Raw genomic sequence first — 144,179 nt, forward strand, 5'->3', positions numbered from 1 at the left:
AGATTAATTCGTTCATCAAAATGCGCTCACCACCAGATTGGCAGATAATGAAAGAATCAATGTTGACTCTTGCAATTTGTTAACACTCTGGCACATCGACGTGAATCGAAAATTGTCATTTTTCTGCCCTTGGTTGATGAAAGTAACATGCATCATGTCCATACAGAGTGCGTATAAATGGTTACTGGCGGTTTGGTTCAAGTGAATACCTTGTGTACTCCAAATGCTATTAGCTCTTTCTTTATACTCCCCGAGATGCAACAGGGAATGTTAGAAGAGCAGGGGCGGCCCAAGATAAAATTTTCACTCGGACGAGGTTAATTTTTGGCGTCCCCCCTGCTATTCACCCTGCCCCTCCCCCATCTTTCTCTCATGGTCCTTCTCAAAAAAATGTTATGTTTCGGTTTAAATGATGAAAAATAATAGCAACATTTTGAAAATACTGTTACTGTTAAAGAACACGTTTGTTGTGGTATGTGTTTATTTAATACCTAGATGATCACATCAAAAAAACAGTAATCTCTTAAGCTTAAATTACTACATGATTTCGCAATATACTTATTATGTTATACATCAGTAACTTCAATTGATTCTTGCCAACTATAAATCCAACTCTTTCTAAAACAAATAGCCACGCACCCAGTGGAGGCACATAGTGGTTCGGATCCCACTTTAAACTTTAAGTCAGTCCCGATTATCCTCTCTACGCATAAAGTGTACTTAAAAATAAAATTAAAAAGAAAACAAATATAGTCACGCTTATGAAATCAGAAATAAGGGCACGCTCCGGGCAGCCGCCCTACTACACAAGAGAAAAATATTTTGAATTGCTACAAATGAAGCAGCTTTCAGACCAAAGCGACAGGCGACAAGCAACTCACGTCATTTGGAAACGAACCTTCAGAAATAAATTCAACCTTTTGTCCGCGTGTCACTCGGGTTGGGCCCACATATCGCCCACTGAGACGCCGGAAATGGGTCTGTTGCGTTGTGTTGAGGCTTTTCTCCGCGTCTGCACACAGAAAACTAAATGCATCATATCGATTGATGCACTAAAGTGTGTTTTATGGCTTCTTCAAAGCATCAGATTCACATTTGATGCATTTGGGTGCATTTTTGTATGTCGTCAAATAAACACCAAAGTGCATAATTTGATTCAAGTGAGGATTTCTCTCAGTCGAGATGCACTTCAATGCATCAGTTGATGTTCGTTGATGCACCTTCCTGCATCTTTTTGGATGATGCACTTTAACGTTTGGTCTGAGCTACAGAGTTTATGTAGCTCAGACAAAACGTTTAAGTGCATCATAAGAAAGATGCATTCTGGTGCATCAAAACGCATCACGGTGCATCAAAACGTACCAACTGATGCATTGAAGTGCATCTCGACTGAGAGAAATTCTCACTTGAATCAAATGATGCACTTTGGTGTTTCTTTCACGACATACAAATATGCACCCAAATGCATCAAATGTGAATCTGATGCTTTGAAGAAGCCATAGAACACACTTTAGTGCATCAATCGATGCATTCTGGTGCATCAATCGATATGATGCATTTAGTTCTCTGAGTGTAAATGGACGGTTGGAGTGCCTCCCCGAATGCGTTGTAGTAACGTCGTCGCTTGTAATCAAGGATCCCGGGTTCGACATCCTGTGCATGCACATAGTGGATCATATTTTAAACAGTAGATTCAGTCCCGACTACCCTATCTGTGCATAAAGTGGACTTTAAACTGAAACTATGGGAGTAACATACGTACACACACACACACACACACACACACACACACACACAAATACACGCACATATAAATAGACAGATAAAGCTATCTCCAACTCATTTCAACATGTCGTGAAGGCATATGAAGGTATAGGCTCTACACAATAACAATGTCGGCTATTTGTGGAGCTGATGTGATCAGCACCACCCTTCGGCCGTCATTACCCTTAGAGGCTGGATGAACCACAGGGTATCTCTCTGTGCAAAGATATTGGTGAAAAAATTTGCACTTGAAATCACCCACGCGGGGACAGAACAGAATCTCCAGCGTGTAGCAATCTGACGCCCTATGACTAAACCACCACGATTCCTACATACATATTCGCTTCTTCATTTAAATAGAGGTATAAAACTAAAAAGTTCAGATTACGAACATTTTATCTCAACAAGCATGTGCACACTTGTGAGTGTTGCTTCATCAATTGTATCTAATCATCATTCATCATAGTCGTCCCTATCTGCCCTAAGTGAGAGAAAAGAGACTTTTTAAAAATATATATATATACGAGGCGTATTTTTAAAGTAAGTACCGTTTTGAAATTCCGCCGCTGCACTGCTGCGGTCGGTGTCCCGTGCATGCGCACTGTATACCTACATCTGTTGGCAAGCCAGAGACGGCATTGCGGCAACAATCGATCGTGTATACATTTGCTTTTGCGTATTTAAAATGCCTCCGCCGATTGAGAATCCCGCCGACTGTGAAAGAATGTTCATGACGAGGAACGAAGTGGACGACCCTCAGTGATCACTGTCGATTTGGTGCAGAAAGTCGACGAAAACGTGAAATAGAACAGACGCTTCACGATTTCTTTGTTATCAGAGGAGTTCCCTGAAGTTTCAAGAAGTGTTATCTACGAAATTGTTACCGAACGCTTAAACAATCGAAAATTGTGCTCACGATGGGTACCAAAAATGTTAACTGAGGCGCACAAAAGCAAACGTTTAGGTAGCGCCTTGACTTTTCTTGTCAAGATCTCATCGCATCATTTGGCTGGGAACAATATGATCATCCTCCATACAGCCCCGATCTAGCGCTCAGTGACTACCACGTGTTTCTGCAACTGAAGAAGCATCTCGGAGGTCAGCGCCACGATGACGACGATAGCCTCAAAACGGCCGTGTTGCAGTGGCTGTTAACTCAGGCGGCAAACATATGACGACGGAATACAAAAGCTTGTTGTTCGATATGATAAGTGCCTTAATATTGGTGGCAATTATGTGGAAAAGTAGATAAAAGTGTGGTCTTTCATGTAACAATAAAATTGTTACAAAAAAGTTTACTTGTTTTTTGTACATATCAAAACGGTACTTACTTAAAAAATACGCCTCGTATATATAACATTATCCAATCAGCTATTTTCTTATTTTATAGCTTACGTACATTACGCAGGAAGAAATTATATTAAATGTAAGAAATGGTATAGTTTACAACGGGTAGAACATGATGTATCTACAAATTGTGCATAGGTAATTTTCTTTAAAGAACCATGGTAAAAGTAAAACAATATCGATTTAATTCTGAACGTGAGAGAGAGAGTCGAATGTAACGTAACAGCAGACAGTACAATACCCACATATGTGCAATATTTCCGCAAATATCACTACGCAAAACTTATTTTCGGAATCACCCTCGTAAAATATAGATTGGGTGGTGAAAATGTATGGTTTTTCTACGTGGAATTTTCGGAATGAAAGGAACAAAATGAGTGCTTGTAAAGGGTTCCAACTCAAATGCAAGCAGTAGACAGAAGCGCAGCCACCGGAGGGCGTGGATGGGTTCTGACCAGCAGATTCCTAATGCTCAAACAAATAATATAGCAATTTTGAAACAAGAAGGAAATTCAAGGTCAAGAAAAATAGATAAAAGATAAAACGATGGAAAGAAAGAGAGAGAAAAGGTAACCAGACAGAGAGAAAACTGAAAATAGAGGAAAAGTGAAAATGAATAAGATATTAAGAAAGGAAAAGAATGGGAGAAAGAAAGAGAAAGAAGAGAGGAATATGGAAAAATAAGGAAAGGAAGGAAAAGAATGGGAGAAAGGAAGAAAGAAAAGAGACAGATGGAAAAGTAATGAAAAGGAAAGACAGTGAAAGAGTGGGAGAAAGAATGAAAGAGAGATGGAAAAAGAAGGACAGGGAAAGAATGGGAGAAAGAAAGAGATGGAAAAGAAGGAAAATAAAGTAGATAGAAAGAAATGGAAGGAAAGAAAAGCAAACAGAGAGAATGAGAGTCAAATGGAATGAGCGATGGTGAAAGAAGGAAAATAAAGTAGAAAAATAAAGGGACAGAAATACAGGAAAACAGAGAGACAGTCATGATCACAGATGCAGAGGAGTCCCGGGTTCGATATCGGTGGAAGCACATGGTGGTTCGGATCCCACTTAAACTATAGGTCCAGTCTCGATTCGCCTATCTGTGCATTAAGTGGATTGAATCTACAAACTTTGAGTATACCCGACCCAAGTTCTCCGTCGAAATGAATAGCACTAGACACTTCGTGACACTCGAGGTTGTGATACTAATCAATTTTTTGCAACACTGCTTTCTTTAATTTGGCTCACATGACGTCTTTAAGTCAATTTTTACTAATTTAATACTTTATTTAACAGCTCAAGGCAAGTACATTTCATGCCTGTATGATTCCTAAGATGCACCATAAAGAGTGGAATTTTACTGTAGTTGGCAACACTGCCTCCAAAAGTACACCCCCCTTCGCTCCCCTCGGTCCAAGAGTTGAGAAGGAGAACGAGATGATTTTTACTCGGGAATGGTTGTGGAGATGATTTTTGCCGGGTCGGACCCCTTGGGATTTCATCCTCGACTCGGATCTGACCATTCCTCTTCCTGGGATCTGGCCCTCTCTTGCACCTCCCCCTCTTTCCCCGTCTTCATCCCCCCTCTCTTTTGCCTTCTCTCTCTCCTCCCTCATTTCGAGTTGCCCGTGATCTACTGCACTCCAGTTCTCATAACTTCATCCGACCCGATCATGGCCCACAAGGGACCGTATGACAAATGTATCCTTCCGCCAACTTCAAATTAGTTCCAGCCTCCGAATGACGGGGAAACCATATTGCTACACGTAATATAACAAATAACGTCGACTCCTGTCTTCAGGAAATAGGTCTCCCCGTCTCTCTCCTCCCACATACCCTTCTTCCCCTTCCCCTCACACACACACACACACACACACATACGTACGTACACATATTTTTCTCTTCTTTCTTCTTAGTCACTCGTTTTCTTTTCAACTTTCTCATTCCGAAGATGTGAAAACTGAAAAGCAGAAAGGGAGGGGGTGGTCCTCTGCTTCGTATTGTCTTCCACAGCATCCCAAGATCGTTTCTCACTCGTCTCGTATTGTTCCTTCAAAGTTCTGTTTCAGCTGGGACCTTTTTCGGGTGAGAACACAAAGAGTTAGCTGAATAAATAAAATGTGAAGCTCAGATTTCTTGCTTCTTCGCTCAAAAATGGCTCAGCAATTGTTTTATAATGAAGAAGCAGCCCGGAAATATATTTTGACGGCCGCGCAGGGCGCTTGCCCGGCCGTTTAGTCGCATTACGTCGTTCCGAGTCTAGACCAGTGACGTAGTTGTTCGCACGTGAGTAGCGCAACCAATCATCATCGTCTGAAGCTATATCTTAGTGATAATCAACCAGGATGCGATTAGAGCGCGATGCTTAATGCATATATCTCTCCTTGACACCCCCCCCCCCCCCGCCATGGAAATTGGCATAATCAATGTTATTAACGAAATGTCAATACGAGGAATGAAGTACAGTTAGTATTCGGACCGAATAACCAAAGATAAAACTGCGTTACAACGACAAAAAAAAAACATTTCCAAGAAACAATGTAGATATACTAAATAGCAATGGCTCCTACTCCTATTGCCGGACCCTGTGGCCGAGTTGGCTGCGACGCCAAGGGTCCCGGGTTCGAATCCCGCTCGGGCTTGGTTGTTTGTGAATGTCCATTCATCAATTTCATCATTTCATCACTTATCCCCTTCTTCGCAAATTAGCCAAGAGGCACAAAACGCGAAGTAAAATAAACTAAATTAATCAATCACCAATGTTTAGGTCATTAAATGCCTTACCCTACTTAGAACTAATATAATGAAGTAATCATCATCCTTGCTGTCTTAAGAATTCTCATAGTAGGCCGGCCTACTGCATTATCCATATACTTCACATTCTAATTTACTAATTTCTCGAACGGGACGCGCCTATTGCACAGCGCGCTATGACAGGGTCTCGGATTAGAATCCCTGCCTGGACATGGTTCATCTTTCTGAATGTCCCTTCATCAGCTTCATCGTGTCATCACTCAGCCTAATCGGTAATGAGTTTAAAATACGGGAACCAGGTTGTATATATTTTTTAATATTTTACCATTTAATCCAAAGAATAAATGGTTCCATCGGATTCGATGCCCGGTGGAGTGGTTCGTATCCCACTTTAAACTGTAGGTCCAGTCCCGATTAGCCTTACTGTGTATAAAGTGGACTTAAAACACAAAATCAATCAATCAATCAATAAATGGTTCCACAGTTTTCAAACATTCAAAAAAATAGTTTTATACGAGAGGTCAAACAACACACATTTATGATTAGTTTCCCCCTTAACGTTCAAAGCTTTTTCTTGAACGAGGTGTGAAAAAATAATAACAACATAGAATAACTGTACATTTCAATCTGCTTCTTCTTTTTTAATGTAAGTTGTAGTACTAATCAGCCGGCCCTTGTGAGGGGCAACTCGGGCACTCGCCCAAGGCCCTGTGCTGCAGGGAGCCCCGCGTCAGATTAAAATAATTGTTTGTGTACGGTTTATTACGAGTTTCTAAGACGCTGGTGTTTCCAATTAAGCAATTAATCTGAAAATTACTGACAATTAATTTGATTTTTCCTTACTTCATGGATTATTTCGACACATATAATTATCCAAAATTACTGATATCGTGTTCTAAACAAAGTGTATTACCTACATAAAAACAGTGTTCAAATATTTGAATCAAAAATATTTAACATGCACTATTAGTTTGAAATCGCGATGTGAAATTATAACTTTATGTGAAACAACGTAACTTCCCTAGTGTGTCATGATTCAATGAAGGAAAACAAAAGAGAATTATGATGAGAATGTTATTCGATATGATTCAAACTTGCCACTTTGATAGATAATCTAGTTTGATATTTAATGAATGAAATGAAAATAAACGGTAATTTACAAACTTTCATTTGTGTGTTTAAATCTTGGTTTTAAGCTTCAATATGTTCTGTTTAAATAAGTAATAATTCATTTTTTTCAATTTGTAATTAATTGTAATAATGTTTGTATTATGATTATATAAAACACCTATATTTCAGACTGAGGAACAAAAATCTAATTTTTTTTTTCAGGCATCTGAAAATTTTATTTAGGTCCCGCGTATTGTATGCCCCAGTCCCCGTACCTAGGCCCTGGTACTAATCATTCCGTAGTACTGCTGGGAATTTAGTTTCACAGGCGCAAAAACTGCAGCCTACACATACGTTTGAAAATGTAAAAAAATGAGCAAAATGTGAAAAAATGTATATCAGGGGGCGAAAGCTAACTGGGATCAGAGAGCGGAAACTACTAGTAACCGATATATTTTATCCCAAAGTACGACCCACGCAAGTAAACACCTCTTATCTCGGACTACTCTCACTTATTTTATTCAAAAAGTGCAGTGCCTCAAGCTGAAAAATGTTTGATCGAGTTTTGGGGTTAGGAAGGGGCACGCTCCTATGGTTTAACGATGACGGCTGCTTTGCGAAAATTTTGCTAGATGGGGAGATAATATCCCCCCGCATTCCCCTTCACTTCTAACACTGATAAAATGAGGAAAAAAAACGTTCACATGCTAACGTTACCAAATCTATCAATCTTAACAAAAATATTAATTTCCTATGAGCATCAAACCCAACATTCCTAACCTATTAACGTATTATTATTAACACCGTTAAATGTAACACTCGTAATGACATTAAACCCATCATAACTAAAAGAAAACCACGATCAAGAACACTGCTGTACGCAGAAGGAAAAAGGGGAGGGACTGAAAATAGGAATTTTGAGAAAATGGAAAAAATCAAATGAAAGCAGTATAATTATTTTCGTCTTCGAATAATTTTTAAAAAGTAGGTTTAAAATGGTATTTGGAGGTATCACCGAAATCGATTTACGGCGATGTAATCTATGATCCAAGCCAAGATTCAATCTCAATAGAAGTTATAAGAAGTACCATTAACTTTGAAAATTTTAATAAACCTTAAAATTTGGAGGTCCATCGCATTCTAAAAGTGTTGCAATTTCTAAATGATTCATTTGACCTGTAAAACTTAGATTCATAGCACTGAACCCGCGTTCACACTGAGCTGTAGATATTGGTACAATTGAAGTTGAAGATTGAAGTTTATAGAGCAAGGCTAGCATAATCTAAGATTAGCAGGAAAAAAGGATACTGATTACTACTTTCATCTAGTCAAATCACCTATAACTCATTTATTTCGTCCTTTTTAACATTGCTACTTACTTATTCTGCATTGCGGAACATTCTATAAGGTGTAATTCTCACGAAAATAATTTCAATTTTTCATATTACAAGTAATTATTGTTTTTCCTTTTTTTCGCTTGCGTGACACACAATATGGCGCGACCGTTCTGAATCATCGCGCGTCGTGCTTGTGTTTTGTCCATTGGGACTGGGTATGCAGTGTTTCCAACCTTCTAAACCAAAAAATACCCACTTCCGTGTTATTAATTTTCTATTTTTTCCCGGGTTTGAAATTATGCTAATACCTAAAATTTGGGGTCGTATAACATTTGACGTATAGCCCCACGAACCATTCACGGTAAGGCTATGTTAGGTTAGGGTAGCATAGCTAAAATTTGGGGTCACGTCATCTTCTTGAAAAAACACGGGGTGGTTGGAAATAGTGACAGGGGGCTACGTCATCAAACGCACGGAACATCCGGTTCTCTTAGAGGAAGTACATGGAAGCAACACCAATTGCGATATTTTTATACATATAAACATGAATTATCGCTAAAAAAGATGAAACGATGACAGAAAATACATTCGGGAACTTCAACAATGCTAGAGAAAGTTATTTGCGTAAGTTGTTTCGGTAACAGTTCGTTATATCGGAGACACATTAAAATCGGATATTTTGTGTTTTGCATGGCTACTAATTACCAATTGTGTATTGCGGAACATAGTTCAAGGTGCCGTTATGCTTTTTACACGAAAACAAACACAATTTTTCACATAGAGAGTAGGTTTTGTTATTCCTTTTTTCGCTTCCGTAACACACAATAAGGCGGGCAGAGGTTGACTAGCGTTGTAGGTATGCAGTGTTTCCAACTTTCTCCGAAAAATACCTACTATCGTGTTCGTCACGTGTGCAAATTGTACATCATGCATGGGTAGCTGACGGATAGCCCCACGAACCATTTCCGATAAGATTTGGTTAGGTTAGGCAAGTTAAAAAAAAGGGTTGGAAACACTCGTATGCAGCATCCGGTTCAGGTAGCGAAAGCAATGGCACTTGTGCGTCGGTGAGATATTTCTCTTGAAAAGTACATGATTTCCCGGTCAAATAGATTCCACGATGAAAGAAAATACCTCGACGAACGTTGGAAACTTTAAAGAAACTCATTTCCGTAAGTAGTTTCTTCTGTAAAAATGAAGAAATTCGTTTTGACTAGATGAAAGTGTTACCGGATACTGAAGATGGTATTAGTTTTCATGCATTTCTTGCATTATATCTTCCAGATGGCCAAGCGTACCTGTAAAGGGGGGGGGGGTTATAGTGTTGCTCACGGGACGGGACATGTCCCGTCCCGTCTCGTCTCGTCTCGAATGTCTCGAAAAAATAAAAGCAAAATTTTTAATCAGTTGCAAATACTTGTTTGCTTGGAATAAAGTATTTAAATTAGAAACGTTGATAAGCGCGTGTTAAGTCAAAATAATAAGACTATTCTAGAGAGAGGCATGAATGAATACCTAAACTTATTTGCTATACTCTTTCGAAACACAGCGTTACTCCCCATTTTTTTCAAAAAAATTATTCCATGTTAATAACTTTATGTTACGATAGTACTCCAGATACTAATACAATTCTGAATAACATCATGAAAAGGGCAGGTAGAGAAGGTGGAAGGAGGGGCCAAAAGATCGTGGAATGTCTGCGTCCGAGGTTTATCTTGTAAAAATAGTCTCAGCTCTATAGGCTGGAAAGATAAACGGACCGACGGATATGGTTTATTTTTATTATTTAATTTTTACATCAAAGGGTGTACAGAAGTGATTGTCATTAGGAAGTAGGAAAAGCATTGTAGGAAACATGGCAGTACAAATTGAAAAGGAGTTGTTGGAAAAGTTATTAAGGAGTCCAAGATATTAGCAAGACTAAGAGAAGGAGATAATTAGGGACAAATAATCTTGCATTATCCCACTCCGAACAGCTGAGAGCTAAAGAGGAGGAGAAAATACGGTAAATATGGAAATAAGTAATTTGGTGATTTAAGTGTTTACAGAGAACCACGACAAGATTTTACCACATTATTATTTGCACGGGTTGCGAAAATATTAGAATGTTATGGAAATTTCGGATATGTCTTTGTTGAGAAAATTCTTGTTGTTTCCCTCAGGCATTCTACAGGTGGTTGGATTCGATTTTTTTACGTCCGTTTGAAGATTATTTCCAATGTTTTTTTTTATTTCTTTATTTCTTATTTAAGGAGAAATAATAATATTGTAATATTGTAATAACGAAATACTGAGGCTGAAATAGAATAGATTTCAAATGAAGGAAGTGCACTAAGTACTGTATAATCGTTGTAGAAGGAAAATTTGTTCTATGAGGGGACTCCCCGATGGTACAGTGGTAGCGTCGTCGCCTTGTAATCAAGGGGTCCCGGGTTCGATACCCGGTGAAGGCACATTGTGATTTGAACCCCACTTTAAACTGTGGGCCCAGTCCCGATTAGCCTTTCTGTAAATCAGATGAAGGACTGTTGTAGCTGTTCTTTTTTTTTCTGTAAATTTAGCCTTCACGTTTATGAGCAAAATACATGTAGTATCTACTGTCTACATTTTCACTCGTTACTAAACACATTACACAAGGTAGTTTTATCGAACTTCAGAGGGAAGCTGACAGCAATGTCAGGGTGGCGGGAGCTTGTTTACGACCAGGGTGTATTCCGAGACTATTTTTCGCCGTTCCCCACTGAAAAAGGTTTCGCTTTGAACAATGGACACCGTTGCTTCAGGGGGCAAACACCAAACATAGGGCGAGGTTGACCTGCAGTAGCGGGTACGTGCCATAAATCCAGGCCTAAAGTAGGAATGAAAGTTGATGCAAGGGAGGGGCAATAAAAATTCTGTAATTTGGTTTGCTTGCTGACAGGAAGTTTTGCAGGAAAAGCTGAAAAGGAAAACGGCAGACTTTGAATGAAAGAGGGACAGTGAACACAAGTTATTTGTATTATTCGCCGACACACAAGCTTCCATTTCGAAGGTGAGGCTATCAGCAGCGAAGTTATTAGAGGGTTGGAAGCAGTGACGACGCCAGAGGGGGGCAGGGGGACGCCCCATGTCAGACACTTCGCCCCCCCCCACCCGGGCCCCCATCTGAAGTTAAATAAATATCGAATAATAAGTGAGTTCATTTATAAGAGTATGACGATTTTCACCTTTTCAAAGTGGTGTATTCTGCATGATATCACTTTCCTTGATTAACAAATATTAATTTGCTTCGTCCAAGATTCGAGCGCCGCCCTGGGCATAGGTGATTTCTCATTCATTTATGTCATGTAATAGCCGAGATTAACCTAAGTTTTAACCAGTCTTAAGAACTGGGAAAAAGTGTTGAATGTGGATGGTTTTAAAACATCACGAATATTTTCAGGACCACAAGACATCATCTGTAGTACGGGCTGACAACGCTAATTATTAAAAGACATTCAAAGTTGATTCAAGATTTGGTTGGTTGGTTGATTTGGTGTTTGAAGTCCACTTTATGCACAGTAAGGCTAATCGGAACTGGACTTATAGTTTAAAGTGCCTCCACTGGGTATCGAACCCAGGACCAAAGGTGATCGAAGAAAACCCGACACTACATGTCAGTTGTTGTGGATTCATCGCGGTTTCTTACTATTCAGGGACTTGAATTTCGAGATGATGAGTCTTAGGAAACCCTTAACAAAGGGGATTTCTTCGATACTCTTGAAGCTAATGAGGGGATATTATTTGGAAATGTATTGAACGTGAACCTTAAAATGCAAATTACACTTAAAATTCGATTCAAAACATATCGCGGGCAGGTAAAAGAACGCTTATTAGGATTTGCCACTCTTCAATCATTAGATGCAGGTTCGCTCTTTCTGGTACATATCAAAATCAAAGAACTTCTTCCCACGAACTCCATAGGTGCCTGTAATTGTGTAGCACAGACATACGTTGGAGTGGTAGAGTAAGAGTAAGTATTGCCAGGGTCAGAATATTTCTTGAATTATGAGATAACCGTAACCTTTGTCTGATTTTTTATCCTGTGATAACATTTCCCTGAAAGGTGAAACATAAATTTTGCCCAAAACTCTTCAGCGTTACGAAGACGGTTGTCCTTAAAATCTTTGAAAAGGCTTGCTCGAAACAGGATGCTGGATGCAAACTGCCTCATTTGGCTGTTCTTGCCATTGAGAAGAAATGTCAAGTCCTGGACGTACCAAAGGTGCGCAATGTGTTCTTCAAAGCACATAGAGCAGAATTCTCCTACAGGAGAATTGCACTTCACTAAGTGCCTCACATTGTTTCTAATACTTAAGAAGATTCATTTCTTCCAACGTCACGTTTATTTTGCAAGAAAATTAAACTCTTTGAAGCATTATTTTCATCATTTATATTATTATCTTTTAACTTAAATATTTATATCAGTAGTTTCATCTCAAGAATGACGATGAATTATAAAATTATGAATGTCTTTCAATACTGAAATAGGCCACTAGAGACCACGCAACTTACCAATAAAAAAGAATTAATGTCTTTATTAAAACGAATCATGTGGAGATAAACTCGTAATCAAGAAGTAAATTTAGGCAGTAAACGTCCACTCTAAATAAAAAACAAACACAAAACACCATACATGAATATAATAATAATTATAATAATAATAATAATTACTATAAGTATTATTATATAAGTATATATATGTGTAGTGTTTTCGGGCGTTTTAATGTGAATGCCCCCTTACAATATTTTGTTGCCAGCCTTCCCCGCCCCCCAGTCAAATTTCCCTGGCGCCGTCACTGGTTGGAAGTAAATTTATTAGGACGAGGAAAGTAACATTAGCTGTTGACAGTGTTTCACCAAAGGACGTGATATGTGCTACTGTTTGTATAAATGATAGAACATTTAAGCAAAAATTTATAATTGTTGAGACTTGAGAGTTGTTTCCTTCATTTGATCGTAGGAAGAGGTTTTCTGAGACAGAGTGGGATTATTTTACACATAACAGTTGGGCTGAAAAGTTCGTAGGCTAACATAGTAAAAAATATTTTTTTGACAAAATTCGATTTTATTATTCAATATAGTTGCCTTCGAGGGCGATACAACGATTATAGCGGTCATACAATTTTTCGATGCCATTTTTATAGTACGATTTCTCTTTAGCCTCAAAATAGGCCTCAGTTTCGGCGATTACCTCTTCATCAGTGCTAAATTTCTTTCCAGCGAGCATTCTTTTAAGGTCTGCAAACAGGAAAAAGTCACTGGGGGCCAGATCTGGAGAATATGGTGGATGGAGAAGCAATTCGTAGTCTAATTCATATAATTTTGCCATCGTTTTCATTGATTTGTGACACGGTGCATTGTCTTGATGAAACAGCACTTTTTTCTTCTTCAAATGGGGCCGTTTTTTCGTGATTTCATCCTTTAAACGCTCCAACAACGCTATGTAATAATCTCAGCTATCTCGATCAACTTCACTTTACGATCATTTAAAATTATTTTGTGGACTTTTTTGATGTTTTCGTCGGTAACAGACTCTTTGGGGCATCCACTGCGTGCATCGTCTTCGATGCTCATTTTGCCTCGTTTAAATTTAGCAAACCACTTCTCAACGGTTGATTTTCCTGGTGCAGAGTCCGAATAATGTTTATCAAGCCAAGCCTTGGCTTCAACAGCATTTTTTTTCGCCAAAAAGCAATGCTTTATTAACACACGAAATTCTGCTTTTATCCATTTTTTCACAATAACAAAAGCTGCTTCACTCACAATGCTATATCTCACGAACTAATTATCCGGCAGCTATGAAATTTATACACGTATCTTTTGAAGGTTAGTACTAAGTAAAAATCACATGGATTTAATTCTAGTAACGCCATCTACGAGTCAGCCTACGAACTTTTCAGCCCAACTGTTACATGGGAAAGGGTGGTTGTTTAAAGATAGAGACGTATTTTACACATTTTTTAAAAGTTCAGATAAAACGAGAATTTAGCCTTACTGTTATGAAAAGAAATAACGCAGTACAGGGAAAGAATAACTCTACACATTTCTCGCACCTGGTGGGATGCAACACAAGAGTATTGCAGGAAGTCTATGAACGAGGATGAAGAAGGATATGTGAAATTTGACTTAGCTGCGGGTGAATTAGTTTATTCTAATATTCTTAAGGTTGATATATATATATATATTTTTTTAAGTCCACTTGATTCGCAAATAGGCTAAATCGCGAGCCGACCTACAGTTTAAAGTGCGATATGATCCACTTTGTGCCTCCATTGAGTATCGACGCGAGGACCCTTCATTACAAGACCTCGACGTTATTACTACGCCATCGGGGAGGCACCCAATTTACACAAATATGTTGATTCCAATAACACGTTATATGCATAATCTGATAATGATGCACTTTGGGTGCATCTAAACATATTTTTTTTCAACTATAGCATGTTTAAAAGAATCATTGAAATTGGGATTTTTATAACTTCAGGAGGCACGGCTCTGTAAATGTGCGATATAAAATTAATGCAGGTTTGTCTTCCATACGTGGTGGTTTTGTCACGTTTCTTCGCTTCGTAAAACATACACTTTTGTAGGAAAGGCTTCTTGCATCCTCCTGGGGCCTTGCTCTAGCTAAACAAAAAATATATTTTTTTAGCATAATCGAGGGTTACATATTCCTGCCGAACTTACAAGAAAACAAGATTTTATTGGGATCATACTGCTTTGAATGACAGTATCAATGACGTTTTATGTACGCTACTACTTATAACAATGAGCATAAAATATTAATCAGGAACTGGATGTAACATATTTTTTTGTTATTCAGCAAATATTTAATTCATCACCTTTTTTTGACATTAATTTTCTTGCCAGGACAGCTGTTTTTATGCAGATTTTGACGATCTTAACTACACGTAAGCTAGATATTAGCTAATATTCGTGCTGTTATATTACTATTCTTCTACCATCTTTGTAACATGTCATGCAATAACAATAATAGAATTGATTAATTTACATATTCAAGTGAAAAGACCTATGAATTATATTAATGCATTAATTTAAACATTTGCTTAATTGTTGTCGTTAATGTTATTATTATCATTTTTTCTGAAACACTTGGCTCAGACACCCTCCCCCGACATATATTTCTAGATGCGTGCTTGCCGAAGGATAAATTAGATCAAGCGGTGGTTGTACCGGACTTAGTATAGAGGCTAAACGGAAAACAAAGAAGTATGTGCGTCATAAGCTGAACATAAGAAACAGCACAATATCACAAAGAAACACTTTTTGAAACTTATGTCATAGAAGATGTGTAACAATATTAAGAACAATAAATGATTTCTATTTGTAATATACTAAATATTTAAATTTTAAATAGTCTTTTGTGTCCGTACTACACATTTAAAAACTTTTTTGTTGCTCCCCAGCGCCAAGCTTAGAATTTAAAGAAAAAATTTATATTTTCATAGTGCACGGAAGTTTGACATTCAGAACGAAAGAAGGTCTATTGGAAAATATTTCAAGACTTCCAAAAGGTATAGCAGTAATGAAAAAGAGCACTCACTTATACCGTGTTTGTTACAACCTGTCCGGCTTCCTGCAGTAGCTGATCGCTGGCTTTTCTAGCATAAACCAAGCGGTGTTGCTGCTGTAGACCGCCTGAACTCCGTGCTGGGGAAAGCCAAAGCCAGGCAGCAAATTAAAATACGCAACGTGACCACAGCTTCTACGTAAGCTCCTCTCTTCTGGCTTCCATTCGCTTCTCGCTGCCCAGCAGACGACTTTTTTCTCGTTTCTCATTGGCACCAAAACTGTTGAGCGATCGCTAGCGCGGGAAACGGGACAGGTTCTAACAAACTCGGTATAAATGTACGATGGATAGACAGTTCTATGAAGCGAGAAAAACCACAAAGTAGATTTCATAAGATACCTAGCACTCAGTAACTAACAAACTGCATTTTTAATATTAATGTCCTCATGATTAACGAACCTTATTTATTCTCACCACGCAATGGGTAAAATATTTGGAGCATTATCCCACTTTCCGGAAAAATATTGTGTTTCTGCTACTTTTGACTTTTATTGGCATGATATCCCGGATCACTTTTACGAGACGAGACGGGAAAAAACGAGACGAGACGAGACGAGACGAGACAGAACCCGTCGAGACGGGACACGAGACGGGACAAACGAATATTTTCGAGACGAGACAGCATTTTCACGAGACGGGACGGGACAGACCAAAGTCTCGTCTCGTCTCGTCTCGTGGGCAACACTAGGGGGTTACACAGAAAGGCAATTGCCATCCTCGATGTCAAATTATATACAAATAAAAATACATTTCATAAAATTTTCTTGCTCGTTTTGCTCGCAATGGCTACTTTCCTTGTTGTTTTCTTAGCCTCATCAAGTTCGGAGTAGGGATGGCCAAACGGATCCGGATCCGGATCCGAAAGTTTCTGTACTGGATCCGGATCCGAAAGTACCGGATCCGAGAGTTTCGTATCTCAATCCAATTATAATATTACCACACCTTAAAAGGTATTATTATCTTCGATTACAAAAAAAAAAATCATTAGTTAGTCCTACAATAATTTTTTTCAAGTGTTGTTCCTAAAATACTTTGCTACGCATCGGCTAACACACTTGTGCACAAAAATAATCTTACTTGTTTAACATAAAATCTCAGAGGTGATTTTGTAAATGCCATTGAAACGAATATGTATTCATTCGAATGTATTGGAAATGGAAACACACATAAATGTGAGACATTCCATTCCAGGATGAAACCTTTAACACATATAACAAGATAGAAATGTTATACAAAAATTATACAATTTTTCTACAGTTAAAGTTTTACAAATTAAAACAAAACATTATAATATATGCAGTGTTATATAATTACAAATATATATATTACAAATAACAAGGGAGGATATCTAATGTCCCCCTCCGATTTCCATGAAACTTGGCAGGTGTGTGTATAAACGGGCCCAAAGAAAGAAATGCGTGTTTTTTTGTTTCGGCTAAAAAACTGTTTTAGGGGGCAACCCCCCTCAAATGTCAAGATGAGGACAAATTGAAGTGGGGATCTGACCCCTGTGTTCCCCTCCGATTTCCATGAAACGTGGCAGGTGTATAGAGGGGCCAAAAGGAAGAAATACGCGTTTTTCTGTTTCAGCTAAAAACTGTTTTAGGGGGCAAAATCCCCTCAAATGTCAAGATGAGGACAAATTGAAGTAAGGATCTGACCCCTGTGTCCCCCTCCGATTTTCATGAAACTTCGCAGGTATATAGAGGGGTCCAAAGGAAGAAATACGTGTTGGTTTTTTTTCGTTTCGGCTAAAAAAATGTTTTAGGGGGCCAAACCCGCCTCAAATGTCAATATGAGTACAAATTGACGTGGGGATCATCTGACCCCTGTGTTCCCCTCCGATTTTCATGAAATTTGATAGGTGTATAGAGAGGCCCTATGCCCCCTGTTTATTCCTATGCCATATTTACGTGGTTTTGGGGTCGGATGCCCACTTCAATTTCTCCTCATCTTGACATTTGGGGGGGGGGGTCCCCCTAAAACAGTTTTTTAGCTGAAACACAAAAACACGTACTTCTTCCTTTGGGCCACTCCATACACCTGCCAAATTTCATGGAAATCGGAGTAGCGCACAGGGGTCAGATCCCCGCGTCAATTTGTCTTCATCTTGACCCTTGAGGGGGGTTTTGCCCCCTAAAACAGTTTTTTTTTAGCTGAAACACGAAAACACGTATTTCTTCCTTTGGGCCTCTCCATACACCTGCCAAGTTTCATGGAAATAGGAGGGGGAGACTTAGACCTCCCTTGTAAGTGTATTAATTAATTACAAATCGCGCAAGCGCGCACACACACTATATACATGTGTGTATGTATGTATATTATATATATATATATATATATATATATATATATATATATATATATATATATATATGTGTGTGTGTGTGTGTGTGTGTGTGTTTGTGTGTGTGTGTTAGCAGGTAACAATATGTTATAAACACGTTCTTACTTTCCAAAGAAGCGCATGTGGGAGGGATAACAAAACGGATCCGAATCCAAAAATTCCGGATCCGCGGATCCGGATCCGAAACTTTTTAGGTCCGGATCCTTAGGATCCGGAACCAACCGGATCCGGATCTGGCCATCCCTAGTTCAGAGCCGTAGCAAAGGGATGGCGGGAGTCGGCTCTGAGCGACGAACAATCTTAATGAAAAAAATGTAAAGGAGAAAATTCCATGGCGCCCTATTAAATCAATATTGTTTTTAGTTTGCAATAACTTGGATCTAAGAATTTAGATCTAAGGTCTCTACCCTTGTTTTTTATTTTTTTAAAAAAAAAACAGCGATTTTACAGTACCGGGAATTTCTCTATTTTGATTGAAATTCGGCATACTCACTAATTTTGGCCCCCTAATCACGAATCTGCAGTTAAAATTTGACGTGGAAATAGCAAAATAATCGAAATTAAGTGCTTATTTCTACACCCTCGATTTCGGACTTTTTTTTTGTTTTGTTTTGTTTTTTGTGAACATACGTGATGCTAATTGTGAAGAACATAAATCTGGAGCGCGGAAATTTTTTTACCAATGTATAACCGACTGAAGTTCAAATATTGCCGCTTGAAATTTTTGAGTCCAAATTTCCCACCGATTCCGGGCTCCTCCCCTGGGGTAATTGACCTACCGCCCCCAACCGGTACCGCGGCCCCGCCTCTCCTCCGCTCCGGCTACCCGGCTTTCACTATAGAGTCCCTTTTAAAGGCATGTTAGAAATTTGCCGGACTCACCTGCCCCAAATAAGCGCCAAATTTCAACTGCACATTCATGATTACCAGACCAAGATTAGTAAGTGCACCGAATTTCAAACAAATTGCAGATATTTCCGTTATTCTAATTAACGTAACCTTTCTTTACCGTCAATGAATCGTGGAACAAACATTTAATCCACACTATTGAAGACGCCATTTTCTCACATGCAAATGAACGCTCCATGCAATTGGTATAACTATTCATACAACACTCTAGGAACCGCACCGTGGCCAAACTTACCTCTATTCGAAGCCGTTTCCACGACATCTTCTCCCTCCTCACTGTCATCGTCACTATCGCCATTCTCCTCCGAGCTTGTTGGATTGCACAATATTCCAGCAAGTTTAAAAAATTCCAAAGTCCGGTCCGTTCGTAATTCAAGGCACCTTTTCATACCCCAAATGAACACAGCAACAAGTACGCAACGAATACCGAACCTCACTTGTCCACATCAAATATGACTACCACAGTAGTGTATAGACAATCATACCGGTGTTAATTCCACATAATTTAGGAATTTCTATACGTGAGCGCCAAATTGTAACTGCAGATTCGTGATTAGGAGGCCCAAATTAGTAACTATCCGAAATTTCAAACAAATTGAAGAAATTCCCTGTATTGTTAAATTATACCAAAAAAAATTGCCTCCCCTCCCCCATACACAAATGGAAATAAATAGGTATTTTTTTCTTTGCTTAGCTTTGCCCCCCCCTAAATATCTGAAGGAATCGGCGACGATCTACATAAGTGCTTTTTCCCAGCCTAGATATATTGTCGTTACTGTTAACCTAAGGAGGTAGAAAAGTGACGTAATACATAATTGGAACACTATTTTCTGTTGTTTATGGTCGTTGCACTTCACTTAAAATTCAGAGCGATAAAAACAAACTCGTTAGCCATTTGGCGATATTAATGATACGACTGACAGTACAAAAATAATAATATAATATGTGAACATGTATACGCTTACCTCAATGAACACCACGGGGCGTGCCGTGACCTTTCGTGATAGGCAAGCGATGGGTTAATTTTTCGTTTCGGTGAATTATAACAATTTCAAATATAATATAGGTCTGCACACATCCCTACTTACAATAATGTGCATAATGGTGAAGTATCGGACTTGAAGTGCATACATACCGTAAAATCAAATTTTCGCAGCACGGTTTATAAAGAAGAAAAACAGCCTCTCGATATAAACTTGTAAATTTCAACCATGAAGAAAATAATTATTTACTTGATATTTGAGAGTAACTGTGAATCAAATTACGTTTTTTCTTAACCCTGAAAATAATAAACATCCTATTAGCATAGAGTTTCGATATTAAATAAACGGACAAGTTTCGGTTTCTTACTTGGCTAGAATTATGAATCATGACTTGTCTTCAGTTGGATGCAAGCGCAGATGTGATTCTGGGAACGTTCATGTCTTTGCACTGCATTATAAAAATTGCTCAAGTCACTGTAGCTTGTATAGTTCCATGTTCCTAAATTTGTATTGAACAAAACACATGGCCAACAAAATATTTTATTAAGATCATTGCTGCCACATAACCACATAATATTGTTGTACTGAGATGTTTTAAACTGCCTAATAAAAACTTTCCCGTCTTTCTTAGTTGGTTTGGTTATGCACAGTTCAGGACACGGTCGCTCAAGATTCACAATCACAAGCTCCAACTTTACACCATAAGTTCTCGAACTGAATGGTTTTGAAAGAAGGTCCCTAATCAAGGCCTTACCTGCAGCACTGCAAATCGATGGCTCTTCTGGTATGTCAACCATGGCGGAAATTTTCAATGTAGAATCATACTTTTACACCAGGTACAAAAACACGACACAAAGAACAGAAAAAAAACAGCACAATATCACAGTAAAAACAAAACGCATCCGCAGCACACACGCTTCTAAATTAACCTTCTTTTTCGCCCTGCCGGCAGTGTTACATACCCTCCATATTTCCGAGTAACTGACCACATGACGAATAGTACCGGTTGTGATTTCATTTCTTATAAACAGCATACGACTGGTGATCACTGGCTAACTTCATAATGTAATTTCTTGATTACTATAGAGTTTCAAACATGAAAATCGTACCGCGTTAGGTGGTGCTACGGATGCACAGAAAATTCTGGAAGTTAGCAATACTTGTGGCCAGGGTGGACGAATTCTTTCCAACATCCTTGCCAAAGACAGATGCTGTCTTGGTGTTGCTTGCCCTCGGCCTTTTTCCTTCGTAAACGGGGATGGACAGTGTCCATGCAAGAACTGCATAAGTCTGCATAACTGAATAGTACCGGCTGTGATTTCATTTCTTATAAACAGCATACGACTGGTGATCACTGGCTAACTTCATAATGTAATTTCTTGATTACTATAGAGTTTCAAACATGAAAATCGTACCGCGTTAGGTGGTGCTACGGATGCACAGAAAATTCTGGAAGTTAGCAATACTTGTGGCCAGGGTGGACGAATTCTTTCCAACATCCTTGCCAAAGACAGATGCTGTCTTGGTGTTGCTTGCCCTCGGCCTTTTTCCTTCGTAAACGGGGATGGACAGTGTCCATGCAAGAACTGCATAAGTCTGCATAACTGAATAGTACCGGCTGTGATTTCATTTCTTATAAACAGCATACGACTGGTGATCACTGGCTAACTTCATAATGTAATTTGTTGATTACTATAGAGTTTCAAACATGAAAATCGTACCGCGTTAGGTGGTGCTACGGATGCACAGAAAATTCTGGAAGTTAGCAATACTTGTGGCCAGGGTGGACGAATTCTTTCCAACATCCTTGCCAAAGACAGATGCTGTCTTGGTGTTGCTTGCCCTCGGCCTTTTCCCTTCGTAAACGGGGATGGACAGTGTCCATGCAAGAACTCATAAGTCACTCGAAAAGCGGGGAGAAAGGCGAGCAGTCCTCTTCTTCTAACGCGGTCAGTCGTGCCGCATCGCCCAACGTCGTCAAGGGTGTAGCCGGTTTATGTTTCAAGCCAAAAGAACAGAAAATAGAGGAAATGAAAATTCTGCAATGTAAATATCTTATAGTAAATAAATGCATTTCTAATGTGTATAAAGGCATTGAAAAATAGTGTTTTAAAAATCAACGCAAGAGGCGCTTGCCCCGCCTTTCCTTACGGCACGCTTCTGCTGGGATCCCATTGTAAACGCCATGGATTCTCCAGCTGGGAAAATTCTCAATTTGAAACCTCTCGGTGAACAAAACGTAGACATTTTAGACTGCCCAGTAACTCGAAACGCTCCCTAGCACACCTACCCACAATGACTCGGGTCATGTGATCCCATGAGCCTGCCTCGTCTTCACCTTCATGGCAATGACTTATGGTCTTCAGGCGTAAGAAACAACTGAACGATACTGAAAACCTGAGTACAAGACGGAGTTTGATGCATGAAATCCTAGGCGTCGGGAGGGGAGGGCATCCAAAATCAAATCGTTCTTACGACATGTTTTTGTAGGTATCTGATTCTTGTGCAAACTGATTCTTTTAATCAGTGCTTTCTTTTCTGGAAGAAAATGTTCCGGTACTCTTCAACTTGATTTGTTATTGTGTTTATCGCGGGCGTCCGCAGGGAGGGTAAAGGGGGTAGTTTGATTCCCCCTTTCCTTTTATTTGAAACTATTTTGTTTCTTACTTTCCTTGTATCTTCCTTCTAGTTTTCTATGTAATTTCCTCCTTCGTGATTCTATCAGTTTCTTCTTTATTCTTTCTCTCTATCGATGTTCTGCTATCCCTCTTCCTTCTCTCTCTTTTATGCCTCTGTCTTCTGTATTTCATTCTTGTTCTCTTGCTCTCCTATTTTCCTTCGTTCTCACGTGCTTCTTTATTTCTCTCGCTCTCTCTTCCTTTCTCTCTTTTTAGCTCAGCTATTTCTTTTTCTCTCCCTTGCCCTCGCTTCTCTTTCTATCTCTCTCTCTCTCTCTCTGGCTTTTTAATTATCTTCCTTTCTCTCAATCTCTACAGCTTCTTTCATCTATCTTTTTCTATCTCCCTTAAAACACTTCTTTCTCATGTGGCATGTAATCATGATGTCAATGTAACTTAAGGATGTAGCTTTTCGATTTTGATACCTGTGTGGAAAATTTTCTGCAGACGGAAGAACTATTTAAAATATTGTGGTAGGTTCATAAATGATCGTGCATCCATGTAATCACTAGACCTCGGATTTTTTGGTTCTAAAGAGTGTGCTTTTAAGTTCCTAAAATAGGCTCTAAAAATCCCTAAAATAGGTCCTAAAATCCTAAAATAGGTCCTAAAATTACTAAAATAGGTCCTAAAATGTTAAGTTAGGCTCGAAAAATCTCGAAGTAGTTTAAAAAAGCAACTTAAAATAGTTCAAAATTCCTGGTAAATGCTGATTAGGTATAGTCACCAGCAATGAAAATGGGACACCTATATCCTGAAATATGCACTATCTTGCATAACGTTATGTTTGTTGCCTAACCCTACGGCGATGGCAGAACTTACCATTGGAAATTTCCTATTAAAATCCACTCTTCGCCGTATAGTTAGGCAGAAATCTTTTTTTCATGTTATCCACAGTCAAACTCTGCAATTTTGTCTGTGAGGATCATCTCGTATGCTGAAAATAATATTTCAACGAAAACACAGTCAGTGGTGCAAACTTCAATGCTGAAATGTTAGTTTGCAAGGCGTGAATGCCACAAAGCACCGAAGTGACGTGAAAGTGAGCAAGACCACACACAGATCAGACCACTTTGGATTCTACAGGTAACAGTGGCACCAGACGTCTTGCTTTGTTTAGAGCTTTGAAAAATCACCATGCACTTTGAGGAAGGGAAATCGATATAGAGTACGTTTCAAACACGTTCGTCATCGAATTTTTTCGTGATCGAGCAAAGCAAAGGCCTCTGTGTGACATAAAAATCCTGTAAAACCTTTAAAAATATATAAAAACCTAAAAGAAGGTTTGATTTAGGTGCATGAACCTAAAATAGGTTCTAACAAGCAAAATAGTTTTTTTTAGGCACTATAAAACTTCATCAGTTGTTGCGTTTTTTTAACAAAACGCTGACATAACTTATTATTTCTTATATACCTGTAAAGGAAAAAATAGGTTAAAAACCTAAAATACGACGTCTAGTAATCACAGAAACACATCTTTTCGCTAAAATGAAACGTGACTAGTTTAATTCTCACCTATAAAAAGGTGCTGGTACTACGTGTACCGCCAAAAAAGCACTGTTTTAATAAACATTATTAGAACAAAGTACTGAAGGTACGAAACTTGCATTTTTAAAAAATGCCGGTTGGGCGAGTAGACTAACATTCACAATTTCCAGAAAACTCGTATTCAATGTATTTTATATTATTTGATGTTTACATAAATATTTTAATATTAACGTTAGGGATGTGCCGAAGCCGATTACAGATGTATGAAAATCGGCCAAAATTGACACATCGGCATCGGTATCGGAATCTATATATAGTTTTATATTCTAGTTTTGTAAGGTTTATTGAAAATTTGGTTATGATTCGTCATTATTGTAGAGTTTTTGTAATAAATTTATTGCAAACTCATTCAGAGGATCAACCTAACTATAAATCGGAAATAAAACAGTACGTTGCTGAACCAGGATCTGCTGTTGTATTGGCAATTCAAAAATGAATATTCAAACCTGAAGCAAGTCTTGAGAAAATACTTGGGCATACCTGCTGCATCAGTATTCAGTGATTGAGTGTTCAGTGTTGCTGAACAGATTTGAGATAAGAGAAGTAGGTTAATTCCTGAAGTGCTTCTCAAATCTCGTGTTTCTGAAGTTGAATCTGGCATAACAGGAATTCATTTTGCATTTCAAAGAACTGCTTGTGTACTAATGCTTAATCTCTTGAGAATCCATGTACTTCTTAAAGGTTCACATAGTATTTTGTAGATGTAAATGTACATTCGCATCTCTTGAGAATATATATGTATATACATATGATATGCAATAGAAATGCACATAGCAAATTTATTTTTGTCATGCTGAAAATAACATCCCATTTCTATTTAATAATCTTATGTATCGGAATCGGTTAAATATCGGCATCGGTATCGGTTCCAAAAATTATCGGCGAGTACATCGGCATCGGTAAATTTTCAGCTTCGTCACATCCCTAATTAACGTATTGTTAATTGTAATATAGTGCGTCAATTCAGTAGTCGTTAATCTCGGCGCATGGGCATGGATGTTTGTGAGTGTCCATTCCTCAATTTCATCATATCATCACTCATCCCTATCTTCACAAATTAGCCAAAAGTGGCACAAAAAATCGAAGTAAAATAAAGCAAATCAATCAATCATTGAATCTCGTCACTGTCGTAGCAGGAGACAAAAGATAAAAGAAAGAAAAACAACACTATTTAACGAAGTTAAAGCGTTCCGTTTCGCTAAAATTTCCATTTCGGGCCGTGTCGAAGACTAAGTATTTTAAAAACTATTGATAGCATTGTATTACATCGAACAATATTCTAGCAATCCTTTTTCAGACAGTAAAAGAATAACAAATACCGGATGATTCAAAAGTCGCCATACATAGCATACAAAGCAGTTTTGTAGTTACACAAGTTCAATATGACCCCCTTTGTGAATGCACATGTCGATGCGTTTGACCCACTTAGTTCTATGCGTTCGTCCTTCGTCAATACCATTGTGTCACTTTCACTGAAAGAAAAGAACAACGAGTGTGCTATGAAAGTATGGCGACTTTTGAATCACCCTGTACATTAATCGGGGATAGATTCACTGGACACTAAATTCAATAAGTCAATACCGGAAATCAAATCCAGGGCTTGTTGGTTATAAGCAGGCTGTTAAAAGTCCAGAAATCGTAGATAAATTCAATTCCGGCCCGGAAGAGAAAATCAGAAATCAGAAATGGGTTTTGGGGACCGTAAAGAAATGTTTTCTCTTTAAAGTATTTCAATTCAGTACCGGAACCAAAATATCACTATAAAAAGAAAAAGGCTACAAAAAAGTTTCATTGAAATCGGAAAGTGGTACAGTACAACTGGGAAGAAATTTTATTACGGTTAATGTAAAAAAAAATCAGTTAATTATTTTTGATCGAGTAGTCAGAAGCACTGGCGTACACAGGATTTTTTTCTTGGCGGGGGGGGGGGGGGGTTGCTGGAACTGTAAAGGTGGATAGTGTAACTGCTTTTCAAGAGGTGGGGATGGCATACACGAAAAGATATTTCGTATATTTACAATATTCCACTTTCAAAAATTTATCACTCTTCTCTTTCCGGAATCCTTCACTGCTTTTATTTGAAAATGATAATTTTCTAAAAATTTCAGATGGGGCTGTAGCCTCATGAGTCCCCTCTGCTTACTCCAGTGGTCACATCTATCACGAGCATTTTCTGTATCCATCCGCTATCATTACCACCATGCTATTGCTCCGTAAGAAAATATTCCCCATATATTCCAACGTTGGTAGCCTGAAAAATTGGTAGTTTAAAAGCTTAGAACAGTTTACATGCTTTGCCTGTCCATACACGTTTCACAAATAGGTACTCTGTATATGTCCGATACTATGATCAGAAGAAAATTATTAATACGATTTATTAAATTGTGACAATGCAAAACAGTTGTATTTCGGAAGCAAATCTTCGAGCCTGATTAAATCATCACACGCGAGCAACTTAATTTATATTTTTTATAGTTACTTTTGGCTGTCATTTTTGACAACGTACCTGCCTAATACCGGACAATTCTTAGACATAACTCACATGAAAACCGAAGTCAGTGTTTCTCAACCGTCGGGCCGTGGCCCGGTACCAGCTACTGTCATCTATTATATCAGTCCGCGAGAGGTTATCCTGAAATTTGTCGTTTCTGTTTGCGCAGCAGTTTTTCCTTATATTTTGTAGTGAAATATTCTGAGGAGAATAATATTGAACGAGACGAAAGCTCAGACGTAGATTGTCTAAATATAAGATCGAGGCGACTTAGTTTTGAACACTAGATTACATTACATAAATATTTTCACAGTGCAGTTTTTTTCCAACCAATATCATATATTATAGTTATCAGTTTTCCAAGTATAATAATATAGTCGTAGATTCCACAATTAGTATTAACTGGATTTTTTTGGTGTTCCAAATGCAACATGCCATTGATTTCTTGTTTGTAATTTATCGTCGCTCTTCTGTCTCTTTTGGATAATCGCGACGATGAGGACGAATAATGAAACTCATGAAGATATAATCCCAAAGAACCCAATATGTTCAGGCCGGCATTCGAACCCGGCATACCTGGCGTCTTAGCGCTCTGTGTTAATCATACCGCCACGGAGGTCTGTGTAACAGGCCATTGAAATGCTACACTTACCAAAATAATTTAATGATGTTGGCCTGAGGAAATTGCAATATTTCATTAGACCCTGTTAGTTTGACAACTAATTTAAACCTGATTTTATATTTCACAGTAAGTCTAGGGGAACTCTTTACGATTATCCCATAATTTAATTATTGATATTTATTTTCAAGGGTACATATTAATTTATGTATAAAGTTTAAAAAATAGAAAGGTTAGGAGTTGGGACCGAGGCATCGACTTTTAAAAAGAACACGAAAGTCGAGAACCACTGACCTTAACTGATAAAACCAGTTATGCACAGACGTTTTAAAAAGAAGAAATATTCTATGACCTAAATGTTTTTGTTATGCACAGACGTTTTAAAAAGAAGAAATATTCTATGACCTAAATGTTTTTGTTATGCACAGACGTTTTAAAAAGAAGAAATATTCTATGACCTAAATGTTAAATGCACTGCACTGCATAATTTGAAATTGTGAAATAGAGCATCGGGTTTGTTTGGCCCTTGACTCTATGAAAACTGTGTGATTTGATGTGTGTTTAGTATTTATGGAATCTGCCTGTGGCTGTGCGTGGCTCTTGTATGTCCAACTGTCGGAACACAAGTAAGTTTTTTTTTGCCAAAACGGGGATTTTAAATATATAAATATCGACAACGTGACGTGATGTGATTTCAAAGTGAGAAATTAACAGATCATGTTATCTACTGGAAATTCATGAACAAAAACATACATCGTTCTTTGATTTTCTTCGAACCTTTAGAAATAATAATAACAATGTATAAAAACTGCATGATTTATTTACTTGCACACACAGACCAGCACGCAGACGACATAACTCACAGAATCTAGACAGTCTAGCCGTGTTCTCGATTGAATAAAAATACATTTTGGATTAACTGCCCTTATGCGCCATCTACCGTTGAATGAAAACAAACCGAAGCAGGGAAAGAAAGAGGTGGAAAATTAATAATGAAACGAAAAAAATATGAAGACCTAAAGTTAGTAAGATGCGGGAATGAGATGAATCGTGTAAACTGCGCAAGGTGGGGGAGAAATAAAATGTTTATATCACCGTTTTACAGGCTGGAGTAGCCTCGATAACAAAAAATCTTCCAGTACTATTATATACTAGTATATTCATAGCCACTCAAAAAGCAAGACCAACCCATTCCCGACGCATTGCTGTAAAAATGCGCTGTAACACAACAGAAGCAAGAGTTAGGTTCTTGGGGGTAGGAGGTAATACGATATCTCGAGAGGTTATGAATAAGTCAAAAGCTTGCCTCATTTTCTCCAGACATTCGTTTCCATTGCTTACTGGATTCCACCGACCGTTGTCTCTTCAACTTGTTGAATTGGTCGCGGCGCACTCATCTATTGTTCATGAACGACGTAAGCTTGTTTCGCCGAGTCGGCCGCTGGAGGCAGCACTGTACGGTGTCTACATTGGATTCGAACGAGCGTTTGTGTATAAATTTCACCTTGCACGATATTTGATTATTTTGATTGGGAGTGTGTGTGGGAGAGAGTGAGCAGGCGGAGATTCGAGACTTTTCTTAAATCGTCAGATATTCATTTTTCACTTTGTCAAAATGCGATTACACACAGTGACATGTTTAACTATCTCAAGAATTCGAAATCTTATACAAATTTAACTACAATTCACCATTTTTTAAGGAATGTATCTATTGTATACTATAAAAGGAGAAAACGTACTTGGTTAAAGATTTCTGTTCTTTCGACTGAGATATATGTATCCAGTCGTCGTCGTCCTTGTCCTCCCCAATCAATCTATTCTATTCTATAATCTCCATAGAGTATTTAATGATTGATTTGTTTCATTTTACTTCGCTTTTGTGCCACTTTTGGCTAATTTTGCGAAGATGGGAATGAGTGACGATATGATGAAATTGATGAATGTACACTCACAAACATCCATGCCTAGGCCGGGATTCGATCTCGAGACCCCTGGCGTCAAAGCGCAGTCTGCTAACCACTCCACCACGGGGACCAGCTATATAGAGTATTCAATTACGACAGCGTGTCTACTACTGTAGCCTATTAATGAAAATGACTTTTCTTTTAGGTTTATTGGACGTTTTACTAAATCTGTCCTCCCCTAAATTCTTCCTTTTCTTCGATTAACAGATTAAATATGGTGCACCTAGTAGCAAAAGTAATTTGTAACCAGTTAAAGTAAATGAATTACTAAGGAACATGTTCTAATCCTCCCCTTCCTATTGCCTCATCACACATATTGCAGAATGGCTCCAAGGTGTAAACTTTTTATCATATATATTTTAGAAAATACATGTTGAATTTTATATTATCCCTCCCCTTCCAATTGATGACATGACTAGCCCCATTATATCCCCATGAGGACACCTCTAGGAAAATGGCCAGTGTGCTGGTGGAAACTGAACTGCAGAATGCATCGAATAATACTATTTGAAAACTCTTTATTGAAATAAGAAATATGGAGACTGTGAGCGAAGTTGGGTAATGGGAATTTGGAAGGTGTTTTTTTTTGTTCTTATTTGAAGGTATTTTAAATAACGATGAATAAATTTAAAGCCACAGTTTCCTTGCTCCTGCTTGTGATCGTTTTTGGATGATGTGTGTCTAAAGCTGTTTGCACACGATCAAATGAATCAAGAACAAGTCGTTGAATTGAACGCTAAAAGCGACAATTGGTCATTGAACAACATTCCTATTGGAAATCTTGAATAATTCGAAATTGCACATGTATAACATCCAAGAGAAATTGGACAAGTTCACATTTTACCAGAACGTGACAGTGTTAATGAAATTATTTTGTCATTGGGTTCACATTACTTCTTCTGGAGTCTCAGATTTCATTTAGACTCCTAATACCGAGAAAATATGTCAACATCATACTTCTTTCGAGCTTCTAATATACATTACATCTTCCTTTCGAAACAAAATCTTTGTTACGGCTAATTGCTAGTCTATTTACCTATTTTTTTCGTGTCGTACACACTGTCACCTTTTGGTAAAATGTGAACTTGTCAGATTTTTCTTCGTGTACGGGTGCAATTTCAGACCTTTTTTTCTCATGCCCAAGCCGGGTTTCGAATCCTGACCAGAGGGCTGCATATCGGTCACAATCGCTTACTAGGCCCGCCTGGCTGGTCGGGCGGGCGAGTAAAATTATATACCTGAGTTTTGACCCGTCAAGCATCGAAAGCCCACGGGTAACTGGAAGGCCTTGCAAGACGAAGCTCGCTTATCTTCAGCGAACGCTCATTCCGGTTTTGCACCGTCTCCAGATACATGAGTCATGCAGTCACCGTTGCCAACTTTTAGATTCTAAACTGTTCTAGGAGCACTCAAAATGTTCATCACTTTTATCAATTTGAAATTGCAGACATTTATTCCTTGGTAGAAAACATTTGTATCACTCAAACCCTGTGGCGGCGATTGGGTTCCAAAACTAAGGGGCCAAGGTGCAAAAGTGGGGGGGAGGGCGGGGAAGAACAGTTTAATTTCCCTTGATACATGAGGTTAGCGTGGTGCAAAAGTTTCAAAAAGTCGGGGGGGGGGAGGCAACTGCACTCTCTCGGCCCCGCCCCTAATTTCCGCCACTGCTGACACCTGTAAAGGAGTACGAACCAAGTTTTGTAAAAAGTGCCATCGTAAATATTTTGGACTTTGTGTTACTGGTGGTTGTTCTACATTATATTTTTGCGGGGGGTGCTCCCCTATGGCGCAGTGGTAGTGTCGTCGCCTTGTAATCAAGGAGTACCGGGTTCGATACCCGGTGGAGGCACATGGTGGTTCGGATCCCACTTTAAACTGTAGGTCCAGTCCCGATTAGCATTATTGTGCATAAATTGACCAAATAAATGAATCAATCAATCAAACAGATTTTCTCTCTGGTGTAATTTTGCCAATTCAATATCCGAATTAGTTGCTCAAGATCCCCCCCCCCGACACTAAGGCATGATGGTCCATAAAATGGAACATGAAATCAGAATTTGCATTATAAAAGGTTTTTGAATATTGTCATCTCTTTCAACAAATCGTCGTTCGCTCATGTTGTTGTAACACCAGTAAGCCTTATTTACATGATATGAAAAACCCAATATGCTGACCAACGCAGAAATTTATTTAATTTTAAAACATAAACTAAACGTAACGTTTCAACCTTCTAGCAAGGTTTTCTTCAGACTCTGTACCCAGTACAAAAAAAAGTTGTTGCTAGTTATCTAGTTCTACAGACCGCATTGATAGTAATACGATGCAAAATATAATTATTGTATTTTGTATCTTCATACGGGTGCAAATAGCAGGCAATGCTATTTACACATTTCAACAAACGAACAACGTAAAAATGAAACCGAGAGGAGATTTACGATTTCAAGACCAGAAAAGTGACATAAAATGAATAAGACACAAAAACCTATTTGAAGACCTTCGAAACATATTTGGAAAATATGTGGTAGTTGGTTTGACATAATAATGAAACTAATTTGAGAAGTTACAAAACTCTTAGGTACAGTGGCGTAGCAACATATCGCGAGGCCCTGGGCGAGATTAGAATGCAAGGCTCCATCCGTTCTTTAAGTTTGAAATATCAATGTGAATCGATATACAGTCATCAAGGAAACGTCAGCAAATAATTATATTTATATAATAGCCTATAATAATAATTAATTTCTGACGAAAATTATATTTAGTAGTACGCGACAGAGAAATTTACACTTGGCAGAGCTACATTAACACGCTGCTGGAATTTTCATTAACCAAGGCAGTAGTAATAGTACGTTTTTTAAGATGTTCTTTAGACAGTAAGACATCTGAAATATACTTAAATAAGAACCTTTAAATATAACCTATATATTATTTAATGAGTCGTTCTTTGTTTCCTCATTTCAAAATTTCTAGGATGTAAATGTCACAAACCATGGCTTAAGTAGAAAATATCGAAGGACGCACATAAAATGTCTGTGCTTGATAGAGCGGGTGGGAGGGGCTGCGCTAAACCACAATCCTGTCTAGGGACACAATCGGTTTCAACATCAACAAATCATAAAACGATAGTCATTTGCCCCATAAATGTGAAATCTTTGGTGTAATCAATTGATATAGCTAATTTGACTTTTTTAATTAGCAATTTTGACTTTGTTGCACATTAATTGTACCACTTTACTTTGAATTTTAGGGCTTAGATGATAATAGTAATTGTGAATCTCATTTTGTTGTTACGTCTTAATGTTCTTGTAATATTAAATATTTGACGCAGTGGCGTAACAAAATCGCAAAGTACGCGTCCGCAAGAAACAAATTTGGGTCCCTCAAGTACCTATAGTCAGATTCTTCCAGGAAATATATGTAATTACTTAGAATGGCTGGTTATGGCTACACTTAGATTAATAATTATACAAATCGATGCTCTACCTCTGAATTTTCACATATTACAACATATTAGTTAGCCAAATATCAGCTGCCATATTTATTTACAGTTTAATGAAAATTACACTATTTACGGTTTAACGTGATTAGTATTTTCTACATTATTCTATTTAAAAAATGTGTTATTTTTGCTTATAAAAATTATTGAATTTTAAATCAAGGGAAATTTAAGTCTTTTTTTCAGATGACATATTACATATATTTTCGTATGAGCTTCACCCCATCAGGACATTGTTTCCTTTATTTCCTTTCTTAGAGCATAATAAACACCATTAAATGAATACGAAATTAATATACTTTCAGAAAAAGTGATTCTGATATCTACAAATTTCTTGTGTACATTATTCTGTAATTTTATTTAAAGTGATTTCAATAAGTTATTTTTTTAAAAATAGAATTCCCCAATTTAAATTTTGATTTAAATCAAACCACCTTGCTTAACAGAAAGCTGGCTTCTGGGCAGCGAATGATACTTTTACATTAGATCTTGCCCTTTCTCGTTCAAGAGTGAGATTACTGAGTCCGGTAAATTTGGACTGAATCATGCCATTCGACACTACCTTCCAGAAGTTTTTCCTAAGTTTCAATTTTGAGAAAGATAGTTCTTTTTTCGTGGTTGTTACTTGAAGAGTAGGAAACAAACAGAAGGTGGTACAGGATACAGAGAACACTGGAAGCTAGTGTAGAGCTATCAGGAGAAGAAACTTTGCCAAAACACTTGATTTCAGATTTAAGCACATTCCTGAAACGTAAAACTTTATCAGGATATTCTGAAGATAAATCATCTTCGTGCCCGTTACAGAGGGCAATAGCTGCATCTGAAGTTGTAAGAACGAAGGAAGAACTGCTAATATTATCCATACCCTTCTTCAGTTTAAAACACCGGAAGCATTTAAATGCCCCATACTTTGCTCCGTGGCAGTTTGAGGTGCTTTATCATTAACATATTAAAATCGTGTAGGCTATGCAATGTCACGAGACAGAAGAAAAACCAAGACAAAGCGCTTTCTATTCAAGAAAATAATAATTGGATAAAATTGTCCAAGCAATTTTTGCGTTAATGTTTCACATGAGAAATGAGAATTGTTTTGACTTTTTGAGACCCCTTAGGCTTAGAGCTCCCGCCCGCCTCTGATTTGACGTATTCATTCAAATTATAACGTTAGACTAGAATATAAAGCCAGATAAAAAAATGTTTTAATTTTATTGCCCACAAAAATTAGCCTATTCTATCTTTCTCACTTCCATTTATTACGTTTTTCGTATCAACCTCATAGGACGCGAGGCCCAGGGTGGTCGCCCACTTCGCTCATCCCTTGCTACGCCAATGGTTATACAACCTCAAGGCACCTGCGCCTAGCAGAAATATAAATATTTCCACGCGTAGTGAAATATAATGGCCGTTGGCAACACTGACAGTAGTGCTCACCGTCTACCTGCAAGAACTACATCGAGTCTCACGGGTCTTCGTAAGACCCGGGTAATAGACAAACCTGGCAGGCATCGATGCCTGTGCACAACTGTGACGTGAAGCTCACTTGCGCGATTTCGAACACCTGGGCTTGACGTGCGTGTTGCATATTATTGTAGGCGCGCCTCCTCGCAGACGGGTTTTCTCCGGGTCTTGTGCAGGTCTCTAATCCTGACGTCGTAGTCCGCTGTGATAGCCTCTCCGCCACGAAGGTTGCTTTTGGTTAAATTACAGGGAAATTGCATGGCACACACAAATAGTAACAATCTTGGGTTAATCCATACCAAATGCTCAATAATAGTAATGATAATAATAACAGGTTGCCTCATAATTTATTTTAAACTCTTATTTCTTTTTTGTACGATTCCGTTTTAAAATGGCGGCCATTTTTATTTCATGGCTTCCGGCACTGTTGGCCTTTGCTGACAGTTGCAATAAATTTCATAACTCAGCTAAGAAAAATTAGAAAGCTTGAGTGAAAAGATTGTTTTCAGTACATTTTAAGCTACATTTTATGTCCTGTATGCTTTTTAACCATCTCAAATGCAAATGGCTGATAATTATTTTTTTGAAAGAAGATATAGGCTACATCCAAAGTTTTATCAGAAATTATTTGAACTCTATTACTTAGTTTTCTCTTTTATTTATAGCTCTTTGTAAATTCTCGTTTTCATTGATTTTCAAACTTTGAGCCGTAACATCACTGAGTAAAGACTACTACTCAGTGAGGGGTGCCTGTAAAAGAAGGTTTTGATATTCCATGGATAACAGGGAGATTTGGCCAAAACAATCAAATTTATGTTAGTAGTTACAAATAAATATTTACATTTGAATAAACCAGCATGTAATTAGAATTATTGTATTTATTAGTTACATCATGTAAGTGGTATAGTAAGCTCATTGCTAACCATTGTGAATTAAAAGGTTTGTAAGGTAGAGAAGGGTGGGAAATAAGGGGCCGGGAAATCGCCCGGGGCTCCGCGCTCAGGGGCGCCAAAACGGTCTGTCCTCCTTGAGTAGCACAAAAACTTGAGTGTGGCTATTTATTTTTAAAAGAGATGGATTTATGTAGACAAGAATTAAATAAAGTTACTGCTTCATAACATAATAAATATACTGCAAAATCATGTAGCGATTTAAGCTCAGATATTACTGTTATTTTGATATTATGTATGTATTAAATAAATTCATATTTACAATAAACGTATTTTTGAACAGTAACACGTATTTTTAAAATAAGGTTATTATTTTTCTAATTTCAAACCGTAAAGGAAGGGTGGGAAAGTAGAGGGGGGTTGCCAAAAATCCACCTCGGCCGGGTTTTAAAATTTTATCTTGAGCCGCTCCTGATGTATACCCTGCCCCAGGTAACTGTGGAGCAAGGCCGCTCATAGCGTCAGAGAAGCGAGGGAAATCTATTGGCCAGAGCGAAGCAGTACACGCTGCTGGGAAGGCAGTCGCTTTCCCCCACTCCACGCAATACCGTTCCTCTCAGGTGTTCATTGGTGGAGCCGTCTCCCGTCACTACTTGCGCAGAGACTTTAATTCGTTTGCCTGCTCTACAGTTAGCTGGGACAGAGTTTAGAGGGTTTTTCCCCGCGAAAGTCACTGTATAATTTAATTTTTATATCAAATTGAGATAGCCCCGTCTAGTTTGCTGCATATTTTGACTCGCTTTGACTCTTTTTGCACCGAACCGTCTAGTTGGTAGCACTGTGCCACACCGAGTCGTCTTTGGAGTCAAGTAGCAAAGAGAGGCATTTGTTGAATCTTCTGAACTTGAACACCGCTTTCCGTCTAGTTGGTTGAACGTAATTTCCTTGCACCACTCTGACACTGGATACATCGAATGTCAAAAAGTGCAGCCAACTGGGCTGATGACGAAATCAAAAATTTTCATAGAAATTTCTCATACATCCTTCCACCATCATCCGGAAGTAGACACAATATGAGTCACATTAAACACGATATTTGACTGCTATTTCGGAAATTCAGTAAGTAAAGATAGGTAAATATCCATTTTTTATTATTTACGTTGTTTTATTCATGTCATGGTATAGTCTGTATTTTCTATACTTTTTAGATTACTACCGAGGTGCATTAGTTGCTACATTGCAGAACGTGGTGTGTCATGGAAGATGCAGACTTCAATACAGTTGTTAAAAATGCGGAAACAAATGGCACAATTTATGTTGAAAGTTCATCAAAAACAGTGTCTATCCTATCTTCTGAAGACGAAATGCAGGGAAATGGGATAGACCCATCATTTGCAGCGAACGACTTGTTGGAAAATGGAATATTGATTGAGACGAACATGGGGTGTGTGTTAGAACCACGTTTACTTACTGGTTATTAACAAGACCTTGGTATTATGTAATTAAACTCGATATTGAAAAGAATATTAGGAATTAGAGAGACACTGGTTGCATAAGCTGGAAATTAGTGTGAGAATGTTAAAATTTCAAAGAGGTGAATTGTCGTGGTACTTTGGCCAATCTTTGTAACTAGAGAATAATTTTGCTATAGTGTTTTTATGGGTGCAATTAGTACAAAATATTTCGTTACTACATGCAGATCACCAGCTAATGAAGGGAAATTATATTTGATGCCATCGACTTATGTAAGGAGTAAGTCGAAGCTATTAAAGTATAAACGATGTCTTATTTAGGCTGAAGTTTCGATTGTTTCACGATATGGTACAGACATCTGTTTCATGGTTTGATTTATATTTATGTCTGTTAGCACATACTTCGGATTTTTAGTAATTTAGGGTGACCAGATATTTGTGTACCAAAAAGAGTATAGTCTATAGGTTGAAGGTGGGCATGCACAAAACATAAAAAGAAAACGAAAATAAGGGTGCCTATTTGTTATTGCTTCTATTATAGCCCCTATAAAATAGGCCTACACTCTACAGATTCAAATTACTTATGGGTCTAATGTAATTAGCTAATTACAAATACTTACTCACCAATGGGCACCATCATTTATACTTCTGGGATGATTTTGCTTTCTTGAGTATGTTTAAATCGTCCTTTATTGCCAGTCCAAACTCCTTCAGGTCATGTCCACATTGAATTTCACTTTCATTACTTGTTCGATTGTTGACACCAGGAGTGTACTTTTTTCCTCTCGCCAATAAGTTTTAGTAACACTAAAGAGTCTTTCACAACCAACATTTGTACCAGGCAGAGTAAACAAGAATTTTGGTACTATTATCGTATGAGGGAAACACCTACGAATGATATATTTCGGACTTCTTTACATTGCTAACGTGTTATTTTCGAATGCGGAACATTTCTTAAGGTGAAATAATGCATTTCTAACTAAGATAATGTCTATTTATTCTATTTACGAGTACTTACTGTTGCTTGTTGTTTCGAATCTGTAACACATTATGGCCGTGATAGCGTACTGGTTTAAGGGCGTTCTGAGAGTGTTTTGTCGATTTATGCAGTGTTGCAACCTCGTTCACCGGAAAAATATCTACTTTCGTGCCCGGATTTGAAATTATGCTAATACGTCGCATTTACCACGCTAATAACCTTCCGATTTACCACGTTCATTGTCCGTACACAGCAATTCGGAACCATCTTTCTTTCGCAATTCGTTAATGCTCTTCCTTTACGCACAACAATCTTGCAACCTTGAATATTGACGTCAGACGAGGAATGCCTACGTGGTTAGGTTAGGCCTGTTAGGTTAGGTTCCATTAGCATAAATACAAAGAAAAATTAATATTTCCGCTAAGAGACGCGTTACCTTGTATTGCATAACATGAAAAAGCTCTCTCCTGTGACGTCAGAACACAATGTTGCTACAGTGTTGTGCGATAAGTGACACCCATTCGGGTCGGAACCATCTTTCTTTCGTAATTCGTTAATGCTCTTCCCTTACGCACAACAATCTTGCAACCTTGAATATTGACGTCAGACGAGGAATGCCAATGTGGTTAGGTTAGGTTCCATTAGCATAAATACAAAGAAAAATTAATATTTTCGCTAAGAGACGCGTTACCTTGTATTGCCTAACATGAAAAAGCTCTCTCCTGTGACGTCAGAACACAATGTTGCTACAGTGTTGTGCGATAAGTGATACCCATTCGGGGAAAATGGCTTGTTCCGTGGAGCTGCTGTTCTTATGGTAGGGTTACGTTACGTTAAGAAAACATAGTTTATTTTGTTTTTTTATCGATTTCCATACTTGACCTCCAATTATTACATGCAGATTCGTGATTAGGAGGTCTCAATTAGTGAGTAGGCGAAATTTCATAGCAATTGGAGAGTGGTCCGGTATTGTAAACGCGTTCCAAAAAAAATTAAAAATACTCGACACGTACTTCTAGTGAAAACACGGCGAGGCTGAAACACTGGCTACGGGGTTGCATCATCTTAACACATGGAACATTGCACTCTCATGCAGAAAGCAAATGGCGGGAGCAGAAACAGCGTGTCGGACAGAGATTTTCGCAGAAAACAACACGCATTCACATTAAAATGGATCAAATCTATATTCAGGAACTTCCACAACGCTAAAGAAAATGATTTCCGTAAGTACTTTCTCCTGTAAATTTGAAGGAATCCGTTTCCCTCATACGATAATGTTACCAGAATTTTATAAGAAGCACAATCACTTTTAAATTTGGCCCACCCTATACTAAATCTTTGAACACTGACCTCCACTTATCCATCATTGCTTCTTTTCTTTCCTCCCAATCTTCAAGATGTTTTTCAACTGCTTTTGAAATTGCACAGAGTAAGTTTCAAAAATATCATTATTAGGGCTGAGCCGATGCCGATGTATCGGTATCGGAAAGTATCGGTTGGAATTCAGCTACCGATACTTTCCGGCATTTTGGTCTTTCACGGGGACCGCAAAAATCCCGCGCTACATCTTGACAGTCTAATTATCCTGGAAATTATGCAAAATTAAAACTTCCTTTTTAGTTTACACTAATTTTGCACGATAAACTATATTTTGTGACTACATAATATCTGTTTTAATATTCTGATGCAATTCTTGAATATTCTCAAGCAATTTTCTTGGTATGTTGATGCATATAATTGGAGGAGAGTATTTACACACCAATATTGATCAATATTTTGAACAAATTGTAATAATTCAATTTTCAAGTATCGGTATTGGTGGGAATCTGTAAGAGTATCGGCTCAGCCCTAATCATTATCATTAAATTCCAATGAATTTGAAATTCCAATGAATTTGAAATATGTTTTGCTTGTTGATGGAATATGAAAATGACTCTTGAAATTGTTCATAGGAAATTCTTGAGTCAAGGAGTAAATACTTCAGTTTGTTGACATCTTGACGTTTTCCGTTCTGTGGATTTTAAGGCATTTTTACACGTAAAATAATGAATGAAATTAAATAGCAAGGAAAAGAGTATATTTAAGGATTTTTGCAATTTGAAAAGAGTATAGAGTATATGAACCTCTAAAAGAGTATAATACTCTTAAAAAGAGTATGTGTGGTCACCCTAAGTAATTACTGTGTGTTTGCTTGAGAATGGTTTTTCACTTATGCTCCTACATGATCCTTCTCTTACAGCCAGCCACTTGTTTACTGTCAACTTGGTTGCAGACTGCTGCTGCCATCTAGGTCACATGTGTTGTTCGAAGAGTTTTTTGTAATTTACGAGTCTTTTTTTAGGACTCTCTAGTGTTCAAATAATGTCTCTAAATGCTTCCGTGGCTAGGTTAGCCAGGTTAGGTTTAGGGCTCTTAGTATTACAGTAATTTCTCTAAATGTCTAATTGCTATCAACATCTCATCATTTTGGTTCTGATCTCAAGCACGACACCCCTATGAGCCTCCTTGTCAGCATAGGACCCTATAGAAAGGAAGCATCGATGTTTGTGTAAGGTATCTTTTGCATAGTCTTTTCACCTATAAATAGGACTTCTCAGAACTGCAAATAGTCTAATTACTTTCAGAAAGCTTGAAATTTACTTTCACAATCATTTTCACTAGTATTCTATGATTCTTTATCTCTCTTCTATGAACGAGAAATGCCTTGTTGATGGGAAGTGTGGATGATTGTGTAAGGTACTTTAAAATGTTTTTTCGGCAATAAATTGCACTTTTCGAAACTCCAAACATTGGTGCTTACTTAAGGCTACCAGACATCCCGATTTTTTTGGGATAGTCCCTTTTTTTCAGTCCGTGTCCCAACTTTTTTCTGACCTCATTCGGGATGTCAAAATTTCCCAATTTCTTGTCAAGCAATTTGTTCCTTTATTTTCTAGTGTTTACTCAGTCATAATAAACATACAAACACACATTTTCCACAAAACATTGTTCATTGGGAAATATAAAGAAAGAGATAACATGCAAGAAACAGTTTCTTGCATGTTAACAGTTGGAGGGGTAGTTGTGTTTGTTGGTAGAGGTGGCCGTCTGTGAGGTAATTGTCGGATGGAAAACAATGGCGCAAGTTGAACACAACAACCAATGCCGTAAGTTAGTCCTCAAATGTGTGCTGTGTTCAAAAATATCGAATAAAATCTGGAATTAAAAACTACACGAATAGTTTGTAAAAATATTGCTCTCTAAATTTTAAATTTACATTATCATATTCTAATTTCAGGATACTAATCTGTTTTCTTCATTTCCAGTAATATGCTTTTCTTCTTGTTCCATTACATATTGTGCGTAATAACATTTGTTTATTTTGATTAATTAATAACATATGTATCATTTATATGTATCCGCACGTGCATGCGATCATGCATTGCGACATAGGAATAGAGTAGTAAAAACATCCCGATTTCACGTTCTGAAAATATGGTAACTTTATGCTTACTTTCAACAAGGTTCAAATTTGCTGTAACAATCATTTCTACAACTCTGCAGTACTTTGTATTTTCCCTATGAAACTTTGAAAAAAAACTTAAAATTCAGAATTGTTACCTTTTTGTTGGATTTTTAGTCTTCCACGATGAGAATGATGACAAATTGCAGTGGTCAAAATAAAAACCTGGAATCTGAACACAGAAGCGGTTGTATTTCATTATCTTACATCTATGTGAATAATACTGATAATGCAGTCATAGTAATAATAATAAATAAGTAAATAAGGCAATTGGTAACCACTGAACATTCATTGTCAACCCATCCCTTTAGTGAAATTTGTGCTTGCTTATTGCAATTAGTTCCAGCTGTTAGCCTCACTGTTGCCTAAAATATGTCACAGTTCCATACAATAACCCATGAAGTCTTAACAAACAGCCATCAGGAAGATTGTGACAATGTGGTTTTAGATCACAGCAATCAGCATCATAAAATATTTATATAAAATAACACCATTATTAAAATTTTGGTAAATGCAAAATATTCATTAATTAAAATGAGTAGATGATTTAGAAATATCCAGACAAAACTTGAATATGGTTCTGTCATGTGGAACACTGATATTTTGAAACGTACATCAAATTTAGAACTAACTGCAGTAAAGATTTGATTTCTATTGTGATTTAGTGTAAGAGTTCTGTATGCACAAATTTAATGGAAGGCTGGTCCATGACATCATGCTAATTTTGAAAATATTGAAGGGGAGGTTTTGATCCCTTTATGAATCTCACAGTTTAAAATACATGCTCCAAATATTACAAAACAACCTAAAGAAGCATTTTATGTCAATAGGGTACAAACTAATACTGTAGAATGATCACCTATCTGTACAATGTTGTTGAAAAGCATAATAAAAAAACATTGATATGTTCTCTGTTGGTTATAAAATTTTAAAAAGTATTGTAAACACTTTAAAACAACGGTTATTGAAAGTTGTCACCAGGGTGGATTAATTTAAAGCAGGTTGATTTAATCATTTTAAATAAATAATTTATAGAATAATGTACATAAGGATTTTGTAGATATCAGAAACACTTTTGGTGAAAGTATTACACTCGTAATCATTTAATGGCGATAATTAGGTTCTAAGATAGGAAAATAAAGGAAATAAAATACGAGGGGCGTTCAAGTCAATCGGGGACTTATTTTTTTTCCAGGTTTAAATAGACGCCTAGGCTGGAGGTTTTGTATGCAGTAGGAACTGGCAACTGTGTGCTGTTACTGGTAGGCGGTGCTTATTTCCCGCGCTTCTGCATAGACCGTTATTCAAGATGGCGGACAACAGTGTGGACGTCTACATGGAACAGCATGTTGTGATGAAGTTTTTTAGTGAACGAGGACAGAAAACGTGCTGAAATTTACAGAAGACTTCAGGCTCAGTACGGTAATGAGACACTCTGTCGCAGTAAGACATTTGAATGGTGTAAGCGCTTCAAAGATGGCCGTATCTTTATTACTGACGATCCCGGTCGTGGTGGATCACAGCCCACGCCAGTCATTCCTGGGAACATTCAGCACGTGGAGCAGCTGATCCTGGACAATCGTCGCATAACCTGTCGTGAAATTGCAAGTATCAATACTATACTATCAACAGTGAGTATTACTGCAGTGTTCTGCGTGATGTGCATCAGAGTTTATGGAAGAAACGTCCGGGTTTCATCACAAAGGGTGTTCTCTTTTTGCAAGACAATGCACGACCGCATACCGCTCAACGCACATTCCAAACATTCCAGGAAATCGGCTGGGAGATATGACCACACCCCCCTATAGTCCTGACTTAGCGCCAAGTGATTTTCACCTGTTTGGACCCCTGAAGGAATTCCTTAGAGGAAAACATTTCAACACTGATGATGAAGTAAAGAATGCTGTCCTACAATGGTTCCGCCGTAATGATAAATATTTCTATGCCGAAGCATTCCAGTCGTTAGTTAAACGCTGGGATAAGTGTATAACTGTAGCAGGAGGTTATGTGGAAAAATAAATCCAATTACCACACTTTGAAATTTGTTCTTCTATTTGTTTTAAAAAAAGTCCCCGATTGACTTGAACGACCCTCGTATATGTACAGATGGTGTGAAGCTCATATGAAAGGAAATATAAATACAGAATTTCTCTTGATTTAAAATTCAATAATTTTATTGCAAAAATAGCAAACATTTTGTGTAGAAAAATATACAAAATACTAATCATGTTAAACCATAAATATTGTCAATATCATTAAACTGTAAATAAACATAGCAGCTGATATATTTTGAACTATCATTAAAAAAAACTCCAAAATTCAGGTACAAATACTATAAAAATATTCAAGTTACAATTATAGACTACATCCAGAATGTTTTAGTTCCACTGGAAGAAAAGTTACTGAAATTATTATTAGTTTCATTAACAAACTCAACGAACATTTCCATAATAGTTACAGTATCAGAAACAGAAAAATGTATATTTACATATATTTTTTATTTGCTTTAATCAAACTGTTCAAATATTTTACAGTGCCATTTACTAGAAAAAGCCTTTCTATAAAAAAAAAAAACAACATATATGTATGTGCATGGTGCCAAAAACCATTCAAACAATTTTAAGCATGTTTTTAAAAAGAAAATCATGAGTTTTATCCACCCTGCTTGTCACATAACCTATATAGCCAGGGCTAGACAAAACTAAAAATGATTCAGGCACCAACACTTTCATCTCAGGAGCAAGTTTTTTTTCCTTTTTTTTTTTTTTTTTTTTTTCAATTAAGGGCTAAGGAAGCCATGAATCAAATTAGGCCTCCCCGATGGTGCAGTGTAATCAAGGGGTCCCGGTTTCGATCGATACCCAGTGGGAACACATAGTGGTTCGGATCCCACTTTAAACTATAGGTCCAGTCCCAATTAGCCTTACTGTGCATAAAGTGGACTTAAACACCAACTCAATGAATCAAACTAAGATAAAGATACACATTTTGAAATTTGACCTTCAAATGTTTAATTGATTAAGTAATACAAGATTGGATTAAAAATAATTAATTCTTCCACCGGAGTGCTATGCAATACATTCTAATATATGACCGACTCTATCATAGCAACTACCAACAGTGCAAACATTTATATTTGCATTTTTATTATTCTCATTTAATGATACAAGTGATACTAAAAACACAAGCATTAAAACACATATGGTGTACTCATTAATTTTTTTTAAAAAGAAAACATAATGGAAATTTCCATAAGCGAACGTGTTATGTTAAAAAGAAAATTTTAGAACTGACCTTGAAAATTGAGGCACCAGGTAAAGAATTTAAGGTTTCATGGTGACTGGGCACCATATATTTGTCTGCCCCTGTGTATAGCTTTTAATTTTTTATTATGTTGTGTAGCACTAATTGTAATATGAACTCTGTAACGAGGCCTGTTAAGTTTATTAACAATAAATTAATAAATGTGGTGTCTTTTGCTTCATCATGTAATCTTAAGCAAATATTAATACAATATTTTTACTTTTGCCACAGTTTAGCATGTGTGTCTCTGAAAGATGCGCTAACAACTGGTGTAGGAGGATTGAAGCTCTCTGTAGAGGATTTTCAGAATGTGGCAGCCCAGCTGCTAACACAGCAGATCCTGGTGGATAATGAGTGTGGCAACAATTTGCCGGTGATAAATAGTCTTTCAAATGTGAGGATCAATCTCATATCAGAAGAAACTCAGGTACGTATGATTTCTCAGTTGAAATAAATAATATTTGGACTTAAAGAAGGTGAAGGACAGATTGATCGAGAAGATAAATAACTCTCCGGGATTTCGGAAGCCGATTGCTGAGTGGTCAACTCATCCAAGGGGATCAGAGCAATGAAGAGAATAACTATTCGATGTGTCTTCCCTTGATGACTTGACAGACGTCAATTCTGTAATCTTGCACGTATGTGGTCCACAGTCTCAGGTGATGGCCCCGACATACCTGTTCGTTTTACATCTGTTGTCACCAATGGAGGACATGGAACATTGCAAGGTGGGTTAAAAACTTGGATATTTACTCTCTTCACTTACACACTCTCATTTCATTCCCGTGAGTGACTTGGCCTCTGAGCAACCAACATCCAAAATTATTAAACACCCTGTATATTTAAAACACTCAGCAGGAGTGAGTTACGCATCTATACATTGCAGTAATCTTTTAAATACTTGATGAAAACATTAGTTCACCTGTAATTATTTGTAACAATAAAAAATGCCTTCTTGATTGGAAGCACAGATGCTTGCATAAGGTACTTTTTTTTTTTTCACCGATAAATTGCACTTGTCAGAACTCCAAACAGTGGTAATTGCTTTCACCAAGGTTCAGATTTACTGTAAGAATCATTAAGCATTTGGAACTATTACCTAACCAAGTAAAAATGAGGTTATTATTCGGAAAATAAGTTACCATGAGATCATGTGCTGAAAGTGCCCCCTCCTCTCAGACATACACTTGAGCCCATTTTACCATGTTGTTTGACACATACCTCAGCATGCATATGGAATATTGTATTATTTACCTGGAGATTCCTGAATGGTTTGTGGCCTCTTTTTATAAACTCTGTCCTTGAGTTAACCCCATAGCAATAATTGACGGATGGTCTGAAATGACACGATTCACGAAGAAGCTCTTCATGGGGCATTCCAGTGTTACGTGTGTGACATTTACACATACAATGTAAGGTTCTAGATTGGATTATAATAATCATAATGAACTGATTTCATGGAAGTATGAAGTATTTTGTGGAGTCTGCTAACAAATGAGAAACTTGAGTACGTTGACAATCTGAATGCATGAAAAGTATTAGCGAGAATGTGTTAACGTGTGTGATGCTTTAAAAATATGGCAAAGTTTGACTTCATTTGTCTGTGAAGCACACAGGCTACATATTCTAATAACTAGGGAGCGGAAGTTGATGAAATGTCATTTTTTTTTCCTGACATCTCGGACACGATGCCCATTAAATATACACAATATTACACTTTGTCTAAATTCCAAAAAAAGGTAATTTTAAAGTGCATTTTTTTGCATTTTTTGCCAATTTTCAGGTTTTAGGTCATTTTCCCCGATTTTCGGCATTTCTCGCAATATTTGGTGTATTGTTTAGTCATATTTTGCCACTTCCTTCATTTTGATAATCTTCTTGAGTCTTTTCTCCAAGGTCAACATAGGCCTATATACAGGGTGACTGGTAATTAGATGTATTCCCTGAAAGGGGTTAAAGTAGAGACAATTTGCAATAAATTTGACCATATGATACCCCGTCCGAAAATTAGTAGTTTTCGAGATAATCGAATTTCAATTGTTTTTTTAAAAAAATGACAATTTTCCAGATAAAAAGATGAATGGAGAAAAAACTGCTCAATGTATGGAACTTATTTCAGCATTTTCTGATAGCTAACAAATAAGTGGTTTGTTGAAAAAAAAAGTTTTTCCCAAATAACAATCACATGTAAGTAACGGGTGGGTCTAAACTTACAAGTGATGATAAAAAATGCAATCTTAGTTTACTTTTCAACATATTAATAACAAAAATGGTATGACACGAAGCGTACACATTACTTAAATTACTTCCTTGTGTCATCTGCTATCCAACAAGGAACAAATGTTGCTAACATTCACATTTGTGTACAAGAAATAATACTTCATTCATCTTCATGTGAATGGAATCAATGAACAATACAATTAAAGAACATTACACGTCTTGCTCAAAGTGGGCACCTCCGTTACGAATGCAGGCACACAGGTTTTTACGGACATTTGGTCTCTTAACTCGTGATGTGATGGTGTCCTTGAGGTGTTGACCAGCTGTTAAGATCCTCTCCCTGAGCTCTTCTTGCGAGTTTGCCGGTGTGTTGTAAACTAAATCTTTCATGTGGCTCCAAATGTAGAAGTCGCAAGGCATCAAATTGGGGGAACGGTCCGCCTCGGCCAATCCATTTCTTTGGGTAATTTTCATCCAGCCACTATTGCACGCCCAGGCAGAAGTATGGATGGGCGTCATCAACAATCATTTGATTGAGCCATTTTTCCTGCCCCAAATCTTAAATGGCATCACTTATGAACATTTTTTGAGGAACGGGATGGCAATGTTGTTGGAGGATGTGCCTCTAGCTACAAGACGTGACATGATTTATCAGCATGATGACTGCCCATCTCGATCCCCCAATCGATTTGACGCCTTGCGACTTTTACATTTGGAGCCACATGACAAGACACCGGTATACTCGCAAGAAGAGCTCAGGGAGAGGATCTTAACAGCTGGTCAACACATCAAGGACACAATCACATCACGAGTTAAGAGACCAAATGTCCGTAAAAACCTGTGTGCCTGCATTCGTAACGGAGGTGCCCACTTTGAGCAAGACGTGTAATGTTCTTTAATTGTATTGTTCATTGATTCCATTCACATGACGATGAATGAAGTATTATTTCTTGTACACAAATGTGAATGTTACCAACATTTGTACCTTGTTGGATAGCAGATGTTACAAGGAAGTAATTTGAGTAATTTGTACGCTTCGTGTCATACCATTTTTGTTATTATTTATTTATTTATTTATTAACCAATCGCCTATGACAGAGCGGATGCTCCAATTACAATAGGCATTACAATTTGCTATATACAATATAATTTACATAAATATATAATACATGATACAAACACACAGTAATTATTACACAAAACATTAGTTAAATATGAATACAAAAAGTTATACAAATACAAAAGTTATACAAATACAAAAGTTACACAAATACAAAAAATTACATACATATTCATGTTACAAATTTTGAACAGAGGAGAAAACTAAAGGACAGAAGAAACAAAACATAATCATAAACAAATAAATAAAGACAAATAACAAATAAAATAAACAAATAAAAACAAATAATACGTTGCCAAGTAAACTAAGGGTGAATTTTTTTATCATCATTTGTAAGTTTAGACCCACCCGTTACTTACATGTGATTGTTATTTGGGAAAAACTTTTTTTTTCCAACAAACCACTTATTTGTTAGCTATCAGAAAATGCTGAAATAAGTTCCATACATTGAGCAGTTTTTTCTCCATTCATCTTTTTATCTGGAAAATTGTCATTTTTTAAAAAAACAATTGAAATTCGATTATCTCGAAAACTACTAATTTTTGGACTGGGTATCATATGGTTAAATTTATTGCAAATTGTCTCTACTTTAACCCCTTTCAGGGAATACATCTAATTACCAGGCACCCTGTATATCTCGCAGGATTGCAATTTCTTGGCAAAAGAAAATGCTGAACTGGTGACAGTCTTTGTTGTGTCGGGGGAAACCACCAGGTGCCCGTCTGGGGCAAACTCAGATATTTCAAACAATTTCTGAGGTTATTTTTCGACGTACTTTCTCCTTGGGAAGGGGGCATGTCATGTCTATGAACCCTTTCCCGGATGCGTCCCTGATTTTGGTTTCCCTATTTTTTATATATTTTTTTAATTTTGTAAACAAAAATTGTCTTACGTGGATCGTGATAATTTCTATTTATTTATTTATTTATTGAAATTTCCAGTACAGCAGAAGCCATTTTAAACCGGAAAGAAACAACAGTAAAACAGTACACTAGTGTTAAAATGAACACACGAAACAAGATAAAATAAAATAAAATAAACAAAATATAAAAATAAACATAAACAAGTCAAGACAGTTCCAAGGCAAACAGATGTGTTTTACAAAAGCATTACTTATATACAATTTTTTCTATGTTGGTGATGAAAGATGGATATGAACTGAATATATCTGTTTGGTTTGAGATTTCATTGAACTGATTTGGTAGCCTATGAAATAATGAACGTTGAATGAGTGAGGGTCTTGGAGTTGCAGTGTGGAAAGTTTCCTTGCTCCGTGTTTTATGTTTGGGCACTCTGAGGGAGAGTTCGTGGAGTGGGATGCTGCATCTTAGGTTTCCATTAATTATCTTATGTAGTAATTTCATATCTGCAACGTATCTACGTGATTCTGGAGTATTTATGTTTAAGTTTACAATCAGATCTCTCTTAGGCAGGTGTCTCAGGGCAGGCACTCTATATCGAACGATGGAGAGGAAAAAGCTGAGAACACGCTCGATCTTGGAGGTATGAGAAGGGGCAGCCATGTTCCAGATTGGTGAACAATATTCTAGAATGGGGGACACAAATATCTTGATGTAAATGGAAGGTGCTTTCGGGTTATTGATTTCGGTGAATCTGTAAAGTAGGCCTAGCATACGCATTGCCTTTTTTGTGATGGTTGATATGTGATTATCGAAATTTAGTTTTGAATCTATGAGGATACCTAGATCTCGGTGTTGTGCTTCTTTTGCTAGAGGGAGGTCGGTGAGCGTATAATTGACTTGAAGAATGTTTTGTTTCAATGAAATTGTTATGTATGAGCATTTAGAAGGGTTTGTGGACAGTTTCCATCGCTTACACCATTCAGAGAATCTGTTAATGTCATTTTGGAGAATTTGCATGTCTGATGGCTGTTTTATTTCTCTCATAATCTTGCAATCATCGGCAAACATTAGAATTGTGCTTGAGATGGGGGAATTAAAGAGGTCTGTGAGATCATCCAGATATAATACAAATAACAGAGGGCCAAGAACGCTTCCTTGCGGCACACCAGATATAACAGGAAGCCAGTTAGAATGAGTTCCAGGAAGTATAACACGTTGTTGTCTATTTCTTAGATAGTCTTTCACTAATTTTAACGTGTTTCCAGTGATGTTAAATCTGTTATCTAATTTATGCAGTAAATAATGGTGATCCACTGAATCAAAAGCTTTGGACAGATCAAAGTAAACAACATCTAACTGATTACGATTAGTAATTGCATTTATGGTACAGGATTGCATAGAAGACAGATTGGTAAGGCATGAAGAATTTGGAAGAAAGCCGTGTTGTGCTGGGTTAATGTAAGGGGATGTGAATTTCAGAAGTCTTTTTTTTTTTCAGATTTTTTCACAGACAATAGCAAGTGTGGAAAGGAGAGAAATGGGCCTATAACATGCAGTATCGTTAGCATTTCCAGATTTAAAAATAGGAATGATATTTGCTTTCTTCCATTGAGTGGGAAAGCAGCCTTCAGAGAAGCACCTATTGTATAACATTGCAAGAGGAGTAGCTAGTGAGTGAGCTGTTTTTTGAAGGAAAATAGTAGGAATATTTTCTGGTCCAGATGCTCGGTGAGAAGAAAAGGATGTAAGGAAGTGCAAGACTTCACCTGGTTCTGTAAAGATGGTAGAAAGAGAGTGAGAACAGATAGATTTGATAGGCGGGTGATCTAAAACATAATTTGAAACAAAATTATTTTGAAATGTTTGATTGAATAGTTCAGCTCTATCATTACCAACAGCTGAAATTCCATTGTGTGTTACTTCCAAAGGGATGCGTTTGGTTTGTCTCCGTGAATTTATCAATGTCCAGAATATCTTCGGATTAGTAAGGAGTTCATTTGTGACTGTGTTTACATATTCTGTGTATTTCTGTTTCATAAGATCTTTACTATGCTTACAAAGTGCTTTGAAAGTGTTGTGTGTGTGGGGATTGGGGAAACTTTTCCACAGCTGCCATGCTCTCTTTTTGTTGTGCAACAGATGCTGCAACTCTTTATCGAACCACGGGGGAAACTTTTTACTTTTCATTGTTTTATGTGGCACATAGTCCTGAATTAGGGCATGAATAACGTCCGTAAACAGTTCGACAGCCTTGGTCACGGACCCTTCGGAAAGCAGGTTCCAGTTGAAAAGGTCAATGGTTCGACGGACGGCGTCCCACGGCGTTTTCTTCCACAGCGGAATCTTATGCCTGGGGGTGCAGAAGGGGAGCCTTCCGCTTTCACCGGGATTTTGAAGGTAGCGCACAGCAACTCGTGGTCCGACTGAAGCAGATTCAAAGAGGGCGTGACGTCACAGGTTTCAAACGAGGACAATATGAAGTCAAACGTTTACAGTGCCACAGAAACACACCACACTACATCACCAGGCAAAGATGCGGGAAATTAATGCATGTTACACCAATTCATTCAGTGTATACAACTTTTTTATTAAATTGTTTTAAAGTTATTCGGTTGATTCCATTGGAATTCCTCGTTGCATATGTTAATTGAATGTGCATGTGGTATCTTTCGGTGCCTTTCTTTTAAAACAAAATTGCATTTTGTTTAATTTACTTTTCATTTCAATTTTTAACCTGAAACTAAAATTTAATGGTCATTTTTTGCATATTTACATCATTTTTTCCCATTTTTTAGGACATTCTATAGGTCATCAACTTCCGCTCCCTACTAATAACTTTTGTCAGTGCAAATCATGTTCACAAACATTTAAACCTTAATGCAATTAAAAAGAATAATATCAGTAATTTTCAGATTTATTTATTTAGTTTTTTACATAAAGTAGGAACACTTTTCGTGGAATGCCCATGACTTTTGCATGGTTATCTGCTCTTTGACACATTGTCACAGAGTAGCTGGTCTCCTGAGACAACCAGCATAATGATTTTTGAGGGAGCAAAGCCATCTTCCTTGATGTGGCAGTAGCAAAATTTGTACTCCAGTAATTCCTTACAATAAGCCCATGTTGTATCATAGTGTATGCCATGTTACTGTCTGTGTTGCAACAAGAATGGACATGTTAAGAAGGGAACACATTGAAGGCCAAACCAATGCCATTACCATTATCTACAGAAAACTCCTATATTTTGCACATTTGAATGCACTTATACAGGGTGTCCCACGTAAAACCAGCCCTCGTGCATTTCCATGCAGAACAGGTGGGTCGGTTTTACGTGGGACCCAGTATTCACCACAACCACATAGTTATAACTAATTTAAATTTATTTATTTATTAACCAGTCGCCTATAAGAGAGTGAATGCTTCAATTACAATAGACATTACAATTTGCTATATACAATATCATTTGAAGGGCCAGGGGGAAAAACGATGAATGTTCATTCGAGACGATTTGCCAGGAAATGAAAAACTAATGCGTTTTTCAGGCACTACTCACCGTTTCCCAACCAAGGCCGTTCTCATTCTTATAGTACAGCTTCTGAGCTATCAGATGGCGCTGCGATCTCAAAATGGGCGAAAAATCTACATTCATCGTTTTTCCCCCTGGGTCTTCATTTACATAAATACATGATACAAACATATAGTAATTATTACACAAAACCTTAGATAAATACGAATACAAAAAGTTACACAAATATGAAAAAAATACACACATATATATATATATATATTACAAATTTTGAACAGAGGAGAAAACTAAAGGACAGAAGAAACAGAAATAAACAAGTAACAAGCTATAAAAGCTTGAGAATAATAAAGAAATTATACAAATGCCATTATTTAAATAAGAAACAGCAGTAATCAATACAAAGCAAAGTTCAAATTTGAATTCATTTATATGTATACAAAATGTAATTCTAGATATATGAAATAAAAGCTATAAATTGTATTTGAGACTATAAATATATCACTCTAGAATTGGATCTGTTTTATTCGTATATTATATCTAATATGTTATTTAAACTATATAGAAAGTTTTTAATATTAAAAGCAAAATCCAAATCAATTCCATTCGAGACAATATTATTATGTTTACTTAATAATCTTATGATTGGAGAATTTTGTGTTTGATTTATTGCAGTAAAATGGTTGTCTTACTCTTAATAAGTTATAATTAACGTTAAAGTTTATCAATTGTAAAAGATTTTCACACTCGAGTATACCATTAATAAGTTTGTATAGTAATATATGGTCAGCCATTTCGCGTCTTTGTTGAAGTGTATCACATGAGAATTCATATAGTAATTTAACATAGGAGATGCGATCTACATATGAAGATCTCTTGTATTTTTTGTAGTAAATATGTTGTAAAATTTATTCTGAACTTTTTCAATTTTATTGACATGTATGGGTTCCATACCATACTCCTGTATTCTAATTTTGCTCGTACAAGATTATTAAATAAATATACTGAAGAGTTGATATTAAATAAATCTTTGGAGTTTCTTAAAACAAAGCCAAGTATTTTATAAGAGTCGTTAACTACTTTTTCAATATGAGTATCAAAGGTGAGTTTGTTGTGATGTGGGACATCACACTGAAATACCCTGAATAAACAGAAATGTATGTGTGAATACTAAAATACTAATGTTCAATTCTGTCTCGTGATGACAGTGTCCATGTTGTTGATTGTGTGGTAAAAAGTTTTACTGCAAAGTGAAATTTCACATGAAATGACTGAACAACATGCCTGTAATAGTCCCTCACAATTTGTCATGTGAGAACCAGAGGGATGTAACTCCAATTCATCAAATTTACAGGAGAGAGGAAATAATGTATTCTTAGGAATATGTCGGACTCTTAAAAGGGGTTAATTTGAGATACGTAACTCCACTTTACTGCTAAAGATTAGAAGTGAAGATTCGTTGATTTGACTGCAAATAGAGGACAAAAGTGCATTTTTGGAGTTACGCTCCTCTGGTCCTCATACGATGAATTATTCTTGTAGCAATATATTCTCTCATAGCAGCAATTAAACATAAATTTACAGAGATGTGAAATATTTCTTTGCAGGAGAAAACTGTACCTGTTACTGTAAATAATTCATTGCTGAAGCAGGACTTCCAAAAGCAGCTTCCGCAAAGCGTTGATACCAAAGGGACCAAGAAGAATATAGGGAATATTCCTGTGAAGAAAAGACTGACGAAGAATGACATGGTGTCATTTGTTGCTACCTCATCTATTCTTCACTCGGCAGCAGCAGCTGCAGGTGCTGTTGAACATACTCAGGTATGTTTGAAAGTGTGTGTGTGTTGACATACAGTAATGTGTAAATGCGTGTCATCATGTCAAGCTGATTTTGTAATTACTTTACTAGTGTACTGTACTTCATTGCCATCTGAAGACTGATCTTGATGTTCTTTAGTTTTTAGATGTTGGTTGTGGTTACCAAGAGAAACGTTGATGGCATCCCATTAATCAACTAAACTCCTCACAAAAAGTTTGGAATATGAAAATGACTAGGAAATACGGACGTACAACCTTTATTCTACCACACAATAATTCAGCCTGAGAACATACAGTGATAGAAACTGAAAACAGTTGCGGGCGTCCACTAGCAAACCGAAATAAGCCCAAATAATGCAAACAAACAAGTGTACATGTATCCAGGTGGAAACGACTGATGATGTTTCCGTGCAAAAGTGTGTTCCAACTCACTGGTCCAAAGTGACTTAGTAATGTGTGTGACCTCCACGTGCATTGTGAAATACCCTGACACGTTGAGGCATCCCTGCTATGATTGCATCAATGACATCCTGGTAAAGTAAGTCCCATTCCATGTGAGCAATGTGAATGAGGTCCTGCAGTCTGGAGGCTGTGGATGATGACATGGCAGTTTTCAACATCTTCCACACATGTTCGATGCAGTTCATATCTGGTGACATGGGGGGGCCAGTCCATGTGGTAAATATCAGCCTCGCGCAGGAAGTTCAGTACCAGTGCTCTGCGATGTGGGCGTGCATTATCGTCCACCAACACAACATCCATTACCATACTGGGCACAAAATGGTTGCACGAATGGCCGAAGGATATCCTCCATATACCTTCGGGCCATTAACCTCCCTCGTATAGGAATGAGCGGTGTCCGACGACCATACACGATGCCTGCCCAAAACATCCATCTGAGATGCTTCAGGGTCCATCTTCGTACTCTTCCCCCGATGGTGATTCCGTAGGGACACACATTGCACAGGCCTGTAGGACCCTAAGTGTACACTATGCAGCCAATTGCAAACTGTTTGGGTTGAGACATGGATACTATACCTGCCGCAAAATTAGTTTGGTATTGACACTTGTGAACCACATGTTGAAATTGGGTCTACGTCACTGCGGGAGGGTGGGTTGCTGGCATGCGAGCCAATCAAAATCTTCCCAGTGCTTCACCCAGGCCCTGGTTACCTAGCAACAGAAAATGTTCTGGCCTCCCCCATGGCGCAGTGGTTGCGTCATTGCCTTGTAATCGAGGGGTCCCGGGTTCGATACCCGGTGGAGGCACAAGTGGTTCGGATCCCACTTTAAACTGTAGGTCCAGTCCCGATTAGCCTTACTGTGCATAAAGTGGACTTAAAACAGCAACTCAAAACAGAAAATGTTTTTCTCGGTGTTGCCGCTTATTGGGCAATTCTTCCTACGATCAGATTTCATGTTGTTGGGAGAGGACGTGTTGTTTGTTTGTTGCGTTGCGTTACTGTGATATTTTAACAAGTCCGTTTGTTTAGTGTTTATTGAATTTAGAGTATTCTTTGTTGTATATAGCGTGTTGTTTTAGTGTGTTATTTTTTGTACATAATTTTCTGTGTTCTGCTTGAGTGTGTCGTGTGCTTGTGTGAAGAATGTCAAGCACAGGAGGCAATACTCAAGATGACAATGTACCAAAGAGGCCATGCACTAAAAGAAAAAGGAATTCTTCTCAAAGGACAAACGTGGGAGATGGTTTGTTCTGAGCGCAATAATTTGAGCAAGAGAAAAACAATGGGGGGTCGAATCATTTCTGTAAACAAAGTTCTGGACAGGACTGCTGCTGCTTTCGGCGTGTCTAAGAACACTATTGTTTCCATAGGGAAAGAAAAATATAATGTGGTAGAAATAAATAAATAAATAAATAAATGTGAGGCTTCAAAATTGGAAACCCCAGGAAAGAAGAGGAATATCAGTAAACGCATGACAAATTTAGATATTTTCAGCAAGATGCTATTCTCACCATATTTACTCTTATTATAGGAGGAAAGATCATCCCATTGTGGGGAAACTGCACGTTTCGTTGAAAGATTCGGCATTTTTTCAAGGGGGGGAAACATCTTTAAGGACAGTCATAAAATATCTGGGATTCTCATACAAAAAAAAAAATAATGGACCCAAAATAAAGTATGGAGATGTGGAGGTAGAGCTACACACATTCTCGACCTCGACCTAAGTCATATTATGGAGGTGATGCGGTGATGTGGTTTACCAACCGCCTTTACCACAGGTTTGCCCCAGGTACTCACTTAGGCTGAGTCGATCCCGGAGCTGCTCGGGATATTTGAAAAAGTTCCACAAACCACCGCGGGTCTCACGCGTGAAAGTCAGATGCCCCACCAACTGGACTTTGTACACTTCAGTTGCGGTATAATTGAAAGACGGGCAGACTTGAACAGCGACTTCGGAAAGAAATGATTATTGAAAGTGTATATACAGAATGGATTGAAAAGGTAACCTGTAAACAATGCTAGTTTCATTAATTCGTTCATGTTATAAGGGAGATGGAAATGAATAGAAAAAACAATAACACATTCATCATTGTTTTTCCATTTTCCTCGAAAAACAATAACACTTTTCATCATTGTTGTTCCTTTTCATAACACGCTTTCCTCGACACAGCGTCAAACGGCTGCAGTGCATACTGTACCGCATGATATGGCAACACCGTGACGCGTGTTCCTTCAGCTCTCAATACCAAACTAATTTTGCGGCAGGTATAGATGCCTGCACGATAGACTGGTCCTGCCATGGTGTTGTCACTCTTGGGCGACCACTCCTCCCTTAGTCACACATGCCGTTGGTCTCCCTGAATTGTTTCCACGTTTTGGAGACTGCCCCTAGCGTAACCCAATAAGGTATGCTACCTCCGCCTGTGTACGACCTCCTTGCAGCAATGCCACTATTCTGGTTCAATCAAAATGCGAAATGGAGATTGTGAGAGATCGTTCCTCATAAGACTCTTTCACTGCTCCGTAGACACCTCTTTACCGACTGAGTCGATGGCATGGGTGCATGGCCAGAAGAAACCAATTGCAGGCAACGACGTCTGTTGCCTTGGAATGCAACTACACATGGTATGTATCTGTTTGCTGCCGTTCTAGTGTTTTCGCCAACATTTGCCATAGTCCCTATTACATCCTTTGCTTAATATGACAATATTCCACACTTGTTGTGGCTAATATAACAATATTCCAAACTTTTTGTGGGGAGTGTATTATTTAATTAACATTATGCTCTGTGCTTAATGTTACTATTTGTTATGTTGGTCACCAAGTATAAATGTGTTGAAAATTCTTTAAAAGTGGAAGATTTGTTTATAAATTGTGATACCCTCCCCGATGGTGCAGTGGTAGCATCGGCACCTTGGGTCCCAGGTTTTATACCCGGTGGAGGCACATAGTGGTTCGGATCCCACTTTAAACTGTAGGTCCACACCCAATCAGTGTTACTGTGCATAAAGTGGACTTAACTCCCAACTCAATCAATATAAATGGTGATACCAGTGTATTAGTTGAGAACTAACTATACTGCTTTCATTTATGTGTGAGAGGTAACCATGTCCATTGGAAGCCAGAAGTTGCAAGAAGAGAGCTATACTGTGACTTGAGAACCCAACACAAATCAGGTAAAATATTAAAATCCAAGTATATAATTGAGTTATAATTTTGGCCTATACCAATAAAGTACGTACTAAAAAAAATTACCGATGACTGATATTTTACTGTTCCGATATAAAATTCTAAATGGTTGATTCATTCCTTAATAAATGTGTGTTAACACATGGTTGCAATGCAAAAGAAGCTGCACATTTAGACATTTATATTTAAGAAAAGTAAGACATGGAGATTGTGTGTTTAAATCTATAAATCTATAAAATATACATGGCACAATATTGGGCTAAATTATAAGCTATTTATAGATATATCGTATTGGTAAAATCTGTACTTTTACCGGTACACAGGTATGCCTATATCGGCTGATGCCGATTAATCTGTCTTGTCCCTAAATTGAGTTAATTTTTGCAACATGTACAACTGATATTATAATAGTAGGAACGGAAGCTCATAGTCTATTATTATTAGGGGCATGCATATTTTGTTTTTGACGAAAACACGATATGTGGAAAAAAAACAAAAAAAAAAAAAAACATTGTAATGTTAATACAGATACTAATGTTTTCCGCGAAGCTGTTTTAAGTAATTTTCTATTAATTTCGGTAGCCACTGCCACCATTCTCGTTGGAATTCCTTGTCGTTGGTGCATTTCTGCTGTTTCTTCCTAAATCGCATCTAGGTGTGCTGTTGTCGCCTGTATGTCTGTGTATGTGTCGTCTGCTGTTCACCAGTGTTAATTGCTGCAGTAAGGGAAGCCAAGGATGGTGTGCCTGACCACTATCTATGTTGCGTTCATGGTTGTAGTGCATGTGTTTCTTTGATTTTTGTGTCTATCAGAGTGTGTGCTTTGTATTTGACATGTACTTTTTCGATCTTATGGTTGTGGAACTTGATATGCCTTGCAAGTCCAGTGGTGGGTTGGACCATTTTTGCATTTGATAGGTGCTGCTGAATTCTCTCACTGATAGGTCTGATGGATCTGCCGATGTAATGAGCCATGCACTCGAATTCAGCATCATAGACACCTAGGTTGTTAAGGTGGGAGAGGAAGTATCGTGTATGTTTGTTTAGTTGGTCATCTATTTTGGAGGTTGGTTTGTGTGCTTTTTGGATGGTGTAGGGCTTTGGTAAGGCGTTTGGATGTGGTAGGATGATAGAGGAAGGCAAACCACTTAATTTTGTTAGTGGGATCTGGTTGTGTTGATGGTGCAGGTTGTCTGACATGGATTTCAGATTTGCTGCACTATGTGGAGAGTTGACGTTCAGTGTATCCATGTTTTAGTGTCAGTTCCGTTATTGTTGATATCTTGTCCCTCAGGTCTTCTTCTCTGGAACAGTAGGAGAAAGCTCTTCGGTAGAAGTTTAGCCATACATTTGCCTTTTGCTTGGGTGAATTGTTTGATAGTGCATGGATATATTGGTTACCTGCATTAATAGAAAATTATTTAAAACAGTTTTGCGGAAAATGCGAGTACCTGTACTATCTATTACCGCGTCTCTCATTCCCATAGTATGAATTGTAATGTTAATTTTTTATATTTTTGAAAGGTGTGAGGTGCATTTTGCTACCATGGTTTGTCACGAAATGATGCAAAATAAACTGTTGTAAACATGAAATTTAGACTTTATTGACTGAGTGACACCTTGTAAGGTCTAAATTATCCTGCGAGTTATGCAAATCATAGAAAATTGATTGATGTTGCTGTAGAACATTTTTGAGAAGCAAAAGTAAACTCCTTTACACAGGAATAAACTTCATACTCTGCTAACTATAAATGTGCTATGACAAGTGAAAGGTAAATTTTGTGTAAAAAGTATAGTTTTGAAATCAAATTTAGGTTTTTGTTCACCATGTTTAGCACCAAAATGACATTTTATATACCACTTTTGAACCCAAAATATGCCTTTTTTTTTTTTTTACCGAAATCTTGATCTTTTATTGACCATAAATATGTGGCTCTATCTGTTATAATCTGGGAAGTCCAATTCAGAGGAGTAATATAAAGTACCAAACTAATGATTTCATCTTGTAAATAAATCACATTATTCTTCCTTGTTTTCAGTCTCTTATTGGGTCTCCCATCTTCACACCAATGATGGTAACCTGTTTTCATGAAATTTCCCTCCCAGATGACAATTTTTTTTTTTTTTACGAAATGCTAACCTAGCGTATATTTATTAATTGTTATTATAATGCATATATGATAGAATAAAAAGTTAAAATTCATTTGCAATCAGAATACCTGCTACAATAAATATAATTTTCATATTAATATAGGTAGTGTTTTATGTAGACATTTCAGCAAAATGCAGGCTTGACAAGAGTTTGTACCCAGGTCTCTGGCATGCTGTGCCATTTCCTACCTACCAAGCCAGTCCTGGTTTCACCTGATTTTTTAAACTTTCGACAGACAATTCAGCATTGGCTGGTTCTGTAGATCAGTTGGTAGTGCAATGGCACTGTATGCCAGCCAGAGACCTGTGTTTGAGGCTTGGTTGAGCCTGCATTTTTTGCCAAAATTTCTACACAGTACATCTTTGTGTGTCAAATTATATGGGAATGTAGTGGTTTGCTTAACAATAGTCACCAGTTCCTTACTATATGCAGCTAAGATATATATATATATAGTGTTGTTTTTTAAACATTTTTATGTGCTTGGTTTGAAGTCACTCTGAAAACTCTGTTTTTACCTGCATTTGGCAACTAGGGTACATGTTCATATTTCATTCCTGTCTCTGTAACTTTCAGAGTTATATCCAGGTTCCATCAGTTATTGTTTTCATTATTCCTTCATGTCTTGATGCATCTTCTCTGAACCACCTATTTTTACAAGCTGTTCTTGCTATTTCCCATGTTCCAGGATGACTATTTTATATGTGAATATGTTCCTTTGCAGGTAAAGAAACGTGGAGGGTGGCCAAAGGGCAGGAAACGGAAACCTGAACTTGCAGAAACCAGGCCTCCGAAGGCTCCAGTTACTGGTTACGTTTTGTATCTAAATGAGAGGAGGAAGTATTACAAAGAACTGCCATTTCCTGAGGTAAGTACGTTGATCTTCTTTATTCATGCTGAAAAACATTCTTACATGTGTAAGATGTAATACCTTACTGAGAAGTTATTTTAAAATTGTGGCTCATCCAGGGATTAAACCTGAATGTTGACACTCCATGTCAAGTCACTACACAATTTAGTGTAAGTATGTGTTGACGTATTGGCCATTCCGGGAGCTGGTGTTCTTCTGAAAATAAAAAGTGTTACATAAAAAAAAATGTGTTCAAATGCTTGTAATAACCCTAAACTACAGTAGGAATAAGTCATTTTAAGGTAAAATGTGTTGATTTTATTCACCTTCAGTGTACACTTGTTTTTCACAACTGCATGCCTTTCTTGTTGGGTGTTGAGGGCTTGATTTTCTAATGTGATGATTGTTTGGCATCCCTTCATATTGCTTCATACTCTGCCATGCCTTTTCACGTGTTTCTCCCATGTAGACCTCCATAAAGTCTTACACTTATAATGTTTCAGGATAATTTAAAACCCTGATTTTTTAACAGCTGATATGGTTTTTAAGGAGACAGTTCCCTGGATCTTCTGACTGGTGCAAATAGCATAAGTACTGAAGCACTCCTCGTAAATTTTTAACAAAGTACATATTGATACAAAGTACATTACATATGGAGGCTCGGTTTTTTTTATTATTTCTTTTTAAATCATGCTGTGATTATATTTTTATGTTCTGTCAGATCATGTTGATATTGAAAAATTCTAAGGAGTACATTTTGTTTGCATATGTTAATGAGAAATGTTATTTTCAGGTAACGAAACTTCTTGGAAATGAATGGAGCAAACTAAGTCTGGATGAAAAGCAGAAATACCTAGATCGTGCAGAGGTTGATAGGAAACGATACAAAGAGGAACTTAAAGTATACAGACAATCGGATGCATACCAAGCATACCTCGTAAGGAAGAGGCTAAAAAGTAAGTCTATGTTGAATGTAGTTAGTTGAAATACCATCCAAAGTATTAAACATATGATGCTCATGTTTTGATAACATTACAGTAAAATACAAAATTTCAAGGTATATCCTTCTCTTAACATTTGGTAACTTTATTACATTAGATTTTTACACGTAAAGGAAATGTTTAATTGTATAAATTCAGCCAAACTTCAATGTTGAATATTGCTATACTGTCATTATGTGGAATGTCTCATGAAGCAAAGCTAAACCTTAGCTTAGTAGTAGTAGAGAGAGAGAGATCTAGGTTGAAGTCGTGACCAAACTACATTCTTGCAAGATTTCTATCATAGGGTCAGGGATAGATTTAAAGGGTAGCTGTCCCTTACACTTTTCTACTCTATTTTATGTGGAAGTGCAGGTATGTATTTGTAGGTATGTTATGTTAGTAATAAGAAAAAATCATCTTTTCCACCAAATCTTGTCACATCTAAATGCATTCATTTTACATTCATAATAATGTTTTACACTTTTCATAATTGTTAAAAGTTACAAATGTACCTTTATATGCTGCAGTGTCGAAGTGTTTGGAAAATTGAGCATCTGCCAGGTTGTCAACAACTGGAAGGTACCAGTTGCTGAAATTTCAAACATTATATGTTTAACGGCAGATGCACTAAAAAGTAGGGCTGAACCGATACTCTCACCGATACCGATACTTGTATAATTCCAATTTAAAATAACAAAGGCTATATTATATATATATATATGTGTGTACATATACATACATACATATATTTTAACGATGGTCCGCCATCTTTGACTAGGTGCCCAACCCTCTTCTCACCCGAAAATCAATCCTCCAACCTCAATCCTAACTACATATATCCCACTTTCCCCCCAAAACCACAACTCCAACCAGTTTTCACACGACCACCATCAGCCAGCGCATTTGCTTTTCACAGTCAAATGACTTGACGGTTAATACCAAAGAAATAATCAAAATATTATACTTAAAAAAAAAAAAAAAAAATGGTTCAAGTATTTCACAAACAACCTGTACTAGATTTCATGTCAGAACTTCAATTATTTCAACCTAGAACTCCAGCTGAGTACATGAGGATGTTGCATTCTGAGGAATCACCAACTCGTGTACACACATACACACAGGAATAGGATCAGAAAAGGTGCCAGAAGGGCGGATAAATACAAATGATGAAGGAGACAGTAAATAAACACTTACCACACGAAGAGAAGTAGTTCAATATTTCACGATATATGTCGCATTTTCAGAGTAGAAGATAGATAGATCGGCGTCACATATAGTAGCGGCACGGAATACTGACCGTACCGTCTCTACGGTCAGTGTTGCCAGTAACAGTCGATAGAGAACAAAAAGTACTTTAACCAGTGTTTACTGTAAGGTGGGTGGATAGTTTTGGGGAGGAGAGGAAAGGGTTACTGGTTGGCTAGGTTGAGTCCGGGGGATATAGTGGCGTGCATTCCTGCTATATAGGCCCTTTCCCATCGCCTGCGGAAAGATGTGTCAGAGTGGGGGGGGGGTAAAAGATGGATGATGGCAACACGGAAGCAGTTATTGAAGGTGGTGTTATGGCTGTTGGTGTGGATGGCAACTGTGAAATCTGAGTTTTGGGTGTTTGGGTGGAGGAACGGTGATTATTGATCCTTAGGTTCAAGGGGGTGGAGGTTTCGCCTAAGTAGAAGTTGCCGCAGATTTGGCAGAGGAGGATGTAAATCAGTGGCAGGTGCCCTTAGGGTGAAGGGTGAACTAACCTGCTGCTGTGGGGATCAGGAGGGTGGGGGAGGTGATAAGTATGGGGCACATCTTGCATCTGGGTTTGTTGCACCTGTGAGCTGGGGGAGTGGTGTGGAAGGGGTGGGAGTGTTTCGGACCAAGATGTTTTGGAGGTTGGAGGGGCGACGGAAGACTACCCTCGGTTTATCGCGAAAGATGTCCCTGGTGTCAGGATCACTGTGCAGGATGGGGAGGAGGGAGTGGAGGGTATTTCTGATTTTCATAATGTGGGGGTGGTATTGGGTGATCAGAGCTGGAGGGTTTGGTTTTGGGTTGTTTGGTGCGGTTGTGGGAGGTGGCTCTAGTGATTTGTTTGTTGATGAGGGTGGAGGGGTAGCCACGGTTGGTTAGGGCTTGGTGCAGGCGTAGGTTGTAGTTTTGGCGGGATGAGGGGGATGAGTTGAGGCACTGGCCTCTGAGAGCAAGGGAAAATGGGATGACTTTTTTTGTGTCGTAGGGGTGTGAGCTGGAGTAGTGGAGATACTGGAGGTGGTTGGTCGGTTTGATGTGTATGGAAGTTTCCAAGGAAGGTCACTTGGTCTTTGGAGTGGAACCAGGTGAATTTGAGGGTAGTGAAGTCGTTCAATCGGCCAGCGCCGACGTCGATGTCAGATTTAACTGTAAATCCATATTATATAACTTGTGCATCGAGTACATTAATGTAATCGCGAAGTCACGCTGATGCACTTATGAAATCACACAGACATGATAACTTCCCTGTTAGTCATTTAAAATTAAATACATATTGCTGATGCTTGGCATTATTTGCATCATTCGTGAACATATGGTGTGTGATGGTTGCTATTTTTGGCAACTACTTATTTAAAACACTACAAAGATACGACACGTAGTAGTTACTTATCCAGACAACTATTATAAGTATCGTGAGCGTAAGAATTTCACTGTCACTGCATGTTATTCCACACGTATTCGGTCACCAAAAGAGTAAATTCTCCTCTTACCTCGTGTATAGCCACCCGAAACTTCCTGTCACGTCGCGGCTACCTTATTCCATTCATTTTACCGGAATCTCCTTAGTTGTGAAGAATTCCACTACCATTTCCCTCACACGATATGCATATTCAGGCTGACAAGCCTTTTTCAATCTGGCACGCCCTACTGCAGTGCAAAACTTGCAATATTTCACAGTGTTTTTTCTATCTCACACCACTACCATTATCGGTAAACTGCTGAACCTTTTTTTTCCACCACTGCGCTGAACTTACTCAACACACGAATCACTTTTCTTATCCAAACTGGACGAATTCTTTAAACACCTACATTTAAATGCCTGTTAAGGATATTGCTTTACGCCAAGTACAACAATAAGATAAGATACGACATAGCACCATTAAAAAGCAAACGGGAAACGTCGGATTATTTTTTTGATAACCTTCTGCTGTACTGGTTCCTTACTTCGCTCCCACGTTCTGCAGGCTACGGTGCATCAAAAGAGAAGTTAAACAAAAGAAGCATGGTTTGGTATTCGTACAATAACTGAGGATTTTTAATCCAATTTTCGTGAAAGTCCAAACTCTAGCATTGAACCTCAACAATGACATTTTTTTGTGTGCTTTTAATGTTGAAAATCAATCTTATTGTTATACCGTATCAGGCGTTTCATACCACAATTTGAACATTACATCACTGACGACAAGTCAGCGTGTGCATAAAACCAACTTCCATTGCCACATGTTGGATAAGGGTGCGGCTATGCTATCCTGCACACATTCATGAGCAAGCAATAATATTAACACAACAGGACCTATGACCAGCACGTCATAATATATTGGATAAAAGGAAGGAGGTCCATAAGGGCTAAATAAAAAGTGAAAGAGGAGAGAGGAAACACTCATCAGAAGCAGAAAAACTTCAAATTTTCGTGACGATTTGTTACATCATCAGGAGTTGAAGAAAGGTTCATGGAGTGAGCGACATCAACAGTGTGATAACGTGGCCTGCAGAGTTGCCAGATCCAGAAAGAAAAAGTAGACAGTTTCACACACGAAAAAATTATGTTCCCTCGCCTTGCTGTTGAAAACTGTTAGTGGTGAAAGGTGTAGGGGGAGGTAAGGGGTGTTGCTGAGGGGGGGGACATCACTGAGTGGCCTTGTTCAGGCCTGGGGGTGTGGTTGCTACATAGCCATGAGTGCTCAATTTGCCAAACACTTTGACACTGCAGCATATAACGGTACATTTGTAACTTTTAACAATTATGAATGTAAAATGAATGCATTTACGTAGATGTGCCAAGATTTGGTGGAAAAGATATATATATATATATATATATATATATATATATATATAGACACACACACACACACACAAAAAAAGCTGCGGTAGCTCAGTCGTTAGGATGTCTGACTACCATGCGAGAGACCCTGGTTTCGACCCCCGGTGGGGAAGAACTGGGACTTTTTCAACCTGTTCAAGCTGCTCCGGCGCCCACCCAGCATCGTATAAAGTGGATACCTGGAGGAAACTCTGGGGGGTAAAGGCGGCCAGGGGCATGGTGCTCATCACATCACCCTCAGCTCGGCCAAGATCAAGAAAGTGTGGGGCCCTAACCCCACACTCCTATATGCCTTCATGGCATGGTGCAAAGCACTTTTATATATATATATATATAAATCAAATAAGGTAAAAGGAAACACTCACTGGACAGTAGGAAAATTCAAAATTTTCGCTAATTTATAGCATCATCGGTGTGAGAAGAAACAGAAGACGGAACCGGAAGTTGGGGTCCTGCAGAGTTGCCAGGTCCCCATTGAAGAAGCAGCGGTGCGTAGAACGAAAAAAACACTGTTTCGTCACCAGGCTCGTCGTAAACTGTGAGTGTGTAGGATGAGTTGGGAGGGAGGGTGGGAGGGTGGGTGAGGGTTGGGCATTACTGGGTGGCCTTGTTCAGGCCAGGTGGAGTGGTTGCACTCATGGCCGATATATAGGCCCTCTCCCATCTTTTGTCATTCCTCACCCCCAACCACCCACTGACTGCACCTCCATCTTGAACCTTTCCAACCACAACCTCACAACCACCGAAATTGACGTACTTTCCAAAGGTCTTACCTTCTCCCCAGCCTCCACCCCTAACAATTTCCGGCTATTATTTGACATACAAACTTTCGCCCGCAGAGTTAGGTGGACATACTTTTGGGCCAAGAATCCCCCCTCCAAAGCTAATCCATCTGACATACATCCCAGTCTCCTCCAATTCTGCCCCCCTTCCCCCCATGATCCCCCCTCCCTTCCCAACAACCACCCCCTCGAAAGATACATCACCTCTGTTGTGAACAATGTTTCCGACAGTACATACCTCCAAAACCCCTCTTCCCACCACAATCTAACCCCAGCCCAGCACCAAGCCCTCCGGTCCCTCCGCAACAACCCAGACATCAAAATCCTCCCCGCTGATAAAGGGTCCACCACAGTAGTCATGAACTCCTCTGACTACGTGGCGGAAGCCTCCCGTCAACTCTCTGATTCATCGACCTACAAGCCCACCACGGTTGATTCATCTACCACACACCTAGACAAAATTCGGGATTTTGTCCTCTCCCGAGGACCCCCTGAAGGCCTATCCAATTCCACCATCTCCTCACTCATACCTGACAACCCCCGCACCCCCACTTTCTACCTCCTCCCGAAAATTCACAAACCTAACAACCCCGGGAGACCCATTGTGTCCAGCTACAATTCACCCACTGAACGCATATCAGCCTTTCTAGACTCTCACCTCCAACCCCTCGTCCAAGCCCTGCCCTCCTACCTCCGTGACACCAACCACTTCCTCAACATCATCCAAAACTTACCATCCCTACCACCCAACACCATCCTCACAACAGTTGATGTCACATCCCTTTACACAAATATTCCCCATGCCCATGGCCTCCGTGCCACGGAATCATTCCTTAACAGCCGACCCAAACCCCACAATCCCAGCACTCACTTCGTGATACAACTAGCCAACCTTGTACTTACCTGCAACAACTTCTGCTTCGGTGACCAACATTACCTGCAGATACGTGGCACAGCTATGGGTACCCGCATGGCCCCCTCTTATGCCAACCTGTTCATGGGCAGGCTGGAACAGGAATTCCTTGACTCCCAGCAACTGAAACCACTCCTCTGGCTAAGATTCATTGATGACATTTTTCTCCTCTGGACACATGGCGAACCCTCCCTCACAACATTCCTAAACCGACTAAATGAGTTCACCACCGTCAAATTCACCTGGTTCCACTCCAAAGACCAAGTGACCTTCCTCGATGTGGACATCCACATTGCGGGAGACCACTTGGAAACATCCATACATATCAAACCAACCAACCACCTCCAGTTGAAACCCCGTTATCCAGGTTGGGACAAACAAAATTCTAAACTTTGAAAGGAAAAGGGGGGGATTAGCCCAGCTATTTAAATTTCCAAGAATATGCTATGTACTATGTCTTAGACACATCCACCACTTTCATGGGCAATGACCTTTTTAACTGCGGGAAGTCTCTAAAAAGAGAGATGTCCACAAATACCAAAGAAAGTGGAAGGATTATCTGCAGGTGCCTCTTGGCTTTCAGGACCTCATTCGGGTTATTGTTACATAAGACTGCATCTGTACGAACAAAGCCTGGTAGACTTTTAAGAGAACTAAACAGAAGCAGGAAACTCCTATGGGGATAATTTCACGTTACGCTCGATTTGCACATAGTTTGATCTGCGTATGCATCTTTGTGTCACGTACTTGCTGTTTACAGAAACTTAGAGTACAGGTTCATTTAACAACTGCACAGAGTACCCCTGGTATCGGCCGATCGGTATCGGCTCAGCCCTACTAAAAAGTAAAGTGCTCCCCTGTGCTTTGCACCATGCCGTGAAGGCATATAGGGGATGTGGAGTTAGGGCCCCACACTTTCTTGATCACTGTCGAAGGTGGGGGTGATGTGATCAGCTCCACGCCCCTGGTTGCCTTTACTCCCAGAGTTTCCTCCATGTACCCACTTTATACGATGCTGGGTGGGTGTACGATGCTGGGTGGGTGCCAGAGCCATGAACAGGTGGAAGAAATCCTGGTTCTTCTCTGCCGGGGATCAAACCTGGGTCTTTCGGATGGTAGTCAGATGACCTAACGACCGCAGCTTACAGAAAATGGAATTTTATAATGAACGATGGGCTATGCCTATCGCTTGTCTCCTTGGACAGTAATTGTACGATGGACTATGCATGTCGATCGTCCAGAAAGGGTTAAAGACAGTGGAAATAAATTACAGGAAATTGAAACTTCTGGCTTTATGAATGGTGCAAAATAATCTAACACAGTTATTTTTAGTGGTTTTTATTTTATTTTATTTGCGACGTTTCGTTCTGGTTTCCCAGAACTTCTTCAAGCTACACTAAGATATACATGTACAATAACACAACCTCACATGGCTAGTTATTCTACACTTCTAAGGAATGTGTCCTTATTTCCTCCTAGGTAAACTGGGTTTTCCCTGCAGGTGTTATAGCTGGCTGTTTCTCCCCCTCCCCTCCATCCTGTAACCTACTCTGCTTGTCTTCCCTCCCCTCCTCCTCCTGGTGGCCCTGACCTTTCCTTTCTCCTTTAACTCATCTGGCAAGTTGAAATCTTCCATTTTTGTGCAGAAAATTGAAGGTGGCTCAGGAAACTTAACAGACTTACTTTCCATATGCTTTTTTATCAGTTTCACCCATTTCATTCCAATTTCCCCTTCCTTTTGATTATTTTCTCTCCCCTGTTTATGCATATGTGCTTTGCTTCTTCCACTTTTCTCTCTCTTTTATTTTTCTCTTTTCCTTCATTTGTACCTTCTTAAGTGCCCATATGTCAACATACACTCACTCAATGCTGTTCTTGGATCTTCCTCTTTAATGTCTCTTATATGTTCTTTAATTCTCTTGTTGATACTTCTCCCTGTCTCTCCTATGTATTTGCTTCTACATCCACCACATTCTACTTCATATACCCCTACCATTGCCAATTCATCACACTCCTTCTTTCCTTTGTATTCATGAAACCATTTCTCGATGCTCTTTGGTGGTCTGAAGGCTGCTCTTAGCCCATACTTTGCATAGATGTTTCTTATCTTTTTCTCCATCTTTCTTGTGAATGGCACACTCACATACTTTTTCTCTTCCTGTACATCCTTATGTTCATCTTCTTTTTCATTATTGTTTCTCTCTTTTTCATTTTCTTCTCTGTTCTTCTTATGATGTGAATTATATCCCCTGCTTTGTATCCATTTTCCTGTGCGGTCTCTATTATCCACTTCATTTCTCTGTCATAGCTTGCTTTGTAGTTGCATAATCTCGTTGCTCTCCATACAAAATTCTCTCAAATGTTGTCTTTGGTTCTCCTTTCATATGCAGATTCCTTGTGAATATACTTTCTCCCAGCTAACTTTTTATGGTACAGTCACGGACACTTCTGGGTTGTAACAAACCCATTCACTCTCAATGGAATCATTACAAACCAGAACTGTCCGTGATTGTACATCCCGGTTTCAAGTCCTTTCCTTTTTACTTCAATGGTTAGATCCAAGTAGTTAATCTTTCCATTCTCCATTTCCTACTTTTAGAGGCACATATTTTTGGTAAATAAAAAAGCAAAATTTCGGTACGAAAACAGAGTTGATTTCGGGTTCAAAAGCGGTAAATAAAATAAAATTTTGGTGTTATAGCGGATAATAATCAAATCAAAAGTGCTATATAAAATGACATTTTGGTTTTAAAATTGTGAATATTATCCTAAATTTGATTTAAAACTACTTATTACACAAAATAAACTTCTCTTCTAATAGCACATTTATGTAGTTACCAGAGTGTTAAGTTTATTCCTGTGTAAAGGGGTCCATTTTTGCTTCTCAAATATTTACGGCAGAATTAATCAATTTTCCGTGGATTGCATAACTCACAGGATACTTCAGACTTCTGAAAGTGTCGCGTCAATATATAAACGGTAAATTTTGTGTTTAACAGTATATGTCGCATATTGCAGTTCATTTCGTATTATTTCGTGACAAAACAGGGTAGAAAAATGCACCTCACACCTTTCAGAAACATGAAAAATGAACATTACAGCATGTTATTTCATATTTTGGGTTTTCGTCAAAAACGAAATTTGCATGCCTCTACCTATTTTGTATACTTTATCCTTTCATGACCTTCGTTCAATAATCTAAACATTTCTTCTGTTGTTTCTTTTCTTTTGGCTATGTAGATCACATCATCCACGTATCTCTTGGACTGTATCACCTCACTTTTCAAGGTTTCCATTGCTCTCCAATGTATACATATATTGGCTAACAAACATGATAAGGGGTTCCCCATAGCTAATCCTTCCTTCTGTTTAAATACTTCTCCTCCAAAATAAAACACACTATGACTTAGGCACACATCTGCCCATCTTATTATGTTCCATATTGTTAGTTCTTCCACCTTTGCTTCACGTAACCATTTTCCGAGGGAATACAAAGCAATTTCTTTTGGAACACTGGGGTACAATTCTTTTATGTCAAAACTTACTAGATCATGATTTTCATCCCATTCTATTGTTTTCAAAATATTTGTTACTTCTTCAGAACTCTCTATTGCAAATTCTGTTTTCTTCCTGAGGTTTTATTATTGTTCTCACACACTTTTTGGCTAATTTGTATACTGGATGGTTGTACGGGTCTCATTGGAATATTCTCTTTGTGTGTTTTTGGCCATCCCAGTAGCATTTGGACTTCCCGGTGGAGGCACATAGTGGTGGTTCAGACCCCACTTTAAACTGTAGGTCCAGTCCCTATTAGCCTTACTGTGCATAAAGTGGACTTAAAACACCAAATCAGTCAATCAGTCAAACCCTTTAAAATTTTTGGAAAACTAATAACTGCAATGTTGAAATAGGAAATATTTTTTTTGTAACATTTATTTTCATAACAAACTAATAAAAGGTAAGATAACTAGATGCTAGTTTCATAATTCTGAGTAACTATGAATTAATTTGTTTATAATTTGATTATAATTTGTTACCTCTTTTTTCAGACCTTCAGGGCAATGGAACTGAAGAATCGGATATGGATGCTACAGATGAAATTGATGTAAGTTGAGAGCACTGCAAACTTTAAGCATATGTAGGTCATTAAGTGTACTTGATTTGACTTGATTTGATTGTTATCACATTGCACTTGATGAAATAACTTATTTATAGATGTACATATTTTTTCGTAAATAAAAAGGCAAAATTTCGGTGTTATAGTGGTGAAAAATCATCTCAAAAGCAGTATATAAAATGACATTTTGTTTTTAAAATTATTACTATAATCTTAAACTTTATTTAAAAACTGCACTTATTACATGATATAAACATATCCCTTCTAATAGCACATTTAGGTTGTTACCAGAGTATGAAGTTTATTCCTGTACAAATGGGTCCATTTTTTCTTCTCAAATATTTGCAGCAGAATTAATCAATTTCCATTGGGTTGCATAACTCACAGGATAATTCAAACTTCAGAAAGTGTCATAAAGTGTAAATAAACTCGAAATTTCGTGTTTTGAGTCTATTTCACATTTTGCAGTTCGTTTCGCATCATTTCGTGACAAAACAGGGTAGGAAAATGCATCTCTCACCTTTCAGAAACATGAAAAATTAACATTACAATGTGTTATTTCACATTTCGTGTTTTCATCAAAAACGAAATATGCATGCCTCTACTTATTTATGCTTTTCACTTCTGAAACTTGTAAACATAATTCAGTTTTATAAATGTTGATGAACATTTACACAACAATAGTTACAAAGCTACAGTTGTATTACAGCATAATCCTAATTCCTCTTGTAGTTTACGGTTGTTACAAGCATTTACACACGCTGTTTGATGTAATATTTCAGAACTCTCACTCCCTTCATCAGACATTATTTTTAGTTTGATTAATCAAACTTTAAAATTTAAAAGTGTGTTTAAATGCTTTTAACAATCGAAACTACAAGAGGAGTAATTCTATGATGCAAGCATCAAGTCCATGAGGCATTTCATAAAAACTGGTCCTACTGCACATAAATAATAAAATTAATCAATGTGAAATGTATTAGTTTTTTTAATTGTATTAAAGTTTAAATGTTTGGGAAGACGTATAAAATTTGCATATTTCACCAACAAAAATTACTAGCATCTGTAGCCCATATTCATGATGGATGCTCTAAACGTGGTTTAGTAATTACTTACGTGAACTTTCATATTTCCTTGTTGCAAAATTTAATAGATATTTCCGATTCATTTCGAAGACACTGTGACGTCGTACCATCTCTGTTCAAAAAGCCGTACCCTTAGTGAAGGAAGACAGAGTGTCTTCGAAATTAATGGAAATATCCATTAAATTGTGCAACTTCGAAATACGAAAGTTCACGTAAGTAATGTAGCCCATATGCTTCACAGACAAATGAAGTTAAACTTTGCTGCATTTTTAAAGCATCGCACACATAACACATTTTTGTTTATGCTTTACATGCATTCATCCTTTGTCATCATAGACTGAATCATTAGCAGAGAACACAAAGTAATTCATAATTCTATGAAATCAGTTCATTATGAATATTTTTAATCCAATCTCATGTCTAGAACCTTGCATTTTATGTGTAAAATGTCACACAAGTAATTCTAGAATGCCCCACATACAATGGGACATAATATTTGTTTCTGAAATCATTATTTTATTGTTCTAGAACAATGTGAACTTCAACAGCCAATTTTTTATTTCATGTAAAAACTTTTAACTTGCATTACATTGCTACAACAATTGTCAATTCATTTTGCATTTTTCTTTTTTAATTTATAGATGTCTATATTTGCAGTTATTTTAAGGCTTGTGATCATGTTTTATTACAATGCTGCAAAACAAAAATTCAGTTATTGCATCCAAGATGTTACAAAATATGTCTCATCCCAATTATAAAGGAGCTTTCAGACTGAAATGAAAAGCGACAGTTGTCACATGGAAACAAAAGTTCAGAAATATATACAACTTTTCATATAGGAGTGGCTTGACAAGCTGTACATCACTTGTATTGGGCTGTTTTCTCAACAGCATCATGTTACCTCAACAGTGACTGTTTTCTACAGACTGGAGGTTTCAAGTGCCTATTCCAAGGTATGTCGTTTGTGGCAGTGTTGCTTGTGTAGTCTGAAAAATGTCTGTTGTCACTTCAGTCTAAAAGCTCCTTTGGAGATTCTGATTGAGGTTAAATACCATACGTATTTGTCGTGGTGACCAGTGGAAATTAATATGATTATGAAGATCTTAAAATTCATAGTTGTTTATTGCAAATTAGGAATAACAGTTTGTTTTAAACTTTCTTATATGTTGAGAGCTGATGTTGAAACAATGCAGCAACCTTCAATGAGGATGGAGGCAATAGCCACCGAAATTAATACAACAATAATGAAAACAAATTTTGCCGAGAATTGAGTACATCAGCTCTGTGTGTACTTCCATGTCTCTCATTTCCAAAAAATTGAAAATTATTCTTGCGTATGCAGGGTGGCGACAGACTTGGAAAAGCTGAAAAAGTCAAGGAATTTGAGAGGTCAAAAAATGTCAGGGAATTTTGTTTTTGTTGACTTTTTTCATGTCAGGGAATTTTGTCTTTGTTGACTTTTGTCATGGAATGAATGTGCCAGTCGTTTGCTTTAGAAGATGATGTTATGTAGCGCTGCATGGGAGCAGGAAATCTTGTTGCTAAATCTCGGGGTCCCTTTTATGCACAACACAACCACAGGACCAGAACAGAAACCAGTGATGGGGGAGGGGAGGGAGAGAGAGAAATTTCCAGAGGGGCAGGAAAATTTGATAAGCCTCTAAATATCATGTGGAAAATGCATTGAATTATAATTTTTCTTGTCTCTATGGAAGTAGTAAGGGGACAGAACAGTCAACAGATGGAGGGAAGAGGAGGAGGAGCATTACTACTGTGGCACTCTCCGATACTTGTTGGGCATCGTAGCATGGCATTTTGTCAGACATTCTGAAGGAACGTGGAAACAAAAAGGGCACTATGGAACCCTGTATTTTTTTTAATGTCGCATTTGTCGCTTGAACATTTAGACTCCATTGGTGCATATGATTATTTTGTCGGATATCGCCTTCTGACTAATGTTGAACTTCTACAAAATATTCACTACAACGTGCAACAAAAATCACATGCATGGCATTCTTATGGAATTGATTTCTGTTGGATGTCTTTGGACTGCAACATCTGACAAAAATTCCATGCATAAACAGAGCCTTGTACATCCAAATTTGTCTGGTGTGGTACAACATATCATTGAACAAACTTTTTGGCTCCTTATATGCATGCGATTTTTGTCGAACGTAGCAGTTTGATACTTGTCATTTTGCGAAATCCGACAAAATCATATGCATTGCTCTCTCATGAATTCGATGTTTCTTTGATGTTCCAGTATGAAATTTTTTTGCCGTTTACGACGTTTGTCGAATGCAACATCCAACAAAAATTGAGCCTTAGTCTGTTGCACCACTGCAAATATGCTGCAGGAATTTTATTACTCTTCTGGCTCACTTAATCTTATTCAATGTAGAAATGCGTATGAAGGTTTTCTTTCATCATCCAGGCGTAATACTGGTTTTGCACAGGTTAACATTCACTTACAATGACATGAAACTTTAATTCCATGTCAAGAAGAATCCAAGAAATCTCGTTTAATAATGTCATGAAAAAATAAAACGGAAATCTGCATGGGTAAACGTCATATAAATTTGACAAGTGCATGATGCTCCCAACCTAAAGTTTTCTGCAACACTTGTATTACAATTCATGCTCCCCCCCCCCTCCTTTGGTCCTGTCTGTTTAAACTCGTGGAATGTCCAATGTTATGAAATAAAATTATAATAATAAATACGTAAATATTTTAATATCATAATTACTTGAATCATTCAATATTTAAAGCATATCATTTTCTTCTGCAATCGATGTTTCTCAGCCAAACCTGGTGAATTTTTACTTTTCATCTACTGATTTATACTAGGGGCATCCATAAAGTAAGTTCCAATTAGTATGGTCCTTGATTTTTTGAAAATGCGATAATAGTGAAAAATGTTAATTGCTGCAAAGTAGTGTTTATGAATGTGCAGTGATGTGTGGACACATTTTTCCCCCGTTTGAAATAGTGAAATAATGAGAATTTGGCATTAAATGTGAATTGTTTGCATTTTTCGCTAATTTTAAAAATTGCTTGCCTCGAAATCCAACATTCATGTCTTTTTTAGGCTTAAAGATACAAAATGTCAAAATGTGCCATATTTGTGTATCTAGAACATACAATCTTTCCCACATTTTATCCATGAGAAAACTATAGGGGTGTGCGGGATACTGAAAAGTTAGGACCAGGATCTGGAAAAAAAAATTTTCCATCCCGCTTCCGACCTCAGGAAATTACTTCCAGACTTTTCGGAATCCAGAGCAGTCGGGAAATACTGAATGATAATTTTAAAAAGTTGTTATTTCTCGATGTTTTCTGCATTGTAAGTGTCTGAAACTTATCAGAAATTGTTAGTTTTTATTCCAGAAATGCAAAAACGATCATTTAAGGTGAAAATTACATTTAGAATTCGAGATTTCCAGAGCTTGAACATCCCAAATGCCGGGATTTAAAAAAATTCCCATCCCGACCAAAAAGATTCTATCCTGCACACCCCTAGAAAACTATAATTCGTGTTGTACGTGGAATTATTCCAACAGACACATTCAATTAAATATTTCTCAGGATTTTCTCAACTACTATCAGAACAATTTGCACCACAGAGCAAATTAGCAGGGTACACACAGAAGCCCCATCATCAGTATTTGTCACGCGAGAAGTGTTTTGAATCACTGAGCTAAGTTGTGCAATTTTGGTGAAGATCGAGTGCTCACCTACTGCCACAGGGGAATCATAACATGGGCATTTGTCGAGTGAGAAATAATGGAAAATAACTTCCTCAAAAATCGGATCCAACATATCAAACTGTCACGAAAATACATACACCACGTGACCTATATGTTTAAACAGTAGTTTAAAAACACCATGAAAGTATAATTGTAGGTATATTTGCCACAAATTGTGCTAAAATTAAAATGTGAAGTTTGGGAGAAATAACACCGAATAGTAAAAATAAATAAATAAAAAAAGATCAAGGTCCCTACCAATTAGGCAGAATATCAGTAGTAATTAAAAGCAATAGTTACAGTGACTCCTAATATAATTTTCGGCATAATCACCACTGTTCAGGCATTGGTCGTAACATGACACTACATTTTGTGTGCCCATGGCATATGTGTCTGACAACAAAGACTGGAACTATCTGTACTGCAGTGCTGCTGTCAAAACCTTGTCCTGCCAGAAATCTCTTCAGCTGAACAAAGAGATGAAAGTGGGTACATGCAAGGCCAGGACTGTACAGGAAGTGGTCCAAGATCTCTCACTTGAAATGATGTAAAAGAGCCTGCCTGTACTCAGCTGTATGGGTTCATGCACATTGGATTGGCCTTCATCGTCTGATCATACTATCGCTCATGATGTCTGGTCTGTACACCTAACATCATTGCTGGTGGCTCTATGCCGAATTCTGAGCATGCAAATGTCTGATTACCACACATACCTTGCAGTCGGTGGGACACTGTATGAGAGATGCCATCTTTAACCTAGAACTGTCCTAAAACGGCTGTGGTTTACTGCACCAGATTACAGCCACATGACACTTCTTCCTGCATGCATATGCATGTTGCGCTCCGACCACTAGCGCTTCTTCCATGTGACATTGGAACTTTTTTTTCTGGATGCCCCTCGTACATATACTTTCGGAAGCTGTTACCAACAGCGTGTTCCTCTTTTAATATTTCATTAGCTAAATCAGGCGGCTTTACAATGCAGTCGTAGCATATCCGTTCGGTTAAGAAATATTGACCCTGGCAGATCTTGTGAGCTCCTGCTCAGAAATGTGTAGGATAAGCTTTTTACAGGAAATGGTAAGAACACTGGCCTTTGGCTAGAGGTGACAAGAGGCCAAGCGAGGGTTTAAATAGGTGCACATGAGAGCGACACGAGGCCTTTTTACTTGGAATCATCGGAGAAGCAGGAGCTATTGGTCTATTTTCTAAACCGAACAGGGTAAGCTAGTCTACACCCCTTATCTGCCATTTGCATTGCTCACTCCAGTCTAAACCGAATCATGAGTTTATTTTAATGTTAATTAGATAATTGTACCTGGCCCGTTCAGGGCTGTCTCTACCATCAATAGAAATAATCGGGAGGGGCAAGTTACATCCCTATTTAAGATCCCCGCGTTCATGTTGGAACTCTACGCAATAGATTCACCTTCCGTAAATTTGCATTTAATTTTTTATACATATATACCCTTTTCGCCAATAATGATGGTATAACTGCATGTTGGCAGTTTCACAGTACTTCACTAGGATATACTGTGAATGTTTGTACTGAAGGAGAAATCCCATTGATAATGTAAGGAAATATGACGCTTTGTATTTTATGATTCAGTTGTTTCACTTGTATGCAAGAGTTAAGTTGTTTGCTTTACATAGAAAAGAGAAGTAGGTTTGTGCATTGAAAAATGAGTCTGCACTCATGGTTCTTGCAAGCAGAGGGTTCCAAACCTCATTGGAAATATCAACATATAATAACGAGAAAGGCTAAAGAGATTGAAAAATTACCAAATTCCTTTTTGCATCAATCACTTCACTCTAATCTCATTTAGTCGTAACTTTAAAAATAATCAAATATTGTATTGAAAAACTGGCTGCATATGAAAAAATCCCTTAATTCCTCCCTAGCTTGTGAATAGTAATAATTTTCCAAATTCACTATGTTGCAGTTTGAATACACATCTTAGAGAAATGAAGTCAATTTTGTGGAAGCTAGTATAGGTACTTAATATACCTGAATCTGTCTTACATTCTTATTTCCATTTGCAAAAACATTAATTTAGTTTATAATTGTCAGGGAAAAATCTAAATTTTTGTCCTGGAAAAGTCAGGGAATTTCATTTCTTCTTGTCTGTAGCCACCCTGGTATGAGTCTTTGAGGTGAAATATAGCTTTGCATTTAATTATTTCAAATGTTTTATGTTATGGATACATTTGTTACAATCAAAATTGATTCAAATGTTAAAATTTTGCCTGTTCCCTTTCCAGGATGAAGACAATGAAGAATTATACTGCAGAACCTGTGATCAGTGGTTTGTTTCTCTGCATAACAAAAGGGAGCATCTGTATGGAAGACAGCATTTGCAGGTAATTAAAAACAAATAGCACTTTTTTAAAATGTCATGATGTGATTTTATATACAATTTTTTTTCAACTCCAAGTGAAAATCTTGAGACAATCACTGATAGACAAGTAAATGTCCCCCTCACTTTATTGTTTGCATAACGATTGAAAACAGACATACAGCTCACTACTCAGATCCCGGTCAGAAGTGAATTGACATTGTAACAAAAAGATAACAAGCAACAACTTATGAAACGTTGTGCTGAAATAACAAGGATATTTTAAAACGTACCCAGCCTCTCACAAGAATAATATAATTACATGTGAAACAACTTCAATCATTATGTAAGTACAGGGTAAGGCAATGTATTGGGTGATTTTGCAACACTGAATATTGGTAGTTCAGGGTGGCTACTCACTGTTCTGCATGAATTATTGGCTCCAGAATTATGAGTGAATTCTACTTGAATTTTTCTCCGTAGACATGAAAAATTTAAATTTTTATTCATCCAATTCCCATTGAATTTATACATATTTACAAATGCTCTGAGGCAAGTTTTTCACATATATTTTTTTTATTTTTATTGAGGATGGAAAGAAAAGAAATTGCGTGGAATATAAAACAGAATTCTCTCAATCCGTTTGGTTTGTTAGCGTCCTTTGCAGATAGATGGAAGATTATTGCAGATAAGATATCTTCAAGTTGATTAGGTAAATTTGAGTATAAAATTCTTACAAAATGTTCATAGATTAATATATTCCATACCATGTGTGACTTGTGTTTGTTGATGTGAAATGACAAATATAAACTATATTAACATACATCTTTTTGTTGACTCCCATCTCCAGCCTCTTGTGAAAGCTCTGCCCTCCTACCTCCGTGACACCAACCACTTCCTACAGAAAATCAGCACCCTCCCACCATTGCCCCCAAACACCATCCTTGCCACCATTGATGTCACTTCCCTCTACACCAACATACCTCACTCCCATGGCCTCCGCTCCATAGAATTCTATCTCAATAGCAGACCCAAACCTCACAACCCCAGCACCAACTTCCTGACCCACCTAGCCCACCTTGTCCTCACTTGTAACAACTTCACCTTTGAAAACCAAAATTTCCTACAGATCCGAGGTACAGCCATGGGTACCAGAATGGCCCCATCCTATGCAAACCTCTTCATGGGCAAACTTGAGCAAGAGTTTTTGGCTACCCAACCCCTCCAACCCCTCCTCTGGCTCCGCTTCATTGACGACATCTTCATGCTCTGGACACATGGAGAACCATCCTTGTCAGCTTTCCTGGACCAACTTAACCACTTCCATTCCCTCAAATTCACCTGGACGTACTCCCCCAACCAGATCACCTTCCTGGATGTGGACGTGCACATCGAGGGAGGACACCTGACTACCTCCATCTACATAAAACCCACCAACCACATGCAATACCTACACTTCTCCAGCTCCCACCCGTTCCACACCAAAAAAGCCATTCCATTCTCTCTGGCCCTCAGGGGACAGCGCCTGAACACTTCACCCACCTCCCGCCAGAATTATAACCTCCGCCTACACCAGGCCCTGGTTAACCGTGGATATCCCTCCATCCTGGTCACCAAGCAAATATCGCGAGCTGCCTCACATACCACCACCACCAAGAAACCTGCTGCCACCAACCCACCTGTGCTCATCACCCAATACCATCCCCACCTCAACAAAATCAGGCACACACTGCACACTCTTCTCCCAATTCTCCACAGTGATCCCGAAACCAAAAACATATTTCCCGACAAACCCAGAGTAGTTTTCAAATGCCCCCCCAACCTCCAAAACATCCTGGTCCACAACACTCCTTCACCACACATCCAACACCCCCCCTGCCCATAAATGCAACCGCCCCAGGTGCAAGACCTACCCCATCCTCATCACTTCTCACACCCTCCAGGTGCACACGGCCACTGGCAAATTTACCCTCCATCCCAAATGGACCTGCCATGCCTCAAACCTTATCTACATCCTCACCTGCAACATCTGTGGTGATTTTTACCTGGGGGAAACATCAACGGCCCTCAACCTCCGCATCAATAACCACCGCTCCTCCACCCACAACCTGGACTTCACTGTCGCCGTCCACACCAACCACCACAACATCAGTTTCAACGACTGCTTCCGGGTAGCGATCATCCATCTCCTACCCCAACCAGCCAACACCTCTGTTCGCAAAAGATGGGAGAGGGCCTATATATCGGCCATGAGTGCAACCACTCCACCTGGCCTGAACAAGGCCACCCAGTAATGCCCAACCCTCACCCCCCCTCCCGCCCCCCCTCCCAACTCATCCTACACACAGTTTACGATGAGCCTTAATGCCCAACCCTCACCCACCCTCCCGCCCCCCCTCCCAAGTCATCCTACACACTCACAGTTTATGACGAGCCTGGTGACAAAACAGTGTTTTTTTTCGTTCTACGCACCACTTCTTCTTCGATGGGGACCTGGCAACTCTGCAGGGCCCCAACTTCCGGTTCCGTCTATTTCTCCTCACACCGATGATGCTATGAAATTAGTGAAAATTTTGAATTTTTCTACTGTCCGGTGAGTGTTTCCTTTTACCTTCTTTGATTTTTATATATACAGGGTGATTGGTAATTCGACCTATTCCTGGAAAGGGGTAATACTAGAGCACATTTGCAACAAATTTGACCCTATGCACCGGGGGTTTCGAGTTATTGCAGTTTGTAAATTTTCGTGACATATTCCGACTCGAGACCAAAAACTACTAATTCTGAAAAAAACTATTACACCCTGGGCACATAATCGACATGTTGCTAACAACTGACGAATGAGTGACTACTAGGGAAAAAATTCATGCCCAAAATTTCCATACCCACAGAAAGAAACAGTTATTGGAGCACACGTCATGAAGAAATTTGGAAATTATCGTTTAAATCGAAGAGGATTACTAAAAAAAATTGTAACACACTTAGAGTAAAAATTACGGAAAAAACTTCCTCGTTTCATAAGCTCTCCAAAAATATACAGTACAATGTTCTGGCACACGGGTTGGGAGAAAAATCTGATTAAAAAGCAGACAAGGCACGTTGTAGACCTCTTTGTAAAGTGAAAAGAAGTTGTTGGAACGGAAATGAGTGAAGTAATAATGTTATTTACCATTCTAATGATTCCAGGTTGTCAGAATTAACTGTTACGAAAACTACAAATCCTGTTCAAATTGCCTCCCCCGGTTACATTTGCAAGCACGAAGCCTGCGGCGTACTTCAGACACAGTCACTCGGATTGACACTCAGTCTCTTATGTATTGGGCGGCTGTCACAATTCTCTCTCTCAACTCTTCTTGGGAATCTACTGGTGTACTATAGACTAACTCTTTCATGTGACCCCAAATGTGAAAGTCGCATTGCGTCAAATCCGGATTCCTCGCCGGCCAGGGGGTCGGGCTGCCTTGACCACTCCATCACATGGGATAATTGTCGTCCAGCCACTGTCGCACACCCCAGAAATAGTGGGCTGGGTAGCCATCATGTTGGTAAATCATATCCCTTTTTGTGGCGAGCGGCACATCCTCCAGCAGCATCGTCAATTCTTCCCTTAGTTTTTGTAGGTAATGCCGTTTAGTTTCTCTTGTATGTACGCATTGCTTGCATTATAGAATTATTTTCCTGTAGTTTACATTTATTACAAGCATAAGAAAACAGTTTTTCTTTGTGACGTTTCAGGAGAACACATGCTCCTTTCATCAGACATTTATTTTCATTTTGACTAAAGATACAGTTATAACAATGGTTAGTAATTTTTTAAACAAAAAGAATCCATTATATAATGGATGTTGTCAATGTTACATTGTTGTAATATAGCAACTTAACTGTGAAAAAGCAGTCTGTTTTATTTTTATTTCAGATTTTTTAAAAATTATGAATCCCAAATTCATCATTGTTTTCACAAAGTCTCTTGATGTTTTCTGTTACATTAAATTTTAAAGATGGTGGCTTACTCCATTTGTGAAAAAGAAAACTCCATACTGTTACCATTTTCATTATTTAATTTATTCCAGTGTTCTTCTGCAATGAACGAAGCTTCCCAGACATTCAACTCTGTGTTTCCCGTTAATCTTTTTAAAACCCTTCTCTTTTTAATCAAATGCTTCTCTTCGATGATATGAGTTGACAGTTTATATTTGTCATTTCACAGTTAAGTTGCTATATTACAACAATGTAACATTGACAACATCCATTATATGTATAATGGATTCTTTTTGTTTAAAAAATTACTAACCATTGTTATAACTGTATCTTTAGTCAAAATGAAAATAAATGTCTGATGAAAGGAGCGTGTGTTCTCCTGAAACGTCACAAAGGAAAACTGTTTTCTTATGCTTGTAATAACCGTAAACTACAGGAAAATAATGTTGTGGCAGATAGAATGACCCGATCTCATGATTGTGGATGATTCTCATTTAGCGAGAATTTTCTCTGGTGAGCCTTTTCTTTAGATTTTCTGGGGTTATGACCATTAGGGGACCAAAAATGCGCATTATGAAAATTCATAATACCATCACAGTCGAATTTGGATTTGTCCGTCCACAGAATTCTTGTCAGATGATGGGGGTTTATAACGTGCCTTCTCTGCTTTTTATTCAGATTTTTCTCCCAACACCCGTCTGCCAGTTGATAACATTTGTATATTTTTGGAGAGCTTATGAAACGAGGAAGTTTTTTCTGTAATTTTTTACGCTAAGTGTGTTACCATTTTTTTTGGGTAATCCTCTTCGATTTAAAGGATAATTTCCAAATTTCTTCATGACGTGTGCTCCAATGAATTTTTTTCCCAGTAGTCACTCATTCGTCAGGTGTTAGCAACATGTTGATTATGCACCCAGTGTGTAGTAGTTTTTTGGTCGCAAGTTGGAATATGTCACGAAAATCTACAAACTGCAATAATTAGAAACCCATTGATTTCCGACCCCCGGTGCATAGGGTCAAATTTGTTGCAAATGTGCTCTAGTATTACCCCTTTCCAGGAATAGGTTGAATTACCAATCAGCCTCTATATACAGGAATAGGATCAGAAAAGGTGCCAGAAGGGCGGATAAATACAAATGATGAAGGAGGCAGTAAACACTTACCACACGAAGAGAAATAATTCTATATTTCGCGATCTGAGTCGCATTTTCAAGGTAGAAGAAAGAAAGATCAGCGTCACATGGAGTAGAGGCACAGAATACTGACCGTAGTGTCTCTACGATCAGTGTTGCCAGAAACAGTGGATAGGTAACAAAAAGTACTTTAACCAGTGTTTACTGTAAGGTGGGTGGGTAGTTTCGGGGAGGAGAGGAAAGGGTTACTAATTGGCTAGGTTCAGTCCGGGGGGTATAGTAGCATGCAAGCCTGATATATAATCCCTTTCCCATCGCCTGCAGAAAGATTTGTCAGAGCAGGGGGGGGGGGTAAAAGATGGGAAAGGGCCTATAATTGTAATTGCAGTTTAATTGAAATGAATTAGAATTGTGTATAAATTGGAATTGCACAGACCCTTTATATTGTTAACCCGTCATTGCGAGAAACGTTATGTCGATTGTCGTGCATGGTCTCAGAGACTGGGTTTTTAAAAAGTGTCAAATTAATGGTCTAAAGCACCAAATCTTCAATTATTATGATTAGATTTTTTCTTTCAACAACTGAGATTATATAAAATTATAAAAAGGTACTCTTCGTTAATCGGGCATGGAACGGCATATCGGATTTTCAGTGAAAACTAGGTACGCCTATAGCCGCGCATGGACTCAGATAGCAAGTGGCTTCAACAAACCCTCCCTAGTGGCTGGAAACAAAATTGTGGTGTAAAAGAGGAAGGTTAGAAACTCAGCTAGACACACCTGGAACGAGAGACCATGCACGACCAACACAGGGTTAATATATTCGGGTGGGGGGAGGGGTGAGAGGCGGTGATAAGTAATGTTGAAATGGAGAAAACATCTGCTTGTACTCGTGAATTTTTGGAAAGTTTGCCTTGAAAACCGGGAATTATACTTGAATTTTATCATGGTGCTAGAGTATCTACCCTGTACTTGATGCAAGGTAACCTGTGACTACTGCTATCTTCAAGCCCCTGTTTTATCATTCAGTTATGGCGGAGTCTTGGAACAATGCCCAGCATGCATTCACTGCAAAAGCATATTACAAAAACAATAATTAAGTGCTGCTGTCTTTTAGGTAGGTTACACATCACATTACAAAATCACACAAATTTTAGCCACCGGATCTCATCTTTAGGACCAGTTTCCTCGAAGTTTTTAATCCATATTTTGATGACATGGGCAAAAAGCACCAGATTACGACATGGTATATTAAAATGTTTCCGCAATGCGTGCTGCGCGAACATGTACTTATCGTTTTTGTAATATGGTTTTACAGCAAATGCGTGCTGTGCCCATTTCACGAATCCACCGTAAGTGAATGGTAAAGCAGGGGCTGCAAGGTAGCGGTAGTCACGTGTTACCTCTGACCCAACAACTAGCTATATCCAGTGTTGCAAAATTGTACAATTCATTGTCGCACCTTGCATCAATGCTGACAAGATTAAATTGATGAAAGGACAATGGATTAAATAATTACCGTATATCTCTGAATGCAAGATGACTCTGAATCCAAGTTGACCCCATTTTCAACAAGGGATTACAGAAAAACTATTTTCAAAACTTACAAATGTTTACCTTATTACAAGTAACTCAAGGAGACAATAAAAGTACCGGTACACAAAAAATCAAATCAGATACAGACATCCCTTAGTCAGATACAGATATGTATACGTAGGCGTGGCAGAGGGTAGAGTTAGAGCTTAATGGAAGCTTCTGGTTCTGTTCAGTAAAGAAAAGAAAAAAAACTCCACATCATATGCCACAAAAGCAAGACAACTTCGTACTTCTGGGCACTCAATTGCGGCAAAAAATCTCGTCTTGGATTCAGAAATGTACGGTAACTGGTAAATTTATTTCTCCTCCAGCAACTTAAGATACTTTGAGTGAAGCCTACTTTGATGTCCCCATGCTGACCTGTATTGTTGCTGTAATCAGTGCTTTTAAAGCAAAATTGATCACAACGTAAAAAAAATATATATATAATCCTTGCGCACAAAACACAGCTGTGTTTCAGATGCTGACCAATTACTGTATCATTCAAGGCCCACTCTGAAGGGAGGTGAATGATTTATACAGAAAAGCATTGTGATGTATTTTGTGTAATCTTGAAGGAAAAACACATGAGATAATTTAAACCACAAATCAGCAGGTTTTATCAAATTATTTAACTACTTGTAATTTACACAGTCCGACAATTAAATAATGAGACAGTCGTTATGAAATGAAACAGAAACAAAATATTTGAACATTGACTGTTTATTACTCAGAGTATATCCCACCGACATCAATACAGCAATTGGCACCGTTGGCCAATGATTGAAACGACATCTGCTCGCTGATTACATGATGCACTTCCCTCATGACATGGCAGCATACTTCAGACTATGGACCACACTACACCATGAACATGTTATTTCACAGAGAGTACACACACACGTACAACACAAAACCAGTCTCATTACTTAATTGGCAGACTGTGTATGAAAAAAAAACCTTTCATTTTAAGAGCAAAAATTACTTCTAGGTCATCAACTTCAGAACCCTTGTTACGAGTGTTAATATAAGTGTATATTACAGTCAATTGCAGGTGATTTCCAAAAGCAGAGCCTTGCAGATCAAGACGGACACAGCAGTGGTTTCCAGTCCATGTCTACTTCGCTGGATGAATCAAGCCTTGATGGTCCTCCAGGTTTCTGTTCCTTATCTACCAGAAACAAGGATGATTTTCGTTGTGAACCATCCAATGTGTCTGATGCAGTCACCCACCTCTTGACTGCGTATTCAGGTAAGCCTTGGTCACACTTTTGGAGAATATTTTAACCGTTTGCTCTGTTTCCATTCTATGGGTGTGATAATGTTAACAGAAGGACAAAAAGGTAATTTGGGTACATGGTTGTAAAAGACGTGGCAAATCACTGTGAATATTATTTCATATTTACGCAAATGTAATTTATTCATTCGTGAATGTTCCCTGGAAAGAACTCATATTTGCAACAGAATTAATCAGTTTTCCATGATTTGCATAATTTGCACGATAATTGAAACTTCAGAAAGTGTCATGTCCGTAAATAAACTCTAAATTACGTATTTATTTATTGATTTAGTTTTCTTTAGTAATAATAATTTTCAAAAATACGCTATAAAAGTGCAATGGCCATTTTCCATGATTTTTCACCTTGTAACGGAATGTTTTGCAACACCGAGAAAAGAAGCAACTCCACACCGTTCTGTCAGAATTCGAGCATTCACCTCCAGTCACATGGGATGTGTATCAGCAGTATTTATCGGGCGAGAAATAAGAGAAAACCTAAGTGCTCCAAATCTGTAACATAACTTTAATCTCCTTCTTCTATTAAAGAGTAAACAAGGTGGTTGCAGAAGTGAAAGCTTTGTGATACTGAACACAGTGGAAGTGGGGGGGGGGGGGGGAGGTGGCATGGTTTGGTGACTCATTGTATACACAAAATGATATTCTCATTTTGGCCCATATAGCAACAAGTTAGTCAAATGGGTATGATGTAATTCACTCTTGATCATCATAGCAACAGCTTTACAACCTACAACTAAGAAAGTCATTTCTTCAACCTGAATGGTACTGTGCATTATATATGATATTTGTTTTTTGCTTTTCCGCATCAAAGACCAGGCTGCGCATTATACTCACATGTGCATCATACGAGGGTTATTTTTTAAGTAAGGTCAGTTTTGCAATAAAAACGAAGTAAGTAAATGTTTTTAAAAAATACTACATTTATTTTCTGAATTTACATACACTTCTCTATTTTACTACATAATTTCCTTGCCGGTTTAAACATTTATCGTAACGAACTACGAGTTTTTGGATACCCTCCTCATAGAACTCTGCCGCCTATGATGATAGCCAATTACTCACGGTCGTTTTCACTTCTTCATCAGTGTAAACACTTGCCGCCAAGGGATTCTTCAGATGGCGGAAGAGGTGGTAGTCTCTAGGTGCAAGGTCTAGACTTTATGGAGGATGGTCAACACATCATCGCCGGTCAAAGCTGTCAGCAGGTGTTGTACTGATTCATGACAATGCAAGGCCACATGCTGCGGCTCAAACGCAAGATCTGATAGAATCTTTTGGCTGGGAGGTATTCGATCATCCACTGTACAGTCCAGACCTTGCATCTAGCAACTACCACTTCTTCCGCCATCTGAAGACCTTCCTGGGCAGCAAGCATTTAGACACTGATGAAGAAGTGAAAACGACCATGAGTAACTGGCTATCATCATAGGTGGCAGATACCTATGAGGAGGGGATCCAAAAACTCTTAGTTCGTTACAATAAATGTTTAAACCGGCAAGGAAATTATGCAGAAAAATTATGTAAATTCAGAAAATATTTTTTTAAAAAAACAAAAACATTTACTTACTTCATTTTTATTGCAAAACGAACCTTAATTAAAATAAATAGCCCTCGTACATGCGTAAATACGGTATTCTAGAAATTGTGTGTTTTGTACTTACAGAAAGAGAAGAAGAGGTGAAAATATTGAACAAGAGACTGGAAGAAATGCGAGCCAAGAACATTCAACTTACAAAACAATTGCTGGAGCTGAAATCGAGAGAATCCCTGTTGCAAAACAGTTTGGATAATGCCAAAGATCTTACACATGCACTTAACCAAAAGATATGCAGCCTCCGAGTGTTACCAAGTCTTATGAATATTGCATTAGATTTTGAAATAGCATCATGACAATATTGAACTGGGTTATATTATCTGCATTGTTATTTGGATGGTTTCAAATGTAAGTGTCCTTTGGATGCGAGGTAAAAAGACCTTGGGAATCAATCGTAAAAAAAATAATTATAATAAAAACGGTAAGATAATTTGTTGGCCATTATAACCAATCATCATTCATATTTAAATCGAATTTCAGTTCCAGATTCTGTAATTTATTTGAAATATATTGAACAATATGTAATAATAGTTAAACAATATAAAGGAAAAATGATGCTCTTGTAGCATCAATATTACCTCAAGTGAAGTGTTCTTAAATATAAGTATAAAATAATAATAATAATAATTTGACAATAGAAAAGCAGGTGGCCACACACTGTTGATTGAACTTATGTTTATATTTGTCCAGTGGTTATTTCAAGGCTAGATAACATTTGGAAAGTAAACAATGAATAATTCCTTATGTCGTTACGTAACCAGTAATACATTTTATTACCTATCACGATAATCATATGATTGGTGAGAATTTTACTGTTAAATGTACATTTTCTACTTAGAGCAATGGTTTGTGATCTCGTGGAATTTTGTAATTGAAATGTAACATATATGGTGTTTTTGTGCAACACATGCTTCAGACGTAAAGTTTCTTTAGATATGGGATGGATATGTGGATCAATTTATTGTTTACAAAGACATGATTGCAGCGGAGCATGTACGTATGTGATTTATGTGAATGTGGCTGTAGACTGTTTCATTTGTTGTTGTTATGAAAGGAGCTTAAGTTTTATGTTGCGTTGGCATTTTAATGTATTGTTAACTTGGAAAATTCCTTTAAAATGGACCTTCCTGATTAGATTTCTAAAACTGAACATTTATTACAAAGTTTCTGTTTGGAAATGAATTGTGGTTGCAAGTCTTGGCATGGAACTTAAGATACTTTCTATACCAGCTATATGACACTACGAAGTTGACAATTTTCGGAATTACACAATCTTTGTGCTTATGAATATGTTAAAGAAGGAAAAGAATGTTATAATTTTTCATTTGATTTGACACAAGTATATTCTGTTCATTTTAAATTTATTGATTTATAATTCTGTTCATGTTAAGCACCAATGTAAAAACTGTTTCAATATATGGACATGTGTCTTGTTTTTGAAGGAAAAAAAGACCCATAAAAATAACAAAATGACAGAATTTTAACTATCAAAAATTAATGTAACTTGCCACCAGACAAAATCAAGAGGTTGATATTTTTTTTCAGTGTGATCAATAGGGCCAAGATAATTATGTAATTACACATTGTTCTTTTCTGGTGACATTTTTAGATCAAATCAGTGAAATTTCGTGCCAAAATCAGTCTAAAAACAGGCATTTTAAAGTACAAATATTTCCTGACATTTTCATTATACACAATGGAATGTATGGCTCAGAACAGCCAGTCTTGAAATTGTCCAACATTTGCTTCTCTGGAAAGTGTGAAAGGATCAGTTTGGAATGCAATGAAGACAAATATGTTTGTTTGGAGAAAAACCCAGGTACAGTTTTAGCTATCAGGAGACTGCCAAGTGGAGGCAATAGTTTCAATGCCTTGAAAACTTGAGAACACGACAGATTTATGCAAGTTTAAATATGCATCATTACTTCGTGCAAAGGAAAAATATCATTTAGTCAATACAAAGTCCTGTCATGCCATTACAGGAGAAGTTTCATATTTAAAGAATTTGACACATTTGTTACATCTGTTACAAGGATCATGTATTGGAAAAGCAATAGAAATATGTAAAATATGTTAAATATCGTGTTTCTGTTGGTTTGCCTGGCTTGAGGAGGAAGTTGTTTTAAAAAAAAAAAAAGGCAAATGCTGGTAATACAATGTTTTTGATTGAAGCACACACAGGAGATGTACTATGTAGAAATTTTTTCAGCGAAAAATGCAGGCTCGACCAGGACTCGAACCCAGGTCTCTGGCATACCATGCCATTGCTCTACCACTGGGCTGCCGGCTCTCAGTTATATACCAATGGCATGGTAAGCCAGAGACCTGGGTTCGAGTCCTAATCGAACCTGCATTTCTAGCTGAAAAAAAATGTACGTAATGTTTTTGATGTTACGTATTTCTTACTTTTTGAATGCATACTTTTGGATTTTTTAAATACATTTATATGTACATACGGTACAGTTTTTTAGTAAATAATTATCTACACCCTAGTGATCGTGGTAGAATGAGTATGTAATAGGCCACGAAGTATCATCCTCTTGGTTTCGTTTGGTGGGTGTCAACAATTTCCATGATGAACATCATGGATGTGTATTTGTGTCTCATCATTTCATGTTATCATAATTTTTTCTCATCAGTGTGCTCAAGGGGGGGGGGGGGGGGGGCATAGAAGGTACTTTCAATCTAGTGATTAACCAAAGTGATAGAAAGGTGATGTGAAATGAGAAAAGTACAAACATAATGCATAATGGAACAGATCTTAACTGGCCCTTCCTTCTAATTTGGATCCATCCTTTTCTTAGACTTTTCTTTTCAATTATTGGCACATTCCAGCATTACGTGTGCATCATTTTGCATACAAAATTTAACGTTCTAGACATGATATTGGATTAAAATATTCATAATGAACTTATATAGAATTATGAAGTACTTTGTGGTGTCTGCTAACAAATGAAAAAGCCTGAGTATGATGGCATAGGCTTAATACATTAAAAGCACTAACAAAAATGTGTTACACGTGTGACAATGTAGCAAATTATGACGTTATTTGTGTGTGAGGGAATTATGAATCACCCTGTATAATAGACACAAATGTCTCCACAATAGAAACGTGGGGACAAGTGTGTGTCTGCATGTTGCTAACACTCGTAAGAAAAATTTCAGCACTATTCTGCCTGTGCATATCGAGTGATTCATCTCAGCTGGGTATTTCTTCGAGTCCCTTCATCAATTTCATCTAATCAACATTTATTATCATTGTCATTAGCCAGAAGTGTCACAAAAAGCAGCAGAATTTTTTTTAAAATATGAAAAACAATTCAGTGTTTTCGGTATTATGAGGACAATTGAGGACACCTGCCCCGCAATTCCCACCTAATGGGCCTTGCCAATGGCACTGTCACTTTGTCAAGGGGTCCTGGGTTTGATTCCTGGTGGAGGCGCTGGTTTAGATCCCACTTTAAATTGTACATCCAATACTGATTATTCTGTCAGAGTACAAATCTTGAACAAATTATAAATCTCTGGTAATAATACCCACCTCGACCAATTTGAAGAGGCAAGAAATGGATGGATATTGGAGGTCAAAAAACTGTAATCTTGAAAAGGAATCTAAAAATAAATGCAGTGAAACCTCGAGTTGGGAGTTTTTCAGGGGACCAAGTTGAAAGAATTAAATACAGGAAAGTGTACAATCAGGGAAAATTTTGCTATGCTGCGATAATCAAGATTGAATGTTCTGTATAATGCAGGAAAAACGCAAAATAGGAGTTCCACTGTATCATCATGAATTATTGGCCTTGAATGGCAATGTACATTTCTTGCAAAAGATCACCTGGAATGGAGCATCCATTGCATTGTGGTCCTACAGGTGTGTGTACTCTATGAACTACATAAATTCCAAGCAAAAAAAAATAATTATAATATGAATTAACATTTTACACTAAACATTAATAGTTATGGATTCCTCCCGCTCTTAAAATATTGAGAACCAGCAATAACTACACCAGAATCAAGGTAACTTACCTTCTGGCCGCCATTCACAGCGCAGAACAGTTATTTTGACAACGCTAGAATAGCCCCTCTGCAAGCTATGGACCATTCATTCTCTCTCAAACTATATTTGGCTATTGTAAGCTCAAATGTTAATCACCATTTTCAAAGTTTAATCACCCGTTCCCTTGAAACCCCAATTTAATAAATTACAAACCTTCATACAATGTTAAATTATAACTTAACGAAACAGCAAATAGTAATTTTTCTCCCACCCCCATTTTTTTTATCCCTTCACCCCTGATAATATCAAAAAATAGTAATATAATGTCTTCAATGAAGCTAGAGATCTCCTAAAAGGTGCATTTTGAAGTTTTATGGTAATTTTTCATCTGTGAAGAAAATTCAGGATGTCAAAAATACACACAATTCCCAGAATTCAACGAACTCCGTCTATCATGTCCTACAATCAAATCTTCACCTTCAACACAAAAGTTGATCAGATCATGCACAACACAGGCAAACATATGTGTTACATTTCAAATACTAATTTCACACTGTAGGCCTTTCAGAATGTTCCTTGTAACTGGTTTGTGGTATTATGCATTTAAAGTTTAAAAAAAATGCATAAACATGAAACTTAATATAATACCAACTGAATTAATTGATTCTACCGTGGCTTGGTGTTAATAAATGCAAGCAGTGAACTTTTTTATACTTTCAATATAGGTATTTCTATACTTAAGAGGAGAAACAATGCAAATAACACTGAAGGTGCTTTGTAATATTTATTGAATGTAAATTTATATATGAAAATAAAAATTTCAGTGATACATAAAAGGTCATTTCATCAGTAAATGTGTTGTTTGATAATCTGAAAAATGAATATAGAGCTTTTGAGATTACAGTATGTTTTTTTTTTTTTTTTTTTTTTTTTAAATCTTTGAAACTGTAATGCCAAGTATGGTGAAATTTAGTGACAAGGATGGTTTTTGCACATTTTTCTATTAGGTGAAATCACTATTCCAGGATTCAAATGCCTTTTGCAACCAATGGCAAGTAATAGTATGCAAATTGTCCATCACTGTTTTCTTTGTTTTCCACTGTGTGATGGTCATGAATTGAAATAACACCAATTAGCAGAGGATAACTACTACTTTGTATCAACATAGTTTCATTCCCTAAAATCACACAGGATGAAGTGTAAAAAGAAAAAAAAATGAAAATAGCAATAAACAATTTGCTATTATCTTCCACTTGGCTGTACATCATCATCATCATTATTCACAGTTTCCTGCCGTTTGCTGGGTCAGCATAGAAGTCAAGCCTCTCCATTGTTTTCTGGTCTTCCACCACTAATCTCTTTCCACTGAGTTCCAATCTTGTCCTCTTCTAACATTCTCCACTATCTGCTTCTTTCACCCTTGGCTGTACATAGCAAACACAATGAGTAACATACATAAAGATAAAGTTCCCCGTGCATATAGCACTGTACCATGAAGGTACATTTAGGGGATGCAAGGGTAGGGCACCCCACATCCTCAATCTTGACCATTTTGGAGGTGATGTGATCAAGACCATGCTCGGAATGCCTTCACCCCCCAGGGTTGCCCCCAGTTACCCATTGGGACAAGGGTGGGAAAATTCACAGATTACCCACCCCAGGAATCGAACCCAGGTGGCAGTCAGATGCTCTACTGACTAGACCACCACATCAATGCGATATTCTAGAATTGACACACAGGAAAGCAAAGGGACCTACTAGCATTAGTGAAATTACATGTAATAAAAACACATTATGTTGAAGATTTATTAGAATTACATACAAATTAAGTCTTTGTAGGCTAATGTACCTAAACTTAGCAACATTCAGTAAGAAATAGAGAATGTCAGATTTCACATCTCATAATTTGAATGTTCAAATAAAACAATAATAAATTTCAATATGCTAAACTTTTTTCCAAGTGTAAAATAAGGGAGAATTCACACAGAAGAAACACGCAACATGCAACACGCGACACGAGTGTTTCACACCGAAGAGACAAGATGCACGCGGCAAGCGACACTTGGTTTCGTTGCTCAGTTTGCATGATGGTACCGATATAATTGCATTAATCAGTTTATTAGTCACCCGAAAATAACGTAAGAAGAGACATTGTTACATGTAAACCGCGTTGTAAAATTTGTGCAAATTATTGAAACTTGGGAGAGGCATGTTATGCACGAGAAAACTGAGAAATAGTATGCACTGAAATCAAACTGTATACGCTAGACTTTTCAGCCTGAATAAAGCGAATACCTAAACACTAGAGAAATGGTTCTCAACCTTCTTGAAACAATGTCACGGTATTCTTTTTAAGTCAATGCCCTGAGCCGAACAATTTTCCTCGTAAATCTTTACAGTATTGAAGATTTTATGCATGACTTAACATGTACTTATGAAATTAAATATTGATAAATAAATTCTAGCATAATCATAAGAGTAATAATAGTTTGATTATGTTTTGAATTTGAATTTAAAATTTTGGGTGCGTCAGCACTTAGGCTAATTTGCACGCGTCACTTTATACGGGGTCCAGCCTCTTACCATAACTAAACGAACATAACTGTCATGTCGTGTCGTAACTAAAATATTAAAATAATAATTTTTTTTGACTGGTTAAAAGCTGAGGCTGTTAAGAGGCACACAAGGACAAAACACAGGACAACACAGAATTATACTGGTCATGGGACCAGTCGCCAGAGCCTCGTTAGTTTGAAGTTCAGGGTGTACTATGTGGAAGTGAGGTTGACTATTGGGTGTACTATGTAGAAGGAGCACCCCTTGCACCCCTAGTTTGATTACGTGTGTAGGATTGTTGACAAATATAAAAATATGGAAGACAAAGTGGTAACGTCGTCTCCTTGTAATTAAGTGATCCCGGGTTCGATAACCGGAGAGGCACCTGGCAGATCCAGTTCTGATTAGTCTATTTGTGCATAAAATGGACTTAAAAAACGAAAACTCAAAACTCAAATATGATATTGGGATTATGTTACTTGTCAACCACTTTCAGCAGAACCTTTCGCTGCTCAGTATAGTTCATACGAGGGCACAGTATCGGGTCACAGCCCGGCGGTTGAGAAACAATGCACTAGACTACTTTACCATGTTGACTAATATATTTTGGACACACTGTGCACAGACACAATACAAGATTCTGTTACAAGCTCGACACACCATCAATCAGATTAAGTAAAACACAAAATAGTTACAAGTATTTAGGAATTAAGTTATACAACATGTTACCAGAAGCTGCTCACAGTCTCTCTTAAAAAATTTAAAAGTGTACTTCAATCCTGGTTAAAAGAAAAGGTCTTCTACAATCTAGAAGAATTCGAAATCCATCCCAAAAATGATTTAATATTCTAGAATGTATTGTATTGTTTATTTCCTGTTTTATGAATTATTGTTATGTATATTGCCACTGCCATATTTATATTATTTCATCGTCACTAATATTATAATTGTCTTATGTCTATGTACTCTTACTTTATATATGCATATACTCTCATATTAGTATCTATAACATATTGGAGTTCCATGTAATCCCTCTCTCTATATATAATTAGATATTTACATATATACAATAACAAATATGTAACCAATAACTGACGACATCTATTGCATTGTACAATGTCTAACGATGAATAAATATATTGTATTGTATTGTATTGTAAAGTGCCTCCATAAGCTGACTTTTTCAAATAAAAGCAGTCCGGTAAATGGCCAAAACATGGCCTCTTTTCACGATGTTGAAGGCAAATTACAGCCGATAGATAACTGCACCAAAAAACTTGATAAAGCGAAATAAATGTTGTGTTTAAATCTTAAAACATTGTAAAAACATTGTACATATCGATACTTTATTATATCAACAAATTAGAGGATCAAACATAATGCAGGTTGGGCTCTCTTGTAGAGTCTATAAATACAGCTCGTTAGAATGAAGCATTCGCTGCGCATGCGCGAACAACAAACTGAAGCAACACGATGCACAGTATTGAGAAAACGGCACAGTCCGAGAGGCACGTAAGCGACACGCGACACGTGCATCTTGCCATGTCTCTTCGGTTCGAAAGGTTGCATTGATTACTGAGTGTTGGCTTCCAAGCGACATGTGTTTCGTGTTGCATGTTTCTTCGGTGTGAATTCTCCCTTAGGTGTGCAGTACTACATATTTTGAAAAGTTTGTGGAACTGTATTTTTTTTTCTTTTTTTGCCAAATTACATCACTAGTAGTTAGTAGTACTATTAGTAGAAACTAGTAGTTACCAACTATTCCGGAAGGAGCATTGCATTTAAAAGAAACTTCCAGTGTTTATTAGCCAACTGTGTGTTTCTAGTTTATAATTTTATGTCACCTTCTGGAGTCTCCCCGATGGCATAGTGATAACTAGACCTCGGATTTCAGGTTTTTAACCTATTTTTTCCTTTGCAGGTGTTATATCAGCGTTTCATTAAAAAAACGAAACAACTGATGAAGTTTTATAGTGCCTAAAATAACCTATTTTGCTTGCTAGAACCTATTTTAGGTTTATGTGCCTAAATTAAACCTACTTTTAGGTTTTTATATTTTTCTTAGGTTTTACAGGATTTTTATATCTCACAGAGGTATTTACTAGGTTTGGTGGCGAAATAATTCCATGACTGGCATGTTTGAAACATGTTTCCTGACGATTTCCCTCCCTCCAAGTATATGTTTATCAAAGCTCTAAACAAAACAAAATGTCTGACGCACTGTTACCTGCACACATTGGCGGCGAAAGGGGACAGTTCCCCCCTACTTTTTACCCTTGCAATATAGACTTTTAATGCTAAGCCTTGGTTACTAAGATAAAGTAAACTTCTTGTCCCCCCTCCTTCCCATTCTCAGTTTTGGCACCCAATCGTCTCTACTGCCTGCACAGTCCCAAGTGAAACTTCTGATCTGTGCAGCCTTGCTCACTCTCGTGTCAGTTTGGTCCTTTTTGGCATTCACGCCTTGCGAAGTAATGTTTCAGCATTCAAATTTGCTTTAATTGATTGATTGATTTGGTGTTTTAATTCCACTTTATGCACAGTAAGGCTAATCGGGCCTGGACCTACAGTTTAAAGCGAGATCTGAACCACTATGTGCCTCCACCGGGTATCGAACCCAGAACCCCTTGATTACAATCGCACTACTGACTATGTTTCTGTTGAAAGATAATTTTCAGCACATGAAATGATCCTCACAGACTAGAGGTGGAGTTTGAGTGTGGATAATGCAAAAGGATTCATGGGGGTCAATAGGACCATGAAAAAATTCAAGTATAATTCCTGTTTTTCAAGGTGAACTTTACAAAAATTCAACGATACAAGCAGATGTTTTCTCTATTCCAACCTTAGGTATTACAGACTCTCACCCTCCCTTCCACATACAAAAATATTTACAATGTAAAGGGTTTGTATCATTCCAATGTACCAAAAAATTTACCTCATCAACTTCAAGATATATTATTTTGTAATAATCTTTCGTCTGTCAGATAGATTGTTCTGCAAAAGACACTAATAATGTTAACGGATTGAGAAAATTTTGTTTTATTTTCCATGTAGCTTTCTTTTTCTTCCTAAAAAAATAAAATAAAATAGAAGCTAAACTGAGAGAAACTTTCCTCAGGGCATGTATAAACATGTATAAATTTAATGGGATTTGGATTAATAATAGTTGCAATTTTTTACATCTATGGAGAAAAAAATTGGACTAGAGAAATCATCCGGTTGTACCTTTTTCCATGTCTTGCCAAAATTCATGAATATTTTCCAGAACAAATAATTCATGCATAATTCCCGGAATTCAAGGAATTCCAAGTGAGTAGCCACCCTGATATTGTGCAGCAAATTATACATACATAATTCATTTTTCATACCAACAAGTAACTTTCTCTAACAGCACAAGTGCAGTATTATATAATTTGTACATATTTTTGAAAATGATATAAAGAAATGAAAATTTTAGAAAATTAATATTTGGTTATTACTAGAGCCCGGAAGTTTGGCAAAATGCCTCTTTTTATCTACTGCATAAATTGATAAAATTTTTCCGGATATACGTTTCTTATGTTGTTTCGAATGTTTTGGAAGCCTTTTCATTTTGCCTATTTGGGACCCCACTGCCTATTTTTAATTATAATGCCTTTTTTTGCCTTTTTCAATTAAATTTTACACTTTTTTTAAAAAAAATGTGTATATATATTATTTTTCTCCCAAAAAACGTTGTTGACATTTATTTTTCTTCCGTTTATTATGTGAATAATTTTCGCCTTAATTAAGTAATATTGAACTCACGCATGTTTCAACATTGCTGAAGGAGAAAAGTGTGAGAAAAAAGTATTTCATGCTGAGTCAGGATATTGCCTTTCGGTTAACATTTCTTGTGCATGATTGACTGCTGAAGTGGGCAGGTTGATTTCGAACACAAAGAAAATATTTCTGAAATCTCCCTCTCGAACCCGAAAATTTCAGGAAGTTGCGATTGAGCTTAGTTTACCTCAGCAACCAGTCTTGACGAGATAGGGAACCTGGATATCAGCAGCTATATATTATGCTAACAACCTTCAAAAAATCAGTGAGGTGATCGATGCTCTTCCAGAAAATGAAGCGGCTTCAATTCGTGAAGTGAAAAAACTCCTGTGCTATTCAAGTTTACTTTTGCACATTATGGTGCATTGCCAGAGACAATTACAATTATAGCATCCATGAAAATCTTCGAGGAATGTATGCAGCAGATGATGGAAGTGCCAGGAGAAAAGTGGTGAGCCGTTGCGCAAAAGTGCTAACGGGTAGTGAGTGCAAAAGAGGACTTGAAACAATTGAAAACAATTTGTGATATTCTAAAAGGTGAAAATGCTGTTACCAAAATGAGTCCAGCTACATTAGCTTGTTATATGTATGCTCCAATAACTTCTGTCGAAGTAGAATGATCATTTTCTATTATGAAAAACATTCTCTCTGACAGACGACTATCAATGAATGTTTAGAACTTAAAAAGCACCTTGTAGTTATGTGCAATCAAGATGGAGAAAATTGAAATGCTCTTCCCAATTTAGATTTTAACATTTTGTCAGAAATTATAGATAAAAGGAAGCGACTTCTAAATGTGCCTTTTTTTGATTTATTTTGCCTTTTTTTTCATTTTTGGTGCCTATTTACCACATTATAAATGCCTTTTTGCCTGCCTATTTTAACGAAAATAAATGCCTGAACTTCCGGGCTCTACTCATAAGTTGCTCCCGCACTATGGCCTCTTTATGCTAAGCCTTTTCTACCAAGAAAAAGTATATTGTCCTTGCCCCTCACCCAATCGCTGCTACTACAAACATTCAGATAGATTTGTCAGTTGTACAAACCTTGTAAGCTAAGGAAAGTGACCCGCAAGGTTTAAGAAAACTCTTTCAGTCAAAAACTCATACGATGAAAATACGTACTATGCCCAGGAACATGCATTTAAATTACGAGAAACTTCATGATTGTCTACCATCTCACATTCTATCACTGTCGCCGAATACATAAAATCAAATATGTGCCTTGTATTTGCAACACAAGCTTATCCTAATTCACATACTTTCACTGTATTAACATGCATAAAAGAATGTTATTAGAATGTATGGCTCCGAATGGGTAAACTCTTCCTTGAAATAATTGAGTCCATCAGAGACAAAGCGAAAGGAAATGGAATAAGATGCGAGAATAGATTAGAAAGGAATAAAGAGGAAAACAAGAAAAGGAAAGGAAAAATAAGAGGAAAATCGGGAGTGTAAGAGAGAGGGGGATACATACGACTTACATACACATATATACTATATATCATGGTCTTACATTTATACTGCCCACCCTAATCTATCAATATGCATCCCCCTCCCCCTCCATATCATTTGCACCATGGATATTGCAATGACCTCTTTCTCGGAATCTACAAAGCATTCTTTGAAATTGTGATAAGACACAGTTGTTTGGTCCTCTTTCTACAAAGACAATCCAAACATGACTGGATCTGCAGTCAGAGGCATAAAAAAGGGGGGGGGGGGCGATTAACAACAATTAATATTTTTATGTATAATGTATATACTTCTTGAGTATGTTTTGGGAATCAGTTAAAATGGAGTCACCGTGCAATCTAATATTACAATATTAATATTGAATATATTCCGCCATGTGTTTATTACGAGGCTACATTGATGTGTGAACTTTTATCCTGTCCCTATTTGTCTATGTAGAATAGTAAAACAGGTTAGAACAGGGATCGGATTTGTATGAGCTAAATTCTTTAGAAATATGCTTGCATTTATGATCTAAATATCGAAAATACAGGGTGTCCGAAAAGTCATACAACAGACTTCGAACGTACGTAATTTTTGTACAAAAAGCGATAGAAAAATGAAACTTACATTGTGTATTAAGTTTGTTTATGTGGATATTTTTGAAATATTAAACAAGAAACTCATGCTCTACAGTAACGTTCAGTATGTGGAAAAAGTTACTAAGGTGTAAATAAGTTTTTGTACGAAGTAAAAAAACAAACATGGATAAAAGACAGCTGTTAAGTCGCTTGCAAAAATTTTCGATGTGTATCTGGGATCTGTGTTGGTATTTATCGAACTGATAAGAGAATGATAATTATTACGTATTGTATGCATTATGATTTTATGGGGTTAATTATGGCATGTTTATAGAAAAGTTTTTTTTTTTTTAATTACGAGGTATACTGGCAACATTGGTCGTGTCAGAGGACAGTATCATGTGTGCCACACATTTGACTATGTTATTCAATCAATACCCAATACCCATATGAAAGAATATTTGAAAGTTATGGCACAAAAAAATAACCTACCTATCTTTTATTATTTGTCAAGAAAACGTGCAGTGACGTACACAAATCGAAACCCGTTTGAAGATTAAATCGTTTAAAGGTAAAAAGGTAAAAAAAGGTAAAGTGTTCCCCTGTGCATAGCACCACGCCATGAAGGCGTATAGGGGGTGTGGGGGTAATGCCCCATACTTTCTTGATCCGGTCGTGAGTGGGGGTGATGTGATCAGCATCACGCCCCTGACCGCCTTTACCCCCCAGGGTTTCCCCCAGGTACCCATGTTATTCGACGCTGGGTAGGCGCCGGAGCCGCTTCCACCATTAGAAAAGTTCCCGGATTTGAACCGGCCGGGGATCGAACCCGGGACCTTTAGCATGGTAGTCAGACGCGTTACCGACTGAGCTACCACGGCCACTAAAGGTTTAATTGTAATTGTTTAAAAGGCTATATTGACCTAAATATGAAAAAACAGGTCAGGACAGGATAGCGTGAAATCTGCTGTTATTCAACACACGCTCGATGATTGTCTCGAAATTGCAAAAAACAAATTGTGCACAGTTGATATACGTAAATCTGAGCTTATGCCATCTTGATAACGCTAGTGTCTTGTTTGTTTACAGTTTGTCTACTATTTTGGTAATGTTTTATTTCCAGTTGAAAATGGTTCGTGTTGTACTAGAAGAATTAAATACATTAATTAAACTTTTAAGGACATGGTCAGCAGCGCCGACTTGTCAAAATTATTGGGGGGGGGTCTGATCACTGAAATAAAAGTATTAATGACTCACTCACTCCCTTTTTTTCAAAATAAAAATTACGTCTTCTAGTAGCAGTTTTTAAGCAGCTATTATGTTCCTCATGCAAATGAAATGTAACATGAAAAACGTTTAGAAAATGTTTCAAAGTCTCTTTATGTCTTTTGTGTCTGGTCATTTGTTTTTTAGATAACAATTAACATATTTATTGAAAAGTATGTATTTACATTAAGAGGTCAACGTAACAGTTGTATGTCTCGGTAGCCGAGCGTGTTGGGTGGTCGACTCAACTCGCTTTGATCCGGAGTTCTCGGGTTCGAGTCCCGGAAAAGGCATGGGTGTGTTTTAATGTCCGCAACAGACCTGTAAAGAAAGGACATGTGACGGGTGCAAATAGCCTTTGATCATAGCCGTTCCCACTTTCGCAATACAGACTTTTCATAAACTTTCTTTGCATACTTTACTGCAAGCCAGTGTTAAATATACTCAAAGACTTTAGAATTATTTTCTCCTTATTCTTTGGACTAGAGGAAGAGATTTCGAGGATAATTATATATCGTACATATCAATATTGCCTGAAAGTCGTGCTTACGACCTCAAATTGTTCAGAATTCACTAAACAACATACTGGTATAATTGTCATATCACCTCGTCATTTTGAAACTCTTAGTAAAAATGTTAACACTACTCAATACTTAGTATATAGTAATAAGTAGAGCCCGGAAGTTTGGCAAAATGCCTCTTTTTATCTGCTGCATATATTGATAACATTTTTCCGGATATACGTTTTTTATGTTGTTTCGAATGTTTTGGAAGCCTTTTCATTTTGCCTATTTTGCCTATTTGGGACCCCACTGCCTATTTTTAATTATAATGCCTTTTTTTGCCTTTTTCAATGAAATTTGAACATTTCTTTAAAAAAAATGTTGGCATTTATTTTTCTTTCGTTTATTATGTGAATAATTTTCGCCTTATTTAAGTAATATTGAACTCACGCATGTTTCAACATTGCTGAAGGAGAAAAGTGTGAAAAAATATTTCATGCAGAGTTAGGATATGGCCTTTCGGTTAATATTTCATTGTGCATGATTGACTGCTGAAGTAGAGAGGTTGATTTCGAACACAAAGAAAATATTTCTGAAATCTCCCTCTCGAACCCGAAAATTTCAGGAAGTTGCGCCTGAGCTTAGTTTACCTCCGCAATCAGTCTTGACGAGATGGGGAACCTGGATATCAGCAGTTATATATTATGCTAACAACCTTGAAAAAATCAGTGAGGTGATCGATGCTCTTCCAGAAAATGAAACGTCTTCAATTCGTGAAGTGAAAAAACTCCTGTGCTATTCAGAACTGAAGAATGAACTGTGCATTGCCAGAGACAATTACAAAGCTAGAAAAAAGAGGTGAGACTCTTGTAGCATCCATGAAAATCTTTGAGGAATCTATGCAGCAGATGATGGAAGTGCCAGGAGAAAAGGGGTCAGCTGTTGCGGAAAAGTGCAAACGGGTAGTGAGTTCAAATAAGGACTTGAAACAATTGAAAACAATTTGTGATATTCTAAAAGGTGAAAATGCTGTTACCAAAATGAGTTCAGCTACATTACTGCCTTGGTCAGCATATTTAGTTTTCCATAATCATGGAAACAAGGCTTAATGGTGTTACATTAGCTGGTTTTATGTATGCTCCAATAACTTCTGTCGAAGTAGAAAGATCATTTTCTATTATGAAAAACATTCTTTCTCACAGACTACTATCAATGAATGTTGAGAACTTAAAAAAACACCTTGCAGTTATGTGCAATCAAGATGGAGAAAATTGAAATGCTCTTCCCAATGTAGATTTTAACATGTTGCCAGAAATTATAGATAAAAGTAAGTGACTTCCAAATGTGCCTTTTTTTTCATTTTTAGTGCCTATTTTCCACATTATAAATGCCTTTTTGCCTGCCTATTTTAACGAAAATAAATGCCTGAACTTCCGGGCTCTAGTTATTACGGGGGCCTCCCCCATGGCGCAGTGGTAGCGTCATTGCCCTGTAATCAAGGGGTCCCGGGTTCGATACCCGGTGGAGGCACAAGTGGTTCGGATCCCACTTTAAACTGTAGGTCCAGTCCCGATTAGCCTTACTGTGCATAAAGTGGACTTAAAACACCAACTCAAACAAACAACTCTAGTTATTACGGTTCTTGTGAAATTTTGTTTTTAACAATTGTATCTAATCAGTATTTTTCAGGAAGTTTGTACCAAATTAAGTCTTTTTGCAACCTATTTCAGGATTTTTCGAGCCTAATTTAAGGTTTTTAGAACCTATTTTAGGATTTTTAGAGCCTATTTTAGAAACCTAAAAGCACATTTTTTAGAACCTCAAAAATCTGAGGTCTAGTGATAACGCAGTCACTTGTAATCAAGATGGACTGTATCGATCTCTGGTGGAGTTACACATTTGTATAGATCCCACTTTAAACTGTGGGTCCAGTCCCAAATTAGTCTAGGTGAGCACACACAGTTGCTTTAAAACAAACACACCACCATTGGTAACCAGATCACAAGAACTAAAAGGTATGTGTGCCTGTTATTCAAAACTCCACAAGTGACCAGGTTCATGGCGAGATACTGTCTGGTACAGAGGACCAGGCACACTGAGTTGGAAACCCCTTCAGCTAGAGGCCAAAGTTAACTCTTTTCCTGTAATTATAATGATATCTGATGGTATTCCAACGTTGCATTATGGTTTGAGTAAAAAACAAAATATCTGTCATTATTTTCCACAGTATTTAAGGAACTTGTTATGAGTTTTACTGGATGTATGGATTTTGTTGTGTAGTAGGAGGTAGAGTCTCGCAACGTGACCATGCGGTCTAAGGCGTCGTGCTTTGAGCTCCAGCTATGGGACGTGCACAGGTTCGAGTCTCCTGGGGAGCTATGAATGAGTAGCATAACCTTGTCATGGAAACCTGCAACAATGACTCTGTGTTCATCGTGCTGACCACACATCACCCCGTAATGGTTGGATGATCTCGGCAGTCGGTAGGTACGCCCTGGCCCTCACAGTTTATTGTTTTTATAATTAGGAGGTAAGAGGTAGCTATGGTGAAGAATCAGCAGAGCTGGATATCCAACAATATGGTGGTAAACTCACAAAAAACACCATAAATAAAAAGGATGCATGATTGTCAGATTTCTGTGGTGTGTGGGCATATAGTGGTTCATATAAGTTTTTAACTTCCACCATAGATGGGATACACTACATCAGCCATGTCAAACTCTTGGGCCGCACCATCAATACAGCCCGCAACGTCCCTCGATGCGGCCCACCCTGGCCCCATGAAAATTACATGCATGCAGGACTCTGTATATTTGTAGTTATCACGCTTTTCCTTTTCTCATGAAACAAGCCTCGACTCATCCGACCTTCACCAGATTGACCTATTTTCCCTACCTGCCTACATTCTTGTATTCCATGAAGGGGAAGCTGTGGCATTGATTAAGCAAGTTGATTGAAAGGTTGCATCTGAAGTACAAAAATACCTTGCTGGCTGTTAAAGTTTCAGACAACCATGTTGCTGTCTAAGCCTTGCGGTATTAAGAAAACAATTATTGAATACGAATGCAGAATTTTTCAAGTGAAATGGGAGATTGCTTATTTCTGTTGTGAAGTGCGTGGAAAGGTCACATGTTTAATTTGGGGTCAAAATGTAAGTGTGCCAGCGACACTATGATTCTCATCGTTCTAAATACGACCAGTTTCAGGTTAAAGTACAAGTTAAGGAACTTAAAATTGGGACTCACTAAACAACAAAATGTGTTCACGAACGTACATAAACACGGTGAAGGAGTAGTGAAAGCTAGCTATGTAGTAGCAGGACTGTTGGCTAAACATTCAAAGTGCTTCACCGAAGGTGAATTCGTGAAGGAGTGCATAGTGAAAACTGTGGAAATTTTGTGCCCTGAAAAAGTGAACTCATTCAAAAACATTTCTTTGTCACGAAATACAGTTGCAGAGAGGATTGATGACTTACGAGGGCCACTATTTATATTTTGAGCCTTGGCAACACTGATTGAAGTTAGGCGCGATTTGACGTTTGCACGGAATCGTCTGGCATTATTGACCATAGCGTACTTCAAATGTTTTGTCAATAGCTTGATTTGTGTTGTTTATGTTGCCTTGGAGATAGCGCGACGACAATAAAATGAAATTAACTCATGAACATTTTCGTGCGATGATTTTTTACGATTTTCGACGTGGATTATCAAGACAAGAGTGCATCCACTTCCACATTTGGCGATGAATCCCCATCCTTTGCCACTGTGACACACTGGTATAACGAATTTAATAGTAGCCGCCATTCGCTCACCGACGAGATTCGCGAAGGTCGTCCAAAATCAGTTGTTGTTCAAGAAAACATTGATGCTGTGCAAAACCTAATACTGCAAGATCGTCATGTGACATACTGTGAGATTGAGGCAACCATAGGCATTAGTTCCACCAGCATATATAAAATATTACATGATCATTTAGCTGTGAGAAAGGTATGTTCTCGTTGGATCCCACACAATTTGACAAGAACTCAAAAAGACGCTCGCGTCAATTGGTGCAAACAAATGCTCAATAAATACAATCGTGGTGCTTCAAAAGACGTATATAAGATTGTAACAGGTGACGAATCATGGATATATGCATATGAGCCGGAACGTAAACAGCAGTCGACTGTATGGGTGTTTCAAGATGAACCCAATCCAACAAAAGTTGTTCGCGCTCGAAGCACATCGAAACAAATGGTCGCCTGTTTTTTCGGGAAAACTGGTCATGTGGCAACTGTGCCTTTAGAGGAACGTAGAACGGTCAACTCTGAATGGTACACAACAATTTGTTTGCCAGAGGTCTTCGGTCAAATACGGAAAACAAACAAATGCCGTCGGATCATTCTTCATCAAGACAATGCCAGCTGTCACACATCTCGTCTAACAACCGACTTTATGAACAGTCAAAAAATCGAATTGATGGGTCATCCGCCGTACAGTCCTGATTTGGCACCCAATGACTTCTTCTTGTTCCCGAATGTCAAGAATAAATTGCGTGGACAACGATTTTCGTCGGCGGAAGATGCCGTTGATGCGTTCAAAAACCATATTATGGAGGTGTCTCAAGAAGATTGGAAAAACTGCTTTTAACAAATGGTTCGAACGAATGCAAAAGTGTATTGGCCATAAAGGAGAATACTTCGAAAAACAATAAAGCAGTTTTCAATGCCAAATTCCTGTTTTTTCATTGTTAGGCTCAAAATTTAAATAGTGACCCTCGTAGCAGGCGATATAAACCAACAATTGAAAACGAAAATTGCAGGTTTTGTTGCATTTTCGCTCGCAATAGACGAAAGTACAGACGTGTGTGGAGTAGCTCATTTGGCTGTATTCATTCGTGAATGCGATTCTCAGCTCACTGTAACAGAAGAACTGCTTGACATGATTCCTCTCCGTGACACAAGAACAGGAGAAGATATTTTCAAAGAAGTGGATGCTATTTTGCAAAGATACAATCTTCACATTTCAAAGTTAGTTTGCGTTGCAACAGATGGAGCTTCGGCAATGACAAGAAATCGTTTCAGGTTTGTAGCTAAACTACACAAGCAGATCACAATTTCACCTGGCAGTAAGTTTCACCATTTTCATTGTATTATTCATCAGGAAGTTCTTTGTTCAAAAGTTTTAAAAATGGATTGTGTGTTAAATTTTGTAAAAAGGACTGTAAATTTCATACATTCACATGGACTTCATCAACAGCAATTTGCGTCCTTTCTTAGTGACATTGAATGAAAGTTTCAAGGTTTGCCTTATTATGCGGAGGTTCGCTGGCTTTCTTGCCACAAAGTTTTGCAACAGTGTGAAGAAATCAAAATCTTTTTGGAAATGAAAGGTCAGCAGCCGGTTTTGCTTTCTGACGTCAGTTGGCTTCTAGATTTGGCTTTCTTGGTAGACATAACGAGGCATTTAAATAATCTGAATTTGAAACTTCAGGGGAGAGATCAGATTGTTACATCACTGTATGACAATGTTAATGCTTTTAAATTGAAATTGAAACTTTGGGTAAATCAACTATGTACAAATAATTTCAGTCCCAACTTGTCAGGAATATCAACGGCCAATTTGTAAACCTGATATAACCTTTTGGGACCCAAGCGTCTCGATCGAGATACCCAAATGTAACCCTCCCGGTGCCAAGTATCTCGATCGAGATGCTGTGTCAAGGTCGTAGTTTTTACATTATAACTTTTCTATTTTTGTCTAGCATTTCGATTTTTTTAATATTGTTCCTAACACATGTATTTAACAGAAATGTTTTTTTGCATTTTTTTTGTCCATGAAAATGGAGGGGAAAGGGCGGGAAAAGGGACTCTCTTTTGAGTCTCTTTTCAAGGTCAAATTTTTGCCGACACAGGAAGACCGGCTTTGTTGTTCTAAAGCAATGCTTTTCACTCCTTCCTGTTAACTGCATTCGAAGGAAGCTTCTTTATCAGTATCCGATGTCAAAATGAAAGTTTTCCGTGAGGGCGCAAGCAGAGGGAACACTGGTTGTTGAATCTGCATTGTGAATATGGAATTTTGAAGCACGCTGAAGGAAACCTTTGTTTTTTTTTTTTAGCACAAGTGTCCACAAGTTGCAACAGGGGTTACCCTGCATTGTCTAAAAATAGAATTTCATGCAGCTGCAAGAATTGGCTCTCATTTTTCACTGCGTTCTAGCTTTTTGTCCGTGAATGTTGTGCGTAGGTGTCGTTTTGTGCCCCAGTGAGAGGACATTTTTTGGGTGGTGACAATTTTTTAAAATAATTTTTTGGGGTTTTCTCCCTTCCCCATCCATATATACGCAAAATTTGCACAAATGTTGCATTTTGACATTTTTTTCGGGGGGGGGGGGGACACCATTTCTTTAAGAAAAGTATTTTTGAGGGGATTTCCCCCCCTTTCCCCCTCCATATGTACGCCCAATGTGCATAAATTTTATATAGTCTGAATCTCTGGTTCATTCCGCGTACAACGGTATATCACTCATCTCTCTAGGGCAATTAGCCTCCGATCTACACTCATTTAATTGAAACTCTGCATTTTGCTCAAAATCGGCTTGGGCATCAAGGGGCATTTAGTTTCTGAGCTGTAGGGCATTTAGTTTCTGAGCTGTAGTCAATTCAATGTAACTCTGCATTTTGCTCAATTCCGAAGCTTGAGACAGTGGCGTACAAGCCTTTCGTTTCAGGGGTACAACTCGCGTTACATTGGTCATACGGCAATGATGCAAATATTTTTCTGTTTCTTACATGCCAGCGATAATTTCTATGTGCATTTTGAACTTTTCATATCCTTTTTTTCAGGGGGGCGGGGGGAGAAACCCCATTTTTTTTAAAAAAAAAGTTTTTCTCTATGATTTCCCCCCTTTCCCCCTCCATATATACGCCGAATGTGCATAAATTATATATCGTCTGAATCTGTGTTTCATTCTGCGTACAACGGTATATCGTTCATATCTCCAGGGCAAATAGTCTCTGAGCTAAAGTAATTTCAAGGTACCGCTGCATTTTGAAGCTTGAATCAGTGGTGTGCTGACCATTCCTTTTGGGGGTACAACTCAAGTTACATTGGTCATATGATAATAATGCAAATATTTTTGTGTTCCTTACATGTCAGCAATCATTTCCATGTGCATGTCGACACTGTCATGTACTTTTTTCTTGAGGGGAGGGTGGGGGAACCAAATTTTTTTTTTCCGAAATTTTGGAATTTTGAGTTAGCCCCCTCCCCCCTGCCACATATACGCCAAATTTGCTTAAATTTTATATAGTCTGAATCTCTGGTTCATTCCGCGTACAACGGTATATCACTCATCTCTCTAGGGCAATTAGCCTCCGATCTACACTCATTTAATTGAAACTCTGCATTTTGCTCAAAATCGGCTTGGGCATCAAGGGGGTTGGTTACATGTGAAAATGGCCTTGGGCACCAAAAGGTTAAGCCAATATTTGTCCAAAGTAAAAATACTGTTCGATGAATTTAAAAACAGGTTTCAAGACTTCAAAGAGTGGAAGAGAAATTATCCTTGTTTACTGCTCCCTTTTCTTTCGATGTTGCATGCGCCAGTCCCAACCTTCAAATGGGACTCATTGAATTACAATGTGACTCAGTATTAAAAGAGAAATATCACAAGGTGGGTGTTCACAAATTTTTCTCATATCCCCACAGCAGTATCCTCGATTGAGTCATTTTGCTGCTGGAATTTTAGCAATGTTTGGTAGCACTTACCTTGCTGAACAATTGTTCTCCATCATGAAGATTAACAAAACAGCCCAACGGTCAAGAATGACTGACAAACATCTGTTGTCTGCATTAAGAGTCTCCTGTTCACAAGATCATAATGTGGACATCGAGAAACTGGTTTCTAAAAAAAGGTGTCAAATCTCTGGGAAACTAAACTAAACACTTTCTTGCCACAAAGGTTTGCACAACTGCAACCAATTTATAATCAAAACAAACATGTAAAATAATATCACTGACTACGAAAAGATATTTCAGTTTAATTTTATTTCAATAAAATACATAAAGATTATTATAATTAGATTATTTTTCCATTATACATTTTCCATAATCATTCAGTTCTAAGAACAGTGGTATTTGAAGGAGGATTAGGGTTTTTGCATCCCCTCCAGTTGTTAATTGTTGGCAGTAACTAACCAAGAACCAACCGATACTGCGCAGGTAATCACTTGAATCCCCACAACTGGTAATCCTTCAAATAGCACTGATTTTAAGCAGTGCTTTTTATCTGGGTAAAAAGGTACCGGTACCCTTCAACTTCGTTCATGATTGTTATTGCGTTCATCATTTGAACTACTCAAAATATTTGTTATGTTCATAAATGATAGTTTTATTCTCACCTGTAAAAAGGTGCTGGTATGGTGTACCTTTTTGCTTTTCGCCAGAAAAAAAGCACTGGTTTTAAGTCACACAATTACCAGATGCAGACTATCTCTCGTGTGCTTTGTAATTTGAAGCTGTCAAACTGTATTCTTTGCTTGTTTATTGTTAATTTATATCTTGGAGTATGATTTATTTCTATTGACTATTGATGTTTTCAACTCTACTTTATGCACAGATAGGCTAATCGGGACTAGACCTACAGTTTAAAGTGGGATCCGAACGATTATGTGCCTCCACCGGGTATTCAACCCGAAACCCTTGATTACAAGGTGACTTCTTTTCACTACGCCACTGAGGAGGTAATAATGTAACAGCCATCTCTCTTGACGAGAGGGAGAGGGGAAGCTTTTTTGTGTTGTTAGCTGTTACACACATGTTCTCATTGAATATTTTTTGTTAACTTTGTAAGTCTCTAGGAAGGGGGGGGGGGGGAATCTCTTAATTTTAGACTTCAAGGGGTTGGTGTTCAAGATGTGCGACCCGGAGAGTTTTAACGTTATCGTTATGCGGGAATTGACTTTTGACATGCCTGCACTACATGCCACATTGGTGAATCTGTTACTTTTTTCACATGAAGTATCACTTTTCAGTATGATGAAAATTATCCGCAGTGAAGAATTTGTGCTTTATTTAAAGTCCTTGAAACCTGAACAGCTTACAAAACATAAAATAGCAGATATACCAGGTGATCTGTTTGAGATGTCGGAAAAGTAAACCTTTATACACAAGAGGTTAATGTACTATCTCCAAGCAGCTTGTTGTAATATAAGCAGAAAGGATGAAAGTTTCGAGTGAGTGGAGGTTTACAGACTTCAGCCACACGACGGCGCTAATGTGCATGGTAACAAAGGTGGTGATCACGTCACAACAGAGCACACAGTATGTCGTATTGTATGCGAAATTTTCGAGTATTACATGCATGCTACTGCCGCCACGCAGCTGGTCAGTAAACCTCCAATCACTCAAAACTTACATCCTTTGTGCTTATATTACAACAAACTGCTCACAGATAAGTACATTAACCTCTTGTGTATATAGGTTTACTTTTCTGACATCTCAAATGGATCACCTGGTACATTTTATCACTTTTTTTTCTTTATAGACAAATTCTCATGACAGAGGAATTCATGATGTAAAGTTTCAGGTTTCTCCTGTTGATAAAAAACCCAATACCTAGCCACACTGTTTATCACAAGGCCCATTTAAAAATGCATGTTGATAAAACAATCCTTGGCATAGTTTCACAATTGGCCAACTGTAGAATGTTTCCGGCAAACCATAACTAATTGGCCTTACACAAAATCCTCACAAAAAAATAACTGAATTATGCACAATCTTTTTGCATGTCCGGTCATTGTCTTGACTGCAACTTTTTGGGTTTGAAATTTGTCCTGACCACATCGTTCAAGCCTTCTCTGTTCCTGGCCAATTCTATTGCATAGAACTGTATCCTGGTTACAAGAATGCTGTTTTCCTCTGAGTATTCACCACAGCAATCAATCCGCAGAAGAGTTCCAAAGCTGTAATCCTCCACAACATCCTTGAACTTCTCACAAAATGGACGCCATTTCTATAAATATATATGAATTTATAACTGGCACTACTATGAGGAGCATATCAAAAAAACTGGTCGATAATTTTTACGCGGGGTTGGCAACACTAATGAAGTTGAGCATGCCCTAGTATTCTGTGCTTGCAACAGAGATAGAATAATCAGTGGGGTTGCGTACGTGCGAGTAGCAGTAAGGTGAAATGGCTGCCATAATACAAAATCCCGCCAAATATGAAGTGAGATCTGTCATACGATTTCTGAACGCCAAAGGACAGAATGCAGCTGACATCCATTGGGAATTGTGTGCCATTTATGGACCGACAGTGATGAGTGAAGAAGGGAAGGTCAGGCAATGGTGCAGAGAGTTTTGGGAAGGGCGTTCAAATGTCCACATGACAATGAGCATAGCAGAAGGCCTAGTGTTCAGACGGATGATCTGGTGGAACGGGTTAACGAGAAAGTGCGTTCCAATCGCCAGTTCACAATATCTGAACTCGCCAAAGAGTTTCCAGAAGTGTCTGCAAAAACAGTGCATCGAATTGTGACTGACAACCTGGGGTATCGCAAACTGAGTGCGAGGTAGGTAGGTACCAAATGCTCACAAAGAGCAAAGAAGGACAGCTGCATGTGATTTTTTGGCCCGCTGGAGGGAGGATGGGGACGACCTCTTTTCACACATAGTGACGGGGGATGAAACGTGGATATCGTACACCACTGGGGAGTCGAAGCAGCAGTCAATGCAATGGCGGCACTCTGGTTCTCCTAAAGTGAAGAAATTCAAACAAACACCATCAGTTCACAAAATCATAGCAACCATGTTTTGGACCAATAGGGTGTGATGTTTGTGGAATTCTTGGAACCAGGACGAACAATTACAGCAGAGGTGTATTGCAAAACACTGAATAATCTGCGACGTGCCATCCAAAATCGGCGGAGAGGAATGCTACACTCTGGAATTTTTCTGATCCATGACAACGCCCGCCCACACACAGCTGCTTGTGCTGTTGAGACAATTCAAAGATTTTGATGGGAACTATTCATTCATTCCCCTTACAGCCCTGACCTTGCCCCCAGCGATTTCTTTCTTTTTCTTCACCTGAAAAAGTGGTTTGCATCAAAACGTTTCAAAGACATCAACTTTCTCCTTTCTCCACTTCTCTTCCAAATTGGTGCATGACGTCCTCAAGACATCAGTTCTGGACTGGCTGCACTCTAAGGCAGCAGATTTTTACGCAGAAGGTATACAAGCTTATGCCACGCTATCAGAAATGTCTGGAGGTTAATCGTGACTACGTCAAAAAATAGCCAAGGTATGTACTTGTTTATCAATCACAATAAATGTCTTATCCTTTCATTTTCTTCTTGTTTAAAAAATATCGGCCCTTTTTTTTGACATGCTTGAGTTCTGTGACAATTTCATTACCATCAGATTAATTACAGTGGACTCTTTTTTTTAATCTGAACTTGGATATTTCGAATTATAAGGTAATAGGACATTCCTCTTGAAACCAATGTTAAAAATTCATATCGCGAAGGAGAGTCAAATAAATACCTTAAAAGTTGGACAAAAATTATATGGCAGACTGCATACAGCATAAATTTAAATGAGGTATCAACTGTTTTTTATAAATCGATCTCAAGGCAACACTAATCAAGTGAGTTTCAAAATGCCATTTTTGTAATTTTAAAAATGGTGCCTCCTATACACTTGCACCAGTGAAGAGGAGTGGTTTCTTGCTCTCTGTCAGCCTAAAACTTACATAAATTTCTCGCAAATGTTACTTCAATCTCTCTGCATGCTTACCACACCAACAAGTTTACTAATGGAGGAGAAAGTTCGACAATAGCCTCAGGTCGCAGGGAGATGGGTGGAAAGGCCTTTGCAGTGGCTCATGAAGTGACTGCACGTGGACCCCAAAGACTTATTCTTCTTAAGGTATACAGGCATTAACTCAAGGTTGAAAATATATATGTAGATCAGCAATAGGTCTGTGCTAAAAAGCTGCAAACTTGTGTAGCCCTACATACAGAAATCTACTAGATAAGAAAGAAAAACAAATTAGTTTTCATTTGACTCTCCCTCGTATAATTCGAATTTTGAACTTTTGATTTGGATAATTGAAAGGCAGGTATCCAGAGACACGTTTGCTAGTATACAGCCTCCATCCTCTCCTCAATAATGTAGGATTCCCCACCCCATTTGTGTCCAGTTGTTTGTCTTTGAACCCCCACCCCCTCACCCCTAGCCAATGATTTGTGGTAGTCTTCTTATATGTCCTCAGTTATGATTACTCAGTGTACATTGTTTGCAACATCAAGCGTGGCATATTCAACCTAAAGCAAATGTTTGTGATGACTTGTTCATGCAATAAATTAAGGGCATGAGGGAAGAATTTCCACTTGGCCATCCTCTCTGAAGCAGCTAGAGCACTGTTGCCAACTTAGCTCTTTTTGAGCCAGGTCTGGCTCTTTCGTGCACTCGTTTGGCTGTGAACTGGGGCGCATGCCTCCCTGCCCCACTATGGTGCCATCACTGGCTGTGGCTTAGATAGACCAACTTTTGCCGTAAGTATACATTTTGCACGTGATATTGTTATATTTGCTTCATCGCCCCACCCCCTCTTACCTCCCCAGCTACTTTTTTTATAGCACCTTGGCTGACGTGAAGAGGACGTAATATTGTTATCCAGGAATCCTTTATTTTTTATTTCATACGAGCAGCGGTGGATTATTGAGGTGGGTGATGCAGTCGGATCTAGACGGTAGAAAACTAAGAATAAATTGCCATCACTTTAAAGCTAATGGTAATAACAATGCCCCTCACCCCCACTCATTTGACACCTAAAATTACCCTAGGAGGAACTTTAACGGTGAAATTTAGCTCTTTTATGTGCATCAGGTTTGGAAACACTGCCAGGATGGCCGTAGGAGGCAAGGAGAAATGCATTGAGCTTATGGAAGTATTATTTGACTTGTTCTCTTTGGGAATATCAAACTTCCGATGGCATAGAAAAAGATATCAACGGAAAAAGGACAGACTAGAGTAGTAATTGATAGGCGGAAAAGTAGATACTTCCATTTGATTAGCCATAACTTCCAGCTGAAGATGATTCCCCATAAGGAATACATGGGTTTCTGAAAATTCTTATTCATCATATTTTTCAAATATTGTATCTAGCTTAATAATCAACTTTAAAAAAATGATTTCACCTGCAACATGTGGAGAAATTCATACTCTCTTCAACACTGGCATTTTTCTTTGCCCACTTGGACGATATTGAAATAAATGTACAACTGGTGCAAAATTGTCACTCTTCGCCTTAAATTGAAGATTTTGTTAACCATGTAAAAATAAACAAACAGAATCAAACAAGAGTTGCTAACTTCTGAAAGTGAGAACAGGTAGCTAATGTTGTTACAAGTGTATGTGATTTTGTGTGTTAATACAGAATACTTACTGAAACGTGTTTCCATTTACTGGTAGATTAATTAATATTGTGGCTTGCACTATAGAAACATGCACAAAATGCGACACTTTTTAAGATAAGGTCCACTACATGTTCATTATTTTTGTTCATACTGTAGTACAGTAATTTGCTTTATGGATTTTCATTCATAATGGATGTTATTGTTAATTCGAATTTTGGATAATTCAAATTTTTTTCATGTCACCTTGGGAGTTCAAATTAAAAAGAATCCATTGCATAAATATTTCATGAAATGAACACCTGAGGGGCATCATATGAAACACCATATAAGAAAAACTCAAAATATTTTACATCACCCTCCTCTTTTCAAAATGAATCTATTTCTGCCAAGTATTACCTCTTTTGCTTCCGTGCTCTTCAAGGCCTCTTCACTGACTTTGTCCACCTTGAAGTCTGGGAACTCTTCTCTGAAAGTATCGTAGATGGCATTGTCATGAGGAGTTAGCTTCAGAAATTTGGCATCAACTGAACATAGAATCTGCAAAATATACATGAACATATAAATGCAAAATAACTATTTGTTCTCTTCAAAATGTTTCATCTTCTTTGTATCATGCATAGAAATAGGTATATCAAATTCCCCCACAAATATACACCGTGTGTTTCATAAATAATTGAGGGGTTACAAATAATTTACTTATGTAAATTAAACCAGTCCAGAACAAACGAGGAACTCAAACATTTTTTTTTACACCTACAAATGTTCAATGTGTGCACCATGGGTGATACGGCACAGGTTGAATCGTAGTCTACTTCTTACCACATTTGCATCAACAGTAAAAAAGGAACATTTGAAGTTCTAGGAATATTTATGCAATAATAGCAATTGGATTCCTAGAATTTATTGTATGAGCAGATCATATATTTACTGTGGAGATAAACGTAGATACATGAGCATATTTTACTGCAGCCACAATAATTATTGCCGTACCAACAGGAATTAAAAATTTAGATGAATTGGGCCTGTCAATAGTGTCTATCGTTGTGATGAAACGCTCCCTTAGGGCTGCGATATCACACAGCATCGGTGAGAGGAATACCCTGCCTTTCATGAAACCCTACAAAAAGAAGTCACATGGTGTAAGGTCCGATGATCGTGGGGACCAAAACATTGCACAAAACACTGTGAGCGATTTGAATGATGTGGGTAATTTGAGTGTCGCCTAGGGACAGGGATATGAACTCCCAGCTTAACAAAACATACATGCACGAACTGTTTGCATTCCTCGATCGTTCTGGATTGGTTTCATTAATGTAAGTTCAATAGTTTACTTGCAATAAATTTGTGTAGCCCCTCAATTATTTATGAAACACCCGGTGCATAGGGATGAGACAGACGAGTATTGCCTGATATAGGAATATCAGTCCCACTCCTGATATTTTTACTGACTTGATATTTCCATAAATAGTGTGTAACAACCCATTTTTTTTCCCCCAAATTAATGAATATAAAAGTACAATTTAAATACTGTAGTTCTATAGAGTAAATGAGTAAATACAGTGTAACCTCGATTTTACGATTTACGTTAAAATGTGGAAAAATGCAAATCCTGGGTTAATTTTATAACATTTTGCTATATTGGGACTAGGTATGGACGATATCGCAAATTTGATCTTGTGATATACCACCAAGGAAATATCGTCACAGACGATTCAATACGATATATAATGTCTTTTCCATATTGTGATGATATATCGTCAACACAATACATATCACCAAAATATCATGGCGATATATCATCTAGTTGATATTGCCTGGATGATATTTTTCAATATTGAATATGGACGATATATTGCCCAACACTAGTTGGGACCATCAAAATTGAATGTAAAATGTGGGAAAATATATTTTTCTAAGGCAAAAACTATTGCAGTTACTGGGTTACACACATTAATTAAGAAGTGACTGAACCATTTAGGTTCAGAGAACATTTTGTAATGCTATATCAGGTCAGTAGAATATCAGTTATCTGGTTGGTATGGGAAATTTTTAAAATCCCAATGTTTTGGATGGGATAAATTTCCCATTACCCAACTAAATATGTAAATTTTCAAGATGATGAAAAATATTCAAAATTTCCCAACACCATGAAAATCTGAAAAACCTACAAACATGATCATTTCGAATTTCCCCGACTATTCAGGATCCCCAAAAGTCGGAAATCATTCCCACTGGAAATTGGGATGGGAATATATTCCCGATCTTTATACCAACTCTTCGGGATCCCACACACTCTTAGTTGTCAGTATCAGTTTCATATCAATACTGGAAAAAAAAATAATAATCTCTCACAATTCATAATATATGCAAAACAAGTTCATTTTATTGCTGCATGTAATGCAATGATCATCTGTCCAGGTAACCCAGTGTGCAATGTGTCTTTGGGTGTTTTGAAGCCAAATTCACTCACAAAGTAAACAGTGTAGTTTCTAGTTTACAAATTTAGGCAAACTGGATCTGTTCTTTGTTAACAAAAACATTGTTCTGAAAGAAGAAGCTATTAACAGACAATGAGCATATGGGGATACTGCTTGACATGATTCCCTGATCACCAAAGGCTTCACTGTTTAACCCTTAAACACTGGATGTGTCACATTGAGCATGACAAACCTTCACCTGAGATTTTCTGTCATACTTTTGTGGGTTATCAAGTTTTTCCCAAGCCACTCAATTCATCTAACTATTTGGTTGTGGATGGGAGTAAGAATCTTTCACAATTGCAAAGACTATGTACTTAAATAATTTTAATATCACTATATGAATACATACATTGAAATATATCTCAGCATGTTCATATGCCTTCATTGCCCACATTGCCTCAATGGTTGGCTGCAAATACAAAGAAAACACATTACAATGAAACTTAATGCAAAGCTTACAACTACACACACTATAAGAACATTTAACGGGCAATAACTTCAAACAATGTTGTTATCCACAGTCCAATGAAAAAGCAGCCATTCCTAGGTTTCAAATAACACAAAAATATTGCAATTCAAATTAGGAATGATAATAATATTACCAAAGCCAGTCATGAACAACTTGAGTACAAATATTTGGGTCACTGTATTTATTTCATTTTATGAATATGAATTAATATAAAGTTGTGATTCCGTTAATCATAAAGCACAGTAAGGAGTAATTGCACCAAAAATTAGGTTGTGACAGCTGTCGTGCTCTTAAATTTTAGCTGCTTCAAGTGTTTTGGATTTTAAAAAAAAACATTATCTACATGTAAATATAAGAAGGAATGGCAAAAATGTCAAGACAGTCTAACCTACGCATGTAAGACTTTTTGAAAGGGAATGATATTATTTTTTCAGCTTTAAAAAATTTACCTAACACACTCGCACATGTGACAGAAAAATCATCCTGCACAAAAGTGCATACATAAAGTATTCTTTATGGTTCTTCAATATGTGATTTTAGACATGTACTGAATTCATATGATGAAGAATAGGTGCATGTATAAAGTACAGATTAGCATACAAAAACAGGTCATGTTATTTGCATTAAAAAGATAAAAGTATACTCACATCATTGGCAAATTCTTCTGCTGGCCGTGACAGGATACTGGCTCCAGCTTGTAATCCTGAAGCATCCTATATTGAAAACGGAGCAAAAAGAATCAACACAGACCTTAAAGATACAAGATGCTAATTGAAGGGCTCGGGTGTAAAACATGGTAAGTGACATTTTGGTCTTTACTGGGTTCATTAAGAAAAAAGGTTATTAGAAGCTATACTGTCGATAAATTGTTTTTGTGTTGTGTTTACCAGTTTCACAAGGCTTCACTGAGTCCAATGTAAATTGTATAACATGGCAGTTTCACTCGAAAATTGAAGGATGGTACTTTAAACTTTGTAACTCAATTACCAAACTGTCCCTTACCATGTTTTACACCCGAGGTTAAGGGTAATTCCATGTCAAAAAACCAGTGCATAAACCTTTGATGTCATGGATTTGGCTAAATTTTGGTATACAAGTTTTTTATCATCTGGAATATGGAAAAAATATATATTTTTTTATTATTTTTCATGTTACCGGTTTTTGAGTTATTGAAATTTGACAAAATTGCACAAAAACCTCTCACTGCTGAAACTTTAAATACAATTTGCAAGAGACGTGTTTCAACTACAGGGCTGGGCATGGTCTCATTTTAAAGCTTATAAAGAGGGCTTTCATTTGATATACAACATGCTTGGTTTTTTTTGCGAAAAACAAATTTTGAGTTTTTTCAAAATTTTATTTTACAACTTACAAAAAACGAAATTTTCAAAAATTTTACGCATATTGGTACACATCTACTGAAGGTTCAGTCAAAATTTCAAGGTGGTATCTCTTTGGTATCATGAGTGAGAGATAATTAAAGCTCAAGTGTGAGTCACCCATTTCCTACAGTGGCTTGTATATTCCTGCTCTCCTATGCTTCTTTGTCCAACTGGATCAGTTGTGGTGTAGCTGTCAGTGTGTGTACATCTCAGTTAACTTCTGTGCTGTGACTTGTTTGAAACTTGCTTTATTAGTATCTTCATTTTTTAAAAAAATCTTGATATGGATGGCAAGAAGTGGTCCATTTATTGTTGTAATCCTTTGATTAGTAAAGATCTGAGGAATGTGGCAGCTTGGATGATTTCTTTAAATAACGGAATTGAAGAAAACATGAAAATTTACACTTCCTGTAGACTGCAGTTGGGGAAGGAAAAGCAGGCTATTGTTCCAGAAAAAGAAAATCCTTTAGGGCCAGATGATAATGCTGGTCCTAGTTGCAGTAACCAAGATTCAGAATATATGGATGTTGACACAGGGTTCAGCTACTTGAATGCCTCTTTGATCTCTCTTGGTGAGTCTCCAGTGAGTAAGAAGCAACTGAAGAGTTCGAAAATGATATTGCAGAGAAAATAAGAAATACTTATACCCAATCCCTTTTTAACGTAGAAGGTGATAAACATGAAGAAGTATGCCACTAGCAATTCAGAATCAGAAATCTTTGAGCAACTTAAAGAGATATTTAAAAACTGCAAATAAAAGTGAAAGGCTTCATGATTTTGTCTATTTTGTCCCAAAGTTGGTCATGTGGAAAAATTGAAAAGGAGTTTGGTGTTAGTAATTACATAGCAAGGAAAGCAAAAAAAAAAAAAAAAACTCGTTGAAGAGAAGGGAATTTTGTCCTCACCTGACCCCAGACCTGGAAAAACTTTACCAGAAGAAACAGCCTCATTAGTTAAAGATTTTGACTGCAGTGATGAAGTTAGCACGCAAATGCCTGGCAAGAAAGACTATGTTTCCGTGAGGGACACAGATCGTAAACATTCAAAACAGATTGATCCTGGGAAATCTGAGAGAAATATTCAGACTTTTTAAATCTAAATACTCACTACTTAAGATTGGGTTTTCAAAATTTGTAGAATTAAGACCAAAGAGTTGCATAATAGCAGGAGCCAGTGGTACCCACACTGTATGTGTTTGTACCACTCATCAAAATGTTAAACTAATGATAGCTGGAGCTCACTTAAATAAAATAACTATCCCAGGACATGAAAATCCATTAAAAACATACCAAGATTGTCTTTCAAAAATAATGTGTAGGGTACCACAACAGAAGTGTTTTCTAGATGAGTGTGATTCCTGTCCCAGCACAATTGATTTCAAGGAAGCCTTGCTAACAAGCCTTGAGGAAGAGATGCTTGAAAATATAACCTACAAGCAGTGGATCGCTGCTCTTTTGAGACAATTACTAAATCCACAGAGGAATTTGTTCAATATTTTCCAAATCAGTTGATCAACCTCAAGAGACACGATTTTATAGCCAAACAGCAATCAGTATATTTTTCTGAAAAGAAAAGTTCTCTAGTGCATGATGAAGCTGTGGTGACTTTATTTTGCTGAGAATTAATTACTCATTTATTTTGCAGGATAAAGTACAAGGGTTCCACTGGAACAACTCAATGGTAACAGTTCATCTATTTGTAGTATATTTTAAGGACAATGAAGATATTCTAAAACATAAGAGTTACTCTATGTGATCAAAAGTATCCGGACACACCACGAAACGTGTGTTTATCATAGAGGGCGACACAGTACTGCCATCTACCATGTGGAACACATAGTCAGCGAACTCAGTAGTCTGCAGACAGTTTGAGACAGCAGTATTGGATGGTCTGAGGAACTCACAGACTTTCAACGTGGTCAGTTGGTTGGGTGCCACTTGTGTAGGAAGTCTGTGTGTGAGATTTCTACCCTCCTAAACATCCCTCTGTCCACTGTTTCCAATGTTATAGTGAAGGGATGTGTACAACCCAAAAGCGTGCAGGCCAACCTCTCATGTTGACCTCCAGAGACCATCGAGTGTTGAAGAGGGTCGTACAGCATTATCGTCAATCATCCATCGCCACCATCACACATGAATTGTGAACTGCATCAGGATCTACTCCAAGCACCATTACTGTTTGGCGCAAGGTGCGGCAAATTGGTTTCCATGGCCGAGCAGCTGCCCATAAGTCAAATATCACACAGACAAATGCCAAACGCCGTCTCGTGTGGTGCAAGGAGCGTCGAAACTGGACCATAGAACAGTGGAAAACCGTTGTGTGGAGTGATGAATCACAGTACACAATGTGGCGATCCGATGGTAGGTGTGGATGTGGCGAATGCCTGGTGAACGGCATCTACCAGTCTGTATAGTGCCGACAGTGAAATTCGGAGATGGCGGGGTTACAGTGTGGTCATGTTTCTCCTGGAGGGGGCTTGGCCCCCTTGTTGCTTTACATGGCAATGTCACGGCACAAGCTTACGTTGACATTTTAACAGCTTTCATGCTGCCTACCGTCGAAGACCAATTTGGGGATGACCATTGTGTCTTTCAACACGACCGAGCACCCGTCCATACTGCAGGGCTTGTGGGGGAGTGGTTTGACGACAACAACGTCCCACTAATGGACTGGCCTGCGCAGAGTCCTGATTTGAATCCCATAGAACATCTCTGGGATGTTTTGGAATGCCGACTTCATGCTAGACCACACCGATCCACATCAATACCTCTTCTCATTTTGGCGCTCTGCGAGGAATGGGCTCACATTCCTCAGGAAACGTTCCGGCACCTGATTGAAAGTATGCCTGAGAGAGTGAACGATGTCATCAAGGCTAAGGGTGGGCCAACACTGTATTGACTGCCAGTGTTCCCAATGAAGGGTTGCCCAAACTTGTACTTTATTTTCAGGTGGGTGTCCGGATACTTCTGATCACATAGAGTATGTCTTCACTTCGGACTGCTTGATTCACAACACAGTTCTTGTCCATGTTTTCCAAAGAAAGCTTTCAGATTTCTTGAAAATTGATTGTCTGCCAAACTCACAGAAAGTATATTATTTCTCTGATGGTTCAGTAGTGCAATATAAGAACCGCAAAAACTTTGCAAATTTGTGCAACCATTATAGAGATTTCGATGGCATTGCAGCTGAGTGGCATTTTTATGCAACAGCAGATGGTAAGGGAGTTTGTGATGACGTTGGAGGGACAGTAAAGAGGCTGGCAGCCAAAGCTAGACTCCAGAATCCTCTTTCAAATCAATAACTTTCTTTAATGTGACGAATGACGAATACTTGGAAGACGAGAGACTTTTATGGACACGGTTTGGTGAAGCTGTAACAGGGACTCAAGAGGTTTCATGCATTCATACCAGTAAGCACAGAAAAAGTAGATACTAAAGTGATTTCTGCATCTGAAGAAACGTTGGTACATTGTGTTAAAGTTAATGCAGATTAGGGATGTGCCGAAGCCGATTACAGATGTATAAAAATCGGCAGAAATTGACATATCGGCATCGGCAAAAATCCGATATTTAAACCGGTAGAGATTATACTAGAGTTTTACTTTCTAATAAGTTTTATATTTTAGTTTTGTAAGATTTATTGAAAATTAGGTTATGATTCATCATTATTGTTGAGTTTTTGTAATAAAATTATTGCAAACTCTCATTCAGAGGATCAACCTAACTCAAAATCAGAAATAAAACAATACATTGCTGAACCAGGATCTGCTGTTGTATTGGAACAGATTTATGATAAGAGAAGAAGTAGGTAACTTCCTGAAGTGTTTCCAAAACTCGTGTTTCAGAAGTTGAATCTGGTAGCAGTAAATTTCCAACATTGAGAACAGAAATTAATTTTGCATTTCAAAGAACTGCTTGTGTACTAATGAAAAATCTCTTGAGAATCCATGTTCTTCTTAAAGGTTCACATTACTACCTTTTGTAGATGCAAATGTACATTCGTATCTCTTGATAATGTACATGTATATACATATGATATGCAATACAAATGTACATAGCAAATTTATTTTTGTCATGCTGAAAATTCTGTTTAATAGTCTTATGTATTGGAATCGGTTAAATATCGGCATCGGTATCGGTTCCAAAAATTATCGGTGAGTACATCGGCATCGATAAATTTTCAGCTTCGTCACATCACTAATGCAGATGTTGAAAATGTACCCTTTGAACACATGACAGGTTTTGTAGCATGTGCACATGATGCCAATTGGTGGGTGGGATGTGTACTTTCGAAAGATGATGTAGCACATGAAGGGCAGGTCAATTTTTTGCATCCTTGTGATCCAGCACAGTCATTTAGTTATCCAAGGTGACCAGATGTTTTTAAAATCCCAAGACATGCAGTCCTTTGCAAAGTGGACCCTGTACAGCTGAAGCAAGAGGAGATGACACAAGCATCATACATGTTATCGCAGAAAGACTTTCTGTATCAGTAAGCAGTTTCTTGGTATGTATGCTTTTGTATTTATAATGTGGTCTTGAAAGGTCACTTTTCATATGATACCAGAGACATACCACCTTGAAATTTTGACTGAACTTGCAGTAGATGTGTACAAATATCTGTAAAATTTTTTAAAATTTCGTTTTTTGGAAATTGTAAAATAAAATTTTGAAAAACTTTCAAAATTTGTTTTCTGCGAAAAACCAAGCATGTTGTATATCAAATAAAAGCCCTCTTCATAAGCTTTAAAATGAGACCATGCCCAGTCCTATAGTTGAAACAGGTATCTTGCAAGTTGTATTTAAAGTTTCAGAGGTGAGAGGTTTTTGGGCAATTTTGTCAATTTTGAAAATTCAATAACTCAAAAACCGGCAACATGAAAAATAAATAAAGAAAAAAATTCTACATTTCAGATGATAAGAAACGTGTATACCTAATAGTCAAATCCATGACGTCATATTCCAAAATTTATTTTTTCTTGGTTGATTTGACATGGAATTACCCTTAAAGGCATGTCAACTTGCTGACTTGGTAACTTGAGGTTATTCCAAGAACTGAATGTTCATGGATGTTCTCTATGAATTGAAAACTATTGCAAAACACTTAAGAAACACACATGCAGTTTCAATAAATCAGTCAGTTTGAACTTTTTTCCTATTACAAAGAGTAATGCAGTAATTATGCTGAAGGGGGGAGTATGAGCTACACCCATGTCCAGTTTCTAGTAGCAGACAATAGCTAGTCTTCTTTAAAGTGAACATGAAGGAATTATAGAGAGAGATTACACAAATTGAACAGGAGTCTTCAAGGTCAAGCACAAAATGGAGGAGCCGAAGAAGCAGCCTATATGTTATGATCTATAAAATCAAGCAACAGGTGCAAGTGACAAACATGTCACGATGAAGGGGGAAATGTTCAATGTAACCTAGAAATTGTAGAGGGACATTTGAAAATACAGTGTCCGAAAAGTCACGCAACCGGTACAGTGTCCGAAAAGTCACGCAACCGGTGTTTACGACCGTATAATGGAATAGCGAAACGGAATGAGAAGATATGTAAGATAGACGTAATGGGAATTAGCGAAGTAAGAAAGAAAGGAAATGGCATACAAAGGCTTGAGGAGGGATATACCTTGAGATATTCAGGTGTTGGACAGGGAAGAAGAGCAAAAGAAGGGGTAGGAATTGTAACAAGTCAGCAATATGAAACAAAGATCAGTGGCTGGGAACCAGCTAACTGAAGCATAATTGTAGTTAAATTTGATATAGAATATAAAATATCATATATCCAAGTATATGCACCAACAGAAGATGTCTCTGTGCTTGATAAGGAAGAATTTTATGTACAACTCCAGAGGACAGTAGATAAAGAAGTAATGGAGGGACGGTATGTAATGATAGTGGGAGACTTAAATGCAAGAACAGGTAAAGATAAGAAGGTAGCCCATGGTAGTATGGGAAGCTACGGGGGAGAAAAGACATTGAATGAGAATGGCAAGAGATTACTGGAGTTTTGTGTAAAAAATCAGTTGCTTCTTGGAAACTCCTTCTTCCCACATAAGGAGGCACATAAAATAACCTTCCAGGTTGAAGGAAGAAATGCTAAAAGCATAATAGACTACATAATATATATCAGTAGTATTAGGAGAAACATAATGGATGTTAAAGTTATAAGAGGTGTTGAACTGGGTAGAGACCATAGATTACTAATAGTGGGCACATGCTTCACGAGACCACCAAAGCCCAGAATGAAAAAATACCAAACAATTAAGATAAATGAGTTACAGAAAAAAGAGAAGAAGGAAGAGTATAAAGAACAGGTAACAGCCAGACTGACAGAAGGACCAGATGTAGAACAACTAGAGATAGAAGAAATATGGAAGAGAATTAAAAAGGCACACATAAAATCTGCAGAAGAAGTATGTGGAAAGAAAATAGTAGATACAAGAAAAAAGAAAACATCTTGGTGGAATGAAGAAGTGAAACAAAAAGTAAAAAACAAAAAGGAAGCATGGAAAAAATATATTATGTCTCAGACAGAAGAAGATAGAAGGAAATACATTGAAAAAAGAAATGAAGTCAAGGAAATAGTGAAAGAAGCTAAAATAACATCCTGGGGAAAATTTGGAAATATGGTTGAAGATAAAGCTAGAGAAAAGAATACAAGGCAATTTTGGAAAGTTGTAAAGAACTTGAGAGGAAAATATGGAAAAACAATAAGAACCATTAAAGATGGAGATAAATTGATCACAGAAAAAAAAGGATGTGTTGGAGGTATGGCGGAAACACTATGGTGAAAAATTCCAGAAAGAAAATAATAACCCAGAGGAGGTAGGGGTGATATATGGACCATACATGGAGGTACAAGACTCAGATATAGAAGGGGAAATAAAGGAAGATGAATTACAAATAGCAATAGAACTGATGAAGACAGGAAAAGCAGCAGGATCAGATGGAATAAATCTAGAATTAATAAAATATGAAGGTGTGGAAGTAGTTAAGAATTTAACCAAGATGTTTCAAAGAATATGGAAGGAAAACAAAATACCAAATGAATGGAGAAAAAATATCATTATCCCACTACATAAGAAGGGCAGTAGCTATGACTGTAATAACTAACACTTGGGCTGAAAAGTTCGTAGGCTAACATAGTAAAAAATATTTTTTGACAAAATTCGATTTTATTATTCAATATAGTTGCCTTCGAGGGCGATACAACGATTATAACGGTCATACAATTTTTCGATGCCTTTTTTATAGTACGATTTCTCTTTAGCCTCAAAATAGGCCTCAGTTTCGGCGATTACCTCTTCATCAGTGCTAAATTTCTTTCCAGCGAGCATTCTTTTAAGGTCTGCAAACAGGAAAAAGTCACTGGGGGCCAGATCTGGAGAATATGGTGGATGGGGAAGCAATTTTATTACGGTTGAATATCGCTAAACATTGCTCCGAATCATCAAAACGTTGTTGCTTTTGATCGATTGTGAGCACGTGCGGCACCCATTTTGCACACAGCTTTCACATGTTCAAATATTCATGCACAATATGTCCAACACGTTCCTTTGATATTTTTAAAGTCTCAGCTATCTCGATCAACTTCACTTTACGATCATTTAAAATTATTTTCTGGACTTTTTTGATGTTTTCGTCGGTAACAGCCTCTTTGGGGCGTCCACTGAGTGCATCGTCTTCGATGCTCATTTCGCCTCATTTAAATTTAGCAAACCACTTCTCAACGGTTGATTTTCCTGGTGTAGAGTCCGAATAATATCTATCAAGCCAAGCCTTGGCTTCAACAGTATTTTTTTTCGCCAAAAAGCAATGCTTTATTAACACACGAAATTATTTTTTATCCATTTTTTCACAATAACAAAAGCTGCTTCACTCACAATGCTATATCTCACGAACTAATTATCCGGCAGCTGTGAAATTTATACACGTATCTTTTGAAGGTTAGTACTAAGTAAAAATCACATGGATTTAATTCTAGTAACGCCATCTACGAGTCAGCCTACGAACTTTTCAGCCCAACTGTTACAGAGCAATATGCCTCTCATCAGTCGCCTATAAATTATACACAAGGATACTAGAAAGACGTCTCAGAAAAGTGGTGGAGGAAGATATGGAGGAGGAGCAGGCAGCATTCTGCCCTAAAAGGCCACCACCAGTATGCAGGCGAAACTTCGCATAATGGCCATGCAAGAGAATCGATCCAAAGACAGATGGCGAATCATCTAACTATGTCTTTGGAAACTGTTAACCGCACCTTGCACATGGAGGCTTGTGTGGACAACCGTGTTTTCGTCCCCTTTGTTGGAGAACCGGACGCTGGGGGCATGCAATCCTTATACTTGCCGATCACATTCTTGAATAAAGTCAAACGAACGTCACAATCCTTGATCTTACACTACTTCCTGATCATTGACACACTGAACTTTGCATCATAAAGGGCTACAACATAACCTTCCCAAAAGCAACTCAGTTTTTGCAGCATTTTCGGCCCAGCCAGAAAATGCAAACACTTGGAAAGGTTATACAACGTACTCCTCCCAAAACTGTCTCAGTTTGGGCGAGATTTTCGGCCCAGTGAGAAAACACTACCACTCTTTTACAGCTCACACACTACACTGACAAACATGCCTGACAAAGGTTGGGTGAGTTAATTCTGAGTGCAGGGGGAAGGAATCGCGTTTGGTCACATATACGCCTCTGTAGAATGAATGAAGATAGGAAAGCTAAGCAAGTGATGGAGATGAGGGTAGAGTAGAAAGACGCAGGCCAAGAAATACATGGGAAGATAGAATAGAAAAGATAGGATTAAAATATGGAAAAACTAAGAACGAAATGAGAAGAATGAGTCGAGACCGGACGGAGTGGATGAGATGGACAGAACGAGGTACCCGACGCTTAACGGCATAAGGGAATGGAAGAGAAGAAGAAGAATGAGAAGAAACTCTTTCTGCCAAGAGAATGCCTTGTATATTGGGAAAATTTAGAGAGACAAACATATGTAAGAACATGCATGTTTTAATAACAAATACGCAAAGTGTTGCCAAAGGCGGAAAATTTTATTTTTGCAAATCGTGCGTATTGATTTTTGATTGATTTAGTTTATTTTACTTCGCGTTTTGTGCCTCTTGGCTAATTTGCGAAGATGGGGATGAGTGATGAAATTGATGAATGGACATTCACAAACAACCAAGCCCGAACGAGATTCGAACCCAGGACCCTTGGCATCGCAGCACAATGCAAATCGTGTGTATTGATGCACAGAACTCATTGAGGTAAATTTTTGCAACATTTCACAATACCAACAAACAATTTGGATGGTCATCTATTGAATTTAACAGAAAAATAACTTTGACGAAGTTTCAAGAACATTGCACAAGGGAATAAATGGGCTGTTCCAAAAATCGATGTTTTCACAATATTACGAGGGACACTGGCAACACTGTTGCTGTCACGTGTCACTAACAGACGTGTTTCACCTCAGGCTATCATACTAAGGCACTTTTAACGACAAAGGAGATAGTTGGTTATTCTCGAACATATGCAATAAATTACATACACCTTGCAACCCTGAAATGTGGGTACAGAAAACCGTGTATCAATTTTTATGTTTTCTGTGCCTTAGGTGGTTGCTGTTTGCGGCGAACAGCATTCCAGATTGTGTCTACTTATGCTGACGTCGTGTGTGTGTTTTCAAAATGCCATATTCTACACAGGAAAGTGTGTTTATTGTTGAAGAATATATACGAACATAGTCATATTCTGGCGTAAGAGAAGCATTTAGTGGCAAGTTTCCGACTACTCCCTCTCCAGATAAGTCGTCAATTTTTCGTCTTGTGCAAAGGTTTCGCCAAACTGGGTCAGTACATGACAGGCAACGTTCAGGGCACCCTTCTGTGTTAGGAGCTGATGTTCTGCAGCGTGTTGAACAAAGAATGGTGACGTTGCCACAAAAGTCTGTACGGAAGCTTGCCTCAGAATTGGACTTACGCAAGTCAACTGCTCACAAGGCTATACAGAAATTGAAATTTTACCCGTATTGAGTTCGTGTTGTTCATGAATTGAAAGCAGTGGATGTCCCAGCACGGTTGCATTACTGTCATTGGTTTCAATCATTCGTTCGACAAAATGGTGTCAATGTACTGAATAAAGTTTTTTTTTTAGCGATGAAGCCTGGTTTCATTTGGATGGGTATGTCAACAGCCAAATTCCAGGCATTGGGCGACAGAAAACCCACATCAGTTGCATGAACTACCCTTGCACTCTCCGAAAATCGGTGTATGGTGTGGAATATCGCGATGTCATATTGTTGGCAGTAGCGTAGCATCCTAGTATGCCCATACACCCAGCATTCCCTGATTTAAAATTTTAAAAATGCGTAAATGCTGTAAATATAAAGTAAAATGTGACTAATTATATACAGTGATGGACAAAAGTAATCATACCGTAGAACTGAAAGGAAGAAAGGACGAATTGCAGCAGCTAGGAAAACAATAAGGAAGTCAAAACTGTCAATGCCTTACCATGTATGCACCAAACAATATATTGACAACAATATCAGATGCTGCTTGTAGAAAAATAAAATACAATACATTCTCAATACCCGCTTCTTTGGCTGGACAAAAGTATTCATACGCCAACATAAAAGTTCATTCATGATTGGGAAAAGAGAGACGCGGTAGTATATAAATACGGAGAAACTAGTACTCACTTTTATCCGCGAAGCTGTTTTTTCTTCTTTTTCGATTAATTTCAGTGGCCACTGCCACCATCCTCGTTGGAACTTGCTGTGCTGTTGGATGGTGGCAGTGGCCACTGAAATTAATCGAAAAAGAAGAAAAAACAGCTTCGTGGATAAAAGTGAGTACTAGTTTCGCCGTATTTATATACTACCGCGTCTCTCTTTTCCCAATCATGAATACAGAACCTTCGCGTGTGAAGGAATTACGGGAATACGAACGGAACGAATGTAAGTTACTTGTGCGTCGATTGGACGTAATTTTCTTGAAAGCGTGCAAAAGGTGCGATGTCTTTCCCAAGTTCATCCAGTGGAAAGTGCAAAATAGCAGCTACAGAATTTTTTTTTTTCAGCACAGCAAGTTCCAACGAGGATGGTGGCAGTGGCCACTGAAATTAATCGAAAAAGAAGAAAAAACAGCTTCGTGGATAAAAGTGAGTACTAGTTTCGCCGTATTTATATACTACCGCGTCTCTCTTTTCCCAATCATGAATACAGAACCTTCGCGTGTGAAGGAATTACGGGAATACGAACGGAACGAATGTAAGTTACTTGTGCGTCGATTGGACGTAATTTTCTTCAAAGCGTGCAAAAGGTGCGATGTCTTTCCCAAGTTCATCCAGTGGAAAGTGCAAAATAGCAGCTACAGAATTTTTTTTTTTCAGCACAGCAAGTTCCAACGAGGATGGTGGCAGTGGCCACTGAAATTAATCGAAAAAGAAGAAAAAACAGCTTCGCGGATAAAAGTGAGTACTAGTTTCTCCGTATTTATAAAAGTTCACTTTGAAGAAAAGAAAGAAACAAATACCATGTCGTCAGAATTTAGTATGCATTCCTCTGTTATGGAGACTGCAAACACTTATAACTGCATCAATAGATAATAGATAATTTTATGTTTCTACAGTTAAAGAGGCCAACCCAGTTCTCATTAGGAGTAATGTTTTCTCTGCCCAAATGTTCAAAAGTTGGGGGAAGGGCAGGGGGTTCTGCAAATTTGCTCAAATAAGCAAGGAATCTACTTGAGTAATATTTTGGATGATTTTAGGTCATATGTTATTCGGATTTGGCAACACTGAATTTGTTCATTTTCTCTGAAGATAATTCTGATTGGTCTGATTGTCCTACAAGCTTCAACAGCATTTGCCACACTTGTATTTACGAATTCATTGCTACAACTGAGATAGTGCGATATGAAAAGATGTGTTCAGTGACTTTTCTGTAGTTACATAGATGTGTTCTAGGTCTAGCAACTGTAAATTATATAGTATACGATTCTAAACATTAGATGACTCTGTAACAGTACTGGGGTAACAGTTCGTTATATCGGAGACACATTAAAATTGCATATTTTATGTTTCACAAGGTTCGTACTTAAAAATTGTGTATTGCGGAACATAGTTCAAGGTGCCATTATACTTTTTACACGAAAACAAACACAATTTTTGGTAATTATGCGATATCGCCCGAACTTTTCATATTACGAGTTATTATTTGTTTTCCTTTTTCCGCTTGGGTAACAGACAATATGGTGTGCACTCCTCATGGATCATCGCACGTTGTATTTGTGTTTTGTCGATTTGGAGTGGATATGCAGTGTTTCAATCTTCTTAACCGAAAAATACCTACTTTCGTGTTCATTATGTCACCACAAACCACTGATGGATAGCCCCAAAAAAACATTCACCATAGCCCCACAAACCATTGAAGGATAGCCCCAAAAACTATTGACGACAGCCCCATGTACCATTGATGGATAGCCCCAAAAAACATTCACAATAGCCCCATGGACCATTTCCAGCAAAGGTTAGGTTAGGTAAGCAGTTAAAAAAAAAGAAGAAAAAATCTTGTAAGAAAAAGGCACGTTTGGAAACAGTGGCGAAACCGCGTAACTTTCGACGCTCATGCCATCTGCAGGTACATAATGGAAACAACGGCATAATGTCAGAAAATGCAAGTTCCTTACATAAAAAGTGATTATTTCTTGTTCTGCAGCATTCTATGGTGAAGTTTTCAGTTTCCACGAAAAAAAATTCCAACAATGCTATAGAAACTGATTTCAGTAAGTAGTTCCTCCTGTAAATTTGAAGAAATCCGTTCGGGCAATATCGCATATTTACCCAATTTTTCACATAAAGAGTGATTTCTCTGATTCATTTCTTCGCTTCTGTAACACACAATATGGCTGGCACATTTTGACTCAAGTTGTGGATATGCAGTGTTTCCAACCTTCTTCACTTGAAAAATACCTACTATCGTGTTCATCACGTGTGAAAATTTCAGATTATGCACGGGTAGCTGACGGATAGCCCCACGAACCATTCTGCACGGTAGCTGAGGGATTGCCCCACGAACCATTTCCGATAAGGTTAGGTTAGGCAAGCATAGTGAAAAAATAAGGGGTTGGAAACAATGACAGGGGCTTACGTCATCAAACGCATGCAGCATGCCGTTCACGTAGCGAAAGCAATGGCAATTGTGCGTCGGCGAGATATTTCTCTTGAAAAATACATGATTTACGGGTCAAATATATTCTACGATGAAAGAAAATACCTTGACGAACGTTGGAAAGCTTAAAACTCATTTCTATAAGTAGTTTCTTCTGTAAAAATGAAGAAATGTGTCTCCGATATAACAAACTGTTACCCAGGCGGGAATGGAGCACCGAGTAATATAGTTTGTAACTTACTTTGGTAACGATTAGATAAGCCGGAGACACATTTCTTGAAATTTACAGGAGAAACGACGAGAAAGTACTTACGGAATTGAGTTCTTGTGGACATTCTGAAGCTGCGGAAATTGTTTTTCGAATCGTGCAATTTATTTGGCCTGTAAGGAAGGTATTTTTCGTCATTCATGCATCTCCGTTGCCCGATAGCTCATGCCACCATTACCGTCGACTACATGAATAAAATGTTCCGTGCGTTTGATTACGTAACCTCCTGTCAGTGCAGCAACCCCACGGTTGTTTTACAAGATGACATGTGAGCGGGATTTTTTTTTCCAATTTAATTTTCTGTTTGCCGAACCTAACTTTCCGTGAATGGTTTGTGGATTAATAATCATTTTTCGGTTAATAAGTGTTAGTGTAAGAACCACGCGGTAGTTTTACAACATGACGTGTGAGCAGTTTTTTTTTCCAATTCAATTTTCTAGGTTTGCCTAACCTAACTTAACCTAACCTTCCATGAATGGTTTGTGGATCAATTTTCGCTTAAAATCCTTTTGTGAATAGTTTGCGAGGCATTTATCGGCTCATAAGTTTAGAAACACTGCACAGCAGCTGACAATACTGCATATCAGCTGACGATAGACAACGTGAGTCAAGATTTGCCCGCCGAATTAGCAACGACCAATAAATAATTATAATATTAAAAATAACGCTTTTTTCATTGAAAAAAAGTGATCCAAAGTTGAAAAATGTTCCGCTATGCATATGAGGTAAGTAGAAATGAATTTTATTTGAAAATAAACGAGTTAAATGTGTCTCCGGCTTATCTAACTGGTACCATTACTTTAAGTGCAACAATGAATACGGGGGGTAGTACATTGTGTGATGCCATAAACTAAAGCAACTATTATTATTAATCGAACACTGAATGAACGTTGTATGCCATACAACAGGTAGGTGAGTAAACAGTTCCACTACAATGTATATAAAATTAACAAATAATATCTATGACTATTCGGTAATAAGGAGGATAACTTTTTCGTTCACGTTTGAAACAAGTTTCTTACCATATCTGAAGATATATTTAAAGCCATAACTAGACGACGAAACTCACAGTTTTTCAATGTTTGTCATTTCACGTGCTCGGGTCATACGATAATTCCTACATCGCACAACAAATACCACTTTTATAGCTGCGCAAGTTCTTCAGTTAGAACTTTGTATGAAACATGTAAAAAAGAATTTATTTGCCCACTTCACTACGAGTGAGTGAGATCTAATTCGTAGTAAATGGGGGAAATACAAATATTTCTTTTACATTGAATCTAACGCGGTCTGGGACAATTTTTAATATCTACCTCACTGTCAAAGTGTCACAGCAAATTATCCACAGTCGATGCGATGTTTTAGAACGTGAAATATACAGTGCACATATTCTATGCACTTTACTTTACTTTACCTCCTCTGTGCTTTGCACCGCGCCTTGAAGGCATATATGGTAGGGGGTGTGGAGTTATGCCCCCTACACTTTCTTCATCACGGCCGAACTTGGGTTGATGAGATTAGCACCACGCCCCAGCGGCGCGATTCACGAACTATTAGTAGTCCGATATGTAGTCTAATATGTAGCCGCGTCAGGCTTGTGGTCAAATTTGTAGTCATTTCCTGAATTTGCGATTCTTGAAACTGTCTACAGCGGTCTACAGGCTACAGTCGACTACATATCGGGCTACAGTTGTAGACAGTTCTTGTAGGACCCTTTTTAACCCTCCTAGAGCGGGCTACAGCGAACTACATTCGTCATATTCTGTGTTTGTGTATAACATCCAACTTCAAAGAAGAAAATAGAGCTACCAAAATGGCCCATAATCTGTGTTTTCACGTTTTCGAAAAGCAGAAGGAAATGACAGTGGGCATTTGCGTGTACTTAAAACACATCTTAGAGATATCGGAAATCCTTTTTCTGTTTCGAAAATATCTTCATAGTAATTTGTCACTGAACAGGAGGTGCCGGATTGATCAAAATTGTGGAACCTCATTTTCCCAACAAAAGGATTGTTTCTCTCAACCTCCTGTAATCCAAGTTAGTAATAATAATAATTATCCATATCTTGCACTAATTTATATGAAAATACACTTCCACGAGCAGATTAAGTTTGGTAGGCATAATATGTTAGCACCTCTTTGCAGGCATTCCTGCTCGTGCACAATACATTTCAAAACATAATTTATCTTGTAATTAATACTTTGTGCAACTTTTAACTGTGCTAATTAGTTTCTCCAAGCTTCTAACTTACTCCCACAATCATTTCCAGTTTTGTAAACACTTCCTAATACTCCTATAAAATTTGTGAAAAATCATGAAACATTCGGAACTGTTACCTAGGATTTCATGCGATTTAAAAACAGCAATTTCATCTTCTACAGACCATAAATAATAACCACTCATTTTGAATCTTATGCATCCCATAAGCCATGCCAAAATCGTAATTATACGGAAGTCAAGCCCCAACAGTATGCAGTTTGGTTTTGTACGAACGTGCTTGCAGGCAGACGGATGAGAAGAAGCAGCACAAACTTAAGTGAAAAAAAAAATGTGCATAGGTTATCGATGGCTGTAACAGGACAAAAGTAAATAGTGAAAACATTTCTGAAAAGAAATGAAAACTGTTGATAGGCTACTTAAGGTTGCTAAATCATACAAACGCATGCATCGAAAATGTTCACAGTACACACACCACTTATCATAGCAGCCTATATTTTTGCCAGTTATGTACAATCGTTGTGATGATGTTGGTACTACTTTACTATACCTGAGACACCTGGGAATAATTTCTTTCGCACTTTTTTACTTTGCTAACGTACTATTCTGCATTCCGGAACACTTATTTAGGTGAAATAATTGAATTTGTTAGGAAAGTAATGTATATTTCTTACATTTACGAGTACTTACTGTTCTTCTTTATTTCCACACACAACATGGCGATAGCTTACCGTTGATCATTCCTTGAGCCAGAAAAACCATTGACGTTAGCCCAAAAATTCACGATAGCCCCACAAACCATCACGGGGACGAGGTATGCCTACTAGGTTAGGTTAGGCCTCTTAGGTTTGGTTCCATTAGCACTCCTTTCGTTCAATTTAGCATATACGGACAATACAAGAGCGTATTGTGCTCTCATGCAGGAAGCAAATGGCGCCAGCAGCAATAGCGCGTCGGAAATAGATTTTCGTACAAAACCACATGCATTCGCATTAAAATGTATCAAAATTACATTCCCGAACATCAACAACGCTACAGAAAATGATTTGCGTAAGTACTTCCTCCTGTAAATTTGAAGAAATCTGTCTCAGGTATAGTAAAGTGTTACCATGATGTTTTTATTATTGTTATTTATCCATGCCATTCCATTCGCCTTCTCAATTGCCAGCGATGTGGTTAGCACATCGTGCTATGATGCTAGGGGTCCCGGGGTCCTGACCTGGGCATGGCTGTTTCTGAGTGTCCATCCATCAATTTCATCATATCATCCCTCATTCCCATCTTCGCAAATTAGCCAAAAGTGAAGCAAATCAAATCAAATCAACCTAACCGTCTCAATTGTTAACATGGGCTTCAATGAAGTCCCATGAGAGCTATTTTTCTTCTTTGTGCAGTGCTCAAGATTTGTGTGAAATATAGTTTTACATAAATTTATTTGCATTTACTTAATTTATAAATAAAATTCACAGCACAATAATTATGCATTTATTATGAAATAATTTTTATAATGATCATGCATTAATACAAATTGTTGAAACATATGTCATTTAAAAATTAGATGTGGATAAAAATTGTACTTTACAGCAGGTTTTATTTACACATTGTATACTTAGGACATAGTGTAGATAGAGCACGTTGTATACTTAGGGCATAGTGTAGATAGAGCACATATTATCTGCTAGAACAAAACAGTACACTGTACTGACACAAACACATGTAAACATTTAGAGTTTGTTGTGACGATTATGTGTTCATTACCATGTGCAAACTATATATATATTTTTTATTTTTCTCAGGTTCCAAGTTCATTCTGGCTTCCCTGGGATCCAGACGCAGGAGCATTAATGCAAGGCACGGTATGGGATTTGTGCTTGGGAAGTGTATTTTACATAAACTTCTCAGTTCAAATCCTGTATCAGCCAGCATAAAACATCTTTCGATGCATATAAAATATTAGGTATATCACTATTATAAACAAGAAGCACTATATTTCCTCTATTGGCAACCCCTCAGCACATTCATGTTTAATTATGTAACACTACTTATCTTTTAACGGTTAAAAAATTGTGGTAGCAATTATTGTAAAACAACATAACTTTCAAAATAGTTAATACATGAGAGGAAATATTTTCCTGTAGTTTACGGTTATTACAAGCATAAGAAAACAGTTTTTCTTTGTGACGTTTCAGGAGAACACACGCTCCTTTCATCAGACATTTATTTTTGTTTTGACTAAAGATACAGTTATAACAATGGTTAGTAATTTTTTAAATAATGAGAGGAAATTGCATTAGAACATGATTTTTTAAAAATTAATTTGGTGCACCAAAGCATTCTAGTGTAAATAGGTAAAGAGTTTAGGGTAACAGTTTGTTATATCGGAGACACATTAAAATTGGATATTTTGTGTTTCGCATGGTTCGAACTTACCAATTGTGTATTGTGAAACATAGTTCAAGGTGCCATTATGCTTTTTACACAAAAACAAACACAATTTTTCATATAGAGAGTAGTTTTTATTATTCCTTTTTTCGCTTCCGTAACACACAATATGGTGGGCAGAGGTTGACTACTGTTGTAGGTATGCAGTGTTTCCAACCTTCTTTACCGAAAAATACCTACTATCATGTTCGTCACGTGTGCAAATTGTATATTATGCATGGGTAGCTGACGGATAGCCCCACAAACCATTTCTGATAAGGTTAGGTTAGGTTAGGCAAGCATAGTTAAAAAAAAGGGGGGGTTGGAAACTGACAGGGTTACATCATCAAACGTATGTAGCATCCAGTTCACGTAGCAAAAGCAATGGCACTTGTACGTTGCTGAGATGTTTCACTTGAAAAATACATGATTTCCCTGTCAAATAGATTCCAGGATGAAAGAAAATACCTCGATGAACGTTGTAAGTAGTTTCTTCTGTAAAAACGAAGAAATGTGTCTCCGATATAACGAACTGGTATCGAGGTTAGCAAAGTTTGCTATGATGCCAGGAGTTAAAAGTTCAAATCCTTCCCAGGACATGGATGTTATTGTGAGTGTCCTTTCGTCAATTTAAACATGTCATTCCTCATCCCCATCTTCATGATTAGCCAAAAGTAGCAGAAGACCAATGCAATAAATAAATCAATAAATAGGTTAAAAAAATATGTGAACAGAGCATTTTTATTTTATATCTATAATCCCATATAGTTGGTTCTTTCATTATTGTGTGATTTTAGGTATGACTTGAGATGACCGGACCCCTCTCCGATTTTCTTCATATTTGACATACTCACTAATTGAGGCCTCGTAAACACGAATCTGAAGTTAAAATTTGTCGGTCACGTCTAGAAATTGCGAACCATTGACGCTAGCCTCACGAACCATTGGCACGTGATTAGGTTAGTTTCGGTTAGGTTAGGCAAACATAGTTAAAATTTGGTGTCGTGGTAGTATCAGGATCTAGAAATTGGAAATAATTGCGAACCATTGGCACGTGGTTAGGTTAGTTCTGTTAGGTTAGGCAAACATAGTTAAAATTTGGTGTCGTGGTAGAATCAGGCATATATATATATTTGTTTGTGAAACAAAAAAATTCTCGAAAATCGACAGTTTCCATTCCGAAAACTAAAGCTTTATTTTAGCTTATTTTGCAATTTCTAGACGTTTCCGACAAATTTTAACTTCAGATTCGTGATTAGGAGGCCTCAATTAGTGAGTATGCCAAATGTGAAGAAAATCGGAGAGGGGTCCGGTCATCTCAAGTCGTTCCGTGATTTCTAATCCAAATTGTTACAAATGTCAACATTTCTTTTTTGTTATCAACAGGAATGCAAGGTATATTCTGGAGTGTATCAAATTGTGATGTGTGTAACTTTTAAGAATTTCTTGAAATTCTCATTGAATTAAATTTCTGTAAATTTGAGGTGTAAGCAAATGTGATGTGAGTGGTTGTCTTATACATAGATATTACATGAGCAGCTAACAGCAGCTTGGTGTTACATGCTAAAAACACCAAACCTACTAGCATATGCATCTGATAGCAAAAACAAACATCTGAAAAGGTTAGGGTGGTTATGTTTGATTTATTTCTGATCTCAGATGCAGGTGTGAGTAGGTTAGGTATGTCACGGTTTGGTGCTTTTACCATACTCCAAGTTGCTGTCACTAGCTGCTTATAGATAATGCAAATGTATGTTGTTGTTTTTTTGCCAGGTGGTGGCAGTACTAGTCTATCTTCTTGGCAACAAACAATGAATGACTGTCTGCTGAGAATTCCATACAGTATAACATGGGACATGAAAATCGTCCTTAAAGAAAAATGAAGTAACATGTAGGCCTATCTTTTATGTTTCCGTAGTATGTGCATTCAGTCAGAAATCAAATTCATATGTACAAATGTAGCATGTAACATGACAATATTTTATTCATCAATTAAAAGTTTGGCCAAGTTCAAGGCATGAACAATTTTTGAGCACAAAAACATTCAAAAGTTTGTTCTAATAATTAGTGACATTTGTAATCCGTGAACCTTGAACTTAATTTTCGCTAGTGATTCCAATTGTTCAGATTCTACTTTACTAGGTTCGATACTCAGTGGAGGTATATAGTGGCCCGATTAGCTGGGAATTTCTATTTACAACACCTACAGTAGATCTAATGTACAGGAAAGAGAAAAAATAATAGGCAAATAGTTAATATCTTTTCATTTTTTTTCATTCCACATCATATGTTGCTTTAAAGAATGGAATTCTGTTGAAGTGAAGCACATATTGTCCTCCACTTTTTTTACATTTTCATTTAAATTTCACATTGTGTAGAACAGACCAAATAAAAACTGTTATGGACAACTCGCCTACCATTTCTTTAACATATTGGCTGTAAATATAAATTGTCATTCCTCATGATAAACAATTTGTTTTCATATCTGCTTGAAAATCTACACACAGTAGATCTTTCAAAACACCTGTTGATGTACTGAAAACAGTACAGAAGAGACACTAAAAGTGTAAATCATTTCTTTAGTATTATTTTTAATGTGTATGTAATGTGCTTAGCATAAGATGATGGCTGCTCAGCAGGGCTATTTGTGCATAAAGTTGAGTAAAGAGAAACAGTTCGTACGAAACTGGCAACGTTAATCTTAATGGGTTTGAACAGGTTAAGAAAACGTAGACGTTCCTGCTACGAACGACTAACTTAAGAAAATGTAATGCCAAACAACTAAAAATTTGACATTTGTAAAAAGAAGAAAATTGAGTTTTCACGAGATATTCAATGGGTGGATAATTTAATGGTTTCTTACTCCCTGCATTATAGATAATAATGGCAAAGCATGAAAAATCAGCTGCCCGATCCTGTGGCCGAGTGGTTAGCACATCGCACTGCGACGCCAAGGGTCCCGGGTTCGAATCCCGGTCGGGCTTGGTTGTTTGTGAATGTCCATTCATCTATTTCATCACTCATCCCATCTTCGCAAATTAGTCAAGAGGCACAAAACGCGAAGTAAAATAAACTGGTACTACTTTACTATACCGGAGACACCTATCAATGTTTTATTTTGCAATTTTTTACATTGCTAACGTACTATTCTGCATTGCGGAACATTTCTTTAGGTGAAATAATGAATTTCTAACGAAAATAATGTCTATTTCTTACAATAATGAGTACTTACTGTTGTTCCTTATTTCCCACAAACTTTCACGGGCAGCCCCAAAAATTCACGATAGCCTCACGAACCATCACGGGGACGAGGTATGCCTACTAGGTTAGGTTAGGCCTGTTAGGTTAGGTTCCATTAGCACTCCTTTCGTTCAATTTAGCATATACGGAAAATACGAGAGCGTATTGTGCTCTCGTGCAGAAAGCAAATGGCGGCAGCAGCAATAGCGCGTCGGAAATAGATTTTCGTAGAAAACCACATGCTTTCGCATTAAAATGGATCAAAACTACATTCCCGAACATCAACAACGCTACAGAAAATGATTTGCGTAAGTACTTTCTGGTGTAAATTTGAAGAACTCCGTCTCTGGTATAGTAAAGTGTTACCAATAAACTAAATCAATCAATCATGAAAAATCAGCTGCCTTTACATTTTGCATCATTCCATTGCAACACATAAGAAAAATAGTATTCCTTAGTTCTGCCGCATATGTTTCAACAGCGACATACAGTAGAAGGTAAGGTAAAACATAGCATCTGTTATTAAATTTCGTGTATTTACACACAATTGCTTTAATTCAACGAGTTTTCACTTTATACAAATTACTTTGCGGTTACGCGTACATTACGATTACTTCGCAGTTTTAACAAACTAAACTAGTTTTCTGTGCATTATGCGTAAACAAACAACTCTCGGAATCTCGAAGTACGACATGCATCGATAGTGTCAAGGAAATAGCACAACAGTCGATTAAAATATCGATTATTTCCATAGATATTGCTTAGTTTCGCCAAGTTCACCACTTTCCTTGTAGCCGTGCGCTGTAGACAATTAAAGATGTAGTCGATTCTTAGTAGACGGTTTCGTGAATCGCACTTTACTACATCTTTTACTACTAAAAACTACTACTTCGTTGTAGACTCGATTTTGTAGTCATTTTCGTGAATCGCCCTGCTGGTCGTCTTTACCGCCCCCCCCCCACCAGAGTTTCCTTCAGGTACGTACAGCGCCTTGAATAACGTAGTGTGGAAAACGGCACGGTTCTGCGCTCTCTGGCTGCTTCCACTCGAAAATGATCCGCTAGAGGCGCTGGTGTTGAACCCGGTACTTGGTGTTCGACTGCTTATAATGGAAGTAAAGCCCCTATCACACGGAACTGGATTTCTAGTTGGAATGCCCTAGTTGGCGATGAACTGACTTTCTAGGTAGAAATTATGGCCGCCTGGCCGACTGCTTGACTGGTTTTGAGGAATAGGACATGTTCTAATTGCTACTAACTTCTTCGACTAGATTCTGTGGAACAGCCAATCAGAGCAAAGTTTGGCCATGTGAAGATAATCTGTGAGTTTGCAAAGTAGCCTTTTTTGTCTGTGGTTTCCGAGTGTACAGCACGAAAGGCATGTTTACAATTGAAAAAGCTAAGATATTCTTCCATACGTGTATAGTAAACGTTGTAAAGTATGTATTTTATCAGCGCCGTTCTTCTTTACCTAAAACCATTTAATACGAAGCGATATTCCTCTCGGTTGAATAGTTATCGTATTTTAAAAATGTGAAGTGATACGTTGTTTACATCTCGCGCGGCCGCCATTATGGGAACGAAAGACTATCGACAAGTAGGGTATAACAAGTATCGTGTGAGGCGAAAACTAGCAAATGGGTAGCCAGTCCAGCGTCAACTAGAGCGTTCCTACTAGAAATCCAGTTCCGTGTGATAGGGTCGTAAATGGAGTTTTCGCTGCAACGTCTGATTCTTTTACATGAAGCATTTCTATGAATGTGATAATTGCTATGATATTTGGTACAGTGGTCGCGAAGATATTAACGAACATTCTAGACAGTCGACCACGTCCTGTTATCGTCATACTTTCGTTAATAATACGGGAGAAAAAAATACGCGTGGATTGTTCTTGGCAACTAAATTTTTGTGTAGGAATTAGGTTCATTATTATTATCATCATCATCATTTATTTTAAAGATATACACACTGAAGCATTGATATTTACTGTCTCTTTTCTTCCGCTTTAAACTAATCGCGGCGATGATGATAATGATGATTGCATGAAACGACAAGGGGAACCCCACAAAACTTTCTTAGTGCCATCGACATGAGTCTATGGCAACTTTGAAACCAATGGGACAAGCGACACGGGATGTTCACACTGTCACACTAGTGACACACACTTCCAGACTGTAAAATAGCATTCATTGCTCATGAGGGTCCAAACAGCAAACGACACGTTCATATGGCGTATTCGCGTACTTGTTACTTCGGTCGGAAAGCTCCTTAAAGGAAGGGTGCTGAGACCGAAGCGACGCGCTACAGGGGGAGTTCCCAACTAAGTGACAAGCGACATGGTGCCTTAAGTCTGTTAGCAAGCGTTGCTTGCGAACAACAGTAGGCGACACGATAAACCGCACATTACAACAACAGATCTAGGCGACACGATAAGCCACACGTGTCGCTTTGTCGCTTCTGCGTCGCTCAAACTGGGCCATTTCCTCAATTGTTTTCAACATGTTGCCGTGGTTTGTTGATCGCGCATACGCGATGCAATGAGTATCTTGCTTTATTGAGATTGCGCACCAAAGCGACAAGCGGCACGCGACACTTATCGCTTG

At 37.8% G+C, this 144,179-nt stretch overlaps 2 protein-coding genes across 2 annotated transcripts; one reads left to right on the top strand and one right to left on the bottom strand.

The window, feature by feature from the left end:
• Nucleotides 1–36,540: 36,540 nt before the first annotated feature.
• Nucleotides 36,541–92,261, top strand: LOC145997633 (uncharacterized). The gene is made up of 9 exons (XM_083134628.1): nt 36,541–36,733; nt 44,777–44,972; nt 53,879–54,094; nt 60,618–60,761; nt 61,537–61,699; nt 71,531–71,586; nt 78,693–78,791; nt 86,497–86,704; nt 88,413–92,261. Exons 1-9 carry the CDS (start codon nt 36,546–36,548, stop codon nt 88,637–88,639), a joined length of 1,497 nt encoding a protein of 498 aa, XP_082990754.1. The 5' UTR covers nt 36,541–36,545; the 3' UTR covers nt 88,640–92,261.
• Nucleotides 92,262–110,518: 18,257 nt separating this feature from the next.
• LOC145997649 (protein PBDC1) lies at nt 110,519–134,974 on the bottom strand. Its single transcript, XM_083134629.1, has 5 exons — nt 134,721–134,974; nt 119,505–119,570; nt 118,738–118,797; nt 116,305–116,445; nt 110,519–112,497 (listed from the first exon to the last, which is right to left on the bottom strand). Exons 1-5 carry the CDS (start codon nt 134,745–134,747, stop codon nt 112,279–112,281), a joined length of 513 nt encoding a protein of 170 aa, XP_082990755.1. The 5' UTR covers nt 134,748–134,974; the 3' UTR covers nt 110,519–112,278.
• Between the last annotated feature and the right edge of the window lie 9,205 nt (nt 134,975–144,179).

Source organism: Lepisma saccharinum, chromosome 1, assembly GCF_977018435.1.
Source record: "Lepisma saccharinum chromosome 1, izLepSacc3.1, whole genome shotgun sequence".
Classification (NCBI taxonomy): domain Eukaryota; kingdom Metazoa; phylum Arthropoda; class Insecta; order Zygentoma; family Lepismatidae; genus Lepisma; species Lepisma saccharinum.

Coding starts and splice junctions, on each gene's coding strand:
- LOC145997633 (XM_083134628.1), top strand. CDS start 36,546: ATGGAAGATGCAGACTTCAATACAGTTGTTAAAAATGCGGAAACAAAT. Junction 36,734..44,776: donor TTGATTGAGACGAACATGGG/GTGTGTGTTAGA, acceptor CTTTTGCCACAG/TTTAGCATGTGTGTCTCTGA. Junction 86,705..88,412: donor CCTCTTGACTGCGTATTCAG/GTAAGCCTTGGT, acceptor TTGTACTTACAG/AAAGAGAAGAAGAGGTGAAA.
- LOC145997649 (XM_083134629.1), bottom strand. CDS start 134,747: ATGGCTTTAAATATATCTTCAGATATG. Junction 118,798..119,504: donor CAGAAGAATTTGCCAATGAT/GTGAGTATACTT, acceptor TTGTATTTGCAG/CCAACCATTGAGGCAATGTG. Junction 112,498..116,304: donor AGAGCACGGAAGCAAAAGAG/GTAATACTTGGC, acceptor ATATATTTATAG/AAATGGCGTCCATTTTGTGA.